This window comes from Alligator mississippiensis, chromosome 13, assembly GCF_030867095.1.
Source record: "Alligator mississippiensis isolate rAllMis1 chromosome 13, rAllMis1, whole genome shotgun sequence".
Taxonomy (NCBI): Eukaryota; Metazoa; Chordata; order Crocodylia; family Alligatoridae; genus Alligator; species Alligator mississippiensis.
The window spans coordinates 967,884-1,078,082 of NC_081836.1; the positions used below are offsets into that span (position 1 = coordinate 967,884).

The 110,199-nt window shown below is 51.8% G+C and overlaps 4 protein-coding genes across 12 annotated transcripts; 1 reads left to right on the top strand and 3 right to left on the bottom strand.

Moving 5' to 3' along the window:
* Positions 1–14,804: 14,804 nt before the first annotated feature.
* Positions 14,805–42,947, top strand: TMEM269 (transmembrane protein 269). Of its 7 annotated transcripts, none has more exons than XM_059716846.1 (8): positions 14,988–15,008; positions 17,719–17,788; positions 32,090–33,225; positions 33,668–33,815; positions 35,866–35,963; positions 38,261–38,404; positions 38,524–38,724; positions 38,929–42,947. In XM_059716846.1, the coding sequence occupies exons 3-8, from the start codon at positions 33,108–33,110 to the stop codon at positions 39,036–39,038; spliced, it is 819 nt and encodes a 272-aa protein (XP_059572829.1). In that variant the 5' UTR covers positions 14,988–15,008; positions 17,719–17,788; positions 32,090–33,107; the 3' UTR covers positions 39,039–42,947. The 7 variants fall into 7 exon arrangements, with proteins under 7 accessions (XP_059572831.1, XP_059572829.1, XP_059572833.1 ...); XM_059716850.1 differs by having other exon boundaries at positions 32,090–32,154; XM_059716848.1 differs by lacking the exon at positions 32,090–33,225 and having other exon boundaries at positions 14,805–15,008.
* A 1,611-nt stretch (positions 42,948–44,558) lies between these two features.
* SVBP (small vasohibin binding protein) lies at positions 44,559–45,341 on the bottom strand. The gene is made up of 2 exons (XM_059716851.1): positions 45,167–45,341; positions 44,559–44,911 (listed from the first exon to the last, which is right to left on the bottom strand). Exons 1-2 carry the CDS (start codon positions 45,314–45,316, stop codon positions 44,825–44,827), a joined length of 237 nt encoding a protein of 78 aa, XP_059572834.1. The 5' UTR covers positions 45,317–45,341; the 3' UTR covers positions 44,559–44,824.
* A 75-nt stretch (positions 45,342–45,416) lies between these two features.
* LOC106737450 (tyrosine-protein kinase STYK1) lies at positions 45,417–61,452 on the bottom strand. The gene is made up of 10 exons (XM_019480184.2): positions 60,048–61,452; positions 59,682–59,849; positions 55,652–55,792; positions 54,244–54,456; positions 53,446–53,627; positions 51,627–51,710; positions 50,925–51,142; positions 49,354–49,394; positions 47,666–47,762; positions 45,417–45,750 (listed from the first exon to the last, which is right to left on the bottom strand). Exons 2-10 carry the CDS (start codon positions 59,731–59,733, stop codon positions 45,504–45,506), a joined length of 1,275 nt encoding a protein of 424 aa, XP_019335729.1. The 5' UTR covers positions 59,734–59,849; positions 60,048–61,452; the 3' UTR covers positions 45,417–45,503.
* A 296-nt stretch (positions 61,453–61,748) lies between these two features.
* On the bottom strand, positions 61,749–93,089 carry TRIM62 (tripartite motif containing 62). 3 transcript variants are annotated; one of them, XM_019480183.2, is made up of 5 exons: positions 92,710–93,089; positions 83,743–83,838; positions 76,720–76,976; positions 76,160–76,341; positions 61,749–73,409 (listed from the first exon to the last, which is right to left on the bottom strand). In XM_019480183.2, the coding sequence occupies exons 1-5, from the start codon at positions 93,007–93,009 to the stop codon at positions 72,859–72,861; spliced, it is 1,386 nt and encodes a 461-aa protein (XP_019335728.2). In that variant the 5' UTR covers positions 93,010–93,089; the 3' UTR covers positions 61,749–72,858. The 3 variants fall into 3 exon arrangements, with proteins under 3 accessions (XP_019335728.2, XP_006275355.3, XP_019335727.2); XM_006275293.4 differs by having other exon boundaries at positions 76,160–76,275; positions 92,596–93,089; XM_019480182.2 differs by having other exon boundaries at positions 92,596–93,089.
* Between the last annotated feature and the right edge of the window lie 17,110 nt (positions 93,090–110,199).

Below are 110,199 nucleotides of genomic sequence, written 5' to 3' on the forward strand. Positions count from 1 at the left end.
CACCTTAATCATTCCCAGCAGGCCAGATATTTCAGAGAGCAAGCCTTGCCATATCTGTGGCTCGGGGCTTCTCTACTGGGCAGTGAGGGAGCCTTGGCTTCTGCAGAGAATCGGGACCATGGACTGCAGGGGGGGCAGAACTGGGCACCTCAAAAGCGCCTGGCAAGAGCATGTGAAGAATCATAGAATCAGATTCAAGTAGGGCTGGAAGGGACCAAGGAGGCAATTCAGTTTAACCCCCTGCGTAAGGCAGGATCGTCTCTGTCTGGTCACAAGCGTGTAGATGTGTAAACCAGTCTAGCCAGGTGTTTGTCTAACAAGCTATTCTTTAAAAAAGTCTGGGAACAACAAAATTCCAGACATCCCAGCGTGGAGGATGTCCTCCCTTTACTTCAGTATTGAGAAATCTTGCTCAGTTAAAACAAAAAAGACATTTTGCAGATTGGGGCCATCTCTTTACCTAGAACTGAGGTGATTTTTGAGTAAAATCCTTATTTGCCAACATCAAACCTTAATCAGAAAAGGTTTATTCACCCTTGGGGAAATTTAGACATAAAAATATAATTTTTATAGCATTTTCAGAGGAAAATTTCAACTTTTGTTGAACAAAAAACATTTTAAAATAGGCACATAAAAAGAATGATGCATATTTTCCAGCTTTCAGCAAGTGAAAACTTTTGGCCAAATTGGAATAATTCTCAAAAACAAACAAACAAACAAAAAACATTCAAGTTCTGCAAAAAAATGTTAATGTTTAATTTAATGGGTTTGAAGGTTTTGTTATGAAACAGTGATATTTTCTGAACAAAGCAGACACTTTCCTGATTTTCCATTGAAAATGTATTCTAAAAATAATGCCAGCTGGCTCTGCAGCTACCCAAAAGGAAACCCCTTGGCCAGGCAAGATGAAACACTGGTCATCACATTTGCACCAGTGCCCTAATCTTCAGGGGTCATCAACATTTTGGAGCAGGGGACCACAGCAGTGCTGTGCTGTCCTTGTGTGGGTGAGGTCCCCTGCCACTGAAACACTGCAGAAGCCCCCTGGCTCTACAGGCCAGATAAAATGGCTTCATTGGCTGGATCTGGCCTGTGGGCTGTAAGGTGTTGACCCTTGTTCAGTGCCATCACTGGAACCAGTGCAAAGTGAATGTTGTACTTTGGTAGTGTTTCCTCTGCCTAGATGTCAGCGATGACCTGACTGGGTGCCTAGTCAGGTTAGGGCAGAATGAGGTCAAGAGCTTGAAAATGTACATGCTTCAATGAGCAAGTGATCATTTAAAAACATTTTTCTAAACCAAAACTGCAAATACGTGGAATTACTGGAGAAAAATCAGTGTTGACTGGTTGCTTAGAGCATGCCACTCCCTATCTGGTTACAGGACAAAGTCACGTTCTGAAGATTTGGGATGATTTTGCAAAACTCACTGAAAGGGAATTACGGCACTGGAGCCCAATCCTGCAAAATGCTAAACTCCGGAGTGCAGATTTCAGAACCAAAGGTAACTTTTTGAAGCTGAGGGACACTCAGAGTAGGCAGTGTAAATGCTGGCCCAGCTGGGAGCTCTTAGCTTGCCCTAAAGATGGTGTGAGTCATCACCACTCCACTACACTCAGTGACACCCCTATGACAGTTCACACCAGCTGAAGAGGTAGTTCTCTGTGTCTAGTGCATTAGGGCCCCTGCCCTGGAGAGTGGAGGCATACTGCCTGCTCTGTTCGTTGCAGTCACTGTAGCTAGACGATATCCCGCTTCATTTTCCTTCTTGACACCTGTCTGTGAAGAGTGAAATGCACAGCTGCCATAGCTGAATGCCTTACAAGTTAACGTTAACGTACTTTTTCTCACAGTTCCTTTGTGAAGCAAGGCACAACCCCATTGTCCTGTGGGACAGCTGAGATCCAGAAGACTGGATGACTCTCCAGGCCTCACTGGGAACTAATCATAGGGCTAGAGGGAGCACAGGGTCATCCAGTCAAACTTCACATGTGCTAGCCTCCTGGCTCTCCTTTGAGGAGTTGGAGACTCCACCATTCAGCAGTAGAGGGCTCACCTTCTGCTGCTAGGGCTGAGCAGATGCTGCTCTGTGCAGCCAAGTCCTCCCAGCCAGTCTGCCACAGTGATAGGACACGCTGAGCATGAGGCACTGGGGCAGTGGCTGAGAGCTGATTTCAGTTGTTTTCTAGTGTATAAAACATCCAGTCCTCTGCTATTTCTGTTTGTAGAAGGCAGGAGAGTTTCTTGTCTAGCGTTTGACACAGAGCAGTGTAGAAGCTATTTCTTGGCTGGGACACAGGGCCTGGACAAGGCTTTTCAGCTTGTGAGACAGGGCGCTGTCATGGAGGGAGAAGCCCTGGGCTCCATCCTCACGCTGTGCTTTGGAAGCTTCACTTAGCTTGCTGACATTTCTCTTGCATTCGGTAGCAAGCCTCCCTTTATACAGTTACCAAAAAGAGCACACTGCGCTCCTGCTAGGCTCCCACTGCCCTGTCCAAGTGGGACAAGTTAGTGCTTTTCTAGCCAACAGAGCAGACAGCAGTAATTCAGGGGTGGCGGGGACAGGCTGACCCTGGCAAAAATTAAACAGTGAAGAGACACTGCATTTTCCCTATATAAAGCTTATGAACTCAGGTGGGAGGGTACTGTGGTGGGCTCCTGCCAGGAGTTCCTTTACATGACATACTGTTCAGGCAACGCAAGCTGCATCCTCCCAGACTGAATGAATAGAGCGGGCCAGCCAACTGTTGGCTGCCAGTCAGCTTGGGAAGAAGCAGCCTCACAGGGAAGGCGCAATCTTAAACTTGGCACTTTAGGTGTCAGAGTGTGGGAGGATAAACAGAGCTGTATTAATTTACCTCCTCGTCTTCTGATGGGGCACAGAGCCACAGCAGTTAACACGTCCTGCTACAGCTCCAGGGATATGAATGCAGGCCTCACTCCAGACCCAGGCCGTCAAAGGGCACCCAGTCATTCAGGCTGGGGAAGTCAAATATAGTTGGACTTCATGATAGCCACTTCATTCTTTTGTGGGACATTGGCTACAAAACCTGGGTATCTAGCTCAAAGAGCTGTTAATCTTGCGTAGGCTTTTGATTATTCTGATACTTGAAATGTGTCTGATGTGGTGGGAATGTGGCTGCTTTGCTGCAGCTAATGCTGGTTGAGCATTTTTGCATTCAATGTTCTTTCATTGAAAAAAAAAATACAGATTTGTTGAAAGCAAATCTTGTTGCAGACAAAGGACAGTTTGAGGAATTTCTTGATTCAAACAAAAGTAGGGACATGGTTTTGAAATAATCAGATTGGGCTTTTGGTATTTTCTAAATTAAAAAAAAAAAAAAAGTCTTTTTCCAATTTAAAACAGCTTTATATTTTTTAACCTTCCTGTAGTAAAGCTTTTATTTTTTTAATTAAAAGGGGTAGAAATGGAATCTAAGTGTCTCAAAACTCTCTATGCAGAACTTTTGCACTGGCTCAAGCAGATTTTTTTTTCCCCTCAAATTTTTACTAGATGAAAATTGTTTGAGAATTTGACATTTTTCCCCTAATATGGAACAGGCAACAAAATCTGAAATCTCAAAATTTAATACAGGACAGAGAGACCATTTCCCTCCCAACTCTACTTGGTGCTTCTGTGACAAAGAAATGTTCATCCTGATAGCATCTTGACAGCACCTGGAAGAGTGAGCAAGAAGTGGTACAGTAAAGTTGCAGGGTTTTTTCTTCACAGATCCCCAGAGAGTTTTGCATGCAGCTGAAACCACTGCAACCAAGTTTTCTTTGAACTACACCTTTTCTTTTTCATGTTCTGCATATCTGCTGGAAAAAAAAAGAGTAGGTGTTCTGTGCATGCCCAGGCTGACACATCACAGGCACCTCCTCATTGTAGTCTCTCTTGGGCTCTGAGCTTTCATTGTTCCCATTAACTGTAGTGTAAAATAATAGGCATGGTTCTTAAAGGGAATGACTTGCATCTACATGCAGGAATCCAAAACAAAGAGCTCAAAAAAGAAAGAAAAGGAAAGAAGAAATGGTAGGAATAGTGCAATGGTTGCTGAAGGGAATATAGAGAGCATGCAGCTGCACACAGGAGCCGTAACTTTTGGAATATATGTTCAGAAGTTTCCAAGAGACTCAGCTGCACTGCAGAGGCAATTCCATGCTTTGTGCAAGCTTGTCAGTGATGATGGCTTAGATTAGCTAGACTGATGGCTGCTTTCCTAACAATATAACATGCTCGCTTCTGACCAATGTTTTTTTATATGGGCTCACCTACCCTGTGCCTTATCCTACCAAGTTTTGTGCTTAGTGGTGGGTTCTGGACATGTCAGCTTTCCAGGCTTGCCAAAAGCCATCTGTCATGGCAGGGTCCTCCAGGAGGGTCGTGATCTCCTTAAGGCCCCCGCTCCCTGCCTAGTCGGCCCAAGGGCACCCTCTGTTTCTTGCCCGCCACGTCTTTGATGGTTTAAATCAGTTAGGAGGCTGCCTTACGCCCTCTCGGACACGTCTTTATGTTGACTCGGACCCCGTGGTTTCCCGCACTCCTCATGGGTCTCGTCCTGCAAATGGGTGCTTTGGGGCACCCTAGCCTTATGGGCTATGCGTGGCTCCACCCACCCCTTGTCCATTCCAACTGCAAGGCTTGGGGCATGGTATGTTGGTCTGTCTCTATCTGCACTCACGCCCGTTTCTTGGGCCTCTTCTGTACTGCTGCCCTCTTCTCGGGCCTTCTCGATATCACCGCCCCCTCCTGAGGCTCTGCGCCGTTGCCCACTCTCAGGGCCTTCTCTAAGTGCTGCCCCCTTTCTGGGGCTCACCGTGCCCATGCTTGGCCTTCTCTGTACGGTTGCCCTCTCTCTGGGGCCATCTCTGTACAGTTGCCCTCTCTGGGGCTCGCCACACCCGCGCTGGGCTTCTCAATAAGGTGCTCCCCTCTCTGGGGCTCACCATGCCCAACTTGGGCTTTCCAATAATGTTGCCCCCTTTCTGGGGCTCTCCGTGCCCACGCTTGGGCTTCTCAAACATGCTGCCCCCTTATCTGGGGCTTGCCACACCCACACTCGGGCTTCTCAATAGGGCCCCCTCTCTGGGGCTCGCCACACCCACACTCGGGCTTCTCAATAGGGCCCCTCTAGGGCTGGGGTCTATACACCCCATATGCTGCACCCTCCTGGGCGCTGGGGTCCTCACACTCTGCTGTGAGGCCCCTTTGAGGATACTGCGCCCTCACTGGTGCTGGGGTCCCCACGCCACTGTGGGTTCCACCTGAGGCCTCCTGCAACCCCTATAGCCTCACCCAAACCACCGGTGTAACATCAACACAAACTCAAGCCTCTTGGCTACAACTGAAACATAAGCCACCTGGCTATAACAACATAAGCCACCTGGCCATAACTTAGCATCGTTGCTCAAGCCTCCAGAGCTGTCATGAGCTGTACTTGCAATCAGGCTTCTTCCCACATCCTGGCTGAAGGAGCTCCTGTCTCTCTAGCTGCTGGTAAGGAACTACCCTAGCCTCAGCTCCTGGGCTTTATAAGAGCCAGGCCTTGCCCCTTACAGGCAGCTGACCGCTGGCAGGTGTGGGTCATTTGCTCCCTCCAGTTGCCCTGGCAACCCACAGGTGGGCTCCTATTCTCTGCTAGGGCTCTTTTCCCCCGGCAGTTTCCCCTCTCTAGGAGCAGGGCACCTCAGTGCTCTGCAACACCATCAAAGTACAAACTTGGAGTTGTGATGGTCTGCTTGAGCCTAGCAGCCCGTGGATAGCATAAGGCATTCTAGGTTTTGTAGTCACACCAACCCAGAAAGGAGTGATGTGGCCACTTTCCTTTAGACTCCCAAGCTGAATGACCCATTTAGAGCAAAGTCGTTTGGAGGTAGCCTTCAACATGAGCCCAGAGTGAGCCTCTCACTCATGCCTCTGGAGTTGTTGAGAGATATGTAAGTCACTTGTGTCATACTCCTCCGGTACCCCATTAATGGCATTCTCTATGATCTGAGAGTCTCCAAGCATTAATGGGCATTCCTTTATCAAGTCTCGTGATGCCCTGTTAGACAGACCCACTGCACACATGGAGAAAGCGAGGCCACAGGAAGGTAAATAATAGTTCAAACTTACGAAGTCTATCCAGAAGTAGAATCCACGAGTCCCAACCCCCCTTCTACGCTCTAACTGCTAGGAAATACTCCTCATCACAGGGCTACCGATTCTGGAAAGGGCAGTGCTGAGCCAGATTCAGATGATGTGACACTGGCATTAATCTGCCATAACACCACTGAAATCAGTGGAGTTACTTCAATGAGATGAGCTCAAAATGTGGCTCACCATTTCTGATGTCCCCCATGAAGGCAGAGTGAAAACACTCTCACTGTTCTACTTAACTCAGCTATTTCAGAGGACTGTGTTTTTTCCTGTGACATATAATGTGACTGTTATTCAGTTTCTTTCTCTCTCATTTGCAAGGCCTGAGAGCCCCAAACACTGGAACTGTATGCATCATTACACTGCCTACTATGGAAGCAAACGAGCTCTAAAACCCTGTTGCATTCCAAATACTCGTATGGCAAAAAGGGCTATCTGCTGCCATTACTCATCTCCTTTTTATAGGTGGTTTTCTTGCCCAGAGGTTCAGGACTGCCAATAGTTCAGTAGTCACTGCTACCTTTTCAGCCAAGAATACAGTCAAATTGCTGCTAATAATGGTCTGGTAGCAATAGTGTTCAGGAGCCAATGACACAAATTGTGGGCAGTGCCTTGCATGCCAGGCAGCATTCAAGTACTGTGCGACTCATGGGAGGTTTTCTGCATATAGCTGTGGCACTTAACACACTTCAGACTGCTGAGAGCGCTAAACACTGGAAACCTCAAATTCCCTTCCTAAGTCAGGGAACTGTTGCTTCTGCTTCTTGCTCAGATGCCAAACCAGCCTCACTGGCCTGAGCCACCAGAAGTGAGACACATTTCCTAGCACTACTTTAACCCCAGTGCTGACATGGTGGGACTGCTGGTGCAAGGCTGCCAGGGCTTTGGACCTATCTCAACTAGACTTGACCAAGCGCTGAAAGCATCAGCGCCCAGCCTGGGTTTGGACTTTGCTACATAAGTCCTCCAGTACGAGTGGGAAATTCCCTAATGCCCCTCTCTGCAGACACAGTCTGGGCGGCTGGTGACAGTGGTACTCGCCCATTGTTAGAGGGTCTAAGTAAGATCAGATGACAGAAATAAGCAATCAGTTACATTACTTTGTCCAGTCTGACCTCTCCTTGCCAATTACCATGGGAGACAGCCCAGCAGAATAAATGAGGATGCACTGTCCAATCTAATTTTAAGTACTCTTAGTGCAGCTTCCCACACCCACTCCTTTCCCACAGCCCTGTGGATCTGAATGTCAGAACTTTTCTGCCACCATATTCCACATACATTTTCCTTTGCTTGTTTAATCTCCTTACCTAAACTAGTCCTTGGCATTCTCAGCTTTCCCGTAAGTGTTGACAGTGACCTCACTGTCCTTAGGGCATGCCTGGGGATGGTCAGTCAGCTTAGTTTTCTTCCGCTAAGTACAGTGCATTAACCTGCTGCTGTGGTTCTGTGGTAGAATCCTTGTCTGTCATGTGGGAGACCCAGGTCTGATTCCTGGATGTGCATATACTACACCCACTGAGGCACCAGTCTGGCCTTTTGGAGTCTGTCTAAAGGTGGGTGGAAGGTCTGGGCAGCCTCCACCCCCTCCATACTCCTGCATTGAAGGTCTTGGTGACCTCTCACACATCCAACACAATCCAGAAGGGTTGAGGGTTGCCTGCTACAGTAAATTGTGTTGATTTGAAGTGTAGCCATACTGCATATATTAGTCAAATGTATCAGGACCTGCCTCGGAGGAGGGATGGGCTAGCAGAGCTCTGGAGACCTCTTCCAGTCATATACTTCTGTCAGTCTAAATTTACTCAATAAGAGCCCTTTGGCTTTTGTTTGGGGGCCACCTGATCACCCTTGCCCACTGTCTGTCTTACCCTTGCCCTGAGGTCCTTGTCTGTTGTGTTATTACCTCACATCTATCCGGGGGAGGAGGATAGAAAAATAGTGTGCACTACCTTACCGATGTTGCAGCTGGGCTGGCCGGAGTGAATTCAAGCAACGCATTCATCGAACTTCCGAGGTATGAATGGGACGTGAGGCAGGAGGGGGGAGAGGTCCATGCGACACAATTAGGACTTCCCAAGGGAGACATGGACAGCAGTGACACAGGCATCCAAGTCATTGTATTACCTGTACCCATGTCTGTTTCTTTTCAAGATTACCCAGGCATCCCACTTGCTTTTCTGCAGGCCATGTCAGACACTGAGACCCTTGACCAGTGAAGATTAGATATGCACTTTCACAACAGGCTGGAGAGACCTGTCTCATGGAAGCAGCTCCTGCTTTTGACCAGGATCCTGATGACCTTGTTTGAGCCACTCCTGCTAATTGATTGTCTGCAAAGATTGCCCCAGGACAGCTCCATTGCTCAGCCTTGAGGTCCATCGGCTTAACTCAAAGCTGTGATTCACTAAAAGGAGGTGTCCACACACCTCATGGCAGGTGGTCCTCTGTATTGCAATAGAGCAGGGGTCAGAAACTTTTTATAAGCAGCAGCCTGAAATGCTGCAGCTTGGTCCAAGGGTGACTGGTCATGGGCCAGGAAGAACTGCATGGGAGGCTGAATCCAGCCCATGAGCCTCAAGTTGTTTATCCTAGAAGGCTGCTTCTTTCCTAAAGAAAGTTTGAAATTTTAACCTTTCTCCCCATAAAACTTTCTGTGAGAAGTGTTTGGCAATCGATCCAGAATCCCTCCTTATTTCTTGTCACCCAGGAAAATATAGGAAAAAGGGGCTAAAATCCTCTGAAATCCTAAGCCTGTAAATATTACTATTTTTTGCAAAAGGCACCAACATTTGCCGTGCAAAATTTTAGTTTTGTTTTAAAACCAGAAACAAGTGAAAATTCTCCATGATTTTTGTTTATTTCATTATATTATTTTCCATAAAGAAACAACAACTTGACAAAAATATGCAATCAGTTCTGCCCCGATGCAATAAACTAAGCCTTCTCCATTCCTAATGGACTGCAGCTGGCTGAGTGTGCGAGCTTCTTTCAGCTCTACATGTCATTGCTCCCATACCGCTTTGCTGCGGAACCAGCTGATTACATAACTGCTGACTTACTTACAGTGCAGAAATCACAGCATTCATAATCACGTGCAGGAAATTCCACGGAGATTTCTTATCCCTGTAAGTGTCCTTTAGACTCTTCCATTAATAACACTTACCTGCTAAAAGTGGCCCTAACAGTACAGGATTATAGAATCAAGGGTTGGAAGGGATCTCAAAGGTTATCTGGCCCAAGCCCCTGCATGAATGCAAGGATGCAATTCTTAAATCATCCCAGATCATTGCTTATCCAACCTCCCCTTGAAAACCTCCAATGACAGAGATTCCACATCTTGCATCTCAGACTGATCTTTAAACAGATTCAGACTCTGGGGGGTGCTTCCCTGCAGAATAGTCCAGCATTGACAGCTACTTATTACTAGGAACTACCATGTACCAGAACAATGTTAAACAAAAAAACACTACTAACTTATCTCCCAGTTATTGTAAGTTTTGCACTCCCCTGCTTTGTCCAAACATCTGATGAGGTCCTGTGTTAGCATAGCTATGACTTTACAGCTCTGAGCAACTTATGTATGTTCCACAAACCTCTGATGAATGCCCAAGATAGTGTTGCAATACTGCAAAACTGGGATGTTCCCAGCAAATCAGGATAATGCATTGTTCTTGAAACTGATATAGTTTTCGAATCAAGTAATTTCAGTTAGTTCTACAGAATGAATGATCCAGCCTAGAGCCAGGCCTCACTCTTATCGCATTGCCATTCTGAAAAGACTATTTTGTCTTGCTAAAAATGCAACAGACAAGTTGCTGGGAAGCAGCATTTATGAAAAGGCCAGTTCTGAGGTTCATAAGCCATTTCCTAGTCAAGTCAGTGGTAGCTTGGCCTGAGAGAAGGCTGAGTGAAAAATAGTTAGAGAGCTCAGGATTTGGCCCTAGATGAATGGCTGGTAACAAGTTTTAATGATGCCCAAAATGATACACACACATCTCCATAGCAACTTTAAAAGAGAGGTGTCTGTTGATTGGTCTTTAGGAAAACAGGACTGCATTCAAGTTGCTGAGAGCAGTCACTAGCAGCAGGGTGCAGCAGGCGGTGGTAAGAGATAGAAGTAGCCGAAACAGAATTGCATTGAGATGCAGTCCTGAGCTGAGCACAGAGGGCTGATAGCTTAGTTCCTGCTGCTGGTGCCATCCTGTGAGCAAAGTTAGTCCTTTGTACTTTCTTAACCCCATTGCACAGGAAAAACAGAAGAGAGATATATAGATTTGTATTCATTTGGGTTGGTGAAGGTGTTTTGAAAGCCTGCTAGCATAAAAATGGTCAGGAAGTTAATGCTTTGCTGAATATTCACACACAATAGTTCTCCTGATGGCCTATGACTGGGCTTCAGAGCATGAAATACTGCTAAAGCAAGTCATGGTCATGGATGAAAGAATTTATGAGCACGTCAGACTATGTGGAAGAGAGGTGACAAGAGTTTGTGTTGAAAAGCTTGAGATATTCCACTCAAGCTGTTTTATGCACCTCTTATAGCTGGTCGGACAGTGAAAAACAAGAGTTGGCAATTGAGAGAAAAAAGATCACAATTTAGTGAAGATGTATGTAGTGAACAATTCCCCCAGCTCTGGCAGTCCCACATGAGATGAATACTGAATGGAGATGATGTATAGAAAAGTAAAGGTGTTTTATGAAGGGGACGACATTTTGCAGATTATTGACACTGACATTGTTGGGGAGGACGTCATGGCAGTTTCTGACTGGCTCGCATGCTTGAAGTAGTTCCAAGGCTGCAGGGTAGATCTCTGCTGATGGTGCTAACACGGTTCTATTACCAAGAGAGCTGTGTGCTTCGCACACCTTAATGTGTTTCACCTCACAATCAGCCTGTGTGGCAGGACATAGCAGAGCAGGGCTGAGGTGTTAGCCTCAGTTTGAAGATGGAGAATTGATGTACAAAGGCTCAGGCCCAGATCTGCAGAAGGACAGAGGCTGGGGGACACTTGGCAGCTCCAAGCCTTGCTTTCAGGTGCCTGGTTCCAGGAGTGGAATTCACAAACTGAAGTCAGGTGCTTCAGTTCCTTACATGGTGAATGGGGAGAGTTAGGGGCCTACAGACAGGGCTCTGAGCAAGAAGGAGGGGGAACAGCTGAGATGAGCAATGGAAACACTGGAGGCGGTGTGAAGCCTTGCCTCTTTCCTAGGTGTATGTGTCTGTTAGTTCTGTTAGTCTCACAGCTGGAAAAGGAACAACATGCCTTTTATACATATGCTGTAAGTTAGAGTACTTCCTGTCAAGGCTGCACCCTTAGCCTAACCAGCTAGCCTAACCAACAAGCTTTACTGAGCCTAACCAGCTCAGTCAACTACCCGAAACTGCCACCCTTTTGCCATACCTAAAAGTTGACTGGGGTCTGCCTAAGGCCTCCATCAGTGCCCAAGATGCTGCCCACCCCCTGGTATCTGACCGGCTGGCTCCTATCACCTGACCCTCCACTTCCCCTGTAGAAGACCAGGGAGCTGATCGGGTGGTGTCACGGCATTAGGATCGCTCTTAATTTTAGGGTGCATTTTGGTGGCCCTGCTTGGTGGCTTTCTGATTCCTTGATCTGCTTCATCCGTGGACTTTGCTCATCCTCTCTGTCTCTGGTTTTCCCCCAGTCTGGTAAACTTGATGGACTCCCAGGTCTGGCACTGACACTTTCCCAGGGAGAGGGAGACCTGGGTCTGTTGCCCTCCTTTGGCTTTGGGAAGGGAGGGCAATGTCTGTTAGGAGTCAAGGCAGGAGGTGGGCTTTAGCCCTCGGCTCGCCCTAATTACCGGACTCGGCCTGGTTGCCAGTGGCCTTACTACCCCTGGCTGACTCCAGTGTCCTGCCTGTTTATAAGCAGCAGCTCTTCAGTGCTTAGGAGGCTGCTCAACAGGACAGAGGCCCGTCTGTCTGATTTTGGGCTTTGTCTGATCTCTTGCATTCTACCTCCCTGGATTGTGAACATTTTGTGTGGAATGTCCTGGGTGTCACCTAATGGGTTCAAAGTCTCACAGTGGTTCCTAGGAGAATGCCCTTATGATCAAGCTAGAGAAAAAGCTGTGTCAGGGAACTTTCCACCATTCCTGTTAAGGCTCGGTCACTGTGCAGAAAAAAAGAAAGATTCACAGAGTCAGAGAGAGGGAGAGAAAGCCAGAGGGAACGTGACCTAGGGTGAGGGCGTTCTGTTGCAGGGAGAGATGTCTGCTGGGATCCAGTCCCAGTTCCCAAGGCAGATTGTGCATTTTTTTGTCCAAAGATTTTTTAATGAACGATTCATAAACAGTCCTGGGTCTCTCTGTTTGCAGGAGATTGCCCCATCATTAGGCTATAGAAGTATGCCCTCACTTGTCTACTTTCTCATTTCAGAGTCTCACGTTCCTTTTTGCACAGTGTCGCACTTTTACCAGGAGGGAAGGAGAGTGACTTCTGTTTACATCACTCTCCTGTGAGGTGGGAAGGGTGGGTGGGAATCCCCCCAGACTCAAAAGTGCATTGGGCCCAGGTTTCTCACTTACCACAGAAGTGCTTTAAATGCTCAGTTGTTGTGACTGAACACTGGCCGTGGTTGCTGTGCTTCATGCTGAATTTATATTGTGGGTGGGTTCTAGGCACATCCAGAAAGCAGCTATTGGAACAGACCTTTCATGGCACCTAGATGTGGGAATGCCTTACTTTTTCTTTTCTTAATCCATTCCAAAAGGTCGTAGGCATGCACGAGAGCTGAGCTGAGTAGCTCAGTGCCTGAATCTGGGTATGCACAGTAGTAGGATGCTGGATTCTTTGGTTACTTTACTGGTAAACACTTGGGTGCCTATAGACTCCCAGGTGCCACGCAATGCTGTGCCGAAACTGTTAGCTCTCTCATCCTAGCTCCAGAGCTGGAAGTGGTAGACCTGCATTAGTATGGTGCTGGGCATGAGCCAATGAGCTGACCTCTCAGCATGGGACAATTGCCTTGTACAGTAGAGGCATTACAAGTGGTTAGGCATTATTTTTACCAATTGCTGTTTTGGTTTGGGATATCTAAACTCTGCTTGAGTTGCGCCTTGGGAGCCTGAGTGACCTGTCTGAGGTCTCACAGGAAGCCTGCGATACAGTAACCATGTATCACTTAGGTCTCCTTCTATCATGTGACCTGCAAGAAAGCAGAGTCTTGATTCCTCTGACCTCTGTAAATGCCTTCTCAAAAATTTGATCTAGATATATCTCTAGCTTAGCTGACGGCAGGTCTGGAAAGAAGTTGATGGTCTCTTGCCAGCACGCTTCCTAGGAAGAGCTGTCAACGGGCAAGAGAAGATGTGAAACAAAGGACTTGAGGTAGAGAATGGAAGAGCCGGGCAACAAGATGTATAAAGAAAAAGAAACAAAGATGAAAAAAGGGAATTACATAGTGTCACCAAGGGCCTGTGAGTATGAGAATGAGAAATGTCACTCTCACCAGTCAGAAGAAAAGGAAAATACATAGGGATCTTAAACCACTGAGCTGAGACCAGAATGAGGAGTGTCAGGCACTAATGAATAAGGAGGCAAATCACTAGGCATCTGCAGTTTCTCATAAAGCACAGAGCAGGCAAGAGGATAAAGTGGTTTCCTTTGTTTGCCAGTTCATTCTACAGCAGGCTTTTGAGATTGTCCCACTTAGTACATTTCTTTGCCAACTGGGGAAGACTCACTGCAACAGCAATGCAGATTCTGTGCAACACTGATAGGAAAATATGCTTAATAATGCTGAATGCTTACCGAGGCAATGCTCCCTTGGACTTCACTGGCTTCAGGGGGGACATCTGGACCCTTAAACTTTGAACAGCGTAAACAATTCAAACATGAAACCATACTTTTTATTTTCAATTGGAGGTGAACAATTGGAGGTGAACAACAGACTGGATATAAGGAAAAACTTCTTCATGGTTTGTGTGACCAGACTCTGGAACAGACTCCCAGCGGCGGTGGTGCGGGCACCTACCCTAGGGATCTTGCAAAGGAGACTGGACGCACACCTCGCTGGGTTGTCTGACCCCAGTTGTCTTTTCTGCCCAGAGCAGGGGAGCTGGACCTGGCCATCTCATGAAATCCCTTCCAGCCCTAAGCTTCTGTGAACCTGTGATCGTGTGTGTACCCCTCTGCCAGTTGGCAATGGCGATATCGGGCTGGCACCGCTCTGTTCCACTGGCTCGGATGGGAAACGGGGCATTTCCACCACGATAGACTTCTCTCTGGCTACTGGCCAAACAGTGGTTGCACAGTAGTCCTCAGAAAGGGCATTTGGGCTGGGATTTCATAGAGTCACAGAAGCACCGACACCAAGGACAGAAGGGACATCCGGGGGGCGCATCTAGTCCAACCCCTGCTCCAAGCAGGACCAGCCCCACTGAGATCACCCCCCAGGGCTTTGTCCAGCCGGGGCTTAAACACCTCCCGCGATGGAGGGAGCCTGTCCCAGCAGGTCTCACGCTGACTTTGTATTAGTTGCCCAGCCCGGGAAGCCCTTCCCTCCCAAGCCCCGTCGGTCCCGTCGTGCTGCAGCCGGGGTCCGAGGACGCGCTGCGCGCAGACGGGCGCCAGGCCCCAGCGCAAGCTCCGGGCTTCCCGGGGGCGCGGGGCTGCGCGGGGCGGGGCGGGGCGGGGCGGCGCTTCCTGCGGCTCCCCCCGCGCGGGGCCCCATAAAGCGGCGGCGGCGGCGCGGAACCGCACTCAGAGCCCGCCCCCGCGCCGCACCGACTGCGCCACACTGCGCTGCACTGCACTGCACTACACTGCACTGCACTACACTGCACTACACTACACCGCACCGCACCGCACCGCATCGCCAGCACCGACTGCCCCGCACTGCGGTGAGTGGGGCGGGCGCGGGGCGCGGGGCGGGCGCTGTCCAGCTTCCACAACCTTCTGAGCGCGGCGGGGGCGGCCCGGCCCGGCCCGGCCCCGCCATCGCCATCGCCGCCCGGCCCGGCCCGGCCCGGCCCGGCCCCCTGCGTGTCGCCTGCAGCGGGCTGCCCCCGGCCCCTCGGGCCCCGCCGCTGGGACGAGCCGGCCCGCAGGTGCGTCCCCCGGGGCGGGCGGGCCCGCACAACCGGCCCGAGCCGCGGCGGCGGGATCGGCCCCGGCCAGGCTCCGGGAGCCGTCGGGACCCGCCGCTCGGCCGCCCCGCCCCGGCCCGCCCCGGCCCGGCCCGGCCTAACCCCTCGTCCTCGTCGCGGCCTCTGCCGGCACCAGGCTCCGTCCCTCGGGCGGCCCCGACCCTCCTCCGCCTCCTGCAGCCTCCTGCCACCCGGGCCCTTCCCCTGTCCGTCGCTCAGTCCGTGTCTGCCCTGCCCGTCGCGGCCCGGCTCTGCCTCGGGGCCTCCCCCCGGCGCGGCACAGCGCAGCTCCCCGCGCAGGCTTGTGCTGCAGCCCGGCCCAAAGCATCGGCCTTTGCGAAGGGCCACAGGCTCCCGGCTGTTTCTTCTCCCTACATCTCCTTCTCCTGCACCGACATTCTCCTCAGCACGTTGTTTTCAGGCATTTGCAGCCTTTTTCCATGTGACTTTTTCAGCGTCCAGGATTCACGTCTACATAACAGGACAGGCTGGACAGTTGAACTGTAACGATGCATTTTAAGGTTTCTTGAGATCTGCCTTGATGCCATTATTTTATCCAGGCCCAGCAGGCATATGCTAGCACTCTTAAATTCTTGCCTCGATTTCTTCCGGTATTTGATTGTCCTCAGTGGTCGTTCCTGAATATTTAAAGGTCTCTACCACACTTCCTCCTGGATATGATCACACAGTCCTGTTGACATTGATCGCAAGCCCGGTTTTGTTGGTGCTTGGCTCAGTGATCTCTTTTCTTTCTGTACCATTTCCACTTCCTCTCCTAGCAGGCAGATGGCGTCTGCACGCGCACATACCTGGTACAGCCCAGTCAGCTGCAGCCCTTTTCCTCGGTTTTTCTGCAAAGCGCAAACTAGATGTGGCAATTTCCGACTTTGTCCTGGTATTTTGGCAGGCAGGCTACAGCTGCTTACCTAATTGCTAATGGTCTTCCATGGCCGGGTGCCTTTCCAGGGAAGCGTGGGTTCATAACATTCCTGCTAGGTTTGCTGTTCGGATTGAACCTACCCTTAACTAAGATGTAAACATGTTAGCTCTGGTGAATTAAGATGGTATGAGCACACTCTAAGCAGCTAGTTCCTCTTTCCCGTTAGTGGGATAGAGAATCGCATGGAGATTTCTCATACTGTCAAGGTCAAAGTGCAGTAAATCATAAGAGCTGTCTGGAGCGCCTTGCAAAATAAATTATGTTGATTCTTTAGATATCTGACATGAAAGACCTTTTACCTCTTTGCATTATTGCCATGGGCTCTGCTCCCACTGCAGAAGAACACCACTTGAATGACTTGATCTTGTAAGGCTGCTGTGTTTTTTAGGTGTATTTTACGAAGGAGGTAGCGCTCCTGTGGATGGATTAAATTGCTTTCAGGCTGCCAAAGGAATGTGCCCCCCCCCCCAGTTCAAAAGAAAAAAACAAGTGTGTGTATAATCCCCCCCTCCCTTCCCAATTTTACTTGAAAGAGGAGTGATGGAACTTGGAGGGAGCAGGGGAACAAGGGCAAGCAGCTTAAAATAAAAATGCAAAAGGGGTGGGGATCACTTACCAAAGGCGGTGAGCACCCTCTTCTCCAAATCCCAGCACCCCCTTCCTTCTGAGTTTATGAAGAGCCCTCAAACTAGCTTTCTGTCCTCAGCATCTGTGGCTCTTTTGACCTTCGACCTGATACCCTGCTGTTCCCAAATGTGCATGTCTGGAGACCTGTCCACCTCATAAGTTGCCACCACCTTCCATCACTGGTTGGCATCACAGTGGAGGGGAGAAGGGATCCCAGTTACTTTCCCCTCCCTCATCCCCCCTCCAAAAGAAAAAACAGAGAGAGAGAGTACAGATCTTAGCAGTTTGGTCCACTTCCAGTGTACTCCTCTGATCATTCAGAGGCATGGGACAAATTGGTTGTACACGTTCTCTTCGCCCTTAATGGAAGCAAAGAGTAATAGGATCTTTGCGCTGCGGGCACAGCTAGCTCTTCCTTGCAGGTTTGTACTTTCCAAGTATTCATGATATCTTCACATTGCACCTCTGAAACCTTGGAGCTATAACAGACAAGGTGTGGGATTTCATAAATTCATTGTGCTCCGAGATGTAAATACCAAGGAAGTTTCTGTCTGTTCAGATTTCCCTGGAGTCTAAATTTGAAAATATCTGGCTATCATTAGGGTAGTGTGGTTTTCCACCTTGCCACACATCCCTCCCCCCAACTGAGAGGAGCTGTCCATGTCCAGCAGAATTTGGTGGGTGAGCAGCTGGGTGTGCAAATGTGGAGATAAAAACTTTAAATACCACGACAGATGATAAGGTGGTATACAAAATGGGTTTATTTCGGTTGAGTCGGAACCTTTCCCGGTCAGCTGGCCTCTTACGTCATGTATTTTGTAATCTAGGTGAGCAGTTTAAGCGGTGGGAATAGGTACTGTGAGCATGAGCTAATCTTCCTATACATGTGTTTATCAGTCCTCAGTAGCAGAAGAGCACCACTGCCGCTTAAATCCAGCAAAGATGTGGATGTTGTCGCCCCCTTCTGGTGAGTAGTGGTTCCAATGTTGAGCATGTCTTGCTACTTTCTCCCTACTTCTTTACTCATCCAACTCTGTTTCCATTTAAAAAAATGAAACAAACAAACAAACCAGCAACCATCCAAACTGGGGACCAGGGAAGAGGCACAGAATAAATGTGCCATTTATCATGCACAGATTTTTACTTGCCAAAGGTTTGCTATTGCTATTGTGCAAATGAGCAAGAGGGAAAGTCAAGTTTTAGAATCTGAACACTTAAAGAAGAAACTTGCTCCTGAGTTGTTGGAATGGGTTGGAAAATGGGGACATTTGCGAAAGTTTTCCAACCAGCTTATATTATAGATTCATAGATATTAGGGTCGGAAGGAACCTCGGTAGATCATAGAGTCCAACCCCCTGCCCTGGGCAGGAAGGAGCGCTGGGGTCAGATGACCCCAGCCAGGTGCTTGTCCAGTCTCCTCTTAAAGACGCCCACGGTAGGGGAGAGCACCACCTCCCTTGGAAGCCCGTTCCAGATTCTGGCTATCCTTACCATAAAGAAGGCAACCCTTACTGTAAAGAATCATTTTTAACCAGTTGCATTCTTAGGACTTAGGGGAGGAGCTGTGGCCTGGACATTCTGCAGAGCTACCAGACTGTAACTTTGCTGATCCTGGCATTGAGAGACTCCCTGTTTTCCCTCTACCAACAGCTCAGTCCCCACTGTTTCTTCCCCTTCTTCACATATTTTACCTTTTGGATTTCTGCAGACCCAAAGAGGAACGTGCCATGTTCAATGACTCGTCATTTCCTAACACTATCCTGTCAGAGTCCCAACTGCAAAAGCATAGGGGTTCTTTAGGGAGGAAAGCATCCTAGAAAGGAGTTGTTTTCTGCACCTCTTTTCCCTTTTGTGGCTTCAGTTCCCCCACAGCTTCCTCAGTCAAAGTATAGAGGAACATTCGGCCTTAGGCAAAACTTGGCCTTACAGATTTTCATCACATGAGCAGTTATACAAAATAAACTGTAAGATTTAACAGTTGTGTTAACAATCCATTACTTTCTGGTGGGTTTCTTTATGTATTTGATACACAGCTTACATAATGAATTTGGCAAGAAGTTGTCCTTTTCAATGCATCACTGGAAAAATTAAATGTGACTTCTATAACACCCTAACACTCAAAAGCTCCCATCTTAACACATTTCCTGCATTTAGAATATAGAATTCACCAAAAGACGTCGAGTGGGTAAGGTAACTAGTAGGGTGAAAGTGCTACACTTTAGGAAAGCTGATTTCAATGAACTCAGGGGATTAGTCAAGGACGCACTGCAGAGTAGGAGTTTTGAAGTGATGGGTGCCCAAGAAGGGTGGCTGTGCCTTAAGGAAACGATCCTTCGGGCACAAAGCAAGATGATCCCCATGCGAGGTAAAAAAGGGAAAGGGGCCAGGAGGCTTCCCTGGCTGACCACAGAAATCCAGGGCAGCCTAAGGGCCAAAAGGGGAGCACATAAAAAGTGGAAACAGGGAGAGATCACCAAAGACGCATATACCTCCTCTGCTCGTGCTTGTAGGGAGGCACTTAGACGGGCCAAAGCTACCATGGAGCTGAGGATGGCATCCCAAGTAAAGGACAACAAGAAATTGTTTTTTAGATATATAGGGAGTAAAAGGAAGGCCCAGGAAGGAATAGGACCCCTGCTAAATGGGCAGAAACAATTGGTGACGGACAGGGGGGACAAGGCTGAACTCTTCAACGAGTTCTTTGCCTCAGTGTTCCTAAGTGAGGGGCACGACAAGTCTCTCACTGGGGTTGTGGAGAGGCAGCAGTAAGGCGCCAGACTTCCATACGTAGACCCTGAGGTGGTGCAGAGTCATTTGGAAGAACTGGATGCCTTTAAGTCGGCAGGCCCGGATGGGCTCCATCCGAGGGTGCTGCAGGCACTGGCCGACATCATTGCAGAGCCACTGGTGGGAATATTCGAACGCTCGTGGCGCACGGGCCAAGTCCCGGAGGACTGGAAAAGGGCTAACGTGGTCCCCATTTTCAAGAAGGGGAGGAAGGAGGACCCGGGCAACTATAGGCCAGTCAGTCTCACCTCCATCCTTGGCAAAGTCTTTGAAAAAATTATCAAGGCTCACATTTGTGAGAGCCCGGCAGGACAAATTATGCTAAGGGGAAACCAGCACGGGTTCGTAGCAGGCAGATCGTGCCTGACTAATCTAGTCTCTTTTTATGACCAGGTTACGAAACTCCTGGGGTGGATGTCGTATACTTAGACTTCAGGAAGGCCTTTGATACGGTATCCCACCCCATACTGGTGAACAAGTTAAGAGGCTGTGACTTGGATGACTGCACAGTCCGGTGGGTGGCGAATTGGCTGGAGGGTCGCACCCAGAGAGTCGTGGTAGATGGGTCGGTCTCGACCTGGAAGGGTGTGGGCAGCGGGGTCCCGCAGGGCTCGGTCCTTGGACCGATACTCTTCAATGTCTTCATCGGCGACTTGGATGAGGGAGTGAAGTGTACTCTGTCCAAGTTTGCAGATGACACAAAGCTATGGGGAGAAGTGGACACGCCGGAGGGCAGGGAACAGCTGCAGGCAGACCTGGATAGGTTGGACAAGTGGGCAGAAAACAACAGAATGCAATTCAACAAGGAGAAATGCAAAGTGCTGCACCTAGGGAGGAAAAATGTCCAGCACACCTACAGCCTAGGGAATGACCTGCTGGGTGGCACAGAGGTGGAAAGGGATCTTGGAGTCCTAGTGGACTCCAAGATGAACATGAGTCGGCAGTGTGACAAAGCCATCAGAAAAGCCAATGGCACTTTATCGTGCATCAGCAGATGCATGACGAATAGGTCCAGGGAGGTGATACTTCCCCTCTATCGGGCGCTGGTCAGACCGCAGTTGCAGTACTGCGTGCAATTCTGGGCACCGCACTTCAAGAGGGATGCGGATAACCTGGAGAGGGTCCAGAGAAGGGCAACTCGTATGGTCAAGGGCCTGCAGACCAAGCCCTACGAGGAGAGACTAGAGAAACTGGATCTTTTCAGCCTCCGCAAGAGAAGGTTGAGAGGCAACCTTGTGGCTGCCTATAAGTTCATCAGGGGGCACAGAAGGGAATTGGTGAGTATTTATTCACCAAGGCGCCCCCGGGGGTTACAAGAAATAATGGCCACAAGCTAGCAGAGAGCAGATTTAGATTAGACATTAGGAACAACTTCTTCACAGTTCGAGTGGCCAGGGTCTGCAACGGGCTCCCAAGGGAGGTGGTGCTCTCCCCTACCCTGGGGGTCTTCAAGAGGAGGTTAGATGGGCATCTAGCTGGGGTCATCTAGACCCAGCACTCTTTCCTGCCTATGCAGGGGGTCGGACTCGATGATCTACTGAGGTTCCTTCCAACCCTAACATCTATGAATCTATGAATTAGGGTGCATACTTAGAAAGATCTCATCTCTGTCTCAAAGAATTGCAAACACTAAACTTAAAACAATTAATATCCAGGTCAGTCTGACCTTCCAGAGGAAGAATTTAGTTTGAATATAGGTACTTTTCTTTAAGCTGCTATATAAAAATTGATTTGTAACAATCAATTATGTGTATGAATTGATGTTGACTTGGGGTCCAACATAACTCCAAGTGAAATCCCTTTCTTTACACTGAATTTAGTGACTCTTGAATCATAGCCTGAAAAGGGCCATATAGCTCTTCCCTCAAATATGTGAATGTGACTTTCCTCATAGTCACTAGTTGCTGCATACACACCTTTAAGAGCAGAACTGGACTGGTGATTTTTAACATTAGTGTGTGTGATTCTGGGATGTGTGTGAAGTTTGCTCTTCCACACTGCCAGAGGTTTGTTTGTTCTTTCATGATAGGTTTCAGTGTTCTTTTTAGCTGACATTTTTCTCTGGTCTACTGTGCCTGAGCTCTAGAAGGTTTTTCATACAACCATTCCTGGGCGTGATCCAACTTCCTTTCTTCTGAACTTTAACAATTGGGTTTTAACAAACTGGTTTGTAATTATGATATAATTACTAATTACTAGGCCTGTGCGAAGTGGCTAGTATTTGATTCAGATTCAGCCGATTCAGGGGACAGTGATTCGAGTCGGTGATTCGAATCGTTGTCCTCATTCGATTCGGCCGAATCTCCGAATCAGCCAGGCCCTTCTTGCGCCCCTCTCCCAGCCCAGCAATGGCTGCCCCACCTGCCCCAGCTCCCAGCACTTGGGGGGGGGGGGAAAAGCCCCAACTCAACGGGTGCTGCCAAGTGGGGCGGGGGGGGGAATCCTTGCTGCCCCATGCTGCATGGGGGGCTCTGCCATGAGCCCTCCAACGCCCCCCATGCAACGTGGGGCAATGGGGGGGCAGCAGGGTTTGCCCCCCGCCTAGCAGCACACGGTGAGCAGGTGAGCACCAGGGCTTTTTTTTAAGTACCGGGAGCTGGGGCAGGCAGGGCAGCCATGGGGGGGGCTGGGGGAGCAGGGGGGCCGGGGGGGCTGGCAGGAGTCCCCCCATGGTCCCCTCCCCAGCTCGGAGTGGCTGGAGCTGCCTGCTGCAGCCACTGGGGACTGCCCGAATCATCAAAGCTCTCTGAATCTTTTCCGAAGATTCGGAGAGCTTTGAATAGATTCAGACCTTTAAATTGGCCCCCTGATTTGGTTTGAATTCAGAGATCTGGCCACTGAATTGGGCCAAATCGAATCACCACCCGAAGCTTCACACAGCCCTACTAATTACCCAAACCTAAAAACCATTATGTCATCTTAGTGATTAATAGTTTCCTGTGTCATAATATTCTACGCTCCATATATTGTGGAAATAGTAGGGAAAACTGAAATCTCTGACCTGTCATTGCCCCAACTACAGTAAAATGTAGCATGTAGCACAGAAGCATTTTTCTTCTTGGACTCCTCTCTACAACATGTCTATCAGTGTCAGTATTGGAAGATGTTATTGGGGATTTTAAGTGTCTCTTACTAGATGTGAATATTAAAAATGGTATAAAGATAGGTTGACTTGTGCTGCCTGTGAATCTGACTGGCTTAAATGATAAATGCCATTCTTTTTCCCTGCTGCTCTTTTTTCCTGATGGCTGAAAGCAGACTATAATCTGCTAGAACTAGTAATTGTGTGCTCTTGCTTCATTGTCATTGGCTTCCATCTCTTCTGAACTAGAAAAAGATTGCATTGGGCAACAACTAATTAGATTCCATTGTAAATTATCACCTGTGGCCATGGAATAAAGTAGATGTAGGTGAGTCATACAGAACAGACTTTTTATTTAAATATTGAAGGTTTTGGGAGGGAAGGGTGTTTTAAGTAATTTCCTGTCTTGCCCTGATAAGAGTGAGTGGAAATGGTTTGCTGTAAATGGAGAGGTGATGTTAACATTCACAACCTCTGGTGAGGCAGTTTCTCAGGATTTAAGGTGCTAGCATTGGGTTATACTTATCTTCTGAAATGAATCATGGGTGAAATTCCCACAAAGCAAGGGAATTACAGAAGGACAATATAATTGTGCTGGCTAGTGTGCTTGGGATATAATAATTTTGAAACTTTTCCTCAAGCCATTCTGGAGACCTTGAGCTTGACTGTTCTGTCTTAAAGTAGTATATAAATCATAAGGAACTGTACTGAAATCAATGGTGTATTGGTTTTATACCAGAATAAAAGAGGTCAGAATCAGTCATTTGGTCTTTAGCCACACTCAAAGTCTTGTTAAGGTAATTATAAAATGTCCAGAGTCCACTCTGCCACAAGAGCAGTTTTAATTTCATTTCTGTTGAACTGCTGGTTCTAAAGATAATCTTCAAATGTTAAGTAAGCCTATCTCAATGCAGAGCTATGTTTCCTATTATTCAAGCAGGTTGGAATAGAAGCTGTAAGAAAGGGTGACTGATCTGTTTCATTTCAGTAGCATGTGTGCTCTGAAGCCTAATGATGACAACTCAAGTACTTGTTAATTCTCTTCTTTTAATGGCATAGTCCAGCTAATATTTATCCTATCTCTGCCTAGCTGATAAAGCCTCCAGCTTCTTTCTGACATCTTCTACAAGGCAGTTTTGTAGCTAATAGAACTGGCAGTACTAAATAGGGAAATGTAAAACAAATTAATTTAAATGTAAATAACATAGGAGATACTATTGTAACAACAGTCATTTGAAGTGACTGCAGAGGCATTTTCATATATAACTGAAATAAAAATCATCCCTTTCTTAAAATCACTTCCCACAAGCTACTGCCAATTTCTAGTCATCTGTGCTAGCATTTCAAAGAACTCAGGGTGCCTTGCTATAGGATTTGGAGGAGTACAGCATGACTTTATTATGCCCCTTCCACAACAGTTGCTGCAACTGAGCTTGGAGAAACTGTTTTTAATTATTGTGCAGTGATTCTGATTGCACTTACGATGATGGAAAACCAGCCTAACTCCATTAACTTACTTCATATTCCCACTTAAGTAAGTGGGAAAGTTAAATGTGCTACACCCACTATACCCGGTCCTTGAGACCAATGTAGAGGACTGCACAAGGTGTCAGGCTCATAGATGTTAGGGGGCTGGAAGGGACCTTGCGAGATCATCAGGTCCACCCCCTGCACTAGGCAGGAAAGACAGCTGGGGTCAGGTGACCTCGGCAGGTTAACGCAGGTGAGCAATGAAGGTCAGGCTGTTGTCTCTTTGCAACTCAGCTCGCTGTATTAGAGAACTGAGGTGTGACTTGCCTTGCTTAATTGTGGCTGGAAATTGATAACTCACATTGTAAGCAGCACCTTTCATGCTTTCCTGAGCAGGTTAGATAGGAAGAAGCACGTACATATTTTTAAGGCAGTTTTGCTGAAAGGGTTTTGTCGGTAGACTGAGCTAATTGAAGACGTACAAAACCAGTTATACTGAGGCTGAGGGGAGTTTTACTACAAATCTGTCCTTTAAAAGGACACGGGCTTTGTTAGAGATCTTTTGTCCTTACTGTTTAACACCCGTTTCAAGAACATGATAGTGAAACTTCCCTCTCAGAATTATTTTATTTAAAATATGCATGTATGACTGACTGTTGGATAATTTGGAGTGTGTGAGGTTTTTTCCCCCCATAAGCGGGGTGGGGGTTGCTCGATTGGAGACAAACAACTATGGCCTATCACCTCACTGTTGTCCCGAGAGTCTACGCCAGTAAAACTAGTGAAAAACAAACAAAAACCGCACTGCATTCTTCTTATGCTCTGCCACTCAGCTATGATGACTTTTTCTCCTACTGCTTTGGAAGTCACTCAGATTCCCTCTACTTTACAAGGGAGTTACTGTGGTCACAGAAGTGGATGAAGAGGATCAGTAAGCCAAATGCCTGTCACTTTACTAAGCACACCTTGAATATGAGCCTGAAACAAGTAGGTCACTAACCATTCATAGAACAACAAATACCACCTCTGGTCCCAGATTCTCAATAAATGTAAACTGGTAAGGACTCCAGAAACTGAGCTTCGGTAGTTCCCGGCAGGTAGAACTGGATGTTGTTAGAAATTACTTTGAAGCTCTCTCTTCTACTCAATGCTATGGGAGCGTGCCCAGGAGGGTTACTGGAAAGCCTTCTAGAGCCTTCGCTGCTCACCGTCCTTCCCCCCAACCTTCCCCGCAGGGTTTCCCCCAAAGCTGCAGTAGAAGGGGAGGGCTCATTTTCTGAACTAACTTTCCTTAAGTGTTCCTTTTAACTCCGGAGTTGGCAACCTGTGGCCCACAGGCCAGATCTGGCCCAGAGGCAGCATTTGTGGGGGAGGGGGCCTTTGGCTGTGGGCATTCCCCCCCCCCTCCCCCGCAGCTGCAGAGACACGTACGTGGTGGTGGCGGCCAGTCCTGGTGTCAGCCCATCTCTGACCCAGGGTGGGTCATTCTGGCCTGTAGCTGGTGAAGGTTGCCCGCTCCTCCTCTTACTGACAGAACTTTTCTGCATTTTAGCCCTTTAATGTCTGGGGTGTTATCCATAGAGACTGCTTGGTATTTGGACCCAGGTGGTGATCTAAAACCTTGGGGGAAGCCCTGCATTATTTTTTTTTCACTTACATTTTAACATGTAAATAAATGATGAGAAATAACTGCATTTATTTCAGCCAGAAGAGCATCTTATATCAGACCTGCACTGAGTTTGAATCCTATCTAAGCATCCTAGAAGTATTGTTAGTGGGATTGTTTTTGATTTTAATAGCTTTCTAACCTTTTCCCTTGTATCATTTGAACTCGGTCATCTTACTTTTCAGTCTATGCCAAGAGGCAAATTTGCTGTCTGTTCAGTTGCCCCAGCAGGCAGCTGATTTTACAGCCACATTAAAACACATTATTGTTAAAACAAGCCACCCCTGCAAGAAACCTACTTGCACAGCACTGTCTGTACTACGCACAAAGAACCCCTGCTCCCCTTTTCAAACAATTTCTTGGCACCAGTGAAAATTAGTTGGATAGAAAAATAAGGCATTTTTCTTCAGATTCAGCAGGGTTTCCTTAAGCATTTTCAATATAGTTTTGTTGACCTAGCATTTAAAAAAAACTCAAGATAGAAAGCCAAGAGAAAAGGATACTTGAGATGGAAATTTGCAAGAGAAGGCTTTTGCTGTAGAAGGTTAGATGTGGAGCTGTCTATCTCTTGCAATGCAGATGACTTAAGTCTAGCCTTCTTGTTCTTTCTTGGGACAGTTCTGTTGTAAGGAGCTCATTGACTCAGCCCAAGCTGGAAATTCTCCAAGAACCAGCAGCATTATCACATTCCTTGTATTAGCTTGTTTAATTCCTAACCACAAGAGTATATCCTGCCTTTGTGGTCTCTGCAGAGAACCCCTTTTGACATCAACTGGAGAGGCATGCAGGCATCCAAAGGCAGAATGTGGCTCATATACCATAAGATGTTGATCCAGCTTCTGTTGAGAAGGTTCTCACTGGCTTCAGTGTGAGCTGGAATAGCACCTCTAAAAGCGGGGACCTTACACTGCCTCACTGAAAGCTGGATGTTGTGAGCGTGACTCTTTTTTCACACTGATGAAAATGTGGAGTAACTGTACTGAAATCAGCAGTGTCATGTTGACGTAGGAGAGAACTGAGCCCACTAGATGTCGGAATGGAATATTTTTAACAGTTGCCTTCCCCAAGTAATCATGGTTGATGTAAATGTACTCAGGCTATTGTGAAAGACACTACTCAAAAAAGGAACCAACTTGCCTTACTGGAGGCCAGTGGATAATTCCTTTTTTACAACAGAAAGGTAACGATTTGCCAATTTCGTACTTAAATTCTTCTAAAAATCCTTGAAGTGCCCTCCATCTATGTTCTGCCTAATGCTGATGCCATCAGCTAGCCATTATGATGCCAAAAGCACCTTTGGACATGAAGATTCTAATCCTTTCATTGCTGCTATTTTTCTCTGTCTTCACTGATTGTTTAAAAATCCAAGATTTCTGCTGGGGAGAATTTCTGTCTGCAGCAACTCGGAGGTGGTCAGTAACACCCCAATTAATATTCAGTCATGGGTTTTCATTAATTCTGCCGTGCTCTTCAGAAGAACTAATTTTTAACTTTCAGGGGTGGCAGGTTGATATTTAACTTGAAACAAAGTCACAGGAAAAGGAATAAAATACTGCTTCCAAACTGTACTTCTCTGGGCTATTATCCATTAGCTTGTATTCAGGCAATCCAAGTTAATGGATCAGATTCTGGTATCTGTTACTCTGGCAAATTCAGAATAAAAAGTAAGACCATTGAAGTTAGCTTGTACCTTCACCAGTGAAATCAGAATCTGACCCACTGGGAGTTTTACATAAGGACAGTAGGATTTAGCTGTTTAGACCACATCATCTTATTTCAAGATGTGCCAGAAAATACTTAAAGGAATTAATACCATTTAGGCCTGATTCTTAAAATGGTGAAACTCCTGTTCGCTTTGGTGTGGTGGAGTTATTCCTGCATAAACCAGAAGCAATGCCACTGAAGTCAGAGGCAGTTGGCCTTCTATGCACCTGATAGATGATGAAAATTGGGCCTTTGACTTGAGTGGACCAGGACGGGGCCCCTAAAGTCAGTGACAAAATTATATTGAAATCAGTGGGAGCAGGGAAGGGATGGACGAGGACAAATATCTAAAATTTACACCGTGGAGTACATAGCTTATTGCTGTGCAGAGATCTCCATTACCATTGATGGGCATAGTGTATGTCTTCAAAGAATTTGTCATATGTCTAGTAAATGTAATGGCTTGCTTTGTTGGAAAATGACCAACAAGAATATACATCCAAATACCCTGGGCTTTACCTGTTGAAGCTAATCACTTTTAATGTGACTGAAAACCTTCAAGTTGATTGCTGTTGCTGAGAGAATGAAATCATGCTGCTGTGTTTTTTTTCTTATCATCACTTTCATTTCTTTACAAATGTGGGCTGAGGGAGGGTCAGTGCTGACAATTCAAAGGTTGTATTTTCTCTAATAAGGCTGTCCCAGGGAGGCTGGATTTTCATTGATGTCACAGTTCAGGCTTATAATAGGTTTAGACTTCTTTTTTTAAAGGCTTGACTTATTAGCCACTCTCCAACTACAGGCTTACACAAATTATTAACCTGTGTTACAACTGTGCATTCATCCTCCTTTTTATAATGTCCTCAATGCCATACTTGTAGCTTAATATATTTCTCCTTTCAAATCTTGTAAAAGTGAATTCACAGGAGTTAGACTCCGCACAGCACAAAGAGCCCAAGCAAGCCCCTTATTAAGGATTTAGTGGTGTGTGGGGCTGATACAGGTCCCTGCTAGATCAGAGTGAAAGCTAACTAGGAGTAGGCTGCATTTTTTATGATATACTCGTACAAAACTTCAGTTGAAATCATTTGGGGTTGAGGGCCAGCTCTTGTAGGTCTTACCTGAGTTGAGTGAAGGAGCAGCTCATTTTTTCTTATAAAAAAGACTGACACTATAGGTTTGATTTATACCCACTTTGTAAAGGTGTGAAGGACTGCAGAGGCATGGTTCTTATCTCATTTGTGCTGGTGTAATGCCATTACCTTCAGTGGTGTTGCTCCTGATATTCACCAGAATGAGTTAAATAAAAATTGGGGTCTTATGTATATACCATGCTAAAATGGTGGTGTAAATGTAGAACTTCATATAAAAATAGTTTTCATATTTAAAACTAGACCCAGTAACAGTGTTAATAAGGGGGAAGCCTTCTGCCTGGCAGATGAAGTTCAGAGGTTCTCTTTCTTCTGAAGAAGCTCATGACGTGGGAGAACAGCTGTTATCTTAATCTGTTCTTAAAAAAATCCAGCAGAGATCTTGGATATTTTTTAATTTGTACGCGTTGCTGTATTGGCATCTAGCAAAAGAAACTTGCAAGACTCACTCTGGGAATTTACTAGTATGAGCTAGTTCTGTCCCCACCTGGGGATGGAACACTTTCATTATTTGCGATAAGTTTTGCCCTACCTCTCAACTGTGACAGAAAATCAGGGATAAGGGAAAATTCAGTTTGCTTCTGAGGTCGAGTAGGTTGTTCTTTAAAATGTATTTCCAAGTGTTCAGTTTAATGTGGGGAGCAAAGGTGAGAAGATGAAGCTAATGGGGACACACAGAGCAATAAGGTTTAAGAGCAGTACTAAGGTTTTTGAATCCTAATCTTTCTGACACTTTGCTCTTGTTGCATTTGGCTGCCTATTAGTAGCTGAGTTCTAATAAAAGATGCACAAAATTGACTGAGCTGTAATTACCTATCAAGGAAGAGTTGTGAGTTCAGCACACAACATGATACTTAGGGATTCAAAACCAGAGAAAATAGTACAATGGAAATATATATTAGGGGTAGTCTGTCTTGAGTGTAAACACCGCAGATATGTTCCATTTGAGAGGTATCGTATGAACTGTAAATGTCCACTTGCTGCACCAAACCATGGCACTGTTAACTGGTGTTTTGGGAGTGAATGAAGGGAGCTCTTCACTTAAAACATTAGTTTAGCACATAAAGCATGCATTCTATTATGTCTACCTTGCAGTTGCATGTCCAGCAAATGTCGTTAATAGCATCTGGCTGAGTCAGTACTGAAATAGGGTCTGGAAAGAATCACCCAAGTTGTTCTGCAGAATTTACAGGGTGGGAACAAGCACTGTGTCTTTAAGGGACAGAATCCCGCTGTCTAAAATGGGAAACAAAAGATGTTTTCTACAACATGACTCCATCCCAAGGGCAGTGCAGAGGAGTAACAAGTTCCCTTTCAGTTAAAGGGAAACATTCCCAAAGAAGAGTTACGTGCTGGAGGACTTAGAATGCAGGTGAACTTTACAGAAAGCAAAGCAAATGGGTACAAAATGGAATGTGTCACATGGGGAAATGCTCCTCAGGCTGCAGTGAATAGATCTTGGAATCTGGGTGAGTATCCCTGTACAGGGGGACAGTTTGCAAGGATGAATTCAGCTCAAGTCCTACATATTTTTCTATTTTCAGGACTCAAATGAGATGTTAAGTGATACACTGAGCTTTCTGCACTGGGCTGAAAACCTGGAACCCCCATGTTTTCAAAGACGTGCACAAGGATTGCAGAATCTGTCACAAGAACACTTGTAACAGAAAACCAAATTTTACATGGTGTAGACTTCCCCTTAGTATAAACCTGGTGAAGTCAGTGGTGTTCCACAGAGACTAATTTTGCTCTATGGCATAAAGTGAATGACTGAACAAAATGGCTGGAGCTGGCTTCTCACTGTTGTTTGGTGGTTTTTATTTTGTCACTCTCATTTACAGATAAGAATATTGGGATTTTTTTTCACCCTCTCTCTCTCTCCTGTTCATGTGTCTATTGAAGTGAGAAATTAAGTACAATTATGTTGCATTTTAAAATGTGTCTTCACTGATGTTTCCAGTCTACCGTTAGAGCAGGGGTGGGCAAAATGTGGCCCGGGGGCCGGATGTGGCCCGCCAGGCCATTCTATCTGGCCTGCGGGGCCCCTAAAAAATTTAGAAAATTAATATTTATCTGCCCCTGGCTGCCTACCATGTAGCCCTCGATGGCTTGCCAAAACTCAGTAAGTGGCCCTCTGCTCAAAATAATTGCCCACCCCCTGCATTAGAGAATTTAAACTCTTCCTTGGATTGCATCCATGTAATTCAGTTGAATTCAGTTGCTTTGGAGGAGTGTAACTCATGGTCTATAGAGTCTGAAAACTAGAAATTCTGTAATTGGCCTTATGCTTTCATATGTAACGGACCAGCATTGCCAGCATACTCTATAGCTTTGTACTGCTGAAGTGATACAAAGCAAGCACAGACTTAATTTAAACAGATGGGCCAGAGGGGTTTATAGCAACTTTTCAGCCCTGGAGTGGTGCATAGTGGCTAAGGTATAGCAATGGTTTTGATACCAAATCAACAAGTTGAATTCATGTGGAAACCACTTGATTTTTTTTTTTTATTGTATGGTATGTCCCCTTCTTTTCATTATTTTTGTGACCGTTGTGTTCTTTTACTTTAAGCTATGTGCAAAAATTGCTTAGATTGCAAAAAAGCCCAGAGTCTAGATGTTAATTTTTTACAGTTATGAAACACTGTCTCTCAGACTTAATTTTTTTAACCAGGTAACTCATGTAGCTGGATGTTACTGACTGTTTTCCATCATCTCTGCTGAGCACAGCCTTTGCAAAGGGAACATTCCTGTACCTTTTGTCTTGAGAGCCTTGCTACCAGAAGTAATGCTGCTATTTAACAAGCAGGCATCACAATTCACTGTGATTCATGATCACTAATTTTACATTCAGTATGCAGTTACTTAATTAAGCATTTCAAATGTTCACCAATATAAATCATCCATTCCCAAAATGCAACCTTTCTTGCTATGCTTTTTGTTAAATAAACTGCAGGGTGACTTGTGATATGGGATAACCAGATTTTCAGTCTTCCTTAAGCAAGTTTTATCTGCTCAAGTATTAATTTTAAGTGACTTGCTCCCTCTGTTCTCTGAATGCCTAGAATGGACATAGTTTTACAATTTAAGTGGGGTATTCTTGATGGTTATTTTCAAAACTAAACTGTTGTTTTTTGTGTAAAAAGGAAACTAAAAATAACTGCAACCACAAGTGGTATTTCCTAACATGGAACCAACAGATCCATCTTGATAATTCTGTTTTTCACTGGAGCAAGTGCAAGTGAAACTTCGATCAAGATGGGTTTTAACAAAATGCTGGCTTTTGCTGTATTGGCCCAGTATGAGCCCTGGGAGGGCTTGGAGGGTGGTAAACCCAGGTAAACCAACCTGACTGGTTTCACATTGATGGTTTTGGCTTTTGTTTTGCTCTGACATGCTGTTTTCTTTCAGATGAAGAATCTCATGAACTTGCCTGGCTTTGGAAACACGTCAAGGGCAGGGTGCAAAACACACTAGTAGGACATGACCCTTAACACTTTTTCTAAAGAGTAGCCCTATAGGTATATAAGATAGAGTTTAACAAGTGGGGTTGGCTTTTATTGTAAGTTTGGGGTGGCGGGGGGAGTTCAAAGTAAAATAGGGTTTGTATTGTTTGTTTTAGTGGTTGGATATGGGGATGTGGGAGTAAGCTAGAAACATCTTTCAGAAGATTTTTCTAAAGCTTTAAAATATATGCATATTCTATTGTGTAATTGTGGCGTGTGGTTGTGGAAGGGGATGAATGGAAGCTAGTGGGGAAATTAGGCTGAATGTTTGACGAGTGAATTGCTTTCATTTGATGTTGTCTCTGGCTGCATGTGTTGTGGAACCTGATTCATTTCCCTCCTGCCAGTCTTAGTTTAACTTGCTTATTATAAACTCCCATCACCTTGGGCCACCACAAGGCCTGTGTGCCACTTAAGCCTGATTGTTGAAGGGTTAGCTGATGCACAGACTAGGACTAACCCTTTGTACAAGAATGAATGTCACCTTTTGTGAATAAAATAAATCTGTAAAAGTAGCAGTTTTTGCAGGCTACAGCCTGATATCACATGGTCATTGATGCAGTCTTTCCTCCTCTCTGTAATGTCCTATTCAGGGGAGAGGGACTAAAAATGGAAAAAGACAAAGGTTAACCCTAAAAATCTGTTCCATGCACATAAGAATGCAAGGGCTGCAGATGCCTGACTCATATTAAGATGGACTCAGCTGAGAAATCTCAATGCCTAGTAATCAGGTGTAAAACTAGAAGGCTTGAAGTGCGTGAAAATACTCCAGGCAGCATGCATGCTTTTCAGAAAGCACCTGGAAACTAATCTCATTTTAAATATCTTTCTGTGGGACAGAGAGGATACAGCTTGACTGGCAGTTCAGCATTCACAGCTGTCAAAGGAAGCACCAGTATCAGTGCTGGCCAGTTTAATGGCAGATGAAAGGGAAAAACAAACAAACCCAGAACTGCTATGTGCCTTCCCAAAGGAAAACAGTCGGTTATTCTCCTGTGACAGGAAGATCTCCCCTTCCTCAACTCTACAGCAGACTCAAAAGTAAACTATTCTGAAGGAAGGATTTAAATATAAAATGTTCCCTACCCCCATTCCACTGGTTTTGCATCTATTCTTAAAGCCAAACCGACTGAATATTGTTGTTGTTCATTGGCATTTTGTTGTCTTTACTTGCACGTAAGGAGGAAAATTGTAAGAGGCCAAGAAGCTTCCATCCCCTTCTAACAGCAGATCTGTGTCCCCAGACAGACTGCAAATGAATCCCCATTAAAGTCAGTTCTATGTTTAACACAATAGAAGCACTCATGTCCCTCAGCCTGACCCATAAGGCATTTATTTGCATATTCTTTGGAAATTTAAGTATAGACTCCACACTTTACATTAGGCCTTTCCCTTTCTTCAAGGATCCATGCTTAAATAATTTCCAGTGGGAGAGGCAGAGGTAAGGTTCTTCTGTCTTTAACTGTCTCTCCCTGGGTTCCAGGTGTATTTCAGTACACAAAGAAGCTGTTCCTGAGTGAGCAAACAGGACGGGCTCAGGCTCTGGAGTTTGTCCGCAAGAATGCTGCCAATGCCATCTCTATGGCTAACCTGATCATGGGACTGTCTTCCATCCTCTGCAACCTAAATGGGTATGTACTGTATTTGGGGGCCTGTTCTGACGTCACACCACTGTGTTAAGGGCTGCAAAATGAGCAGGAGTGAAAGGAGGCACACAATTTCTGCCAGATATTGTCAATGCTGAAACTTCCATTCACTTCACTGGGGGAATAGTCAGTCCAATTAAGGCCACAGCTGAATTAGGAAAATATCTTATCTTATTTTAAACATGCTAACTAACACTTAAGTCCTTAGTAGAGGCAGAGATGGAGTGTTTTAAAAGCAGGTTATGATTAACCCTGAACTCCAAGGCGGTAGTGTTCAATCTCTAGTCTACAGGCCGAATCCAGCCCACAGGGATGTGTTGCAGCCCATGCACCTCCCTACAGGTCTGGAAATTGGTGATGGGGGAGTGGTGGCAGTATTAATTGCAGCAGCTCTGGAAGCTATGCCAGTTAATGCTGCCACTCCTTCCCTGTCACCATATTTCCTGACCTGCAGGGAGCCCTAAGAGCTGGGTGACATGGCCTGGCACCTGAGGTTGCTCTGTTGCTGTATCCAGCAGGAGGGGTTGAGCTGCCCATACCCACAGGCTAATCGCACACACTGACCCCATGAAGGATCCAGCCCCCAGTTAGCCCAGTGCCACTCACCAGGCCCAGAAGGTTGAGCGCCACTAACTGCAAGCAGCTGAAACAGATTACTTCTGATGCTTCCCCTGGGCCCTTTGATGGAATTATTTGAGAATTTAAATTGGGACATGATTCTATACTGCATTATCAGTGAGCTGCTGGGGCATCTTTTTCTGGTGATCTATACAACACATGGGACTAAAGGTAGATAGGAAGGAAAAGAGGCCTGAAGAGGTTAAAAAAAAATCTAAATTTCCAGGTGGTCATCTTAACAGTCAGAAGTATATTTAAGGTTTTATCCTTTCTTGTTAGTGAGAGATTTCTCTGCTTATCAAAGTAGCTGCATAGCCACTGTAGTCCTTTTATTACCCTTTAATGATACCCAGATGCAGGCTCTGCTGCAAGAGTCTAGAACAGCCACAGCCAAATTGAAGGAGACAAACAGAAGAGTGAATAAATAGCTGTGGATGGGCCAATGTTGCACCTATGCCTAGCCACCTTTTAATTTTGTCCTATGCTCCTTATTTTGTTTCATTTCTGTCTCCCCACAAGGCTTTCTTACGCATTCAACTGGTTTGGTCAAGACCATGTTGTCCCAGACAAGGTCTTGATTTTTCCCCACTATTTCTTCCTCCTCTCCTCCATGATTCTCTTTTGGTAAATTCATGCTGCATTTACAGGAGTCACTGCAGCGTACTGTAGAACTGGTTCAAAATTAATTAGCTTGGGTTCTTGGGTAAATTAGACACAGGGGCACAGCTTCTCACAGACTAGACTGCTACCAGTATTTAAGTTAGCTCACTCTAGACCAGCTGTAGTTACAGTGCAAATAAATCACTACTGATGCTGCCCTCCCTCTAATTCTCTAGTGAAGGTGCTGTTTTTTGAGCAGTAAGCATTGGAACAGACTCCTTTAGAGGGTGTGAAATGTTTGTCATTGGAAGATGTTTAAGTGCAGATCAGACAGATACGTGGCTGGGATAGTTTAGACAGGGATGATCCTGCCTTGAGTAGTGTTTTTACCGCATGGCCTCCTGAGGTCCCTTTCACCTCTCTATTCCTGTATCTTCTGGCTGGTTCAAAGCCAAACATGTCTCCTTCCTTTAGGGCTGAACAAGGAGTTGTGTCTGAGGAGTAACACTTGCCTGTCCAGATTTCACAGTGCAAAATTTACTCCTCCTCCTCAAGTTTCCCCAACAGCTTTCAGGGGCCTTGAAGACCATGTGTGCAAGAGTCTTGAGGAGCTATTTGCTGTGAGGTGGGAAAGGCTCAATACAAGACACTGGGAAACTTCAGGCTATTATGTTGATGCAGAGCCATGCACACATAGCTTTGCAGGCAGTTGCACAGCCATGCTGTAAAAGTTACTGCTGTGGTTCCCTTTTATAAATGCAGGAACCTGTTAAAGCCACAGAAACGCTAATGCTCTTCACTCTCTTTCCCCCTCTAGGCTATACTACTGTGCTTGCTGGCTGCTCTTGATTGGATTCCTACTGGACCTAGCTGATGGAGCAGTTGCTAGGCAACTGAATGCTTGTTCAGCCCTGGGTGAGTTCCACCTTGCTGCCCTTCAGCAGTTTAAACACAGCCCCGGTTCTCGAGCCTTGCGCCCTGCAGACTGCAGTCTGCTTAGCGACTAGACTAGAAGTAAAAGCAAATTTATCCCTTGGGAAAGGGATGAACAGCAGTTTGGGAATGAAATCATCTCCGCAATCGTAAATCCATCTACACCATTTACTTGAGCCAGCAAGGAGGGTTTTCAAATGCAGAGGTGACTGTGGGCACGTTTACACGAGACTCTAAAGCACCGTAAACTAATTCTACTGTGCATTAGCACATCTGTGCTAATGTGCACTAGAATTAGTCTACTGTGCATTAGCATCACACATAAAAGACATACTGTATGTCAGCACTACTGCACAGTAGCACTGATTACAGCACATTAAGTTAGTACCTGTTATTGCAGGTACTAAACATAATGTACCATAATTACGGCGCATTAATGCATGTGTAGACATGCCCTATGCTAGCTAATTATTACATGTATTGTGCCCCCTATTGCTTCAGATATTCTTACTTGCTGATGGATTTGCTGTTGGTAAATATTGGGGCCTTTGATAAATATAGATCAGGTTTTTTTTCCAGGATAACCTCAAAGCAATCTGAAAATTTCAACATTTTGACAGTGTCTTTCTAAATAAAAAGTTTTTAGCAAGTAGAAATTGGCACCTCAATCTGATCTATTTTTTTAATTCATGCACTCTGTTTTTATTGTTTTCTTATGTGCTTCTGTTCAGCAGCAATAAATAAATATGCTTTTCCTCAGTAATTCATGGTAAGTTGTGTTACTGCAAATGTTGAGGCCATTTTTAAGCACTAAGGATGGAATTTTATTTCTTTTTGTATGTCTCAATAGCATTTTTTTTTGGCTGTCTAGCTGGCCCTTTTTGGCTCTGACTTCATATTGTGCATGTGTAAGCTTGTGCCCATAGCCTGAGCATGTGCACTAGGGCTACATACTAGCAGGACCCATATGCAGCTTTGTGCATGTGTACCTCAGGATAAGGCCCAGAAAAATGACAGGGGAATGAGAAGGGGCCTCCCAGGTTTAAACCCCAATAGCTGAGTAACCAGGGCACTTGTCTAGGAAGCCCATAAACCCAAGTTCTAGCCCCCCCCCCCCCCCCCACCAGAGCTGACTTGAACCTGTATCATTCCCAGCACAGTGCTGCAACCCTCACACTACAGACTAGACATTATTCAAGTACCCCAAGGCACTCCTTTTGAAGCTGAGCCACTGCCACTCACACTTAGTCACTGGATAAAGGAGAGGGTGGTTCTCCCACCAGTGCAAGCAAGGCCTCGAGCTAGAACTCAAGGCCTCTTCCTTCCTTCCAGGCCATGATCCATCTCACTTCCTCCTGGTTCCACATAGCTCACTCTCGGCCATCTTCCCTGCAATGGCCTGCTGTAGGCCAAAACCTGAGAATAAATTTGACCACCTCAGTTCATAGGAATTGCTGTATATCCATTTTGACTAGCTTCTGCTGGCCACTGTGCAGCCTTAGTTTATCAGCAGCACCCTAAGAATGCAGCCTAGTGTCCAGGGTGGTTGCCCCACACAGGGGCAGCAGCAATTGGGGGCCACCGCCATCACAATTGCACACCTGTGTCAAAAGCCACTCTTTTCACCCCCTACCTTTATTGGCACCCACGTTGGTTGCCTCTATTACCCCACCCTAATTATGCCACTGGCTGTTAGAAATATCCTTGTATACGTTCTTGGTGAACCTTTTCTTATGAGCCATGTCACGGTGGTGGTGAGGGTTTTTTGCACGCATGCTGTTAACTATATGGATGCAGTCCATTAAGAGTCCTAATGACTAGAACAGTGCTTTTCAACCTCATTAGCCTTAAGGTCCCCCTCACTAAACTTAAGGAACCCCTGAGAAAATGCCAGCTCTTAGTTGTTACTTTCTCTTTGACCACAAAAATACCAAAGCAATTCTTCTGTTGAAAAGAACTCAGAAAGACCACAACAGGCCAGAATGGTTTTACTGCTCTGGACTCCTATGTAACATGTCTGGGTTTATCTTTTGAATCATGTTTGCTCACCTAATGGTGCTAACAGTGCGTGGCACCTTGCAGCGCCCCTGAAAGGATCTCAGGGCACTCCCAGAGTGCTGCAGCAACTGGCTGAGAGTTGCAGGACTAGAGCTAGACTTGGCTCTTGTTTCTAGGGTATAGTGTTGGCCTATGGGCACCACCTGCCTGCTACTGTCACTTGAGGTACTGTGAGCAGGTGGCATGACTGTTGCCCAGCTATATTTCTCACTAACTTGTAGGTGCCAAATTGGATGACTTTGCTGACTTCACCTCTTTTGGGCTGGCTACTGCTCTGCTGCTGCAGGCTCATGGGATCCTGGATGGGTTGCTATCTATCACCTATGTGCTTGCAGTTTTTGCTCGGTTGTGCTTCTTCTCAAGTGGTAAGTATATGGTCTACCATTATCCTTCTCAAGAAGAGGCTGTAATAGCATTGCATATGTAGGGCTCAATGTAGCTGCAGGTGAGGGGGGAAAAAATACACTCTTTCCCTTTTTTGTAGGGATCCCTTTCATGTACCGGGGCCTGCCATGTCCATATGCTTCATCACTCCTGACTGGAACATATATCCTGACTGGAGGCAATCTTGTATTGCTGCGCATGATAGCCCTGGTAATGATCCTATTCATGGTTGATCAGGGTTTCTATCCCCACGACAAAGTCCTGGAGTCCCAGCCCTGGAAGAAGGTGGTCTACGCAGGGGGTGAGTTTTAAAAATAAGCTAGTGCAAGTCCTTGGCTCTTATTGTCTATTGCTGATACTACACGGTAGGTTAGTGGTTCTCAACCTTCCTAGCAGAATCCTTTCTGAGACTGAAGGGAAGAGATCTGGCAAAGTGTATGTGTAATTCCTTTGGTTCTGTTAAATTGTATCTGACTGACTTCTCTGTACTGCTCTTCTGTTGCAGGAATCCTGATGGTTTTGTTCTCTTCCTATTCAATAGCATCTCTCTACTATCTCATTTGGTCATCATCTTACATCTTCTTCCCAGTCGCCTTGTGGAGCAGCAAAGTTTAATTGCATGCTCAGTATTATGAAGATGACAACAGCTTCATATCCCACCACGACAACCTGCCAAAGGCAACACCTGTGATCTAAATGAAGACTGATTCTGTGTTAACATCCACCAGTTGCCTAATCCTTAGTAAAGCTTTCATCTTCCTTACTTGAAAGTAACAGCTATAGGATGTATTATCACCTTGGCTAACACTTTAAGACTGGATTGATAGGACATAAAAACACAGCCCTTGCAGGTTCCCTTCCTCTTGTAAAGTGCTCATGTAGTGCCTGTTCTCTGGCACATGTAATAACTAACCCTTGAAGTTTAACTCCGGTTACTGGGGAAACTTCACTTAAACTTGCTGTGGTATTTATATAGATATGAGTGTACATATTCATGATCTTAAACCTGTACTTTGGTTTTTAATTTTATGAGAGTCATTTTCAGAATTAGTGTCCTTTAATCATGAATTTAGAAAGTTGTTTGCTGTGCCTGGAGCTGTAGGGCAATAGACCACCTGCCCCCCACCACCTCCATACTGGTCTTTAACTCCCCCCCCAGGTGTCCTAAACTCTCTTACAACCCTGGAAGAGTTCCAGAAAGGCAGAGATTGCTATCTGACCAAGTACACCCCTGAGATCACTATCTGAAGTTTTTGAGATCAGTATCTTAAGCTCTGAAAGTTAGTTTTGAAAAATGCTACTTAACATCGTAACCAAGTGACCTACCCTACCTAGCCAGCATTGAAATTGCTTGAGTGGGCCTATTTAATTGTGTTTGTATATAGATGTGTGTAATATATTTGTGGGCAGGAGAGAGAGATTTTTTTTTTACTTGATCAGTGTAAGGCAGTTTCAGATTCTTCTCTGACCTCTTGAGCAACAGCACATGAAGGCTAAAAATACAGAGCACCTTTTGCAGACTGCTAGAGAGCACAACTAGAAAGTAAGTGTGCACAAAGAACCTGTGACTAGACAAAGCAGCAGGCTTACACTGAACCACCTAGTCTGATATCTGCTGCAGATGCTAGTGCAGGGGTGGGCAAAATGCAGCCCGCAGGCCGGATGTGCCCCTCCAGGCCAATCTACCCGGCTGGGGGGCCCCTAAAATTTTTTAGAAAATATGCGTCTGCTCCTGGCTGCCTGTCATGCAGCCCTTGATGGCTTGCCAAAACTCAGCAAGCGGCACTCTGCCCAAAATAATTGCCTGCCCGTGTGCTAGTGGGTAGAGCTGTTACCCAGCACGAAGGCCTGGTGAGAACAGAGGCATAGCTGGGATTTGGAATAGTGTATGTCACATTATGTTTTTAGGTGATCATGAGCCATGCTTCTCTGCAAACTGAGGCTTGAAACCAGCAAATTGCAACTGTAGACTATCCTTAACGCTCACAGAAATAAAAATCAGTGGGATCCTCTTTACCTCAGTCCAAAACCACGAATAGACCAAAATCCACCTGCACTGGAATCTAATTTCTCTAGCGAGAATCCTGTATTGAAGGAAGAAAAGATAGGATTCCCAAATACAAATTACCTGCTAAGATGCTGGATTGGGGAAAACTGCTTGGACACTACGGGATAATGATCGTCCCCCTAAGTTTGGGACTGAAACTATCCTGGTATGGTGACATTGTAGCCTGTATAATTGCACCAGGACTGAACTTGGCCTAAATGTAGCTTTGTAGCCTTTACCTGCGTTGTACTGTCTTACACCTGGTATAAATTTATCCCAGTAACTGTAAGTTTGAGGGGTGGTAGAACTGTCCACTACTGATTATTTTTAGCAATAGGAAACTGTTGTGGCTACAGTTTGTCTTGTGCTGTACAGTCTGTGGAATACAGTCCCAGGACTTCACTCTTGATGAAGTACCAGAGAAATTGGCCCACTACATATGAGTACTTACAGGTTGTTCTGATCCCCAGTCATGTTCCAGTTGGGCATTTGTTTTTCTATGTCCATTTTTTTCCCTCCAGTGCGAGGCATAGTGGAATGTTTCAATGTTTGGGGAATAGTGGACACCTGATTTTGCTCCTGCTTGATCCCAGTGTAAATCTGGAGTAATTTCACTGCAGTCAGGAAACGTTTTTTTACATAAAATGGGTAAGAAAGAGCAGCAGAGTCCTTACAGCACAAATTATGGTCTATGCTGACAAAATCATAACCTGAACATCATTCCTATAAAGAAAGAAACTGAAACAAGTACGTTTTCCAGTTCTGATCATTGATGTCCTCCTAATTAAAGGTTTGGGCTGACAGTGTATTTGGGGGGGGGGGGGGGGAGAAGCAGTCATACTCCTTGAGTTAGGCTTTTAATTTTGATACAAAAATTCTAAAGATGCTGTGAATGGCAGGTATGTCAAATAAGCATCTACATTCAGCCTCTCATCTTTCTCAGGGTCTTAGGTGTCGGGAGTCCCACTGTCTACATGATCCCACAGAGGGGCTGACTACAGGCCTCCTGAAGCTCTCCTCTCATAAGCCTGGTCCTGTCTGGTGCTGAATGCCTCCTGAGATATGCAGTTCACTTCCCCAGGGAACTGAAAGTGCTGTGTCTCACATAACCAAACCCTAGACATATCTGCTGTGCTGTGTTTGAATATCAGTGACAAAGGAGTGCAACACCTAGTCGAGTTGTTAGTGCACTGACCAATGATACAGACAACTATTGAAGTACGTCTTGTGTCAAAGCAGATACACTTCAGCGGTTGTTTGTGCCACTGAGTCTCAAATTCTGAGTGCAACAACATCCTTAAGAATTCATACTTTGCTCTGTTGAACAGAGGTAGGATAAAACCTAGCCAGGCTCTGTGGCACTAGTCAGAACTGTGTCCGCCATATCCGAAGATTTCTGAGTCCAGGCTCTGGCAGCATGGGGGCTGGACGCTCACCTTGCTAGGGTCATCTGACTCCAGCAGTCTTTCCTGCCCAAGCACAGGGGTGCTGAACCTGATGATCTTGAGAGGGCCCTTGCAGCCCCTAACATCTGCAAGTCTGTGAGGCACACAGTACTCAAAGGACAGAGCTTCCACTTGCAGGTATTGACGTCTGTGACTTGAGCGGCAGTGGCATTGATGCATCCTCGGCAGCCAGACAAGCAGCTCCATTCTGATGTGTTTGGTCCCCCACCATTTTTTTTGTTCCATTTTAGGAGGAGAGTAGCTAGGAATTGCACAGTGTGGTATCTTACCACAGCACGCTCTCAGCTAGAGAAGCATAAACGTTCCCAGCTTGCATCACCTTGCCTCCAAGAGTTCTGATTCAAGTGTTCTTCTAATGCCTCATGGCAACTCACCCAAGGTGAGCTGCACCTTGCACTACTGAGTCAATGTCCTTTGTCAGTACATTCGGTTGGTACAACAATGGATTTGTGAGAGCAAAAAAAAGCTCACAACCAAGGTGTCCATGAGCACAAGTGCACCGAGCGTAGCTCAGCTATCGCTGTTGCATGTGAAGTATCTGTGAAATTGTCCTGCCCTGGCAACTACAATGTGAACACCGCTCATCTGGTGAATGTTCCACAACTGTACATAGTAATTTATTATAAGGGAGTAATTGTGGCATAGGTTTTTATTGATGAAGTCCTGAATAAACTGTACAAAGAATTATGCCCCCAACATTGGAATGCTGTGGAGATGAAACTCGTCCAGGTCTGCTCTTCCGTGAATGTGGGGGAACTCTGATTAACTCTTCAAAGGGAAAACTGAGATGGGGAAGTATCCGAGTCTGTCCCAGCTCTTTAAAAAAAAAAAAAACTCTGACATGAGGTCAGGAGTTATTATATTTACCTTTTACTGATCATTGTAGCAAAATGCATCTCAAACTTAATTTTTTTCTGGCATTTGCTTGGTTGAGGAGAAAGGGCACAGGAATGGAAAAGTTGTACCTAAAACTAATGTTCAATCTCTGGAAATAAAACACGAAGAAAACAATCTAGTGCTGCAGCTGCATGTGTGTCATGCGTTTCTAAAAATGAAAGGCTGGAGAAAGAATGCAAGCTGCAGAGGAGAGGGAGGTGACGGGCGTCTCCCCATTCTTACTTGCAGAGGAATCTGGAATACAGATTGCAACCCTTTGTAGTTTCCCTGCTTGCCTAAGAAACGGCTGTGAGCTCGAAGACTGACAACTGCACAGCAGTTACTCCCACATGAGATTGTTATTCCCAGGATTGTCACGCAATTGCTCTTTAAACCACTTTCCTGGTAGTCCCAGTGTGAGGAAGAGGATGAGAGTGAAGTAGATGATGCAAGGCACCCCAAAGCTCTCTCTCTACTGAAATTGCCTGGCTGGGCTCTTAGCTCCCTGTTACGAGCTGGACCCTGGAGCAAAAGGCTAGGCAGTGATGCTCATGGTTTGTTAAGGCCCCTGACATCTGCCCCTGGCATGCCAACATCTTCCAAGTAGGTTGTGGCTGTTCTTTAGCACTCTACCCAAAAACGTTGCTGAGCCCTGGACTAGATGGTCTGTAGACCTTAAAATCAAGAATCTATGAGAACGGACACAGTTGAAGACCAATTCCCAGCAGGCGAGCTGTCCAGCAAAGAAAGAGCCCGCTGATCTGCAGCTGCTCAGGCAAACAGGAATGAGAGAGCACATGGCAGCACTGCAGGTATCAGCCAGCAACACTGGGACATTTCAGGAACCAATATTACAAAAAAGTAACCTGTGCTCAGTGCCCACTCCAGTAACAGTGTTATGGGCAACAAGACACTTGTAGTTGCCGTTAATACAACACAGAGGATGCTCTGTTCCCGTAACCTAGCAGCAGATGAATGAAGGCGAGACAGCTCCCAAAGTACATCTAGTTCTGTAAGGCTCAGTGTTTTTCCTGGTTTTCAGAGGCACCAATTATAGGTGGCAAGTCCCACATCCAAGAAAAGCAAAAGGTCCAACCGGACCTCAAGTCCCCTTTAACAGTCTTGGTAGCACATTACCCTTGAGCCTTGGAGAAACAGTAAGAGCACAGGGGTCACACCTTGCTGCTACTCAGCTACCAGCTCTCCTCGCTGGGGGCAACACGAGCGGCCACCAGTCACAGCTGCCAGCAGGAGGAAACGAGGGGCGTGCCGAGCACATTGGGACCTGCAGCATGGGAGGCTCCCAAGGGTATGAGAAGGGCCCGTTCATCTCAGTAAAAGACACCTTCTCCCACATCTGCTTCCCCAGCATGTGATTGAAAACAGGGATAGGAACGTTATTGTAAGAAAGGCAGAAGGGTTTCGCATGGTGCAGGCTGGCTACGATCACACTGCAGCAAGAAGCTGAGCTAAAAATGAACTTCAGCTCCAAGGAGCACATCCTCACTCAAGGAGCGCGCTCCGTATCAGCGGGTGCTTTCCCCCCGCGCCAGTCTCCTCGTCCCGTGGCCTGTCCCCCACAGACGGCTGCCAGCATCAGGCCCTGCTCCATGTCTGTACCTCGCACCCGGGGGTATTCTGGAGGTCACAGGCCCAGCCCTGCGGGTGAGCCACAACCCACAAGCCCCAACGGCCGGCGGCGGTGTGCTCCGAGGCCACAGACGGAAAGGGTCAAGACCAGGCAAGTGCAAGCACTATTTTTAATTTTAACAAATGTTACATTTTGAACCAAAATAATAAATAAATGCAAGGAGGAGAGACCGCGCCTTAACACGAATGGACAGAGAGCGCACAAGTGAACCAATGCTCCCGCCCGGGGCTGCGGCAGGCGCAAGACGAGGCAGGTGGAACCGGGCTCAGGAAGTAGGGATGCCAACCCTCCGGCCCGGCCCGGCCCCGCCGCCCTCCCCGCCGCACGGCCCGGCCCGGCGCGGCGCGGCGCGGCGCGGGGCTCACTCCCCCGAGGCCTGCATCTGCTTGCAGAACGCATCGAACTGCTGCTGCTCCAGCTCCGTCATCACCCTGTTGAGAGCGTAGATCTGCGCGGAGGAAGGGCCTGTGAGCGGCCGGCCCGGCCCGGCCCCGGCCAGGGCAGCGCGGCGAAGGCGGCTCCGGGCCCGGGGCCTGCAGCCGGGGCAAGGCCCTGCGCCCGGGCCCCGGCGGCGAGACGCGGAGCGCGGACACCGCTGCCCGGAAACGGGGACCCGGGCGGGGCCGGGCCTACCCTACCCTACCCGGGCACGACGGCGACGCCCCATGCCGCCCCGCGGCCTCCCCCCCGCGGCGCCCCGCACCTCCGCGCGTTGCCGCTGCTTCAGCTCCTGCTGCGCCGACTTCTGCTTGGCCTTCTCCAGCCGCGCCAGCGGCTCCTTGGCCTTGGCCTTGTCCCTGCGGCCGCCGCCCGGCTCCATGGCCGCCACGTCCGCGCGCGGGGCGGCGCCCATCGGCAGCTCGGCGCTCGGCTGCTCCCGCCTGGCGGCGTGGGGCGGGCGGAGCGCGGCGCCCCCTGGCGGCGGGAGGCCTCGCAGCGCCGCCTCCTCCCCGCCCCGCCCGCCCGCTGCCTCCTCCCGGCCACGCGCCTGTTGCGCCGGGCTCGGCTGCGGTCCGTGCGCCCAGACGCGGCTGGCCGTGTCACAGGGCCGTGCGGCGGCTGCCCGCGCCGGGCCCGGAGCAGGGCGCCGCGAGGCCGAGCCCGAAGGCAGCGTCCCGAGGCGAGAGGCCAGCCAGGCGCTGGTAGTGGCCGAGGTCCAGGCGCTCCGGGGCGGTCAGCGGCTCGGTCCCTGCGCGGCCCGCGTGCGAGTGCAGCTGTTGGAGCAGCTCGGAGAAGGCGGGCCTGTGCGAAGGTTTCCACCGCCAGCAGCTCCTCATGACCCCGTACCTGCCGGCGAGCAGAGACGGGTCTGTCCCCTGCGCCCCGGCGGCACCTGGAGAAGCGCAGGCCCGGGGCAGACACTGCGGCCGTGCCGGTTAAAACGGCCTGGGGTGATTTTCAAGGAAGACGTTAACTTGAACACGGTGGGAGCGGAGCTGGCTGCTCTCAGCTCCGATTCATTCCAGGCACTTTCCAGGCCACGCTGCCCTTTGGGTTGGGAGCTGGAAAGCGGCTGGGTATCGGGGGCCTTAGGTATTTATTACTGTCCAGCACTGTTCCGTAAGCCTGGGGACAAAGTGTCTGACTTTGATAACACGTTTTAACCCCAGGGAGGTATTTTCCCCCCTCTGCCGTCCCTAGCCAATGGGGACTTTCGCTCTGTTGAGTGAAAGCAGCAGTGGAGCGCACCTGTGTGCCCCGGGCCAGGTGCCCGTCCTGCCTCCGACCTGGTGTCTCGCACCCTGCTGCTTGTCAGGTCTGGTCTCCCTCTGCAGCAGTCTGAACCTGAGCGCTAACGCTGCTTTTACCAAGGCTGGCGATAAAGGAGGGGCAGGAGCAGGCCCTGGGGGAGGACACGGGGTGGCTCCACTCCAGTGAAGGAGGTGGCAGCGTGGAGGGAGAGGAGAAAGGTCGGCTGTGCCCTAGGATCAGTGGGTTCTCATGGGGGTGGGGGGGAGGTCAATAGCTGTGATTCACTGAGTCCCCGGTGCCCCCGGTGAACAGTGCTGGGTGGCTCAGGAGGTGAGCAGTGGGCTACAGCATTCTCCCTTTTCCAGTCTAATGGACAGATGGTGACTGCTGGTGATTAGGTGGCTCCCCTGGGAAACAAGATGCTGGGTCTCAGCTCAGTTCCCAGTGGACAAGTATCCCAACACACATGCCCCTGGAGGATGTACCTCAAGCCAGCAGTCTCAGAAGACAAGGAGCAGATGGGCCTTCTGCATGGGAGTGGTCCCTCCAGCTCAGGGCAGTGCTATTGCACTACAGAAAGAGCCAGGGCTGCCAGTCCAGTAGCAGAGTCGCTTAAAAACAATGTGGGGGAGACATAACAGGGAACGCAAGTGCTGGAGAGGTCTCTGGTGGGCAGCGGGGTTTGCACAGGTCCCAGAACAAAGCAAGGCTGTCTCAGAGAAACAGGAAATCTGCTGAAGGTGGCCTCCAGAGGTACCTAGTTCAGCCCCGCTCAGGGCACAATCACCTCTACCCAAGCCATCCCATACAAGTCCTCGTCTAACCTATTCCTAAAACTACATAATCACACCTATCGCACAGCTACAAGGCATGTTACGCCAAAACACCATAAGCACCCTAACCTGCCACAAGTGACGCAGGAGAGCAAGGGCCCTGTCAGCGTCCCACCGCTGCAAGGGTTAGAATCTACTCAAGCGATCCGAGGAAGAGGACTGTGCCCCCCACACAGAGGAGGGCAACCCCCCGCCCCCGCCAAGTCCATGCCTACCTGACTGCACTAAAATTCTTTTCTGACCCCAGATGCGGCAATCGATCTGATCCTGAGCAAAAGAGCAAGACCTTACAGCTGGGAACCGGGTTTTAGTCCCAGCAGCAAGGGATGCTCTGAGGGGCTGAGGAAGCAACCTGGGGAGGGTGGAAGAGCTGTGCTAACAGAACCCATGTAAAGCTGGGATGGTTTAGTCAGGATGCTTCTGCCCTGAGCAGAGGGCTGGACTAATGGCCTCATGAGATCCCTTCCAGCCTGACTCAATGAAGACATGGTAATCCTTTGCCTAGGGCACAACATGCTTCAGTGCCTAGGATTTCAAGCACAATGGGAAGCTGGTCCCTGAATGTGATGGTTCAGGTCCTGTGGACATGACACCACATGCTGTGGCTGTCCTGGGTTGGGGCAAGAGCTACCTGTCTTGTCTTGGACTGGTCATTGTGCAGGGTCAGCATCACTTACAGCCTGGTGCCACACTGCTCCGGTCTCTTCATGCGCTGCTCTCGCTGCAGGGCGGCCAGAACGTCTGCAGGCCGCAGGGTCGGGTACGGAGGGGCACCTGGAGAGAGGGAGGGAGCAGCCATCAGAGGAGCACTGGTCCATGTGCACTGCAGACACTGGCTCTCCTACAGCTGGACTCTGGGCTCAGAGAAGAGCAGTGCAAGTGGGTCAGGACCGGGGGAGGCAAAGGAGCCTGGCATAAGGAACAAGGGGAAGGGACTGAGTTCCAGCAGCCTACAGGGCCCCATGAGTTGCCCAGATTTGTTCCCTGGCCTCTATGGTCAGATAGGCACGCAGCAGTTAGGAAACAGCTGGGGGGGGTCCTACCTACCCAGCTGGGCTCAAATCTGCCTACTGCACAGGAGACTCTTCCAGGCGGGGACCTTTTGGATGTACTGGGACCTCTTGACCCAAATTAGACCAAGCAACAGCTAAGGGCATGGGAAGGGGCAGGCTGGTCCAGGGTGTATAGCAAGGGGTGGGGGAATGAAATTACAAGCACATTTAAGCTGAGTGTCAAAACTGCTCCCTAGTTAGGAGATGAGCTTGGCTCAGAAGGTGGGGAAAGACCCAGGCTAGAGATACTGGGAACTACAGTGTATGCAGGGGAGCACAGCCCAGCCTCAGTGCTCCACAGCAGGGACCAGAGATGGGAATGAGGTAGCATCTACTCTTTTGGTCCAGGTTCAGCTGGGGATCGTGGCTTGGGAGACGATGGTCTGAGGGAGACAGGCTGGCTCGATGGGGGAAAGACCTGTCTGGAGTCAGCCTTCTCCCCACGGCATGCTGCCTGCTGTACCCTGGGTGTCATCAGCCCACCTAACTGCCCTCAGCCACTCTCTCCTACGACCCTGAAGTGCTGTCTTGTCCCCCCCGCGGGAGTGCTGGTTTGCCCCCCCGTGGGAGCGCTGGTTTGCCCCCCTGTGGGAGCGCTGTGCTGAAGGGGGCTGGGGATTCTATTCATGAAACATTTTTCCTATCAAGATCTGCCAATTCATCAAAACCCATTTGTCTTGTGAGAACATTTCTCTTTGTGGAGGTTCCCAAAGAAGGTTCTCCTAGGGCCTGAAGGGAGTTTCCAGTTGAGATTAGAAAGGACTCCCAACACACCCATGCACTCTTGACTGCTAGTGATTCTAGCATTGCCCTGGGAGGTAGGAGGCCCAGGCCCAAGCCCCTCTTCTCAAGGACTTGAACTGAATCTCCCATGTCCTTGGCAAATGCTCCAACCACCCGGTGTGGGCGTGCGTGAAATCATGTCCCTGATTTCACATAGGTTAAAAACCACCCCCTGTCCAGCAGGGCATAGCTAGGGAGTGCAGCACCCTCCAGCAAGTCCCTCCACACCTCAGCATCTCCTTGGCCCACCTGTAAGGGAGGGGACACCCGCTGCTGTGAAGTGCTGCAGGACCCTCAAGTGTCACAAGTGATGTGCTCTGGAACGAGATGGCCTTTGGGGCCTGAGGGGTTGGCTTGTGTGCAAAGCCATGGTCAGCACTTCAGGGAACATCCTGAAGCAGGGCTCTTTCCCCTGTCAAACTGCAGGAGAAACTGAGAGAACCCGCCTGTGCCAGGGATCCCTGGGTCTCCGTGTCCCCAGTCATCAGGCAGTACAGTCAACAAGCAAGCAAGGAGGAAGGGGCGATTACCTAACGTGATCATTTCATACAGCAGAATCCCGAACGACCACCTGGGGAGTACAGAGGTTTGAAGAGCATCAGAACAGCTGTAAAAGACAGAGTCCTCCCAGCGCTTCTCCTCCCCACCCTTCACTTGTGTGTCCAGCCCCCCTGCTCCCGTGAGCCCCCACACCCTAGCCGTGCTCCTGAGGCTCACCAGATGTCTGCCTTGGTCCCTTTCAAAAGGCCTAGCCCTGGGGAGACTCCAGCTGCCTCCAGGAGGGGCAAAATGCAACCTCTGTGCACTGACAGCTGTGGTGTCACTGAGCGTGATCGAGAGCTGGCTGAATACTGGGGATGCGGATTGTCCTGCAAATTGAGCAACTTCTCTCTGCTTAACCAAATCGAAGTGCTTTGCTCTGTATGGCTTTATAACATGGCATAACTTGGTTCAATACGTTTCCAATACAGACCGCATTCAGTCCACTGGGAGAAAGGCGATGCAGCACAGGGTGATCAACCTGACTGGGACTTAGAACACGGGGGCTCCAGTCCCAGCCCTCTATCTGATCTTGCCTAATTTATTTTCTCTGTTTAGACCACAAGGTCTGAGGACGGTCTCTAAGTAAGTGCATGAACAGCACCTGCACAACAAGATCCTGATCTCAGCTGGGGCCTCTGCATGCCACTTGTAACACAGAGTGACGAGGCCACCAGTTTCAAAGTCCCCTGGTCTGTTGCAATGTGCCCCATGGTTCTGACTAAGGGGTCAATTCCCTGAGAACCAGAGTGCTTGGCACTGCCAGTCTTTGCTGAACTTTGTGCTTGGTGAATATGATTCAGGTATCTCTGGAGATCTCTGCTGTCTGACTTTGCAAATGGGTCACAGATCACGTTGTATCTTTGGCTCCTCACCCTGGGCTGTGCTGCGCTGGGTAGTTCACCTGATTCTGATCCAGGTGGGGGTGGCTCACACTGCACTGTCTTGGGCTACTCCCTAGTGCATGAATACTTCCTGCTTTAGAGTTTCACCAAGAAAGCCCCTGATGCTCCATCCATTGGACTGGCTGAAGTGCCCTTCAGTCAGAGTGGCTGTGGTCCCTGTGCATCCCATGGTAGCCCCTTCATCTTTGCCCATCTCTCTGCAACAGCCAAGATCCCAGGACAACCCACTCCAACAGTGAATTACAGGGAGGGTGATGGGTTCAAGCAGAGCTACAGGCTCACTTCAGCCCTCTACCCTCTGCCAAGGTTTTACCATCACCCATGACACACCAACCCTTTGGGGACTCTGCACTGCCACTGCTAGCAATGGTGCTAGTGCAGGCAGAGAACACAGCCAATACTGCCATGCTGCTTGAGCCATGCAGGGTACAAATCCCATGCACGTAGAGTTTCAGGAGAAGAAAGCCCCCCCCCCCCCCCCCAAAAAAAATCCAGCCTAGCTGAGGCCATGGCACTGTGGGTAGAAAGAGAGGGAGTCAATGAGCAGGTGCATTTATGCAGTACTGTCCCCTGTATCTTCTCTCTGTGGTGGTGTGTGTACACTGAAAAGAAGTCACCGTGGGGCTGGGCTTTGCTTCCCTCAGCCGAGAACTCACACATCACTCCTTGCTGTGATGGGCTGGTTCAGGATCCTTTCTGGTGGTAGCCACTTTATGGGCACCTCTGCTGCACTCCTGAGTGGCAACGTGCCCCTGCAGTAGACCTTGGCAGCCAGCCCCAGGCCGCAGAGCCGAACAGTCAGATCCTGGTGGATTAGGATGTTGCAAGCTGCCACATTGCCATGGATCAGCCTTTGGCTCACTGTCAAGTACTCCTGAAAAAAGAGAATCCATGTGGATGCTTGTGAAAGAGGTCTTGGAGCAACCTGCAGCCAGCGACCCAGCTGCTGGCAGCCATTGGGCGGGCTGCTGCATCCATGCCATCCCATATAGGCCTTTGGGCTCTGATTTCAAATACTTCAAGTGGGTACAGCCCTGCACTGCCAACAACATCCCCAGGTCAACCCAGCCCCCTCTGGCAGCATTGTTTAGCTGAGCTCTGCCTCAGCCTTGTAGGGATCAACCGTCTGTTCTGTCCCAGGAGGTCTCCGTCTGTAACGTGCAGGTCCACGTGCTGCACCAGCTGGGCACTGAGCTCAGGGACCTCTTGCAGGATCATCTCACTAATCTAGCAGCTCGGGGGCGGGGGCATCGGTGTGGTGTTGCCAGGGAAATCATCCAGGGATCATCTTTAAAGGCTATTAATAGTTCAACTTGTTAAACAAGCTAGTGCATTGGATCCATCCTCCATCTACATACCAACCCACGTGCTATCTGGATGGCCATAGCATAGACCATCTTCTCCGTCAGGTGATAAGTACGCTCAGCAATGGACAAGTCCCCCTGACAAGGCAAAGGGAAGAGACAGCTCAGTAAGGCAGCAGCTCCCGCCTGTCCCCGAAACACAACTGTTTCAGCATGGCATTCCCAGCGCTGTGAGAGATCCTGCAAACAAGACCGGCAAACCTAGCGCGCCGGATCAGAGACAGCCGAGCTGAGCACAACAGGGAGGCAGCTCACACCCCTCCGCAGCCCAAAGCCAGCGTGGCTCCAGCCATGGCCATGACATGTAAGCACTGACCCACCACAGCAGCCCAGGACATGACAGACCTGCTGCTTTGGGAGTCAGCCACATTTTCAAAACCAACACATTTCTCGTGGGCAAGTGCCACGGTTGCCTCCTTGACAACAGGAATGTCACATGAAGCAGACTGTGTTTCATTTCCAGTTGAAATTCCCACCTGCTCTCATTTTTCAGGAACTTTCTGGAGCACCACATGCCTCCCCAGCAAGACAGCAGCTTCCCATCAGGATTCATAAGCAAGAGTACGCGATTAAAGTCATTAGCCCCTGGACTGTAATGCAGAGATCTGCAGCAAATTTTTGCCAACTCTGAGATGTTTTCAATCTGCTGTCGGCAGTGAAGAAAAATGGTGAACATTTATCTAGCAGAAGTTGTTCACTGCTCTTCACTCGCTCAGTTCAAATTTCCCTCCTGTGTTCTGCAGCATTCAGGGCACTGTCTGGGTTTGAAACCAGGAGCCCTCATGGATCCTCTTGCTCTGCTCTCTGAACTGTGGTAGGTGAGATTTAATTCACTCTCATGGATTCCCGCTAGCTATGATACCTTAATCCCTGGGCACCAATCGCCACATTCAGACTAGCTGGGTCTAATCTTTAAACCCTTGCCAATGAATTCCAATCCCACATCAGTGCAACCGTATATGTGACTACAGAGGCAAAATAATATTTAATTCCCCCTATACAATTTATTGACACAAAACCAACTTGTTCCTTTTCATCCTGCATTACTGGCCAGGGAACCAAGTTCTGGTTAAGTCTGTGTTTTACCAGAGCTGTCAGCTAAGATTCCAGCATCTTTCTTACTGACAGGGATGCTGAGGCTGAAGGAAAGAGGCATCTAGAAACTATGGTGATGGATGTGGAATAAGAACCAAAACAGCAAAAAAGAGACTGTAAGTCCCAGGTGGCATCTGCCATGCTGACAGCTAGTACAAGTCACGAGTTAAGTTGTACAGGATCAAGTTCCATCTACAGAATAAATATAAGACTTCTCACCATCATTTTACAGGGTGCTTCCAGAGTGCAGTTGTTATCTAATAGAGAGAGGAAATGTTGCATTGGTTTGTTCTTTGTTGCAAACCCATGTGGCAGGCATGGGGCCCAACATATCATGAGATTAAGAAGTGTTTTAAGATTCGGGCTGTTTCTTTGCCTTCTGGTTTCTTGGCTTTCCCAGTGCATGTGGGTCATGCTCAAGTCTCTCTTTGCTTCTAGTGCTTTTTACACAAGCAAAGCTGAGCCGAGCACTACATCCCACAGAAGTGCACCAGAATAGTGTATTTACTTGCGGAATACCGTATTTACTTGAACAGCACACATATCTTTTTCCTACTGCATCACAAGAGTTTGCGCTGGAGTGGCCACCAGCGGTACTTCTCCAAGCAGAACAAGAGGTGCTAATGCACAGAGAAGCAGAGGGGGAGGCAGGCAGCGCATGGGGTGGCGCTTCCTCCACCCCAGTTTGCCCACATTCAAACCAGACAGCACCTCCTACCTGGCGGACTTTCCATAGGAAAGGCAGTAAGTTTCCTAGGCTCATGGCCTCCAGCACAAAGCAGAGGGGCAGAGCTTGGCTCTGACACCACAGCACCTTCACCAGGCTGTCGTGGTTACAGATCTGGATATGAAACTTCATCACGTCTAGGAAATCTCTCACTTCTTTGGGGCTGGCAGTGGCTGAGGGTAAAGAAGGAGAAGCAAGGTTAGCTCATGGCATGGGCGGCGAGAGGGGAGAGCCAGGACAGCTGATAGCCTCAGCACTTGTAAGGGAGCAGAACTGGGCCCTGGGCAACAAAGCAAAATTCGACAGCCCCACTGAGATGGTGGGCCCCTAGGGAGGGGCAAATGCACAAACATGGGAAGGGAGTCATTGGTGAGGCAGCAGGATTGATGACAAGGATCACAAGGGCTCTGGGTGGGTCACAGGCTTAACACAGGTCACCAATATGATGCAGTCACCAAAGGAAATGGAGTGGTCCATAATGCTCCAAAGTCGGCACACAGAAGGACTGATTTCAACCGCCCTTGCAGTGGTGGGACACTGACAGCCCTCTGCCCCCGTGCTGGGCCCTGGGCAACAAAGCAAAATTACCTGTACTTTACCCATGGTAGGTTAGGCTGTTCTTGGTGGGTTTGGGCAATGGAAGTAGTTGTGCAACAGCGTTGGTTGTGTAGTTTAGGAACAATTAGACAAGCTTCCTGATGGGATGGTTTGGATAGGGATGCTCCTAATGAACTTGGGTGGGTGGGGATGAGTCTAGAAAGGGCAAGTGCCTCTCTCCGTCAGGCATACCTGGCAGTTTCCTCAAGATCACAGCCTGGACAGTCTCTGGAGAGCCTCTTTGAATGATGGTGGCCTGGGAAATCTGCCCATAGCGCCCAGCGCACAAGAACTGCTCCTGCTGGATGTGCCTGTCCTGAGGCAGCTCCCACGCCGCTAAGAGCGGGTCCTTTCGTTGCAGAATTTTCTCTGCTGCAGGCAAGGCGTCATACTCATCCTGCTCATCTGCCAAGGAAGAGTCAGCCGACTGGCTGTCAATACACACTGCAGAGATAACAAGGGATGCCTCTGCCTTGGGGTCTGGAGGTGACTACAAGGGACTTGCAGTCAGGACTCCTGGGTTGTCTTCTCACGGGACCGTCTATGTAACCTTGGGCCTGGCACTGCTCTAAGGCAGAGCGGGACTGGAAGGATGGTTCAGTGATATTCCCCAGGTCACACAGGAAATCTGGGATGGAGCAGGGAACTTGAACCCAGGCCTGCAAAGGCCTTAGCTAGTGCCCTAACCACTAGACTGGACAGTCCTTCTGGGTGTGTCCCTCTCCATAAGGGGAGGGTGATGTGGCCCAGCTCATCCAGGAGACTGAGTTCTGCAGTATCTGCAAGGCATTTGGGGACCCTCTCGTGGGAGGTGCTGTGGGGGCACAAAGGGCCCTGAGGAGTGAAAGGCGCTGCTATTGACCTGCAAGTGCCAGGCCCAGCAATTCTTTGGCAGTGAAGTGGCAGTTCTGGGGTTAGCGCCTGCTGGAGTACAACAGCCTTGCCTTGCCTGCTTGCCTTGCGCTCCTCGCTGGGTAAGTCCTGCTTCCAGTGACAACTGCATCAGCAGCAAGCAGCACAGACTCTGTTTTCTATACCAGAGATGCAGAGGTCAAAGGTCTCTGGGCTTTGCCTCAGTTCTCTGCCTCCTTCATCTTCCTCCCTTCCCCCACCTCTTCTCTTTAAGTCTGAGGCTTCATGCGAAGAAGGGCTTTGTTCTCTGTTAATGCTGTTCCTGCAGCACATGATATGTACTGACGCTCCAACCCATGGCTGGAGGGAGGCAGGGATGTGCTCAAGTGCCAGGCTCTGCAGATCGCCACATCCTCTCATGTCAGTACGCTATTGCACATGGCAGAGCTAATGTTAGAGGCTGATTTCTGTCTACAAGGAGATTCAATGAGTGGCCATACCAGGAGCTGCACAGGCCTAGCTGGGGGTGTGGGTTCACTGCAGACCAGATGCTAATTCTTAGCCAAGTTGCTGTTTGATTCCAGGATGCATCCCTAGAGGCCTCTGGGGGTCAGTGCCTGATGTACCTGCCGTGAGCAGAGGGGCCCAGTGGGTTGGCAAGCCCAAGGCCCTGCTGCTGTGGCCCCTCACTGACAAAGGCAACAAACAGGGGAAGGCCCTTTGGGGGAGCAAGACCATACGTCCTTACCTTCCAGAAAAATGATGGGTTCAACCTCCGTGTCCTTCTTCCTCCTGCAAATCCTCCAGAGGATCATCCCCACCACCAGTAATGTGGAGAAGGTGAGCAGGGAGGGGATAATGATTACTGCATTCTGCATCCCGTTTTCATCTGCAACAAATGACCCAGGGATGATGCTAGAGACACGCAGCTGCTTGGTGCTGGCTGGGAGTCCCTGGCAGTTCGTGGTTGGAGACCACTGCCCTACACTGTGGCAGCACAGCTGTGGCAGAGACAGTGCTCCACCAGCACGTGTTGCATTTCAGGAGTGGGTGGAACAATTTCTGCATGGACATCACAGTGCGGAGCGTCAAATCCTGCAAGGAGCTGTACTGGAGTTCCTACACTGGCTCCTGTGATGAAGATAGGCAGGCTCGTTCAAGGTGGACAGGAGGGCTAAGCACTCTAGACTGAAGAAGAGCTGTGTATAATTGGGAAGGCAGTTTCTACCCTGCAAATAGCAGGGCAGGGTATTTTTGTTTCCTTACAAGGTGTAGGAGAGGACTGGGAGGAGCAGAGTTGGTCTAGAAACTTTTTCTCCCCCAGTTCTCTTTAGGTCAGAAATTCAGCAGTCCTTACCAATGTTTATATCACAGCGGTGCCCAGCAGATCAACCCCAGTGGAAATTAGGTGTGCAACATGCTGTACATACACGACGTAAGAGCTCAGAAACTAGATAAGGCAAAAGGGAAACTGAGGCACCAGGGAGGGGAAGCAACTTGCCCAAGACCAGGCAACAGACACAGGACTACGTCTCCTGAGTCCCTTCTAGTGCCCCATCCACTGAGCCACATTGCCCTTGAAATGCTATGACTGACACGAGGCATGAAGACTAGTTAAACAACAACCACAGCCCTTCAAGGGAGCAGTCAGATTGAGGGGCCCACTGAGGTCCCATCCCAAAGCTAGGAGGCCCAGCTGGCATATCCCTGAGGAGGCAAAGAGCCAGCAGAGTGGTTGTCTGTCATACAGACTTCCCTGGCTGGCTTTAAGGATCACAACTCAAGGCAAACCCCCGTCCTGCCCCCCCCCCCAATCTTTTCACCTTGCAAAGCATCAGGAAAGCAGCACACTCAGCTGGCTCAGAGCAGCTCCCTCTCTCAGCACAGGAGACACCTTCCCAAGCACAGAGCGATCCATCTGCCTAATGGATATTGCTACTACCTGATGTTACATATCATCCAGCACGTTAACATAGCATCTTAATGGGCATACAACAGGAACCGCCTGTATCTGAGCAATTAGCAAGCAGACAGGCAGGGGGAATGCTCTTATCTGTCGGCAGGCTCAGTCCTCAGGGCTGATGCCTCATTACATTTTGGAAAGACCGTTCCTGCCAGGATTAATGGTCTCGAGCCATCAGAACTGTCAGAGGCATTTGTGTTTTACAGTGATTAGCTCCCTAATTGCCTCCCTCTGCAGGTGGGAACTTTTGTATGATACAGAAATGGGTCAAATTCTACTCGGGTGCACTGGAAAGAGGGAGCTGCAGAACGAGTGTGTCAGGCAAGTTCTCAGCAGCTTCAGGCTTCTCGACTGGCCGTGTAAGAGCTTTCTATGCAAAAGATGGCCAACTCTCATGGCCCCCAAGCTCTGCCTGGGCCTGGGCCTGAGCCTGAGCCTGAGCCTGCCAGCCAGGCCTCCTCCTGCATTCCTGGGTTCCCAGATGCACTTGGGTTCCATAGAGCAGCCCAGGCCCTGTCCCTGCGCGGGCTGGGTCTGGTGGCTGGACTGTCCAGAAGGCTCCGTCCTCACGGGCTGGACATCCCAGGTGCTTTGATGCTGAATGTTTTGGAGAACCTGGTCCCAAATAGCAGTTCTGTGTGCAGCAGGCCAGAGAGCTTGACCCACAGCTCGTATCACATGTCATGACCCCAGCAGCTCCTTTCTTGCCTGCTCCCCACTCAGCACCTGGGGCTGCTGCTGCCCAGCAGCCCTGCCCTCGCTAGGTGGCTGACTGCATGAGCTCCCCTATTGCTGCTGCTCACAGAGGGAAACCTGAAGTTCTGACTCAGATGGAGCCAGGAGGCTCAGTCCCTTCCAAACATAATGACTGAAAACCTCCTGACTCAGTGCTTGAGGATGGCTGTGCTTGGGGCCATGGTGAAGTCTTGGCTGACTGAAGTCAGCGGGGCGACTGCTCCACCCTGCCCGCTGGCTCCCAGCATGGCGTGCACGCGCAGCGCCCCCCCTCCAGGACACGCCACGGCTGCTCTGCCTGGTGCTCTGCGAGCTTCTCCTTTAACTCTTTGTGTTCTGTGGTGTGCCAGAGAAAGCACGGCTTGGGAAAGGGATGCCTGGGCTGTCCCAGGGGGACAGTGTGTTATTGCAGGGCAGGGAACGGGCTTTTTAACCACCTAGTAAATCATTATTCTGACCTTTGCATATTATCTTTGAAAATACTGGAGGCAAAGATAGCATGGGACAAAAACAGGGCTGGGTCAGGACAGGGGCAGCTATGATGTGGGTGTGCCTCCTTTCTAGACACAGCATGTGTTTGCTTTCAAGGTGTGGCATCGCTCTAAAGCAGCAGGCCCCAGCCTCACTGGTCCTGGCAGGAGGTCCAAGCAAGTAACATGCCACAAGAAGTGCAGACTTTGCTCCCCTTGCCAACCCTGGTATTAACGGTTCAGTTTCTCACAGCTACAAGCAGTGTTGCGGCTTGTGCTGGGGCCATGGGTTGGGAATGGGAACCACTAGCTTAAGGCCAGTGCAGTGCGACATCAGCCCTAGCCCCATCTCAGCACAGCTTTCTGCTGAGGACTTCCCCTTTCCCCTGCTCATGTAATGGGCATCACCCAGCAGGGCAGCAGCTCTGCAAACTTAGGACAGCGCGGTCGAGTGAATGGAGCTGAGCTGGGGTATGGGCGTTCTGGCCCTGAACTCAGCTCTAGCGACCCTGGGCAAGTCCCTTCCCCTCCGCATGCCTCACTTCCCTCCTGCATAGTGCAGAGATACAGACCTGCTCCATAAAGCACCTTGAGGGGAAACGTGCTGCAGAAGAGCAAGGAGGGGAGGGGGAACCTTCTTTCTAAATAGCTCCTAGTGCTCAAGTCTGGCAACAGACCCTGCCCTCCTGCTCCCCAGCCGGCCCCCAGCCTTTGTGCAGGAGCTGGTCAAACCACTGGAACAAAACTCCCTTTTGTCACAAACTGCCCTCATCCCCTCACTGGACTTGTTGGGTTCTCCACATGTCTTGAAATGTTCCCTCTTATTTTTCTTAGTTGCCCTCAGAAGGGCAGGCTGTTATTTCTTCCCTTTTCAGTGGCAAAAATGGACTGGGCAAAGGGAAGAGGAAATCCAAAAAGCCTTTGTTTTTTTTCACCTGCAACATTTTCTGTAAAATAGTTTTAAAACATTTTAATAAAATCTTCTAGGTCATGGGATTTCACCCATTCCCAACTCCTTGCCCTCAGGCCCTGCCTGTCCTCTCGCTGCTCTCCCACAGCCCCCTGGTTCGTTTGCCCTGGTTTCACACATCCAGTCTCTCCTGGGATTCCCTATTCTCCCATCTGCCAGAATCCCTGCCCCACTGCCTTTCCCCAGGCCGCCCTCACCTCTAGCTCAGAACAGCATGGGAAGGAGCCGGGCCTGGAGTGGGCAGAGATTATGGCAATAAACACTTCACAAGTAACTGGTACAAGTGTCCCTCCATTCTGCAGGCATGCTGAGCCCAAAGAGAAAGAAAGGAGGTCTTGCTCTGCAGGGACTTCAGGACAAGGTTTTTAATACCCTCATTTTAAAATGATTTTTCTTGTTGCCTCTCCCTGCCCCGAGATTTTCCTAGACAAGCTCCCCCTGGATGGAGGGGTGGCAGGATAACTGCTTCTTTGGGGCCGGCGACAAGTGGAATTTTACTGACCGGTTCTAACGGGACTCGAGCCCCAACATGAACTCGGGAGCGGCTGCTGTTGCCGGAGAATGCATAGAAGCGTGAGGCAGGACTGTGCAGCGAGAGCACCCCAACCAGCCCACACGAGAGGTGTCGCATGGCACTTACCACAGAGATAATTTCCACTGGAGAAGTTGCAGGACAGGAGCTGGCTGCCCATCAGAGACTGTCCCTGTTGGCCTGGGTTTGGCTGCAGATCTGTTGCTCAGGCTGAACCCACTTCCCGGGGTCCTAGCGAGATCCACACGTGTGCCGCAGCAAGGGGAGCTGTGCGCCCTGCAACACGGTGCTAGAATCAATCGGCTGACAAACCTCCTTCGCTCCAGCTTCCCAGACAGCCTGGGTTCCCCTACTGCATCCCAACCACTGCTGCCTGCCTGGCAGTGCCCTGGGGCATAACAGGTGCCTCGGCAGGCTGGTGCTGTCTGATGTGTTGGGCAAAGGTTTCACCACGGCTGTTTTATGATCGTGCACCTGACTCTGGAGGAGCAGCTCCAAGTTCAAGGATCCCAGGTGGAATTTAATTCTTTTTTCCTTCAGCAGCTGATAGGGCCCAATTCAGCCCCTGCACAAACCAACAGACAGATTCTCAGTGCCACCCATGACTGCAGGATTGGGCTGAATAGCTTATTTCTCTTCAGAAAATAAGATCATTGTAAAGAAAATGGGGACCTTGCTGCCAGATTAGCTTGCAACAAACTTGGGGACCTGTCAGAAACAAAACCGCTAACTGTAGATGAGGGCTTCGTGAAAGCACCTTAAGTGTCCGATTATAGCCACTGGTCACCCACAGTGCGCAGAGGGGAGGCAAGGTAACAGCCCGCAGCACTCTGGCAAGCTAATCTGGGTTGGGACCTGGACTAGATCATGACCCCCAGAGCCTCTTCAGCTTGGCTTAAAGCAGACTGAATGGCGGAGTCCCAGTGTGGAGAGTCGTTGTCCTCTTGCTCACCCCTTCCACCCCTTTTGGCCCCTGCCCATGGGTTCTGTCTCTTCAGGATTTGCTCAGCCCATGGCGCAGAGTGTGGCCTGGATGGGGCTGCACGTACTATTGTAACACACTGGATACCCGCTGCATAAAACCCCTGTTGTCCGTTTTCACCTAGTCTCATCTGGAAGACACTTTTGTCCCCACCTCATACTTACAGCACCAGAGCTGTCCTCGATGTCACTTCACTGACTTACACAGAGGTGCTGGGGTGTGACCCTTTTTGGGGGGACAGAATCAGCAAGAAACAAGCAAACAAACAAAATTCCCAAACACGCCGAGTGAATAATTTCCCGCACAGGCAACCGCCAGGTTTCCAAAGTACTTTGTCCGTCTCCTTCCCCTGGCTGGGTGGTACAAAAATACCCCACAGGGCACAAACTTACCAGCTTGTTCTGCATAAATTTCCCATCCAGCTCAGTTTCTCTCCACAGTGCTGCACCAAAGACTTTCTGCTCCGCACCCTGAGGCAGGATCTATTGCTGAAACCTCCGTAGGTGTTTTCTTCTTTCACATTTACTCTGACTCAGGTATCACTGGGATTTCTTGTGGCCAGACTGAATCTGACTCACAGGTCTTGACTGCAAAGGGGAATATTATTAGTAGGATTTATTTGTACACTGATAGTGCCTGGAAGCCCGAGGCATGGAGTAGGACTTGCTTTGTACACACAGAACAGAAAGACACTGCCTGGTGGAAAGTGCTCACAAAAGTCCACCCATGTCTCATCCAGAGACACTGCCAAAGCCTTCCGTGTACCTGAATCACTAAAAACAAGCTCAAATTGAGAATACCAAGTTCCCTTCAGAGCTGGGGCAGAGGCTGGTTTGCACCAAACTGATCCAAAAATGACTTTGATAGTAAATACCTACCAGTGAAACCATTCTTCTTAAGCATGCACTGAGATGTCTGACCTCAGATGGATTCGCAATGTGAAAAAAAGCATTGGGTGACTCTGGGGAACTGGTAAGCTAACATCACAATTTCCAGACATAACAACATCTATTTTATTCGACTCTATTCTAAAAAGAAAATGTCTTCAACAAGGACCTTAAGTACACCATGGGATTCGATGATTCATCTCAAACAAGGTTAGGTTGCAATCTGAAATAAAGTGATGTTGGTTTTATTGATAAAAATGTTACTGAATATATATCTCGGACGAGTTTGAAGACATTACTCGGATCCAGTTTGCAGTAGAATGATTTATCCTCAAGGAACTTGGAATGAAATGATTTTAGTAGCAATAAATTTATGACAAACTAGATACTGCTGAGTGACCATGGCAATGAGAAGAATAAGAATCAGCAATTTCTTGACAAATAATGTATTTGTTTTTGACTGAAAAGGCTCCAGTACTATCTATACTGCTTCTTTTGTGAAGACATGATTTACCTCATCTGGCTAAACAGAACTGAGTCTCAAATATCCAACTGTCCTTCTCGCATATAAAATGAAAACAGTTTGATCTTGAAATTGTGAGTGCCACTATTTACATGGAAAACAGACTACAAAATACAATCACGATACATGGGGAACAAATGTAAGATACTAGATACCATGATCACTCATTAATTTTTTTTTGCAACTGGGGACATTTCCTGATTAAAATGTCATCAAGTTAGCACCATCAGGTTAAGCTATTCCCTGCCTTTTGGCAAGGGGGAGGAGGTCAGAGGGAAGTCATGAAAATATTATATTAAATAAATTTTTGAAAGTAGGGAACAACTTTATCAAGGTGAACTCAATCTCTGTTAGCTTTAACACAAGGAGAGAGCGTGCCAGTGAAAATACAGATTGTGAGTGGAAGGCTAGGTTATATCTGGGTCTTGGCGCACACATACATGGCTGGTCTCCTACCTATCGACTGGGATAAGGTGCAAGACAGAGCTGGCAGTGGAAGGTTTGAAAAGAAGAACCTGTCACATTGTTCGATTTAGATGCAGTGACAATTTTTTATTAGCCGCACTGCGGTTGTGCCAAGGCCCCTGAGGCATGGTTCAGGCTCTCATGGTGCTCAGCCCTGCCCCAGCACCAAACAGAAGGTGTGCCCTACCCCAAAAGCTCATGATCTGAGCACCAGAGAAGGTTGGAGACTGAAGGTCCCTACATGAAATGGGGCAGGTGGGAAACAGAGAAGAGGGCACTTGCCCTCTCGACTCACACAGAGTGCTTTGGGCGTCACGAGCGTGGGGCAGGACAGGCTGTGCGTGCAGCAAGGGCTGTCTGAGTGAGATTGGTACTGGCTGCAGGGCTGCCAGCCAGAGGGAGGTTGCATTAGGTGGACTGCTGAATCCCGATCCCAGGTAAGATGGGCAGTGAGGGAGGCTGTCGGGGCTGGAACATGCCGTGAAAGGAAATATCATTGCTGGCCTATAAGGAGGCGTGGGACCAGGGAAGGGTGTCTGTGAACAGGTGGGTAGCTTGCAGGGCAGTGGATAGAGGACAGCAGTGACCTATGCAAGGAAAGAAGATGGTGTTGAGTAGCCAGGGAGACAGGGTCTATGACCTAAAAGGGTGGGGGGGGAGGCTGAAGAGCAGAGGAAAGATTGGAGCTATCAGCTTAGCTGTGAATCTCCAGTGTTTCTAGTGGTTGGTTTTCAAAATAAAACCAGATGAGCCTGATCTAAATGACAGGGCAAATGGTAATGAGCATTTATCTGGAAACGCCCTTTGCTTATGTAAAGATGAGGGACATTGGAGCAGTGGTCAGGAGGTACGCCTGGTCCCAGGCATCCTGCCAGAGCATTTAACGTCACTGAAGCCACGAGCATATCTCACAGGTGGGTTCAGCCTCACAGAAGCTGGAGCTAAACATCTCCAGCCAAGGCAAAGGCCAGGCAAGGCTGCTCGAGAAGTTAAACGGTCTCAGTGAAGGAGATGCACAGAGCCTGGTTTGGTCAGGACTGTGTGTAGTAGAGTCCCGGAGCTCAGGTGCAGAAGGGGAGAGAGCACAATGAAACAGAGGCAAGCTTTGGCACAGCCTGAACCAGCACTGCTGCTCTCAAGACAAGTCTAAAGAGTGGGCTTTGGGTCAGGAGCTGTCTGAAAGAGGCTGCGTGTTGGGAGGTTTGGTGACAGACTTGGCAGGCACACAACTCCATTACCAATTTGTCCTCCCAACCTGAACCTTCTCCAGGACCCCAGCTTGCACAAGCCACTCGAGGTGAAGTGAGCAAGACAAGTTTCTGGGCTGGGTTGTGACCTTGCCCTATGTCCACTATGGACTTAGCCACCTCGGAGGCAGAGAAGGAGCTGTGCTGGGACTCGGCAGCACAGTGCGTCTCAGGCTGAAGCTACCTGCTCCCCCGCTGCAGCCGCTGTGGGGCCAGAGGATCCCTGCAGATCAGCCAAGCTGTTCAAAACCCATAGCAGGACCCAAGCAAAAGGCTCCTCTCAGACTCATTGCCCTTCCCACAACACCCAGGGAAGGGGCCATGGAAAAGGGCACAGGATCCAGCAACCTGTTTAGTTCTCTGGAACAGAAGTTCATGAAGTACCTCAGGTGCCTTCCCCTTGGGAAGGGCTGCTCTGCTTGTGCAGCGGTACCGCGCGTTGGGAAATCACCTCAGTGCAGAAAGCAATGCAGACACGGCACTTGTTATTCCCCTCACCCTTTGTGATAGGCATGACCAGGTCCTGCAAAAACCCAAGGGAGACATGAGGCCAGCCTGCTCCCCCTCCCTGCCCAACCTGCTCTGCAGAAGAGCTGGCAGCCGCTGTGGACCCAGCTGATGGTCCAGCACTCGCTTCAGGGCCCTTCAGCCTTGTTCCCTGTTTCAACAGCCCCCCCTCTCCTGCCCCTCTCACAAAGGAACCATTTCATACCAGGGCAGCTGCTTTCCTGCGTCACGGAGGGGAATGCGAGCCTGGACGCATGCCTGTCTTCACAGCTGGGTTCAGCTCTGTCGACAAAAACAGGTGCAGCTGCCCCTGTGTGTTAGGGTGGAGGTGGTGTGTGGCTTCCCCTGGCACTCCTGCCCAGCCACAGGAGAGCCCTGCCCCACACCGTCTCCGAAGCGTATTGCTTGCAGCCCAGTATCTGGGCCCAGATACGTTGCAAACATGAACAACCTGCACTACGGACTCTCCCCTGAGTTACCCAGAGAAACGCAGCCTTTCCCTTGCCGTGGTCTGGCCACCAATCACCGCCTGGGGAAATATCTTGATACCTGGAGTCTGGGGCTGCCCAGTCCTAAGCTCTGTGCTGATTAGATCAGGGCCATTATTCTGTGCGGGAGCTTGCACCTGTTACGCACTGACACCACGACAGGGGCCGGTGGGGGTGACCTCCCTCTGACGCCTGATTTCTTTCAGTGCCAAATGAAAAGGGAGGAGATGGGGCATCGGAGGGCCCCTTTCTAGCTCTGTCTTGCTGCTCAGCCCTGACTGACGCTCTCCTTTGAGATGGAGCATGTGATGTCTGTGACTTGGCTGTGATCAGAGTTCACATTCATTTCTTTCCCACTGTCTCAATCTTCCACCTGGCTAGATCAAGAGCTCCAGGTCTATAGCTCCATGGCCACAGCAGGAGAGCATGTTGGAAAGCCATGAATGCCCAGCCATGTGTTTTCCCAGCTGACCCTGCTCAGCTGGAGCCAAACCAGCAAGGGAAAGAACAGCTCGTGGAAGGCAGAATGTGGTGGCTGCTCACCCCAGGTGTGATTTAAACTGGTGGTTATGCTGGTGTTGGAAATCTCCATGCAGACACTCTTACTCTGGTTTAGAACACACTTTTTGTGGTGCAGCCTCAGCCTTTACAACAGCAGGTTCAAGCTAAACCACAATAAGCTGATATAATTGGGTCCACACCATGGACTGCACTGGTTTAACTGGATGGGTTTAAAATAACACTTAAGTGGAACAGCTGCAGCTTCACTGTGTAGAGAAACCCAAGGGCTGTGCAAAGACTTCTCTGGCCTGTGCCTGGGGATGGCAGGTCGCTTGATAAAGCTGGGTCTTCTCAGCAGATGCTGCATCTGGTTTCTCTTGTCCGAAGGCCCCTGCTCTGACAGTTGCCAGTGGCTGGGACAGGGAGAGCAGAGGAGGAGAATGAACTGTGGGGCACCAGCACCATGTATGTGGGAGAGGTTTGCAGAGTGCGAAAGGGCCAGGCAAAGCTCACGCTCAGGGTTAAGTAGGGAAGAGGTCCCTGGTGACTCTCAGCCAGGACAGAGAGCCCAGGCCTAAGCCTGGGCACCACGTAACTCTGGTGGCCCTCGAGCAGGGCTCTGCCCCGGGGCCTGCCTGTCTGTGAGGAGCCTTTGCCCCTAGCAGCTCATGCACAGGGGACTGTCATGCTTCAGCTTGGCAGCTCTGCTGGACACCCCGCGCCATGTGCTTTACCCATCTGATAGGTAATGGTGCAAGGGGAGGGGTCGTTCACCAGGCCTTCTCCTCAGTGCCCTCATGTGACATTTGGGCAGGTGCTGCCTCAGTGGCGGGCTCAAACTGCAGATGAACAACAGTGCGTAACACAGCCCTGCCTCTGCCCCAACCCTGCACCCTGAGCTGGGTCTCTTTGAGAGTCATGACCGTGTCTGGAGAAGCGTGGGTGCTGAGGGAGTGTTCCAGCACATGAGGCCAGCACCACGGATGGCAGCTGGTTCACGGGGAGCCTCCATTCACATTGCTGCTTGCATCCAGCCCAGCTGACAAAGCATGTGGCCCTGCAGCCCTGCCGCCTCATTTGCACAACACAGACCAGCCCTCAGGGCTTGGCTGTCAGGCAGCTGCCCTCTGCTCTCAGCGCCATCCCCTCCCATAGAGCTGATCTGCAATCCCATGGCCCAGCAGAGAGCAGAACCAATCCTGCCTGGCATCGCCAGGAAGCCACATCTCTGTACCGTACCCCAACATCCCCCACAAGGACAGATTACAAGCCACAAAGAACTATTCCCAGTGAGGAAACTGCTTGTTTCCATTATACCCTCCCACTCTGTCCTTGCACACAGCCACTTCAGGGTTGGGGACTCCCAGTACTTACAAACAAAGCGCTGCCATGGGCACATGTACGGCCCCGCATATGCCAACATATTTACGGCAGACCTTGCAGTTTGTTTCCTCCGCAGCTGCCCCACATCTCCCTGGTTTACCTCAGATGCACTGATGACATCCTCGTAATGTGGACACAGGAGAAGGAATCTCTTAAGAGACTTTAACACTTCCCACCCTCCATCAGCTAGCTCTGGAAGACTCCACAAAGCAGAATGATTTCCTAGATGCCACATCACCACAACTACCTTCATGCCACCAGCTGTCATCGTAAGCTCACCGCTAGAATCACCAGCCGCAGCCAAGCTCTGTGTTACAACTGCATCTTCTCTGACCTCATCGACGAGGACGAACACCTTCAGGATCTGGAGCAAGGATCCTACAATACCGTCCCAAAACCATAGACACTCAAATCAACAAGCCAGACTAAGCCCCACCCTGACCTGCTACAGTACTAACACTGAGACAAGGGCAAGCTACCAAGGCACCAGGCCTCGCAGGGGACCCAAATGCCTGCTGGGCCCCCACGTCAATACAGACCACGTCATCACTGGACAGACTAACAAGGAACACAGCATCCGAGGTTCGTTCAGCTGTGCCTCTGCCAACGGCCTGTGCACCAGCACCTGCTCACAGAGCCCCTCTGCAGTCTGCGGGCCATCTCTGACACAACGCACGGACACGGCTCTGACATGGGCTGCACGAAGACCCACAGGCCTGTGTACAATGCTCCAACCTCCCCGGACACTCCAGCACTGACCTCAGGGCAGCTCTTCTCAAGCAGGAACATGTTAAACCCCAATTTGAAGGGGAAATGATGGGACAATAAGTCACCCACGGACTGGACTATGTTAGTGGGGTTTAAACAATGACTGTGGGCTGTTAAACCTGCATTAGCTCCTGTGACCCTTTGTTCTGGTGGTTCTTTGCTTGTTTTCTTCTCCCAGCACTATCCTTTTCCCCCTCTTTTCCCACCTTTTGTATCCAAGTCGCTCACCCCCTGCACACACTGCTCCGTGCTGCCCTTGCTCAGCATCTGCTGAAGGGAACTCACGTTCACAAAAGCTTGTGCTCTAGAGTATTTTAGACTACAAGGTGCACCTCTGCCCTGCCTTCTGCATGTCTGGGAAGTACCAGCATGACAAGGGTTAATGCTGGCCAGGAAGCCACACAAAGGCCTGCATTGTAAGCACCAGCTGTGCAGCAGCCACTGAAGCACCAGGTTCAGAGAGAAGTGGGAAGTCCCAGGGGCCAGTTGTCCTTGCCATGCTATATGCTGCTGCTTTAGGGGATATCTGAGCTGGACAAAGACCAGCTGCGGCAGACATCAGCCTCCCTGATCCCGTGTCAATCCTGTGGAAGCCAATCCCAGAGAAGAGCCCTGATGATGGCTTCCCCCAAGGAGCACAGTGTGCAGGATGGTGAGAGTAGAGGCACAGGGTGCCTTCTGCTCTGAACCAGGACTATTATGGGTGCAAAATGGTGGGTCCATCTTAAAGACAGAGTTTCTCCCCTGACTGCCACCCTCTCCCAGCTCCTCTTGGAGCACCTGGGAAATGCCGGACCAGGTTCAGATACTAGCATTGGCACAAGACAACCTGCATGAGCTCCAGGGGTTGTGTCTGAGGCAGCGGGTGCAGAAATGTGGGGCATTCCTTGGGGCAGGGAGGACACCAAGCCATCACCGCACATGGGTCTGGGCCTTTATGATATCCATCAGCTTGGTGCATGCTTGCTTTCTGTAGGTACTGGCTGACCAGACTTCCCCAGCTCCTAGCAGTGACATGAGCCAGCAGCTTTGCCTTTGTCATCAGCCTTGCTTTGCCCACTAGGAAGCTCCTGGCAGATGACTGTATCCTTTCCCTGCTGCATTGCTAGCCTGTGCTGAGGAAGAAGGCTGAGACCTCACCCTCGTCCCCTCCCCACAAAGTGCTAGCAGCTGCAAATAAAACCATGAACCAAAAGCAGGGCTGGCTCATCCTCTGCTGGCTGCAAGACGCTCTTGTTCTGCCAACAACAGACATGCGCTAAATAGCATCACATGCTCATCCACTGCCCATAAGGAGCTGAGCTGAGACTTCCCGACCAAAGATCCCCTCCTGAGGAAACCCAGAGACTGACTTTGCCTCTGATTTCAGAGGCACAGCTTTTAAAGATGCAATCCCCTCACTTTGGATGCAGGAAGCAACCTAGGACCCAACTGAGATCTACCAGAATGAATGGCTGCAGTCTACCGCATGGGGAGGATAAGCCTGGGACTAGCCTGGCCTCGCAGTGCTCTCGCCTCCCAGCTTTCCCTACGGCATATTATGGGGCATTGGTGCCTTGTAACAGCAGGTGAGAGTCTGAGGTTGCAATCTAGGGGATCCCCTGGGTTAGTGACTGCCTGTGAGCACAGGTGACTGGGCCCAAGACTTGTCACTTAATTGACGCAACCTGAGAGCTGCCCAAGGAAACATTTGTGGAGCCTCTGCTATTCAGCCCTGGGATGTAAATTTTGGACACAATGCACAGGCTTGCTGGCACTCCCTGTGGGAGGCAGGCATCTAAATCCCTCAGGGATCAAGATCCTGGTGTCTCTGGACCTCTGCTCCCCACCTGCACCACAGGGATAACGCTGACCAGAACCCTGGGCTGGGGCCATGGGCAGACGTGCAATAAAGAGCGAGGCCTGGGGTACTGCAGTGCTGGCAGCTGCGAAGCATCTGACATGCTTTGCTAAAGGATGCTTGTAATCTGCTTGTGGACCTGAGAAACACCCCTGGCAGCAGCACGTCCGTGGTAAGCTCCTCACTGGCATAAACCACAGACAGCCACTGAGCCGTGGAGACATCAGGGTTGATTTAGACTGGACAAAAAACCCCACCACAACAAAACCAAGAACTCAGCTTTCCCTTTAGAAATCCCTGGAGAAGGGTTAGTAACTTGGCCAGCAGGTGACCAGGGCATTTAAGCCACACAGAGCTGCATCCTATCACAGATTGTGGGTGTCCAGGTAGATGAAGCTGCCCGAGTGTGATTCTGTTCCTCCCTGCTCGAGTCCCACAAATCTGTTAACGCGTTGGCTTTTGTAACATGCTCTCATCTGACCTGAAGACTAAAGCCGCGTGGAGAAGCCCCCCTGCCCCTTTGCGTTACCTGTTTTTCAGCTTCTCAAGCAGGGTGGAACAGAATTGCACATAAACACCTACATTCATGTATGCACTTCTTAGGCGGAACAGGATCTGGCTCCTGCAGCCTGCACTTAGGCAAGTGGTCCCAGCTCCAAAAGATGGAATAATAACCTTCCTGTCTGCACATTTCCCATTGCACCACCGTGTCTTTTTGTGTTTGCTTACAGGTCAGAATTTGCTGAAGTGTGTATCCTATTGAAACACCAACACCCCACTTCTAAATTTAACTTCATTTTTCCCCCTTTGTGCAAACAATTTCTATTCCTTTGGGGAAAACGCCATGTACTCCAGCCGGGGCCGGCTCCCTCCCCCATTTAGCAGCAGGCACTGAGGACCCGGCACGGGAAAAACCATGACCATGATGGTGGCAGGGGAAGTACTCTGACTGAGGTAATGCAATTAAAATGGCGCTGTGTAGTGGAGAGTGCACCTTTGTCTGCTTGCTGACAGGACTCGCTACGAGAGCCTCATAATTCGCTTCCCACTCGCCACCTTCCAGTGGGAGAATCTCAGCTACATGCCGACTTCGTGGAAATGGGAGATCCTCCCTAGCTTGCTCCTGCAGCCATACAGCTGAGGGCAAGTGAAATGTGGGACCATCTGAACCCCAAGCCTCTGGGCTTGGGCTTGCACGTAGGATGCCTGCCAAAGGATTTGAAAGTATCTGAGGCTCCAGGCTGGGGTGGAGGATACTTGCCAGTAGTAGGGCCACACGTGGTTCTTGAATGATTCAAATGGATTTGGACCTGATCTGGCTAATCTGACCTGGGACACTGAACATTTTCCTTAAAAAAAGCAACACCCCCCCGAAAAAAAAACAACCAACCCAAACAAACAAAAACCAAAAAACCCATGCAGCTTTTCCACGGGCCAGCCCCTGTGGCTGAGCCCAGAGACTGGTGGCTGAGCCAGGGCCAGGCAGAGGCTGTGTCCCCTAGCCCCGCTCCCCCCAAGCACTGCCCCATGGCCTCTGCCCCTGCCCCTGCCTGCCCTGCTCACCCTGTGCCCGGGCCACCAATCACTGCCCTCTGAGCAGGCAGCCGGGCCATCTGAGCCCGAGCCTGAGCCGTGAGTGGCCGGAGCCACCAGAGGCCTGGCCATGGCCTGTGCGGCCACTGCTCACCTGCCCCACACAAGGCTCCAGGCAGCCACGTGCCAGGACCTGCCCTGCCGGTCTGGCCCTGTGAGCACATGCGTAAGTCTCCACGCCTGCTCCTGGGGACCCTGCAGCAGCTCTGGGGGGCCAGGAGCACTGTGCAGCCACGGCACCCAGGCAGGGGTTGGGGTCTCCCTGGGGCTGCCACACACACAAGCACAAGCCGGGGTTGTTGTGCAGCGTTTATTGCCTGCTTACAGCCATGGGTGCGGGCATCATATGGCAGTGCCCCCACCCTGGCCCCGCATGATCTCCCTGGCCCCAGATGGGCTGCGCCCCCCCATCCTGCCACCCATGCCTGCTCCCTCCCGCTCCACGCCATGCACGTAGGCAGCCATGGGGCTGTGGGGGCTCCTGGGAAGGAGACTCTGCGGGAAGGCCCAGGGCATCCTGAGCTGCACACGGATCACCGAAACGGGGGCCCAGCCCTGCCCAGGACCCATGCCAGCTGCAAACAGGGCATGGGGCTCCCACCATTAGTCCACGAAGGAGCAGGCTAGGCTATCATCAACCTTGCCACCCAACGGGTGTAGCAAATGGGCTCAGCGGCTTGCCTTGGCTCAGCAGCTGGCCAGAGACACTGGCCCCCTGCAAGGGGGGAGCTGGGTCAGCACCATGGACCAGCCCACGTGCATGCATAGACCTTGCTCCTGGCTGTCTTCACACTAGTGTGGGATCTGAGCAGCTCTCCTGTGATGCTTGAGCTGGATGCCAGGGCGTGCGTGCACAAAACAGCGGGCAGTCGTGTGACCAGTGCAGCAAGTCCTGTCCCCGCAGCAGAACAGGGACAGGGTAAAGGCAGGACACAGGAAGCTGCAGGTTTACCAACAGGCCTTAACCACACAGACCACGTGCAGAAATGCACTGGCAGGGTCCCAGGGACATGGGCTGGCTCAGGCCTCCGGTCATGGCAAGCTCAGAAATGCCCCCTTTGACTTCCTGTATGTGGCAAGTCCGGGCACCGCACGGCCCTGAGTGGCCACTTGTGGAGGCCGCTCCTGGGTACCAGCTTGCAGGGCTGGGATGGGCCCACGTCCTAAGCACACTCTTCTCAGAGGGCTTTGTTTGGGCCAAGGAGCCCAGATGCACCCTCCCATCTGGGAAGACCTGTGCATCAGAGGGGAAACGCGCGGCTGGCGCTCACTGAGAGACTGGCACCACTGCCACAGCGAGCAGCAAAGGGGGAAGCCAGCCGCTTCCCTCCCGCTGCTGGGAGGCCAGGGTGAGGCTGTCAGGCCCCAGCAAGGAGTGCTCTAGCCCCATGGGGCTGGGCAGGGATGATCGGCACTAGCTGGATCCCAGGGAGCTGCAAGGCCTCTGATGCAGCTCCTGGGAATTGGAGCCCTTATCTCTTGGGGATGCATGGATGCCAGTGTCCGCTGAGCATCTCCCTTGCACTGAAAGACAATGCCCAGCCCAGGTGCTGAGCTGACAACACAGCTGGCACATGTTCTGCTTTCCCCTCCCCACATTCCTCAGATGGGCCAGGGGCTGCCTCATCCTCTGCAGAGCGCCTTGCACTGGCCCGTTCTGGGGCCTCATGCTAAGGCAATGCTGAGTCACGGTGGAGGCTGCCAGGAGCCTGCCCACAGGGGATGGCTCATGCCCCATCCCCAGAGCCACCAGGGAGCTCAAACACACAGCTCGGCTGAGCACAGCTCCATGCCAGCCAGAGGCACCATCAGCATGAGACCCCTCCCATCAGAGCCCCGAGGGTAGCCCACGGGCTGTCTGCACTCAGCCATGATTGTTCAGTCAGTGGCAGCTCACGGACGGAGGGAGGCACGAACCCAGCATCCTCCCCATCTATCCCAGCAGGTCCCAGACTCCTCGCAGCCAATAACACTAGGAGCAGAGCCTGGGGCACACAACTTTGAAAGCCTTGCAATCCAACTGGCCCTGAGAGCTGGGAAGGGGCTGCTTGTCTGGGTCCAGCTGGTGTGCCAAGAGGGTCACAGCACTAGGTGTGCCCCCCTAGATGCGGACGGTGTTTATGCGGAGTGGCTGCACGTTCTTGCCATTGGCATGGCTCTGGCCAGGGCTAAAGTACGAGCAGAGCTTGCCGGGGAACTTCTCCCGGAAAGTGTAGAGCCAGGACATGTCGTCGGCATTGTAGAAGATGAGGAGGCCTTTGTCATAGTCCAAGAAGACGCCCACCTTCTCCAGCTTGCTCTTGACATTGAGCCGAGTCCAGGGCTCTGTGCAGGCGCTGTACTGGTTGCCATCATGCATGACAATGCAGTAGAAGCCACGGCTGGGCTGGATCTGGATGCTGCCCTTGCGCGTGACCGCCTCATGGGCCAGCCCAATCATCCACTGGGTCTTCTCAGAGACGATCACCTCCCAGTAGTACACACCACTGCCAAAGGCCTCCGAGCCCAGCACTGAGACCTCTACGTCAAAGCGCTTGGGTGAATCCTGCAGTGGCTGTGGGTGCAAGTTGCCGTAGGCCACGATGGTGCAGTCGTCGGACAGGATGAGGCGCTGGTGAGCTGTGCCGGGATCCAGCGTGAGTGCGGCTGGCACTGTGGAAGCAAGGAGAGACTCAGAGGCAGTGCAGAGCCCGGCTCCACCCAGGCACTGCCACAGACAAACGGGAGGGAAAGCAGCAGGGACTGGGTGCCCCTGAATCAGGGCTGGCAAGCAACCCCTGCCTCATGCAGCCAGTGCTTGGGGCCACCAGTCGGGGCAGCCCAGGGCTGTGTGCTGTTGGGCACCTGCGATAGGGCACTCAGGTTAAGCAGGGAGAAGGAACACTCTTGCCCTTCCCCGAGTTTCAGCCCTGTCCTGCTGGAGGCACCTTCTTGGGGCCCTCACCTGGATGAGTGCAGGGGCAGAAGGGACCTCAAGAGTTACCTGCTTGTGTGATGGGCCTGTGGCCCAGGTGTATCCCATGTCACCCAAGTGATGACTCAGCATTGACATTTCCCTTGGGAGGAGTAAGGATGCCAAGTGCTGGACTGTTTTTGCCAGGTTGCAGCTCGTGTGCCAGGGCCGGGAGACAGTATTTGAACCTCTACTGCATTTCTGCAGGCTAAGGACCTCCTCCCTGCCTGTGGCATGCCCTCCTCCCCCAGGACCAGCCAGTGGGTGGAGGGAGGATGGAGCAGGTGCACATGTTGAGCTGGCCAATTTGTGGGTGGGATAGTTAAGAACCACAGCTGCCAAGCTGCAATGGCCTGCCCTGGGGTCTGCAGTGGGATGTCCACAATGACCTCAGCAGGGACACTGCTTCCCCTCCTACCTCGCAGCATGCCCCCAGCCCTGGTGCAAGGGGTCTTCACGAGTGCAGGTCTGCGGCTGGGAGAACAGAGGAAAACACAGACATATGAGGGGCTGGCTTTGGGATCCCATCTGCAGGAGGAGGAAAGCACTGATGTGCAGCTCAGGGATGGCAAGAGAGGGTCAGGGCAAGATAGGGGCATGACAGTGCACTCCCCACCAGCCCCACCTCTCAGGGTTTGACTGATGGGGCCTGCTGCTGAGAGCCCCAGGGAAAGCTACAGTGCAAGCACTGGGCCTGAGCTGACTAGGACTTGGGGCCATTCACCCTTTCCTGGGCCCTCCCCAGCTTGTAGACAAGCAAAAACACCCTCCCTGCCACTGCCCAGCCTCTTAGCACGTATGCACTCTACAGAGGAGAGGATGAGAGCCTGTCATGGCAGCACAGGTCTCCACGCCCTTTCAGTGCCCCAGCTAAGCTCATCAGAGCTTATGTTTCCCAGCAGTGCTAATTAATGCTGTCGGAAATTCTGCATTCATCAGCTAAATGCCGGTCTCAGGCACTCAGCTGCAGCAAAGGAGCCAGCAAGGACGGTTTCGTCTTTCTCCTTCCTCTCATTTTTGCTGCAAAGCATTTACAAAACAAAACGAAACCCAACCCCAGCTCTTATGTCTGCTCAGGCTGACACATGCCAGAAATGGCCCCATTCACTTGAAATTTCTCAGACAAATTCTCCCTCTGCTTCAGATCCGACCTGGCCAAGCCGAGACCTGGCCTTCAGAGGACAAGAAGGGAAATCTGCTTCCTGCTGCAGCATCCGTGGCACCTCACGACCTGTGGGGCCCAGGTGATGGCAGGCCCAGCTCCGTCCAGCCTGTCACAGTGGCTTGTCCTATGGAGGCTGCAGCAACTGCACTGTTTCAGGAACTGCTCTGGAGCCAAGCACAACGGAAGGAGGGTATGAAAAGCTCTTGAGCCTGGGGCCAAGCAGTGGCTGCATCCAGACCAGCAGGCTGCCAAGGGGAGGCATCGGCTGAGGAATGGGGGGCACGGGGCTGAAGGCTCCGAATTACTGACAGCAGAAAGGGCTGGGGAGATCCCGTGCTGCCTGGGGTGTCTCCCTGCGAGGCTGCCCCCCTCGATTCTCTGGGAGCAGACTGGCTGATTAATATGCAATTCACTTCAAACCTCACCACATCAGTGGTGAGGAAGCCAGTGGGAAGAAGGCGCTAACTCAAAGCTCGCCTGCCCAGATCCATGCACAACCCTGGATTAACCGTCTCACCCAGCACCCACTGGGCCCTGCCTCCACAAGTCCCTCTCGGCCACGGCCAGGGCCAGTGCTTTGGGACCCCTCCCCCCCAGAGCCAAGCTTCTGCTGCATTCTCCCCTCCTTCAGCATGAGGAGCTGGTGCCAGGGCTGCCCCCTGGGACACAAAGGGCCTCTGGCTCCAGGAGCAGCAGCAACAGGAGTGGCGGGGGGAAAGGATGAGCACAATTTAAAGGGGCAGAGGGAGCACAGGAGGGGACTCTGCAGCCCAGTCCTCTTGCAGCTGTTGACCTCTCCACCTCTGCACCTTCTGCACTGCACGAGGAGCGCACCAGAGTGGCAGCACCAGAGCTAAGCCACAGCCCAGCTCCTCACTTGACCCATGTGCCAGGAGCTGCACATGCAGCAGGAGGGAGCATCCCTTCCATTTTGAGCATGCCCCGAGTCCTGGACGCTGCCAGGCAGCCAGCACCTGCATGTAACGGATGCCACGCTGCATCTGCCACGCAGCATTCCCCAGCCTGGCTCACCCCCGTGTGCAGGCTGTTAGCTGCAGCACAAGGGGCTCCATCTCCTCATAGCAAACAGGCCATGCCTAGCAGGCTGCCCCCCTTGCCTAGGTATTTCTCACGTGCCTTTCCTGGCGTAGCCTGGTCTTGAGGGATCGCAGCCTCCATCATTTCCAGGCAAACCCATGGGTGACTCGACAAGCTACCAAGGGCCCCCATGGCAACGCTGGCTGCGGGGCACATTGCTGCCACGGCAGGCAGGAGGCACCTTACCTGGGTGGATGTCCTGGAAGAGCGACTTCCATATTGTGTACTGCAGAGGGCCCATGTACTTGGAGGTAGGAAAGTCTTCGTATGTGAGGTTCGTTTCATGGATCTTCCCCTTGAGCCTGGGAGGAGAGGCAGTCGGGTCAGCGGCAAGCATCTGCCCTGCTTCTACTGCACTGGGGGCTTTGCTAGGGAGGAAGGGGAGAGGGTCAAGGGCTTGGGGGGGCTAGTCTAGTGAGGGGCAGAGCACCAGGCTACAGGCAGTGACACAGCCCAGTCCTTGCTCCTACCGGGGCAGAGGGTCCAGGGCCACAGCCACTAGACCCACGGGGCCATGTGCCCCGAGATGGGACTGCATTCCCTGACACCGCAGCTTTGGCACCAGGCAGACACAGAGATGAATGTGGCTAGTGGCACCCTGTAGCCACCTGCCCTTGCTGGCCAGAACCCCTCAGCATATCCAGAAGCCCACCCCACTGACAAGACAGGCACCGAGACTAGTTTGGGGGGAACCTTGAAAGAGCCCTGCCTGGAACAGGCCCCATGGGCAGGGAGGCTGTACGCACCTCTCGGAGAGTGAGCCGATGCCCGCCAGGAAGGTGTGCTTGTCCACCTCGGCCAGCCGCTCCTGCAGGATCTGGCTGCCCTCCTGCACCTTGCGCAGCTGCTGGCTGTAGCGCTGGATCTTCTGCTCTATGTCAGTCAGCGTGCGTGCTGTGTCAGCCTCCAGCTCCTCCAGCATGGCCTTCTGGCGCTCGCGCAACAGCCGGTGCAGCCGCTCAAAGGCCTCCCCAATGGTGACCCGCAGGCTCTTGGCAGAGGACTGAACAGGCAGACAGAGGGAGGGGTCATGCTGGCTGCTTCCTCCTGGGCTGGAGGGCATCTTCACTGCCAACGAGGTCAGCTCCTGCCCCCAGCTCTGCCAATGCCTCCCAACCCCAGCCCATGGCCTTCCCGCTCCCGAGCACCCCATGCTCAGCTCTGCACATCAGGAGCAAGGGCCCTGCCACTCCAGCCCTCACTCCTCCCAGGCCCCTCTCCATTACCTCCCCACTTCCCTGCCCTTGTCTCCTCTATTAAGATCAGTCTCCAAGAGGGGAAGGCATCTGCCGGAAGCTAAAGAACAGCTGGGAACAGGCCTGGGAACCCCTCGTCCATCCCTACATAGCTCCCCCAGCCTCCTGCTCCTCTCCTTCCTCCGGACGTAATGCTAAGAATATGTAACAGCACCTTTCCTTGCCATGCGCCATGATGCACCCCTCCACTCCTTCCCATCCTCAGCTTTCCTAAGCAATGTCTTCCTCCCTCCCCCGCCCCTTTGCAACACTTCGTCTGAAGGATGCGGTATAATTACAGTGCTACTGGAAACATGCTAAGGAGATTTCTTTCTTCCACTTGGGCAGTATTGAGAGAGATCCAGTTAGCTTGAGATCTAGTCACCCTAAAAATCAGAGCTTGGGTGTTACTGTGAGCTTGTTCCTGCAGCCCCTTCTAAATAATTGTATTTCTCCTGTTTTCCAAAACCGATTCTCTTTCCCTGTCACTGGATGAGAAATACATCAGGCCACGTGGGACACTGACTTATTGCTGGAACACAGGAGAAGCAGTGGGGCTGACTATACACCAAGCAAACACATTTTCCAAAGCTGTTCCTATCTGGCAGCTAAAATAAGTGGCTGGGTTTTCACAGGAGCTCAATGTTTTGGGAACAATGCAGCCAGAGTGGTGTCTGCTGGGTGCAAAGTCCTCCTGAGAATCCAGCCCTCAGCTTGGTGCCTAGACTGGAGCTGAGGTTTGGAAAGATTCTGACCCCCCACTGCAGGTATTGAGTCCTTGAACATCCAGCCCTGGGATGGTGGGAAGTCTGAGCCAGAACGTTATCAGAACCTAGCTCCTGGTTAGTACTGTACTGCACAAGCATCGAGGAGGGCTAGTCACAGACTCCAGGGCACAGACACACAATGAGAGACAGTCCCAGCCTGCAGACCACACAGTCCAAGGCAAAGGCCATGTCTACACTAGATGTGCTTTGCTGTGTAGGAAAACTGGTTTGTTCTGCCAGAAAATGCTCGTGGAAGTTGTTGGTGAGGAGCCAGGTAAGGTGGGAATGCTCCTGAGCAGAGGTGCGGCTTAGGAGCCAGGCACATCTCAGAAAGGTTCCTCGAAGAGAAGGATGTTTTGGCCAGGACAGCATGTCCTCAGTTATGGACCGATCCTGCGCCCTGGGCACCACTGTATTAACTGAAGCTTAAGAGAGAACAGCTTGTTGCCCAGTGTCGGCTGCTTCAAGCTGGCACAACAAATGCTGTTCTTTGGCTCACCGAGGACGCGCTGTAACCGCAGCTGCCATTGCTCCATCGGTGAGGGAACTGAGCTTTTCACGCTGCCACCGGACGCAGCCGTGCCAGCAGCACTCTGAATGCAATTATCCAGGCAAAGCTGAATACTGCTACAAGCATCAGAAAACCACTGAGGAGGAAGCCGCCTATGCAGAGAGAAGTGCCTTTATGCTGGTAAAACAGGGCCTGCGCTAGGGACTTTGCTGGCACAGCAAGTGTCCGTGAGGGTTCACACCTCGTCAGCCCCCAGACTCACGCAGCCTTAATGCCAGCAGCCCGGGGCATGGGCTTGGCCTCAGACAAGAGACAACAGATGGACACAGCTGGCCGGGGGGAACACAGGCAAACAATGAGACACAGCCGTTGAGCCTGGCAGGAAGCGGTCGCAGCACACCTGCTCCCAGCCCAGTCGGGGCTTTCTTTCTCAAACATCCTCGCCAAGGAGAGTTGTAAGAAGGGATTGTCCTTAAGCGTGGTTCAAAAGCCCAGAAAGCACAACATCAACCAGTAGAGCGTGCTCACTGGAGCGGGGCGCCGTTCGCTGCGCTCCAGCATTTAGAGAAGAAACAGAATTCTGCCGAACAAGGGGTTCGTGTCTGGTTTTAACACTCCCGGAAACTGGGTGGCCATGTCCATCTCAGCAGCTCTTGCCATTTCTTGATACTTGAGGGTTCCTTGAAGCCCCAACTCCTGAAGTCATGCAATTGAGACTCTCCAAATTCACTTTAAGCAGGCAAGTATGTCTGTAATCCTACTAGCTGGGGGGAGGGCTGCAAATACAATTTCTAAAGGGTTCAAAATTCAGAAGGCAAAACCTCCTGTTAAAATAATGGTATTAAAAGTAAGGCAGGTGGGGCCTTCCTCAGGATCCTAGCATGCTGCAGGGTGGCCCTGCTGATCTGTTGGGCAGATCTGGGAACTAAAGACACTAAGAAACTGGAAGGGAGGCCAAGCTGAAGCAAAGCTGACTGGTGCAGCTGCCATGCAAAACAGAAAGAGAAGATCACACAAACAGCAAGGAGATAAATCCAAGGTGTACAGCCCATTCCACCTCCCTAATCAGAGGCAGCTTCCAGACAGAATGGGGACATTATCTTTTTTCATATGATCTTTTTTATCTTGGCAGGATCCTTTTAATAAAAGGAGTTTCATCATCAGAGCCGGATATTTGGTGGCCTAATGTTCCCAATACAAAACAGCTCCAAAGGATCTGATTTAAATCACACATTCACTTTTCATTTCCTCTTAAGCTCTAGCCTTTGTATGAACAAAACGGCACCACAGCAGGTCAAGTTCATTGGTCTCAGCGACGGTTCCAAACTCACCCAGTTCTTATGGCCTCCCAGCATGTAAAGATCATTATCAGGCATTATGTTTTATTGTTTTAATAAGACAAATGTCATGGGCGACTCTGCACCCAGCCCCACAAGGGGCTGCAATGACTCTGGTGGGCAAGATACGATTGACTGGGGCAAGGCAGCATGCCAGGACTGGAGCTGGGGGACGCTTCTAAGGTGATGTGGCAGTGGAGTTTGGGGGACTTCTTAGGATTTAGTACAGTGATTCTTAACCAGGTGACGCAGCACCCTGGGGTGCCTTGAGATCCTTTCAGGGGTGCCACAGGGTGTCACACAGTGTTAGTGCCATTAGGTGTTCAAACATGATTCACAAGATAACCCAGATATTTCAAACCTGATGTGGTCTGAGTTCTCTGCAACGGAAGAATCCCTCTGAGATTTTTCTGTAGTTAAAAAGACAAGTGAAAACTAAGTGCTGGCATTTTCTGAGGGGGACCTTGAGTCTAACAAGGACCATTGCTCTAACAAATCCACCCCAAAAGCTTCCTGTAAACTGATACCAATCTCTGCAGAGGGCAAGGGTTGTCAGTAAAGCAAGGGGCAGCCCCTGGACAGGCATGGCAGGTACCGAGTGGAAGGGGCTGTCAGTAAAAAATTGTATGGGTTGAGAGAGTGGGAGCCCACGGCTGCGCTGGGCAGGGCGAAAGCTCCCTGGCAGGGATGTGCCTGGGAAAGGGGTGGAGGCAGAAGCATAGAAAGCCTGGGTTCAGCCACCAATGCCTTGCCAAACACTAGACTCATTCACTAGCTGCAAGAAAAGGCAGCCACTTCGACACAGCACTTGGAAAAGGGCAGAGTCAACAGAACCACTGAGGCTGATACAGCCTGAAAAGCAATTTCCTCATTAGGTATTTAGGGCAAGAGCCTCACTGCTGCTCCAGCCCCTTCACACCAAGTCAAAGGGCTGAGTCGTGACAAGGAGCTCTGACTGCCCTGGGTCTGGCTGGGGGAAGGCAGCCCAGGGAGAGCCCTGCAGATGCCCCCAGTAAAGGCACATACTGGGGGCAGCACAAGCCTGGCACCCCAAGGAGATTCTGGCCTGTGCAGAGGCTCCCAGCAGCTGGGGACAGACGGCTACACCTTCTGCATCCTACCAGGGACTCCAGATCAGCCAGAGACAGGAGAGCATAAAGGCCACTTAAAGCTCTTTTAGCTCCTTCTCTGGGCTATGACCTGCACAAAGCCTCCCATTTCACTGGGACGGCTCAGGAACCTCTCAGCCCATCCACCTGATCCAAAGGCCTGAGATTCGTAGCACCCAGAGAACAGCAAACCAGCTGCTCCACCCCTGGCGCAAAGAAGCTCACGTGGGCTGCAAGAACCCAGCGCCCCAGGACTGTCCCCAGAGCTGCCAGCTCGTTACTTCTTGTGAGCCGCACAGTGGGGGGTGTTCTGCGTAAAGCCCCAACTCCTGGAGCCCTGGGAATTCATGGAAAGCTCAGCCTCCATGCCAAACAGAGCGCATGCCAAACCCCCATGAACGAGTGCAATGGTGTCACCCAGCTGAGCCCAAAAGGCTCAAAAACCAGAATGTGAAGAAATGAGCCAGTTTAAATCCCCATTTTCAAGCTAACCTTGCAATTCCTTGAGATGTTTGGCTGTCTGGCCATGGCTATACTGGTCCCTCTTTCCCTCCCGTGTTAGCAAGGCACTGGGAATATTCTGCCAGTGTCAGAGATGGAAAGGGAGGCCAGGGGAAAAGAGGGATTGTTTGGTACCTCACCCTGAAAGGATCCAAGGGCACAGACCTTTCCAGGAAAGGGAACATGCCAAAACAGCCCTAGTGGGAAGACAGCTACCGTGTTTATCCAGTCGCAGAGCATGGATGCGCTGGCTGGCACAGCAGCTGTGGGTTGGGCTGTGGGGAAAACAGTGGTAGAATGAGGCTCCATGGAGGATGGGTGCAATGCACGTGGTTAATGGTACCATCCCCACAGCAAGGGTCCAACCAAGCCCACTGAGCGACCGCAGCAGCCGAAGCAGCAAAAGCCCAGCTTGCAGCCAGAGGCCCTTGGCAGAGAAGGAAGGTGGTGTCCCAAGCAACTGCTCCAGTTGAGGAAAGACACTTTTGGTTTAAAACAGCCCATGCCAGCAGCTGTGGGGCACAGAAAAAGGAGCTGCCCCTCGAAGGGACAGCAGCCACTCCAGAACAAAAGTCACCTTTCAAGTGACCGAGGACAGGAAACAGGAAGAGCAAGGAGATAAATAAAAACAGCTCATAAAAAGGCACAGTGGACGAGCCCTGTGGTGGGGGAGGGAGGAGGGGAGAGGGGAGGAGAAAGGATCATCCAGCACCTGAAATACAACCTCATAAACCTGCTGGAGAGAGACGCAAGGCATTTCTTGTGCAAACAGCCCTGCCCAGCCAGCCGGGGAGCCCACAGGCAGCACTCTCAGGTGAAGCTCCTCTCCCCGCCTAGCAGAGGGACCTTGTGCGGCTCCAGCACTGCAGCACAGTTCAGAAGAGGCGGGTGGAGGTCTTGGCTCTACCAGATTCCCTGAGTGGCCTCGGACATACCACTTAGGGGCAGGTTTTCTCAGATGTGCTCAGCACCCTGCACAGAGGGAAACGAAGACCCGTTTTCCACCGCGCTGAGAGCGGCAGGTCTGCCAAGGGCCAAGCCCCTGAAAACCTGACCAAGTACCTTTCCATAGTGGGTCTCCATCCGCAAGATGGCACATCATTGTTGTTCTTCTGCCCTCCCTGTCTGCCAGTTCAGACTGAGCGCCCTGGGTGGGGAGTACTCGGCGTGTTTGCGAAGCACCCAGCACAACAAACCCCCGATTCAGCTGGGGCCTCTGTGCCCCACTCCAATACACATCATAACCAACAGCACCTCACCTAGGCTGCGAGAGCAGCCTGCCCTCAGCAGTGGATACATAGAGGAGGAGCCCCAGGGACCTGGCTGGCGGGGCAGGGGGACTCCTTTGCCTGTGCTGCAGGGTGGTAGCATCACGAGGAGTGAGAGGGTGCCACAAGGGAAGAGCCACATGCCAGGTGCCCGGGCACGGTACATGGTGGCCAGCTGGGCTGCAGCACCTGCCCACAGCAGACAACTTCCTAGCTTTTTCCTGGCAGGTTGGGCTCAGCGTCGTCTTTCTCGGGGAAGGAGACTGCACACAGCATGGGAAAATGATACAGTCAGAACCCAGCAGACAGGACCCGACAGACCCAGCTACTTTCTAAGTCCACTGGCCTCTACATCACAGCTGGTGTGTAAGCCTCCAGGCTGAGATTTTGGGGGAAGACTGATATGGGTCGGGACAGCGAGAACTGAAGAGAGAAGCAGGATGCAGAAGGTCTGTCCTCCCCACCTCTCCCATGGCAGCTCCTTCCAGTCTCAGACACCAGTACACCCCAGCCACAAGCCAGTGAGCTTCTGGGGGGCTGGCAGGCCTGCTTGCTCATCTACATTTACCCACTCTCCTCCTCTACGCGTGCATCCTGTCTGCTCAGGGGCCACGCTCCTCTCCTCTGCCTCGCTGCAATTTCAGTACACGTGCTGTGGGTCCCCACCCCTTGCTGACACGAGGCTGGTGGCCACCTCCTCTCCCACACTTCACCAAGAGAAACAAAATGCAGCCTCTCCCCCATGCCCAGGCCCTCCTGTGCTCCCCTCCTTCCCAGACCGCTTAGCCAGGCCGGGGTCAGCAGCATCCCCCACAAACTGGGGCTGGAAGGCTCCACTCAATCCCGGGGAGAGGACTGACTTGCCCATCTGAGTTATGTGGCCAGAGGTGTCGGACACTGCAGGCCTGGTGGTGCCCGTGGGCCTCAGGCCCACGTCCAGACAGCAGCCATGGGCCTCCCTGCCTCCACTGTTGGAAGTGCTGCGGTGCCCCCCACCCCACCACCTCCAGCCCCAGCCAGGCAGGGCCCACTCCCTGTTACCTTGGTCTCAGCCAGCTGGCGTTTGAGCAGGTGCAGGGCCTCCGTGTGCCCGCGCTCGCTGTCCTGCAGCGCCTGGAGCTGCTCCTTCAGTTCCCTCTGAAACGAGTCAAGGAGACAAGCGGACGAGTCAGAGGAGCTGAGCACACACCTGCTGCACATAGCAGCTCAGGGCAGGAGCTCAGAGGCCGTGATGGGGCCCAGGGGCCTGCCCGGCCTGCCCTCATCCTTACCCCTTTGCAGCACTCCCCTCTACAATGGTATGGGGCAGCCCACGAGGGCAGGAAGGGCCAGCGCCTTGACCCAGCACAGCCACCCTAAGAGCTACCCCAGGCTGGCTGCTCCAGGAGGCAGAGGCGTGTGGGGACCCTGAGTCCCAGGAGCAAGATGCAATGGGCACCACATCAGAGCTCTGCCCACATCTTCCAGGCCTTCTCCACGTGTATGCTCAGAGACCACTCAGACGCTAATCTGCAGCAAGCATTGAACAAGCAAGTGGTGACCCTGACACCCGCTGTTGGCTCCTCCAGGGAACATGCAGCGCTTTCACACAGGAGCAAATTGCGTCTCACTGCTGGGGTGGGGAAGATCAGAGGGGCACTATCCCTTTCCAGGGGAAAGGCTGGGAGGGAGCAACGTCAGCAGGGGGCTGGGGAATACGTGGCGGGGCCTGACCTGGGCTTCCACTACTCAGCCACGCTGCCTCTCCTTGTTCTCTCCTGACCTGTCACCTCCTTCCCACAGGCTCAGGCCTCCTGACTCACACTGACCCACCGCCCTGAGTGCTGGGCACTCAGCCATTCTGACTGCCCCCTGCCCCGGGGGAGGGCTATGAGGGGAGCAGCAGGGGGAGAGATAACTAAGAAAGCTGACAGCAGGCCCAGTGGAGCACAAGGAAGCCCTTGGCTGGGTGGCCTGACACGCTAATGCCCACTGGCAAATGTGGCTCTTTACCCAGCCACCCCCAAGGAGAGGGCGCCCGGGCATGGACTGGGCTGGGATGTAATGCTGGCAGGGCTCTGGGCACGTGGCGTCCTGCTAGCTGAGGGAGCTCTGGGGTCTCAGCTGGATTGCTGGGGAAAGCAGTGGGGCAGACAGGGCTGCGCCAAAGAGCCATCCTCCCACCTGACCCTCACCCAGGGCAGCCGGGCAGGACTTGCCATGCTGAACACCACAGCTGCAGTGCTCTGCATAGGGGACACCGTTGCCTCCCACTGACACTGGAGGGGGCACCCCCCAACCTGGATCTGACCTGCTTCAGCAACTATAGCAAATGCTCTGATGTCACAAGAACGAATGGACGTGCTCCAGGCCAGAGGTAAAACCAAACGATTGATGCCGAGAGCCTGTACTAACTCCTCTCCCCTGGCATGACCTGGGCCAGGAGGGGCTTCCCAGCTCTGGCAGTGTCTCCCCAGTCACGTGTGCCCCACTTCCTGCCACCGCTCTGCCTGATGAAATGCTCAGGCGCTTGTCACAAGTAGGGCCCTCGATGGCCTGTGGCAGGCCTGCAGCCTTGCCTTTGGGGAAAACAGCGTGATGAGATCAAGCAGACAGCACTGAACGTGTGTGTGGTCCCTGGCCTGCGCAGGGGGAAAGTAGCTCTGCGGTGGTGCCAGGAACTGCTCTCACACCCGCTCTTTGTTTGCAAGGGTAGCAGCTAACGCGGAGGTTTGGCCAGGGCCGAGGAAACGAAGCGTGACAGTGCGGAAGTGCTGGTGTTCGTAATGGGCAGACAAGAGAGCACTCCTAGGCATGTGCAGGCATGCACACGCACACCCCTGCACAAATTCACAGTACCTCCCTCTGCAAGTCCCACACAGCCATGTCCTGATGATACGCTTTCCCCTTCACACCCCCACCCTGTACAGTACACACATTCCCACATGTCTGAAACCCCTTCACAGCCACTCTCGTCCTACACCCTGCCATCCTCCAGGCACACACCCACCACTGCAAACACTCCACACACACGGGCACAGCTCTCAGCACATTCCACAACTAAATGTATGGTCAATCAAAGAAACCGTGACTAATAAAAACAGCCTGACATTTTCCGGGCCATACAAGCCCCAGCGATTGGAAGCCCCCAGACCTGAGGATGCACTGATGCTTACCCAGTGAAAGCCTACAGTGCAGGGCCACCAGCCATTCCAGCGTGGGGGCACTGCCCCTTGCAGCCCAAGGCTTGCCCAGGCAAGCAAACCCAGGCCCCTGCTCACAAAGGCAGGTGTATGGAGCCAGGCAGCAACCCCGCAATCATGAGAGCACATGCTAAATGTGCCAGCCACTAGTTTCCCAGCCTCTGGCATCTCCCTGAAAACAAAGATCCTCCAATACTCCCTTCAGCCAGGGACCTCAAAGCACTGTGTAAGCATCAATGCACCTAGCCTCCCAGTGCTTCCTTGCCAGCACCAGCCTGCCTAGCTCTCTGCAGCTGTGCTCAGCTCAGCAAGTGGACGGGGGCATCAGGACCTTGTTTGAATTCAGGGCTCCCAAGCGTGGAACCAAGAAGGTGCCACAATGTAAGACACTCAGTCCTTGATGTGCCCCACCTCTAAGACCAGAGCACAAAGACCATCTCCCACTAGTGGCTGGTCCCCAGGGCCAGCAGCCTCATGCTTACATATGGCAGCAGTTACTCCACTGCTAAGAAGCCTGGACTTGCACTCTGGGGTGGGGGATGAGGCCAGAGGCCTGATCCCGGACAGCAACTACAGCACCTGTATGTGCAGGGCCAACACTGTGAAAACAACAGCGCAGACGAGGGCACAGTTATCATCGTGTGCAGGAAAACCAGGGAGAGATGAACTCAAACCCAGAAGCACCAAAGAAAAGAAGAGAGGAGATGGTGATTTCTACAGTGGAGCCGGAGAATAGAGAACTGCTCCATCTCTGCTTCACTTTGGCCATGAGTGGCACATACTGCTGCCCACAGATGCTCAAATCTCCTTGCAACAAGGCTGGAGCCTTTCCTTGCTGCACAAGGAAAGAGACCAGCCCCTTCACCTCTGGCAAGAATGGTGCAAACCAGGAAGCTGGGAGGCAGGGCTGCCGTGGAGGTGGTGCCGGGAGAAGGCGATTCATGCCAGCACAAGGGGCAGCCTCGCTGGCTAGATGCCAGGCTGCCTGGGGCTGTGCTCTGTTTCTCAAGCTAAGCAAGGTCAGCCTTTGTCCCTGCTGGGATGGGAGATCTTCAGCACAGACAAGGGGTTGCAAGAAGTGGTGCTGCTCGTTCGTTCCTCCTTCTCTTCTCCGGGGGACAGGACAGGCCAGAGGCACCCGTGCTCACAAGCAATCATATGGCACCTCCTTTCCCCCACCGCTGGGTCTGGCCCCCACGCAGCTGCCATGTGGGCAATTACTCCTTGCCTCCACAAGATCCCCTGCCCTGCTGGACAGACCCAGGCTGCTTGTCTGGAGCCGTCAGGCAGCGCGGCTGTGCAGCATTCACCAGTTGCAGTGCTCTACCCCAGAGCTGGCTGCAGCTAAGCAGCAAGCGAAATGATTCCTCGATGGAAGCTGCATCAAGGGATTAATGTGAAAGATGCCAGGGAAACGCGACACTTTCACCTAATGGGGGAAGGCAGGGTCAGGGGAAAGGGGGAAGGCAGGATTCGTGCTGGTGGGGAAGGCTGTCCTCTCACTCGCTGCCCAGCCCTGGTAGCTCCTCCTGTCTGAAAAGATTGAGAACTCGGGACCGTAGGAACCCCCTTCTGATGCAAGCAAGGGAGGCTGCTGTTAGCCAGCTGCCCCTGCCACGAGCTGCCTCTCCCTCAGCAAGCATCTGTGCCGTGCTCTTGCCCACGTCCATGCTGCTCGCTGTCGTGTTTCCATCACGGCACGGGGAGCAACAAGCCCTTTCGCTCTGCACCACGCTCTGTCTCCCTGCCACGGGCCCTGCCGACACCTGTCAGCCCCCCTGTTAACGCCGGCTGGGGAGCGAGCAATCAATGTCCAATCGCCAGTGGCTCAGCAGAGCTGTGCACAGCATGGTTGAGGTGTGGTGTGGCACGGCGTGGGGCAGAGAGCCTGTTCGTGGGCCCCACTGCAGAAGGCAGAGGAGCTGGTGGAGTTTGGACCAGCGAGGAGCCACGTCAGCAGAAGCCAGGCAGGGAGCTCCCATCTGCACCAGCAGCGCTGCTCCTGCACAATGGCATTATATGCTGAAGGACGTTCGTTGTCCTCCACAGCCCCCCGGGGAAATCGATGGCTGCAGGACATGGGGCGGGGACTGTTCCTGCGGCTGCAACACACCAGTCTCCCACGAGGCCATGGCAGGTCCCAACTGTCGACCCGAGGGACCGTCAGGCCTCCTGGTACCCCACATAACAGTCAGCTCAGGGCAGGTCCCCACACAGATCATGGCAGAGGCCCATGCCAACACGAGGTCCCTTGCCTCACACTCAGCTCAGCCAGACACCAGACGGACGATTTTGTCCCAGCTCTGCGTCTCCACCAGAGACCCACCAATGTGCACCACGCTAACGAGCCCGCCGTGCCTCCAAGCACAGAGATGATAGCTGATGTGCATTTGGTCCTGGCTCGCAACAGGCCCCCAGAGGAGGCCAGAGCACAGAGCCTGCCCCAAAGGCACCGCCCAGGCTGGCCTAAGCTGCCTGGACCCTAGGATCAGCTGCGGCAGTACTTGTGCTGGTCTCCACAGCTGGAGAAAGTAGCAACAGCCGCACACTGCGGTAAAGAGCCCAGGCAGGGATCCTCACCCTTATGGATGTCAATGGGAGCAGGAGGGGCTCTCTGGTCCAGAGGCCATTCTGTGCCTCTATGGAAGCTGGGGACAGCAAGGGGTGAAGGGAGGGCTCTGCACTGGTGGCCAGGGTCTCATCCTGGCTGCAGCGAAGGTGGTACCAGCAGTTCCTTCAATACCTAGGAGTTGCAGCACAAGCTAGACAGGAAGAGTCTGTGCATCCGCTGTGTCAGGCTGTTCCCACAGCCAGTCCTGCAGGGCACCGAGCTAGCCCCAGGGCTGTTATCAGGGCACAGGCTCCTCTCTACTGCCTCCTCCACAGAAACAAACCTCTGCCAAAGCTCCCGGCTGGCAGCAGAGCTCAGGCAGAGCCAGCAGCCACTGCCCATTAGCACTGCCTCTGTGGGACTCGGCTAACAGTCGGACAGTTGATTACCAGGTACCAAGGCTGGCCACTCATGCTTTGCAGAGGCACTAACCATCCCGATCCCAGTGTAGAGAAATTCCCCACCTGTGTCCCCTGCAGCCAGTGCCGACTCTGCCCCTCCCCATCACCGGGGAACTCGCTTGCAGTCAAGTCCTGTGGCACTGCCCACTGCCTCGCACAGGAGCTGGCTTCCCTGCTTGGGATGGGAGATGCACAAGCTGCAGTGCGAGGAAGGGACAGACAGGAGGACTCACAAGGCAAACTCCTGCCCAGAAGCTGTAAAGGGAGCTCCAGGAAGGGAGCCAGGAAGAGACGAGACCACCTGTCCCTTCTAAGCGCCTGCCTAATCACATTAAACATCTAAATCCCCAGGGCACCAATTTAGATCCACAAAATCCAGGAGATGAGATCAAGTAAGCAGATCCCTTCTTAAGTGTATGTGTGCCTGCCCACCTGCCCACGAGGAGGGCCCACAGCGACCACCAGGGAACGGCTGCAGACCATCTGTGGCAAGCGCATCTGGAGACTCCAACACAGCACCCCTCCAGCACAGAGCACCACCTGCAGAGGGCATGGGTGCCAGAGGTGCCTCCTTGCAAGGAAGGTGAAATGCTTTCTCCTCCTCCCTCTCCTTCCTACACGAACCTCAGGCATTTGGCTGAAATGAGAAGGAACTTCCAAGGTTGGGAAATGACCCTTTCTCCTCCTGCCAATATCATCCAGACCCAGCAGCAGGCATATCACTTCCTGCAGCCTCCCTCTTCTCAAGCAACTCTCCCCTGATATCCAGGGCTGGGTGCTTAGTCTCCCACTCCATTTCATGCAATGCTGGTGTTCAGTCCACCCACCGTCTGCACAGCCTCTGTCCTCACCTGACTGCAAACCTTCTGTGGCAGGACCTGGCATGACGGGGCCACACCAGAACACAACCAGACTTTGTTCCCTCCCTTGTAGCAACATGAAAAAAGGATGCAACCAAACTAAGTAAGCTGAGGGCCAAAAGCCACATGGCATCTGGCGCGAGGTGAACAGCACTGTGCTCCATGGGAGCAATGCAGACGGCCTGGAGGGGTCAGGAGGCTGCCTGATAAAGACACGTGTGAACCAGAGCCTGGCAAGTTCTGTGCAGGCCTCTGACTGCCCTCTGCTCCAGAGGTTTCTCTGCAGTAGTTGCTCCTGTACACACATGCATGTTCCTCACTGTGACATTTTTCTTCCTGCTGCAGCCAGTGAGCCCTGCTGGTACAGCATGCAGCTGCCTCCTGTCTTCATGGCTCTAGCTGCTGACAGCACATCGTTGCTGTGCTCTGGCCCCTCTGCCAGTTTCCCCATCAGCTTCTAATGCCAGGTTAAAGTCTTGGACCTAGTTCTCAAACAAGTTAGTGGATCAAGCCTCTGCTGCACCAAAGACTGAATGTGGATCTATGAATCATGGGTGACAGCAGTGCTCCTGGGGACAATGCAGATCTCAAAGTCCAGGAGTAGGCATGTGAGGGCTGGCAGCAAAGCCACCTTGGTCCAGAGATGCAGCTCTGGAACAGACTTCCAGAGATCAGACTTGGGCTCGATTCTCCTACTCAAAGCACTGCAGAGCTTCCTCTGTCCACCACGCACCTGACACTCCCAGCAGTGCCCCCTCCAGACACAGCGAAGCCCTGCAAAGCAGGAAATGGATTTGTCACTCCCCCGCTCCCCAATCGCTGAGTGCCACAGACCTGCTAGGGCCCTTGCTGCTGATGTTCGTGGAAGGTGCTCGGACATTCTGGTAATGGACGGCTGTGCCCGGCCCCAAGAGAAGAGCTCCAAGCTGCTGAATCCCTTGTATTCTCATCATGTGCTGTACTAGCTGCTTTGCAGCTGGGATTACACCAATGCACTGCAGTGGGGAGCAGGAAGCAGCCAGAGCCCCTGGGGATTCTTCAGGCAGAAGAGGTCACTGGGAGACCCCAGAGGTTTGGCCAAGTAATGGCTAGGTATAGCATGGTCCGAGAAGGGAGCTATCCATCCAGCTACCACCCTACCCATGCTGGGACAAAGACAACAGTTAGGCAACCAGACCACAATATCAGAGAGCCAGGCAAACTGCTCCAGCTCTCTCCCAAGCTCCCCAGCATTCTCTTTTCCAAACAGCTCTGTAAAGGAGCCTGCAGCCAGTGAATACCAGTAGCCTTCAAAGGCAGCAAGACAGAGACCCTGAAGCAAGGTCACGGTCACTAGTCACAGAGCTGCTGCTAGAGTGTCCAGCCTGAAACAGATGAGTGACAGAAGCTGCTTGTGTTTGCAAAATACAGATCTTCTAGACTTGACCTGATGCACTCGGTGCAACACAGCATTCCCAGCAGCCAGGCCCTGCCCATTCTGACACCTGTGTGAAACCCTTGCTTTCACTCCCACATCTCCTGGAACACCTGAGCTTGGCCCACGTGAATACTCATGAGGGAGGAGCGCCCTGAAAGTGGAAGGCAGCTTCCCAGCCACAGACAGGGAGACTTCTCTCCCTAGAGCTGAATTAACACACACAACTCCTTGCCATAAGATCTCTGGAGGAACGGGACTGATACGGCTAATCCGAACACTCAAATAAAATACAGATCAGCACCACAAGCCATTCTGCTCCACGCATCAGCCCAGCTCGGACAAGTAGGTCGGGGCAAACTTCCCTTGTGGGTAGCTGGAGGCGCCCTGTGCCTTCCTCGGAAGCAGCTGATGCTGCCTAGCAAGAGGTCAGGTTAAATAGGCCTCTGCCCTGATCCAGCCAGGCAATGCCTGAGGTCAGCCTGGGCTGGTGCCCAATATAAACCACAACTGACCACCGGGGAATATTCATGTTTTATCCCTGAGCAGCCAAGCTGCTCTGATGGCTGCTGCGCTAGTCAAGGAGCAGAAACAATGCCAGGTGCAGACAAAAGCAGCCCCAGTTTCACCAACTCAGCAAGGATGAACTGCAGGGCACGACTCACACACAGGAGGATTCTGGAGAACTTGCGAGTCCTGGGGCTGCAAGCGTCATTCCTGGGGTGCCTTGGGCAGCCCTCGAGAACCAGCATCCCCTACCGGGGCCAGAGGCGGGCCCCACGTGCGCGCACATCCCTGCTGGGCCCCTGCCCTGGAGCAACTGAGGCTCATCTCTCACTCTCTGCTGCAGCCTCCCAGCAGCTCTGGGACAGCGAGGGTTAGTGACAGGCTGCCCTAGACTCATTGCCAGCAGCCTGCCAGCCCCGTCCCCTGTCCTCACTGACAGCGGGGACACAAAGAGCCTAACGCCACCTCCAGTCCCACCCTGGAGGGAAGAACAGCCGAGTCCCAGTGAGAGCTCAAGGAGCAGGAGCCCTGGTCCCCGATCCCACGAATCCTTAGTAAGGCAATAAATGCTGCCTTCAGCTAGGAAGGGATGAGTCAGTGCATGTGAGGTCAGTATCTGGCTCCTGCCCAATGCAGCCTCCCTTCACAGCCATGAGAAGCGGCTCCCTCGACCAACATCTAGTTATCAGGCCGGCAGGCTCGCTCCAGCCCCTCTGCGCCCCGGCCTGCGGCACAGCCACGTCCGGAGCCCCCTGCTCGGCCGCCGCCGGGGCGAGGGGGCTGTCAGGCCGGGCGGTGCGGTGCGGTGCGGTGCGGTGCCCCGCCCCAAGGGGAAGGCAGCGGCCCCGGAGCCCTGCCCCGGGGCTGGTCCCCCGGAGGGAGTCCGAGCCCCTGCTCGCGGCCCCCGCCCCGGCCGCACCTGCAGCTCCTCGAAGGCGTCGTCCAGGCTGGTGACCTGGTGCTGCTCGTGCAGCGCGGGCTCGTCGCAGAAGAAGCAGACGACGGCGCGGTCCGTGAGGCAGAAGAGCTTCACCTTGTCGTGGTCCTTGCAGGGGAAGGCGGCGCGGCCGACGCCCAGCAGCGCGTCCAGCGGGAAGGCCGCGTAGCGCTCCACGATGTTGGCCAGCTTGAGGCTGGGCGAGAGCGTGGGCTCGGCGAAGCTGCGGCGGCACTCGGGGCAGTCGCGGGCGCCCTGCGGCTCCTGCCGCACCCAGTGCTCCGTGATGCAGCGCCGGCAGAAGTAGTGCTCGCAGCCCAGGCTCACCGGGTCCTGGTAGATGCTCAGGCAGATGGAGCACAGCAGCTCGTCCTTCAGGCTGCACGCCATGGCCATGGGCTCGGCTCGGCTCGGCCCGGCCCGGCCCGGTGCGCGGAACGGCGCGGCGCGGCGCAGCGCGGCGGAGGACACCCGAGCCGGCGGGCGGGGCTGGGGGCGGCGCCTCTTTCCCCTTCCCTTCCCTTCTCCGCCCCGCGGGCCCGAGGCTCCGGGCGGCGCCGGCAGCGGGGGCTCCGGGCAAAGCGGGAGACTGCCGCCCAGGGACGGGATCGGGGCCGGCGGCAGCCTCGGGCGCAGGGAGCCTGATTCCTCGCAGCCTGCTCCTTCTCCAGGCCCATCCGCGAGGTGCCCGTGTGCTCACTCCATTTGGGAGTGGGGGCACCAGGTTTCCTAAATCCTGGCCCACACCTCATCCCTGCCCTGTCTGTGCTCTGGGTTGGTTTGTTCCGAAAATGACCACCAGAAGCGGCTCTTTCCTGCTGTGAACTCCTGCAAGCCTCTGCTTTGGGATGCTCGAGCACCATCGTGGGCATCTTCCCCAGTGGCAAGGTGATACGGTCCGGAAGCACGAGTGCCTGCCTTACCATGCTAGCCACTGCCAGCTGCAGATCAGTGTGATGCTGGCCACATCGTGCCCAGCGGGCTGGTGGCCATGGGACCTGGCACGTTAACCATGCTAGCACCAGGTCACCGAGGCTTTGGGCAGGCCTCGGACCTGTTCCTGACTTCTCCCTAGACCCTGACTTTCCAACTCGTTGTGTCTTCCTGCCCCACATCCACCCACCCCCCAGGCCTGCAACCATTTCTGCTGCCACCCAACATCTTGTCACTTCTGCTGCCTTGACTGCACATCAGTTCTGCTCCCCCCACCGCCCTCCACTCCTGCAGCAGTGGGGCTCGTAACTGCCTTTTCATGGGAACGGGCAACAGCCACAGTAAACTCCTCTTCCCTGTCCCTGGGTCTGAGTGGGAGGTTAGCTTCAGGACAGCTCCTTTTCCTTCCGCCCTTGCAGCCCTGTGTAGTGGGGTGGGGAAGCAGAGACCAAACAGACCCGTTCTAGAAGAGGAAGCAAAGCTTCCCTGAGCTGCTGGGTTCTTCACGCTCCTCCTCCCTTGTGAGTGTGGTGCCAGCAGCTCCCCACCCACTGCCCAAAAATTCCCCTGGGCTTCTGGCAGGAAGGGGGAGCCTTCTGCGGCTCAGACTGCAGGCCCTTGCGGTAGAGCAGCCAGAGAGGGGAGTTCCCCTGGGCTGGGCAGCAAATCCCTTCAGACAAAGGAAGAGCACTGCCAAACGCAGATGAGGGTATGAAAGCACCAGGTTCTGCAGAGATGCATCCCTTTGGCTAATGCTGATGGGACCTGTGCTTGGGTGCTTTAGAAACAACCCCTGCTCCAACCCTTCCAGGTGTGGTCACCTTACATGTCACGTGGAACAGCCCTGACAGTTGGGCAGTGCTACCTCCTATGCCTCACAGGGTCCCTTCTGTGGAGAGAGGTTATCATTCCCGTTGCGTTGATGAGGAAGCCCAACTGAAGAGGTGACTTGGCCCACAACATCAGTAGAACCAGGAGCTGGACACAGCGCACCCGGCTGCCCAGTGCCTTCCTGTGCCTGCTAGAGCACAGCCTTTGCAGTGCCAGGAGGAGAACCCATGAGTCCTCACTGCTAGGTCCTCCTTGAACAACAGCACCCTGCTCTCTCTCCGTGCAAAGTGCAAGCAGGCCCAAGTCTGGAGCTGAATGTGCAGCCTCTACTTTTGCACATTTCAGTGGTTATGTCATTTCAACTTTCCCCGTTTCTTCCTTCATCGCTTTCTCCCACTCCTTGTAACTCATGGTTTATTTCAGGTTCCTCATTCATATCTGTCTGTCTGTCTGATCATCTTCATCCTGGCATTTTCTCCCCCACATTTTCTGGCCCTTTTCTAGGCCCCCCTTCACCCAAGCTGCCTTGGCAGCCTGAACCTCACAGTCAGAACCACAGAGAAATTGGCCTGGAAGGGACCTTCATGGTTTGCATCCTCCAAAGTCTATAATGAGACTGTTTTTCCCTCCTTTGCAGATGCCACTTTCTTATTGTGACAACAACAAACGCTGAGTAATTATAAGGCTGGAAAACCCTGAATCCAAGAGTGTGTTACAGATTCCCTGGCTTAATGATAATGCAATCAGAGCAGAATCAAATAAAAGGCACAGAACATAGCTCTGCCTCTCCAGACCAAGATGCGCAGCATGTCGCCTGCGTACTGATGAGCCCTGTGCAGATTATGGGGAGTTGTCATAGGCGGAAGCCAGCTTGTATGTCCCAATTAGGTATGCAGTGCATCAAAAAGCTTTGTTTCCCCACTGGTGGCACAGGAGAGGCAAAGTTTGAAAGGGAGCTGGGATGCAGGAGCAGGGCTGCCAGGGTGCAGCTGTGTGACCATGAAAAGCTGCTCCTCTGGGACAGAAGCCATTGGGCTCACAGCTGGGAAGGCTTTGCCTTTTCTTATCCTGTGGCAGCCCCAGGTCCTTCCAGCAGCTCACTAGAGAGATGGAGTCTGGCTGCCCTCCCCTCCGGGGGAAATAGCAATTGCAGGCCTTTCAAGCTGCAGTGAGAATAACAACATTGACAGGAACAATGACAGTGAGTGGAGCTGAATGATAATCATTTTAGAGAGGAAATCAAGACAAGTCTTGATCGGACACTCATGATGTGACTTGACTGTGGCATTAACTGTACCAGGTGGAGCTTTGGGAGGCCAGGCATTAAGTCGGAAGCCTGGAATGGACATATAGAGCTAAATAATATCATGACTATTGCTTTGTAATGATGCGAGAACCACATGCGACTCGCTCAGGGCAGGGATACTGTTGACACTGGGGGCTGTGAAATGTTTCATATGCACCTAGTCAGATTCGTGTGTGGTAGAGTCTATACAATGGCTACCCAGATAACAACTAAGCACACACTTGCAGCAAGTGGTCACCTCTCAGATGCTAGGCTGCAATAACACAACTATTTTGCCGACCTGGGAGGTGAGAGATCAGAAGGGCTATAAACATAAAACACATCTTGATCCTGGCAAAAAGGATTGTCATGAGATATGCAGGAATCAGGCCCCTCTGGGTTGATACATCAAGAAAATGCCTAGTTTGCAGATGTAGGTTAGGCTTAGATGTGAGCCAGAAGCCAAACTACTTCTGGGCATGTGCAGAGGCAGAACTGGAGGCATCCAGGAACGTTAACGTCCAGAACATCAGTGCCCACAACCTGCAGGTGCTCAGGCCGTCAGGCAGGGACTGTGATTTGGGTGTCCATATTTGGCCAAAGTCCCATTTTAGGGACCAAAGTCCCCTTGTAGATTTGGTTTTGCTGGGCCTCGGTTCCCATCCATGAAATGGGATAACAGTCTAGCCTAGCCCAGCTCAGGCCAGCCTAGCCCTGCTTCCCAGGGGTGCTGTGGGGTAATCAGAAAGCAAAGATTTCAGGATGCTCAGAGGTTACAGTGTTGGGGCCCTATAAGCAATAAGGCCTAAATCTGATACAGGGCTTTTTAATCAACAAATCTCAACTTCCCTATTGCTACAGAGAGGGAAACTGAGGCACAGATAGTGATGACTTTCTGAAGGCCGCCCAGCAGCGCTCCTGAGTCCCAGCTCAGGGCTTTACCTGTGAAAAACACTGTCCTTAAGCTCTTTTTACCTGTCTTCAAACTCGGGAGTGGGGCGAGTCTTAGGCCAGAAGTTTTGTAGGATATAAATACGGGGTAGACATGTATGTGTACAGTGAAAGCATCTACAGGGAGAAAATCTGCATCCTTAGCAGAGCCAGGGACCCCGCTTACCCCTGGGGGCCAGCCATGGGCTGCCCTGCTGGGCTGCGCTGTGACCATGCCAGCACGCCAGTCATTCCCGTGACGGCAGCTTGTGTGGAGGTACCTGGGCTAGCTCTGACCAGGCGAGCAGGTCAGCCTCTGAAGCCTCCCCTTGGGAAGGATGTCCGTAACTCTCGGCTAGGGTCTCCCTTGCACCGCTGAGCCAGCCACCACCAGGGGCAGGTGAGTGGGAGGGAGAGCTGGATCCTTGCTCCCATCCCCCCAACACGCCCGCTCCCGCTCCCGCTCCCCTTGGGATTTGGTGAGAATGATTGCTGCCTGCCATCTGCTGCTGCCCCAGGCAGCGAGGCCTGGGCAGAGCTGAGGGGCTGCACGGGGCGCGCGGCTTGGGCCACCCCGAAGAACAGGAGGGGCCATATGGCCTGAACCGCAGGCCTGGAGCTGCTGCCGAACTGTGAGGCCGTATTGTGAGGGCCTCTAAGACCCGCATTCCTGGCAGAGCAATAAAAGCATTTCACGGAGCCTCCCCTTGGGGCTGTTTTGGGGGCCCTGGCGGCTCTGGCTGGCAGCCAGTCCCCCTGCCTGTTTACTTTGGCACCGAGCGAGCTATCGTATCAGAAAGCTGGAATTTGTTCCTGCAAGGCGGGCGGGGGCATCTGTATCTGCACGGCATGGGCTCCCGGCCGGCGTGACCCGAGCCCCGTCATGTGCTCTGCCCTTCCCCAGCTTGTCAGTCATGGAGGGCTTGGGGGTGGGGGGCAGCTAAGCTCAGCAGAGACCCTCCCCCTCATCTGCGCTCTTATTACTGCTTGCAAATTTCAGGCCATCCCCCATGTTGTGGCTTTCATTAAAACAAACCCTCCAGCACCGTATCCCCCTAGGATCAGACTCAGCAGCTGATTCATCACCAGGTACAACCCTGCGCTAACACACGTGGGCACAGCCTGGCTCCACTGCCAGCCCCCCACACTAACACCCCACACTAACAACCATGGGCACAGCCTGGCCCATTGCCAGCCCCCCACACTAATACACCGTGCGCGCAGCCTGGCACTGAGAAGGGGCAGCCCTACAACACCAGTCAAACTGGGGCAGCCCATTTTGAACAAGAACCCATGCAGTAGCAGGCCAGTTTACACAATCCAGTCTTTATAAGCAACCCCCAAAAGCAAGTGGGCCCCTGCATGCAGTGCAAGCATCATGACTCTGCCTGTCGATCTCTTGACCCCAGGATCCAAACCCGTGCAGGAAAGAACCAGATGCCACTGGTGCTGGCCCCCATGTCACTGCCCACGGCACGGCTTTCTCTGGAAAAAATGAGTGAGAACAATGACGATTCCCTTGTTGACATCTCTGACCCCATCCCACACTCCAACCACTGGCTCCAAGAGAGACTGATTCTTCCCTGGCTGCTCCCTGAGATGCCATATTTCCCCCCAAATTTTTCAGTTTATATAAATTACTGGAGAAGTCTGCCTCAGGCCAATCAACCGTGCAAGTGCAGGGGCTGGCTCCCAAGCAGCCTTGCCGAGCTGGGCTAAGACATGAGTCTTATCAGGAGGTGACCCATGCAGAATAGGGCCTGGAGAGGATACAGGGTGGGGAGGACAGCAGGGACAGCAAGTGCTCCTTCAGTCTTCCCCACCTGGATGCTCCACAGGACGCTTGCCAAGAGCAGGATCCTATGGGAAGGAGCCAGGCCCATCAGGCTCCAATCCTTGCAGGGAGAGTTTGGTACTTCTGCAAGCTTGCCCAGGTGCGAGTTTACAAATGCCTCCCACTGCAAAGATCTCAGCTACACAATTTATAGTCATGGGGGTTTGCTCTCAGGCTTTCCCCCTAGCTTGCTCCTTTGGCCCTTTGGCTAGCGGCAAGTGAGACTAGGGGGCATCTCGACTCCAAGGCCTCTGGGCTGGGGTCTTGCATGTAAAATGCCTGTCATGGATTTGGGAGTTTCTGAAGCCCTAGGCTGAAGAGTCTGGGAAGGAGGAGACTTGCCAGTGGTAGCACCACACAGATTTGAATGATTGAGTTCTGTTCAGTCAACAGAATTTGGAGCTGATTTGGCCCCAGACATGACTTTTTTTTTTTAAAAGGGGGAACGGAGACCATGCTGCACAGTGCAGGGGATGCAGAATGACCCCGAGCATCAGCCGACAACAGATCCTAGAAACAATCATCGCTCTGCTCCAGTGCCTGTGGGGCAGAGGTGGCACATGTGCCCACAGCTCCCTTCTCTCAGGCGCCTGCTCATCAGCCAGCTGCTAATGAGTGTAATTAATCATGGCGCAGGTGTGACTCAGAAGATCACATGCTCGGGTTTATATAATGCCCATGTGAGGATGGAGGTGCAGGGAGCTGGACTGAAATAGAAGTGGCTTGTTGTGTGAGTCCCATCGCTCCCCTCTGCAATGGGAGGGCTGCAGACCCAGAGTGTGGGCAGCAGACAGCTCTTTGTGCCCCCACTTTTACTGCCATCAGGAACACCAGCAATACTGGTGGGCCACGAGGACACTCAGCAGCCCCTGCTTGTGCAGATGGGAGAGTGAGGAAGTGAATGCCAGCAGCAGGATGAGTCTCCTTTTCCCCCTGGGCTACAGTGATGCCTCCCTATCTCCATGCCCATCCCCTGCTCCTCCCTCCCCACCCTCCTTCATCCCTTTGTGCACCTGATCCTGTCTCTCCCCCAGCCCGATACCACATAATGCCACCAGCCCTGCTATGTAGGTGGCACGCAGGCCTGGGCCCAACACAGAGCAGCTCTTGGGTTCCCAGGTACATGGGGAGTGATGGGAGGCTTGGCTGATGCCAGCCAGGCTTGAAGCCAGAGGAGGGTGACTGCAAGGCTGTGCTGTACCAGGGAGGCCCAGGCCAGGAGGTAGCACTGACCCCATGTCTTCTCCACCTTGCAGAGCATGCAAAGACTTGGCAGGGCCATGCAGGCAGGCTCCATTCCAGGCCGTGCTCAGGCCAGCCCCACCAGGGAGCTGACTGATGAATCCCAATTTGCTTTTAACAAATTTAAGCCCTGCAAACATATGTTCCCCATCAGGCTGTCATCTCCTGGCTGGCACAAGTCATCATCAGGAGCTCTTGCCCTCCGCACAGTCGTCCCCCGAGCAGAACATTGCGCCAAGGCTGGGAGCGGCTGTAATGATCCATGGCTGAGCATAGCCAGGCACTGCAGGCATTAGCCAGCTGGGGGGCTGCAGCATTTGCACTCAAACTCCTGGCACCAATAAGCTGCAGTCCGCAGTGACGGGAGCATCCCAAACAACCCAGGCAGTGACCGAGCAGGAAAAGAGCTGGCATGTGCCAGCAGAATCTGCGAAAGCTGCTGTGCCCAGATGTCCAGTCTTAACCAAGGGTTCAAGCAACTGGAAGTTCATTAGAGAGGCCCCAATCCTGAGGTGCCTCCAAGGGCTGTGACACAGTCCTCTCAGAGTAGTAAGGTCAACCCTGGGGACTGGTGGCAGATGCATGACAGGTGCTGGCACAAACCAAGTGTCCAAGAATCACAGAAAAGCAGGGCTGGAAGAGCCCACAAGAGGTCACTTCTAGTCCAACCCTGCTCCAGGCAGGACCATTCCTGTCTAAAGCATCCCAGCCAAGTGCCCGTCTAACTTGCTCTTAAAAGCTTCCAAGGATGGAGCTTCCACAGTCTCCATTGGCCTGTTCCAATGCCTAACTACCCTCAGAGTGCGAAAATTGTTCCTAATATCCACCCTGAATTTCCCTTGTGATGCAGGACTTATTTCTTGTTTGCTCTCCTGCAGCCAGGGAAGAAGAGTCTATCACCATCCTCTGTTTAACCACCCTTCAGATGTCTGTCATCAGCCTCCCTCCACCCAGTCTTCTCTTCTCTAGACTAAATGATCCCAGTCTTTCCAACCAAGTGAATGCCAACAGTTTGGTTTTTGTTCATGGGGATAAAACATTTCATGCCTTTATTCACAGGAGGCCAGAATTAGGTGAGAAGGAGAACAAAACACTTTTTGCCAAAATAAGGTCTGGCCACCCCACCCATGAAATTTCTGAAGCAATTTTTCAGACGTGCAAAGTTCCTACAAGCTTGATAGCAATTTGGTGGCTGTAGACCTTGCTCTAGAGCATGTGACTGAAGTCCAGTCCCAAATACAGTGTCACTGAAAGCAATGCTGGCTCAGCTGAACTAGGACTGTGATTGCCAGAGCTATGGCTCCCGCTGAGACTCTGAAAAAAGAGGTCGAGGCTATTAACACAGACTGTGGGCACCTCAGACCATAGCAGGCTTTTTTTTTTCAAATTTCGTCTTTTGGGCCAAATCAGCCAAGTCAGTTCTGAATCCTATTGATTGAGCATTGCTCAGTTGTTCAAGTCTGTGTGGCACTACCTCCAGCAAGTATCCTCCCTCCCAGACTCTTCAGCCCTGGGCTCCAGATACTCCCAAATCCATGGCAGGCATCCTGCATGCAAACCCCAGCCCAGAGGCCTTGGAATTCAGATGTCCCCTAGTCTTGCATGCCCTTAGCCAAAGGCCAAAGGAGCAAGTTAGGAGGAAAGCCCAAGAGCAATTCCCCATCACCATAAATTGTAAAGCTGAGATCCTCGCAATGAGAGGCATTTGTAGACTCTGGCAGGGGTCAGCCTGCCCGCAGTGCACAGGACAGGCCTTCACCCTCTAACTACACCAAGTCATTCAAGGCTGAGCAGAAGGCGACCTCCCCTGCCAGGCTGGGACCTGGGTCTTTCATGGGGCTGCACGAATGATCAGGAGCAAGTGCTTCCGTGGCCCGGGGCAGCCCGGCTCCAGGGGGTCTGAATCACTAAACCCACCCCGCTGAGCACAGATTGCCTGAGGGCAGCACCACCCAAGCCCGCTGGTGCCGGGACAGAGACCCCGGTCTTGGCAGAGACAGACAGTGGCTCTGGCGGGTAAATCCCTGGCAGCAGCTGCTGGCACAGGCCGTGGCAACAGGCTGCCACGTGGTGGAGCCATTACCCACAGATGAGCAGGCAGACTCCATTGAACATCTCCTGCTGCTCTGTGGGGAGTCCAGAGGCTGGGTGGCGCAGACAGAGAGGGCAGCTCGAAGCCCCGGCAGCCCCACCTGCATCTGTGACGTGGCCTGAAAAGCCAGGCGGGGAGCCTGGGAGAAGGCAGGGTAGAGAGGCACCGTCACAAACTAAGATATACATGGAAAGCACAAGCTCACTGGGCCTGAGCCCAGCCCTGGGCTGCAGAGCTGGTGCGCTCAGACCCGGCCTCCCAAGAGCAATGCGGTTCCACGAGACATCGGCTCCTAGGGGTCGGAGGCGTTTTGGGCCCCATCCCACATAGCAGCAGCCCTGCCCCCAGTCCTTTGCTGATGCACCCTTCCCCTCTGCCTTTTCTGTAAGTGGGTGGCGAGCCGAGCCCTGCGTGCTGCGCGATGCCCTGCGGGCCCCCTGACGTGGCAGTTGCCAGCATCCTTGGCGGGAGGCAGCCCCCCCCCGTCTGCTTGCTCAGCTGCTCGCAGAATAAAAGGGTTTGATTACAGCTGGCATTACCTCAGCCATCTGGCCGGGACAGTGACATCATGCACGGCTCTGAGCAGCCCCCAGGGAAGAGACCAGACTCAGCTCCCCTTCCACCCCCATCAGAGGGCACAGAGGCGGGAGGACGCTGGGGCTGCCTGCGCCGTGCTCTGGGCCCCAGCCTCCAGGTCTTGGCTTCCTGCACTCACAGGGCTGCTGGTTTCATATTCCCAGCCCAACATGACCTGCCTGCTCCAGGCAGATTCCCAGCCGGAGGGGGAGGCTGGGCTCTGCAGGAGAGGAAGGAAGATGGGTCCCAGCACAAGAGGGTTTGTCCTGGGCTCAGCCAGCTTCGTCAGCCCCCTCCGGTTCATGGACATCCTCCCCATCCCAGCACCCCCTGGCGGCCCCACAAAGGGACTCCCGGGCCAGGGCCCCACTAGAGGTGGGCCGGTGCCCTCAGGGTTAAACAGCACGTTTTGGAGGCAGTCTGGAATCCAGGCACATGTTTGGCCAGGAGCCAAAGTGAACAGAGCTTTTGCTTTCATTGCTAAGCAGCACCGCATACAGCACTCAGCAGGAGCCCGCCTGCCCTGACCCGGGTGCAGCCAGCATGCTGCCCAGCATGGGAGCAGAGCCTCCCAGCTGCAGCGTCTGGCCACACACACCCCTTCACCCCAGGCTCTGGGGTGGGATCTTCAAAGCCTCGAGGAGACTGTGTAAAGGTGACCAGCAGAGGAGGAACAATCATTTGCTTTGTGCTTTTCTTCTTCTGTCTGATGGAGGAGGAGAGCCCCGAAAGAGAGTTATGCTAAAACAACAAAAAAGGCTTGCTGGCTTTTTCTGCTTGGTTTTTACATTAAGAATTCAGGTCTCATCTAGCCTCAAAGACTCTGTGGTGGCTAAAGAACTTGTAAAAGTACGTTATCAAAGAGAGAGAGAGGGCTGCCGTGACTGAGAGGGAAGGCACTGTTGATCAGCTGCTTCCAACGGCCTGTACTTTGCTTAAATACAACACCTAGTGAACACTAGGGAGAAAGGGTGCCCTGGTTAAATATTCACCATTTCCCTTCCAATCAATGCCTTCAATTAAGGTGGGAGAAGACCTCACCCCACCTGATTTCTAGAGGATTTCCTGGGGTGGCATCACTGCAGTAACAAGGGTTCACGAGCCCCAGAGTCCTGAATTGTCCTGACCCCTCCTCAGAGTTATCCCACACACCTACAATGAACCACGGACGAGGCTTGCACACTCCAGCCACTCCACTGCAGTACTTACAGTGAAAGATAAATGGGGGCAGCTTAGCTCTGAATGAAACTAGGTTAAATTGCTCCAGCCTAGCTTTTACGTCCTGCAGGGTAACTGCAGATGCAAAACCGTGCAGCCCATCTCCCCCACCGTCCCGGGCAGAGGCCCTGCTGAGGCTCATGACCAGGCTGGGGGGTTAGTCTAACCACATGCAGATCAGCAAACCAATGGCTTTGGTTCCTTCTAGAGCTTCCCCCCCTTTACTGAAGTCAGGGCAAGCAGCTCAGATCAGGAGCCCAGCTTTCCTGGGGGAAGCTTTTCTTTCCTATCTTTGGCTTCAGTTTTGCCACTTCAGACTAAAAGTCACCGATGTATTTAGAGCTCCGTGCCTGTGCAGCAAACTCCCTCAGGACAAGTGTGGATATCCTTTACTGGACCAAATGTGTGGTTGGGAGTGATGTCAGATAAGATTTCAGGCAAGCTCTTTGGTGCAGAGACTTAGAAGTCTGTACATGCCTGACTCACACTGAGATCTGGAATTTGAGAGCAAAACCGCTCACTCATCCTGGCTGTCCTCCTCTGCAGCGACTTAGGGCTGATTGCCAGAAGCATGGACCACCTTCCCTTTCCCCCCACACCACGCCTGGTTGGAGCTGCAGAGCCTGACTCTTCCCTCATTTACACATGGGGCAACTTTCATGGGGTACAAGGCTTACCCTTCTCTTGTACTACCGGTGTCTCCAAAGGGCAGAAGTGGAGCCAGCTCACAGCTGATTCCTTCCCAGCCAGGAGGCCAGCAGCAGCACTTGCCAGAACAAGAAATCATAGCACAGTGAAGGAATCATAGCCTGATTTATTGGCGATTTGCCCTAGCACCTTCGCAGTCTCTCTGACATGGCTCCATGGCATCAATCTTGGTGATGGAGGAGTCTGACCATGGCACAGCACAGGGTGAATGGCTAAGGAGGAGAAGTGTCTCTGGGAAGACATGATTACTGTCTGCAAAGAAGCAGTGGGATGCTAGCAGGAGGAGAGGGATCAATTATTTGCATTACTCAGCAAGCCCAGAACAAGAAGTGATGCTGCAGCAGGGAAAACTTAGCTTTACCACCAAGACAAAGAGCTATAAATCCAAGAGCAGCTCAGCAGGGAAACAAGCTGAGATGGGGGAGGGCTCTCTACTCCTGGAGAACCACGGAGAAGACAGAGCACCCAGCACCCGGAATGGGCTGTGCACTCGCTCCAGCAAGGAGGCAGAACAAAAGATGAGACAGCCGCCAGGGGTCCCATCCAGCCCACATTCTTTCTAGGAGCAAGAGGCTGCAACGCCAGGAAGGAAAGTGCAGACTGGATAGCTGAGAGATGCTGCAGAATGATTAGAGTCCCCTAGGCTGTTCCGGGAGGGACAAAAGAGCAGTGCTGCAGAGGGCAGGCTGGGGATGCAGCTTGCAGGAGGAGCTGCGGGGCTCTGAGCAGCAACCATGGGGGTGCAGAGCCCGTGTGGCTGCAGCGGAGTCAAAGGCTGCTAAGCCCGGTCTGCAGACTACCCGCAGCAGGGTGGAGCTGGGGACTGGGACGACTGGCAGCACCTGGGCCCTGTGACCAGTGCGCCAGGTCAGGTGACTGGAAGAAGTGGAGAAAGGGGCCATATAAGCCCAAGCACCCTTGCCAGGGAACAGTATGCAGAGAGAAGTCATCTGTTTTGTTTCTGCTTTGGCTTTGTGTTGACTGGAGGCTTGGTGGAGGCCATGGGGGTGTCTGGGAAGTAGTCAGTGCACTGAGCCCTGTGGTGGGCTGGTATTAAGACTAGACCAGAGGGCTTAATGCACGGGAACAGAGTAAGACCTGTACAGTCAGGGTGGCTATGGGGGAGGCTATGAAGGGCTGCCCTAGGAAGGGCCCCCTTGCAGGGGTCTTAGTGCTACCCTTCATTTTGGAGCTGGTCCCTGGAGGGGTAGGCACCCTGAAAGTCAGAGTGAGGGATAGCCCTACTTCCATTAAAGTGTGAGGACTGGGTGGACTGAGGAGAAAAAACGGACAAGAGGAAAAATAGGACTCTTTGATCTATTTTCTTCTCCCTAGAAGAGGCGATGTGCTCTACAGCGGGGCAGGGCCCTGAGGCTCAGCACCCCAGGGTTCTGTTTGGAGCCTGACGTGCTATTACTTTATTAAATATTTATTGCACGGTACTCCTGGGTGCCTCTGGGGCCCCAGTACCCCGAGACCTGTAAAACCATAGGGATAGACAGTCTTGCAGCCCTGATCATCTGCATCTCTGTTTTGCTGCTGACTTGCCGTAGGAGGTGGAGAAAGTCCCTTTCCCGTCCTGCTTGTATCTACATGAGGCTTCTCTGCCAAATGCATCCTATCACTGCTTCCACTGGACTGGCAAGGTTGCTGGGCCTCAGGTGTATCACTTGTAATATGCTAGCTGATGGTAACCTTGACTGTGACAGCCTTACAACCCCTGGGGAGGGGGCAAACCAGCACTGTTCCTGTGGATGGGGAGGAGTACCCAAAAGGCTTTCTCTGGGAGCAAGCAGGCATGGGTTGGCCCCTTGCAGCTGGCCACGTTCTGTACGTGCATTGGCACAGGCCAAGAACCTAGTTGAGGATCATTGTGGTAATAGGAACAACAACCCTGTATATGTTCTTCTGGATGTAAGAGCCCTGTCAGGCTGCCTGGTGGGAAGCAGAAGGGGAAGAATGAAAAGATACCTTAATTAATGTATGTATTTGAAAGGATTGGTCTGTTTGTGTCTCCAGGCATATTCTTCTGGACATATGAATGAAATGTGATTGTTTCAACCTGGGGTTGTCATACCTTCTTAGTCCTGCTTCTGGCTTTCCCAAGTCTCTCTGGCTCCTCCTAAACTTGTAGGCGAGCCCCAGAGCAACTCTACACTATTGCTCATCCTGTTACATTTTGTGTCTTTTGTCCTGATGTGAACTGGGGCTCTTTGTGCCCACAATCAGTGGGTGGGCAGGGGGAAGCCCCTACTCATGCACCCCTGGGCTCAGCTGGCTGCATGCACAACATCCATTTCCATATCTGTTAGATCAAACTAAACATCTCCCTTTCTGCCTAATTGATGGAATATGTCCAGGGTGCATGGAACTGATCTGGAAAGTTTAGTTAATAAAGGCATGTTCCATCTCCCCATTCCCTGAGATTAATTAATCATGAGTTAGTCATAAGGTAATTCATCAGTGCAAATGAGAATGTGATGAAATGTAATTACGGCCAGAGCATTTGGCAAAGTAAAAGCTTTTATCGAACTGCTCCTTGCTGTTGGTGCAACTAGCTGTGAAGCTGTGCGTAGATAGGAGCAGGCTGTCAGGCTCCCCCTGTACATGCCAGCAGGACTCGCAGGCCCCAGCAGCACCAGGACTTCCAGAAAAATCAATGCTGAATGCATTGGGGTCACTTCCAGGCAGCAAGCGAGAGCTGGGTGCAGGCTCAGAACGTTACCTGCTTCTTGTGCCGAGGGCTTCCCTCAGAGGAAGTAACAGGACCAATAAAAAGTTGATTGGCAGCCAAGACTATTCAAGAAGGATGCTCAGGCAGAGGACACAGGCCACCTGTTCACTTCCCTAGTCTGCTGTACCAGCCATTGGCCACTTCCAATCCAGGGGAGATTCATATCCTCCCAATGCCAGCAAAGCCTCTGCCAAAGCACGTGTGTATTGGTGCCTACAAGTACCTGCCTCTGTGAGATGTTCTTGTCACTTAGACAAAAGCCTTCCCAGTAGTGGGTGCCGTGCTGTGGCTGATCCTGCTGATGCTAGAAGTAATCTCCGAGGTCTCCAGCACCCCCAGGACTCTGCCTGGGCACTTGTGTGCATGTCTCATAATAAAGGACTTGTAACTAGGGCTCGAGGAAAGGCAGGGGAAAAACATGTTCTGTGTGAAGCCCGAGGGCTTGTCTACACTGGGAAGCGATTGTGAGCTGAACTTGGGCATGAGTTTAGAGTGTTGCTGCTAAAGAAGGTCACGCTAAACCATGGCAAGGGCTGGTCTGCACAGCGTGCTCAGGAAAATTACTCAGAATTAATAATGTTTAATGTGAGGTTATTGAGCCGTCACACACCCTGGCTTTTATTCAGAATTAAGGTGGTCTTATTTTGATTTGGCTTCCTTTTCTTCCAAAATGAATTGAGATGCAAATTATATTAATTTGATTAATGTTAAATAAGTGTATGCACAAAGAGTTAATAAGTTTTAACTAGCTCACTTTAAAGATTCCCTTTAGTTAATTCAGATTAACCTTGCCGTGCATCTCTGTAAACAAGCCCACATCCTTTTCTGGGGAACTCCCCAGTGTAGACAAACCATTAGTTGCTGTAGCCAGGAATTGCCTGGTGGTCTTGCTGTTTAGGGCCCCAGGAGCCAGGTCCACTGATGCAACCTTTTTGTTCTGGGCTTGTCCAGTTTCATTGCCTGCTATCCCATGCTAGTCCTTCACTGCCTGAAAAGCCTCCTGAGCTATAGTAAAAACAGTAGAGAGAAGTTCAGGATGTAAGGCAAGGGTTTGTACCAGTGGAACAACTACCAGAGCCAGTGCAGAAGCCTAGCTGTGTCTAGCCAGGCTGAGCTGACACTCGGGCAGGGGGCACTTCACAATTCCTGCTGCACTGGCCCCTACCACAGCCTGTGGGTCTGGGAGGGCAGTGTATATGTGTGACAAGGAGCAAGGGGATACATGTTTATGAAGGGAAAACAGTGTCTGTCTGTCTGTGGGGAGGAAAAGACTACATGTATGAGGAGTAGTGGGTGTGCGTGTGCATGTGCATGCACGGGGTATGAGTGGTGTGTGCACAAGACAAAACGTATGGGAGAAGCGGGTAACACTTCTGATGTATGAAAGGGTGTGCATGTGAGTGTGGGGAGAGAGCCTGGAAGTGCCAGCAATGAGGATGAGCATGCACGCATTCCAGAGTCCCTGCCATGCCACAGCACGACGGAAGGACTCTGCTTCCCCTCCCTGAATCCTGAGGCCAGCCCGGGGCCCCTGCAGGGACCCCAGCTGGAAGCCAGGCCTACAAGCTTGTAACCAGTCTCAGTGGAATTTTACCGGCTGATGCAAGCCGCGCGGGAGGGAACGTGCTGGGACAGGCCCGCTAGTTAGGAAGGGCGCAGAACCCGTTCCACAGTTGCAGTTGGGAGAGGGATGCTTATTGCTTGCTGGGGTTGCAGCCTTGTCCACTTCTAAAGAGACTTCAGGGCATCTGTGGGATGCTTCCCCTCGGGAACTGCAGCTTCTGTGACTAGGCCCCAGCACTGGGAATTCGTGGTGAATGCTTGCAGTACGGCGGTCAGGGAGAGACCTTCAGCGTGGACACCCCACTAAGGTGCCACTGCTTGGCTATGAGCACAGCTGATTAGGAAGAAAGCTTTAGCCAGAAGGAAAGCAGGGGGTGTGCTCCGGTACTCTATGAAACACCCAACCCAGAGGAGGTGGTTCAGCACTCAGGGAAGGTGAATTTTGATTCCCCTGGGTCCAACATCACAGAGAAGAAAGCCTAAGTCAAACCCAAGTCCCACATCAAGCATCCAGCGTGCTTTCCACACCCACATCCAGATCGCTGATAAAGATGTTGAACAGTACAGGCCCCAGGACCGAGCCCTGCGGGACCCCACTGCCCACATCCCTCCAGGTCGAAAGCGACCCATCCACCACCACTCTCTGGGTGCGACCCTCTAGCCAATTTGCCACCCACCGGACTGTGTAGGCAACAATGCCACAGTCACCCAGCTTTTTTAAGAGAATGTGGTGGGAAACAGTATCAAAGGCCTTCTTAAAGTCCAGGAAGACAACATCCACCTCGACGCCCTCATCCAGGAACTTTGTGACCTGATCATAAAAGGAAACCAAGTTAGTCAGGCAAGATCTGCCCTCAGTGAACCTATGTTGGTTGCCCCTGAGCATTACTTCCCCTGCTGAGCCCTTGCAAGTGTGCTCCTTGATGATTTTCTCAAAGGTCTTCCCAAGGTCCGAGGTAAGGCTGACTGGTCTATAGTTGCCGAGGTCCTCCTTTCTCCCCTTCTTGTAAATGGGGACCACATTGGCCCTTTTCCAATCCTCTGGTACCTGGCCAGAGCCCCACGAGCACTCATACGGCCATGCTAGGGGCCCCGCTATGACCCCTGCCAATTCCCTCAGCACCCTCGGGTGAAGAGCATCTGGCCCAACTGATTTAAACACGTCCAGCCCCTCCAAAAGTTCCCTAACTAGGTTGTCCCTGACCCTAGGCATGGCGGTGCCTCCCCTGGGTCCGTCCGTAATCCTAGAGGGGGAAATGTCCCGGTTCCTGTCCAGGAATATGGAGGCAAAGAATTCGTTAAAGAGGTCAGCTTTTGCAGCAAACGAAAAAACAGGCTCTGGGTAGGTACCAGGCAGCAGGGCCCCGTGCCAGGGGGCCCGCCCGGTCAGGCACCCTGCGCTCCCCTGGGAACAAGAGTGGATGGGACGGTGCCCCCTATGCCTGTTTCCGGGGGACGCAGGGCACCAGACCGGGCTGCTCTCACTTGCTGCTGGGCCTCTGAGGGGCCTCGCAGCCTGGGTGAGCCGCTGACCCGGGTGCCCTGGTCTGGTTTCCAGCTGCCTGGTGAGGTTCCTAGGTCTAAGCCATGCCAAGTGGGACGCACAATCAGGCCTGTCCTGATCACAACCTTCGCCCGTT

Coding starts and splice junctions, on each gene's coding strand:
- LOC106737450 (XM_019480184.2), bottom strand. CDS start 59,733: ATGGGCAGCCAGCTCCTGTCCTGCAACTTCTCCAGTGGAAATTATCTC. Junction 51,711..53,445: donor TCCTATGGAAAGTCCGCCAG/GTAGGAGGTGCT, acceptor TTGCCTTGTCAG/GGGGACTTGTCCATTGCTGA. Junction 47,763..49,353: donor GTATGAAATGATCACGTTAG/GTAATCGCCCCT, acceptor CCCTCTCTCCAG/GTGCCCCTCCGTACCCGACC.
- TRIM62 (XM_019480182.2), bottom strand. CDS start 93,009: ATGGCCATGGCGTGCAGCCTGAAGGACGAGCTGCTGTGCTCCATCTGC. Junction 76,977..83,742: donor GCCAGCTGGCTGAGACCAAG/GTAACAGGGAGT, acceptor CTGCCTGTTCAG/TCCTCTGCCAAGAGCCTGCG. Junction 73,410..76,159: donor CTTCCAGGACATCCACCCAG/GTAAGGTGCCTC, acceptor TTGCTTCCACAG/TGCCAGCCGCACTCACGCTG.
- TMEM269 (XM_059716846.1), top strand. CDS start 33,108: ATGAAAGGGAAAAACAAACAAACCCAGAACTGCTATGTGCCTTCCCAA. Junction 33,226..33,667: donor ACTCTACAGCAGACTCAAAA/GTAAACTATTCT, acceptor CCTGGGTTCCAG/GTGTATTTCAGTACACAAAG. Junction 38,405..38,523: donor GTTGTGCTTCTTCTCAAGTG/GTAAGTATATGG, acceptor CCTTTTTTGTAG/GGATCCCTTTCATGTACCGG.
- SVBP (XM_059716851.1), bottom strand. CDS start 45,316: ATGGGCGCCGCCCCGCGCGCGGACGTGGCGGCCATGGAGCCGGGCGGC. Junction 44,912..45,166: donor AGCAGCGGCAACGCGCGGAG/GTGCGGGGCGCC, acceptor TCCTCCGCGCAG/ATCTACGCTCTCAACAGGGT.